Source organism: Gymnoscopelus braueri (genome assembly GCF_963280865.1).
Source record: "Gymnoscopelus braueri genome assembly, chromosome: 19".
Taxonomy (NCBI): Eukaryota; Metazoa; Chordata; class Actinopteri; order Myctophiformes; family Myctophidae; genus Gymnoscopelus; species Gymnoscopelus braueri.
The window spans coordinates 35205125-35349303 of NC_137621.1; the positions used below are offsets into that span (position 1 = coordinate 35205125).

The 144179-nt window shown below is 42.5% G+C and overlaps 3 protein-coding genes across 3 annotated transcripts; 2 read left to right on the forward strand and 1 right to left on the reverse strand.

The window, feature by feature from the left end:
• The first annotated feature begins 22315 nt into the window (after positions 1–22315).
• ky (kyphoscoliosis peptidase) lies at positions 22316–32837 on the forward strand. Its single transcript, XM_080413860.1, has 7 exons — positions 22316–22380; positions 24075–24664; positions 27170–27284; positions 28433–28550; positions 29163–29354; positions 29853–30043; positions 30931–32837. Exons 2-7 carry the CDS (start codon positions 24095–24097, stop codon positions 32280–32282), a joined length of 2538 nt encoding a protein of 845 aa, XP_080269986.1. The 5' UTR covers positions 22316–22380; positions 24075–24094; the 3' UTR covers positions 32283–32837.
• A 6806-nt stretch (positions 32838–39643) lies between these two features.
• On the reverse strand, positions 39644–70252 carry dnaaf9 (dynein axonemal assembly factor 9). Its single transcript, XM_080413853.1, has 37 exons — positions 70082–70252; positions 69011–69099; positions 68550–68675; positions 68134–68258; positions 67585–67681; positions 67271–67377; positions 65866–65943; positions 65518–65619; positions 65152–65207; positions 64882–65017; positions 63360–63441; positions 62998–63034; positions 62812–62896; positions 61186–61262; positions 60969–61013; positions 60824–60869; positions 60614–60725; positions 60285–60355; positions 59694–59741; positions 59511–59601; positions 59307–59410; positions 59022–59165; positions 57564–57649; positions 56355–56456; positions 55552–55669; positions 55042–55130; positions 54769–54903; positions 54400–54525; positions 52131–52168; positions 50691–50826; positions 49493–49579; positions 48180–48286; positions 47744–47818; positions 46302–46489; positions 45480–45545; positions 44758–44851; positions 39644–44449 (listed from the first exon to the last, which is right to left on the reverse strand). The coding sequence occupies exons 1-37, from the start codon at positions 70138–70140 to the stop codon at positions 44343–44345; spliced, it is 3471 nt and encodes a 1156-aa protein (XP_080269979.1). The 5' UTR covers positions 70141–70252; the 3' UTR covers positions 39644–44342.
• Positions 70253–81083: 10831 nt separating this feature from the next.
• Positions 81084–86502, forward strand: LOC308074308 (uncharacterized protein). Its single transcript, XM_080413709.1, has 4 exons — positions 81084–81170; positions 81972–82089; positions 83610–84461; positions 85479–86502. The coding sequence occupies exons 3-4, from the start codon at positions 83624–83626 to the stop codon at positions 86156–86158; spliced, it is 1518 nt and encodes a 505-aa protein (XP_080269835.1). The 5' UTR covers positions 81084–81170; positions 81972–82089; positions 83610–83623; the 3' UTR covers positions 86159–86502.
• Positions 86503–144179: the final 57677 nt, after the last annotated feature.

A 144179-nucleotide genomic window follows, 5' to 3' on the forward strand; every position in this document is an offset into this window, starting at 1 on the left:
TGTGTGTGTGTGTGTGTGTGTGTGTGTGTGTGTGTGTGTGTGTGTGTGTGAACTTTGAATTTAGACGATGCAGGATGCAGGAGAAGACAGGCAGATGACCCAGCTACATGGAGCGACCCTGCGGCTATACGCGGTTCATGGTGCCATGTATGGCTGGAGGTAAGAATGGCCTGAGGGCTTGCTGCTTGATGTGTGTGCTGGCGGGGGGGTTCTGTTGGTTTTTAGGATTTGTTTAGAGTGAGATGTGTGCAATGTATAGGTTAATGTGTGTGCATGTATCAATTTATAAGGTGCCTGTTCATATGTGTACGTTACAGTATGTTTATATGACTGTGTGTGTCAGTGTGTGTGTGTGTGTGTGTGTGTGCGTGCGTGCGTGCGTGCGTGCGTGCGTGCGTGCGTGCGTGCGTGCGTGCGTGCGTGCGTGCGTGCGTGCGTGCGTGCGTGCGTGCGTGCGTGCGTGCGTGCGTGCGTGCGTGCGTGCGTGCGTGCGTGCGTGCGTGCGTGCGTGCGTGCGTGCGTGCGTGCGTGCGTGCGTGCGTGATGAATCACCACCAGATTAACCAGTAAAGAGTGATAAGGTGGTCAGAGATGGTTTAATGGTGGTCAGAGACCACTGCCTCTGGGGAGAAAAAATATCCCGCTGTGCTGAGATTACATCTTTCCAGGACTCTCTCTCCCTACTCCATCTCCCTCTAAGCCTTCCTACTGCCTCAAAAGAGAGAAAATAAGAATAAAATACAGTAGACAAGATTGGACCACCTGCTCTTCTTCTACAGACAGACAGACAGAAATAAAGAGACAGATTTAATACACACGTACAGGGTAGCAGCAGAACAATTTATGGACAAATGTACTATAGAGAATAGGGTAACAATACTGCCTTTAACAGGAACACACTCGATGCCTCAACTTGTTCCAACAAGTGAGTCAACAATCCACAATGAACATTAATGTCAACAAAGTCATGTACAAGTCATCATCCTTAGATACTGTACCTCAAGCTTCAGTCAACCATTATGTTCATAGAGATCAAACATGCATCTCATCCCATCTCCTGATGGCATGCTCTCTATGGATCCATTTCTAAACATAAAGAGAATGATGCCAGCACTCATGTTCTGCCCTTCAGGTACGTATTTATTTTAAGGCAGGCAACATGACAATCGGAATGCGTTTCGGCTCTTTGCCTTCGTCAGCATAATGATAATGATAATCCATTCTTAAAACATGCCTGTGCCTCTTTTCAGTTCCTCACATTGAGGTGGTCACGGCACCTGTGGAGCTCGTATAAACTATGCAGCATACATTTTTGACTTGAGACAGCAGACGTTAATGTCACCCTGGCTGAATGACCAAGCCATTTGTCTCAAAGGACAAAATGTAAACAATGATGCAGGAGAAACTAATCTTAACCAGGTGTGGATACTAAGTGTTGCCTACCGGCCACTGGCAGGTAAATAAAACTTTCGGGCAGGTGGAGTTTGCTTTCGGGTTGCCCGACCGGGCAAGTGCGCCCGTTGGGCAAGTGGGGGCGCTACCGCCTATAAACACGAGATATCTGTCTAAACACCTGAACGTTGCCAGAGCGCTCTGTCTCCCCCATCTCTCTCTCCCTCCCTCCCTCCCACCCACCCACCCACCCACCCACACACACACCCACACACACACACACACACACACACACACACACACACACACACACACACACACACACACACACACACACACACACACACACACACACACACACACACACACACACACACACACTCAACGTGCAGTGGCTGCGTGAGCTCCGGAGAAACTACTGTACAAGCTCACAAAGTGTTAGTTGCGACTATTTAACTCTACTAAGGGTGTGTCGTGTGTGATGATCAGGCTGCACAGTGCATCCCACCCACGATAAAATAAATAAAACACCTGACTTTTGTCGCATGTGCCGTCATAGTCCCTAGCCGAGGTGTGAAAATAAAGGAAGGCAGCAAGCAGCTTACAGTATAAAGTCAGACGAACGTAAACCCTTGACTTCCGGTTGGTGGACTTCAAAACAAGAGCGCTTTGTCAAGTTATGGGAAAGGAAGTGTCTTCTGGTCTGTGGAATGTAAAATAAGAGCACTGTTGACCTATAATGTGCTGTTTTCACTGTTGCTACACATAACATTATAAAATAACAAGTGTGAACTCACAGTCAAATTCATAGCTATTTGGCATGCATATTGAGGTATGACATTTTGTATCGCACAGCCCCAGAATTCACAAGTAGAAAGAAAAAATAAATGTTACATTGAACGGTAATTCAAATTTTACCTATCATTTTATAATGGACGTTTTACTTTTCGGGCAAGTGGGCATGACCTGTGGGCAAGTAGAACATGACCTGTACTTGCCCGATGGGTCTGAGACCTTAGTGTTAACCCCTGTTAACAGTAGAAAAACAACCATGTCATTATGATCAAAGAAACTCATTAGTGCCTGGAGGGAGGTCAAAGCAGCCTCATACGTTTGAACTAACTTTAATTAAGAACATTTATCACATGCAGCTAAAGTTTAAGTTGCTTTGCAATGAGATTGATGAAAACGTGTGTGCACCATTGCACTCTTTGACTACTAGCAACACTCACACATGCATTCTGCATACAGGCATGGAAAGAAAATAAATTCTAGTGTGATCACGGGCAGGGGGAGCTAGCTGCCACTGACAGTGAATAGAGCAACAATAGTAATAGTAGCATAAGGGCTGAAACACACTGGAAGCACAATGCTGAAATGGCAGCGTCTTGCGCGCATCTGCAATAAAATTGTAACCATAAGCATTGTGCTATTAAAGTTTAAAAAAAAACGACAGTTTGTGCAATAGAAAAATAGTGTCAATAGGCCTATATCTAAAAACAGAAACAGTAGCCAAAATGCACTCGGTCTAGTATCAATCAAAAATGCATTTTTTCTTCTGGTAATCACTCAAAGACAGATATTCTCTCAATGAGATATCACCTGTCAGTGAGTGAATCCCCCTCCCACTCATCTTCACTGCAAACAACCGTCATTAAGCAGCAGATTGTATGTGTACGGGCATGCAGATTTCTGTATTTATATGTTTGTGAGTGCCTGAGTGGATATGTGTCTATTCGTGCCTATGTGTGACTGCAGGCTACAGTATGTACTGTATGTGTATCTGTATTCTGTACATGAGAATGTGCGTCAACATAAAGGTGCTTATTATGTATGTGAGTGTAGATGCAAGCGTGATTACATATGCTGTATGTAGTCTATGCAGGCATATACTGTATGTGTGTGCATGCATAGAGGGAGGTCTGACTCTCCTGCCGCTCTGTCAGCAGTCGTCTTTGTTGTTGTTTATGCTCTGTTCTGCCATGGGAAGGAGGGGCACAGTGATAATCATAATAACACTGGGGAATAAAGGAGAGAAAAGAAACAGGAGAAAGAGGACGGTAGAGAGGAGAGCAGCTGGTTCTCGTTACTCTGTTGCCCGCACACATCACTGCAAGACCTATCAGCGTATAGCCTCCCACAATTTACAGTGTGTGTGTGTGTGTGTGTGTGTGTGTGTGTGTGTGTGTGCGTGCGTGTGCGTGTGCGTGTGCGTGTGCGTGTGCGTGTGCGTGTGCGTGTGCGTGTGCGGCGCGTGTGCGTGTGCGTGTGCGTATGCGTGTGTGGTACACTGGGTATTGCCAGCGGGATGTGGGCATATTTCAGGATCTAAACTAGCTCCAGATCTAATTTTGAGAGGAGCAACTTAATAAAGTTCTTTCAGGCAAGAACAGGACAAGTAGTGTAACTGTCTATTGATATGTGTTTTCACCTGTCTGATCTTCAGACAGGTGAAAGGGAAAGCTGTTACTTGTGCTTTACATTTCCCATTCCCACAGGTTCATACGAAGGACCCGACATCAGGTGCATTTGTTCAAGGATACTATGGCTGTTGACAAGACACACTGACAGCTGCAGGGATTGTGTGCTTTTGGTTACAGGATAGGTAAAACATAACGGGCCCTATCTTCCGACCTGTGCTATCCCTTGGCACTACCCGCTACCCGTTAATTAGGCACAAGGCAGCTGGCGCTGTCCCCAAACGGTATCTTACGGCCGCTCTACCCGCTATACAGTACATTATACAGACTCTGTTATTTGCGTAAAAAATGCTGTCTTGCCCACACACGTTTGGGAAAGTGCACACCGGATTCTAAAACCACCCACTATGGCAAATCAGTTAGGTAGAGCGTGCCTGCAATGGACATGTTGGGAGTCGGGCCGGGCGCACAACATTCAGAGGTCTCCCTCACTCCTAATTCTCAACGAATCTTTGTGATTCTAATCTTCCTATAATCAGCTTAAGAGTGTCAATTCCTTGTGTCCATTGTGTTTATATAAGATGATGAAGTCTATTAACCCATGAAGACCTGGAACGCATCTGTGTCACTTTAGATGTCTTTGGCTATTCTAAAATAGCAGATATACAAGCTCATAGCGCGGCACCGAGTGCCGCACTATGAGCTTGTAGATCTGCTATTTTTGAAAAATCATGATTTTTATTTTTTAGTTATTTTAGGATTTAGAAGAAAAAATAATTAAGAATCGCCTCAGGTCTTAATGGGTTAAAAGAAGACAATGATTTGTGTAAAATACACACTTCAGTTTTATTAATCCATTGCGCAGGAAATAAAGAACGGAATACAATAATATAACATTCTCTATAATCAGTGACATGTGGGTGATAATAATGCCTTCAAATATGGTTTTATTGAAAGGCAATAAAACGTTAGAGTGTATGATGCAAACGTCGGGTATAGTGACATTACATAAGCTCCTCTGTGCGGCAGCAGTTATTGAACACTGCGCGAAGGCACTTGAATTAAGAGATTGTGAATGTGATTGATTGTCATTACAATTTTACTGTAATCCACAAAAGTGTGACTGTTAATTCCTTGTGTCAATAGGTTGTCTCAATCAGCAGTTGCCAGTTAAGCTTATAAAAGACAAATAAAATGTTGTTTTAACCACACAGAGACCATTCAGTTTAATGAATCCAGAACACAAGCGATTGCTGTAATTTAAAGTTCTCTATAGCCAGCAATGTGTGAGTGATAATTATGTGTATCAGATATAATTTTATTCCAAGGCAACGTCGGACTGCCTCTTCGCTCTTCCATGGGCAGAGAGGGAGAGAGCGTAAGATTGCACTGGCGATAACGGCTTGTCCAGCTTGGTCTTAAAGGCAATGGCATCTGGCACGGTGATTTGTTTTATTAATGTAACGCCCAAATCACACCTATGCATAATGTAACGGGTAGCGCAGGTGTTTTAGGGAACACCACATCGGAAGAAAGCAACTTGGCCATGGGAACGCCCCTTGCACCATGCTAAAACCCCAAATAGTGGGTATAGCAACTTGGACGCAAAATAGGGCCCCAAATGTTGTTATTTGGTATCCATTAAAGATACATTTTTCTACTCGGTATTTTGCCATTTAGTATCCATTAAAGAGAAGTTTTGCTATTTGGTATCCATCAAACAGACTGACAAGGTGATTGATTTACACTCAATAGTAGTCAATAAGGGATGAAAGCTCACTTTTAAAGGGAATTCCATGGCAAAGAAGCATTAAATTATTTCCAGATTCAGGCATGACTGATGAATTATTAATTATTCATAATTAAGTCTCCCTATGTGGCTGTCCAAAGAGATCTATGCACAAGAATATCAGCAGCAGCACATTTGGTAGATGTATGTGTATGTCATGAACACAGCTACCCTAAATTTTGAGGCTAGACAACATTCAAGAAATAATGCTCGAATCCTAAATCATAGGAAAATGGAAAAATGCATCCCTGTTTCATCATTAATGTTGTATTAATTATTTTATATGAGTAATGTGATTTTCTTTTTGATGTACTGTAGTAGGCTAACTAATGGACCTATGTCTTCAATAAAAAATCTATTAATACTTATTTTTTAGGCGAGATAACATGACAATATCAACAATACTTGTACAGTAAGTCCCATCACCCAGTTGCATGGCAGGTCTCAATTTTCACTAGTGTCGTTATCTCCGCCAGGCGGTGGAGGTGGAGATAATGTTTTCACCACTGTACGTGTTTCCATCTGTCTGTGCACAGCTAATTTCAGATTGATTAGTGTCCAACTTTGCAAGACCACTCCACCCCAAATTATTCAAATCGGCTTCATGGTAGCGCTGTAACAGGCTGCTTTAAGTTTTAGCCTATAACTCTTGAACCGTAGGTCATTACATCAAATGTTTTGTATATTTTCTTCAACACACTCATGTGATAAATAAGTATCATTCTGATTTTTCATATTCCATTCTGATTGGTTATGATTGGCTTTCAAGGTTTGCAAAAGTGGCCTATTTTACAAAAATGACTTCTCTTACACAATAGAGAGCGCCACAAATGCTACAAATGTCATTGTGATTTATTTATTTCATTACATTTTTTCAAATTAGGTGCAAATGATCTTGAGTGATATGACAATGAATTAGCTTTAAGAGATTGTGTGAGGTGCCCATTTCTTACAAAAAAACACCATATATCCTGAATCAAAGATCTAATTAAGCCCAAAATGGAAATACATGTTGAAGGGCCTCTATACAGCGCAACCCCAAAGCACTTTCACTTCTGCCCATAGGAGCGTCAAACATGCATAAAGCTGCACTGTATGTTGTTGACATGCTATTCCCCCAGCTTCCTCTCGCCCTCAAGGCCGCAACCCACAACTTGCACAGCCGAGGAGCACACTTTTCTAGTTGATAATGTGATGTCCGCAGTTTCTCAGGAATAATGTCAAAGGAAATTGTTGTGGGCCAGGGAGGTAACACTTTTACTAGTATGCTGGTGCCAGGATTCCTAGTGAGAAACATGACCTCTGAGTCTGACCCCACCATTGTCCTAGAGTTGGCTGGCTCTTTACAGCCATGCCCACTGCTGCAACACACTTCAGAGAACAGGAAATACACACACACGCTCCAAACAGCACACAGAAACATGCACACAAACATTCAAAAGTGTTGGGTAAATTTTACAAATTTAGTATAAACCAAGGGTCTTCAATGTTTTTCAGGCCAAGGGCCCCTTAGCTGAGAGAGAGAAAGTAGGGAACCCCACTGCATATGTATACATTTTTTCTTTTAAAGCCTGTGCAATTCGAGTGACTTTCAAAGCTAACTCACCATATTTAGATAATTGTCCCATCAGTCTGTTGACCGTTGAGAGATTTAAGACTAGCTTGTAAGTATTCCACAGGTTTTTCTTTTAAGTGCCTTTCAGGTCCTTAATTAGTACAAATAAAAGACAAGTTTTGTTGCTGTTCAGAATCATTTAGTATTAGTCAGTCTTCACAGTTTTGTGCAGACACATGCAGGCCTATTGTATAAACTCAGACTTCACCAAATTACTCAGTGAGGTATAAATGTAAAAATGTATAATAAATAAATGGGCTAAAAGCAAAGCTGAACAGTCCAAATCTGAATTTATGCAAATCCCATTTTAACAAACTAAGCTTCCGCGTTCCAAATCATTCAACTCAGCCCTACAATAAACTAAATGAAGTGCTGACTGTTTGCAAAGAATCATGCTCAGTTTCTATCATGATATATGATATTATGGTAAACAAGACTTGCACCCGTTTCACCAGACGTTTTATGTAAAGGTAATATAGCAGATAATAGTACCATTCTGAATTTCTCATCATGGTGATGTGATGTCACACCAGTAACAAATTGCCCTATGCATACGTTAGACTGTATTTCTAGTTTAGCTACAATTACAGCTACAGTTTGGGATGCAACTGAGGGAAGTGCAATGAATGTTAATACATACGGTACTGTATTTGACTATATTTGGTATACAAATCACTGAAATCAGTCATGGTGGTGACTGAGAATTTGAATCCATGGGTAATGCTTGTCAATGGAAGTGTGCTGGTGTTCATTGTTACCTCCCAAACAGCCTGCAGTTTTAAAGATAGGCGTGAATATGAACAATCTTTGGTGAAAATAGTCACAGATGTCTTTCATAGACATCTATTATCTTACTTCAATTATTCAAAAAAAGTAGGAAAAGTGGTAGAGAGTGTGCAGACTAGAGCGACATCCACTTTTGAAGACAGAACAGATTGAGGTAATTTTATGGAATTGTGTAGAGACTGAACGGAGGATGAAGGACTTGAAGATCAATTTGCTTTGCAGGTTGCTTTTCCGGTCTGGTTCTGGAGCGGATACGGAAACGGTGCATGCATTTATGTGTGTGCAAATTAACATATATGGAAGCCAGGCTTAAAGACCGGTTCACACTGGTTAATTTGGAATGAAAACCTGGTACAGCGGAAAGCCTGGTGATCCAATAATTAATCTGTGAAAAAAAAAGGGTATGATTGGCTGAAGATGTACCGTAGTTAGTTCAGGGTGTATTATAGCAGAGGCTGGCAGAGCCATCATCAATAAGGTTGCAGAGCTGTTCTGTAGCGCTTACGTTTTAAGGAGATGAAAAATGAAGGTCCCTGTAAGTGTACTGTGGCTGATTCTAGGGGCATTCAAGGTTTTAGTTTTTTTTTTACCTTTGTCACTTATGAAGTATAACAATTCCAATATGGAGTATGAAGTGAGAGGCTGAAAAGGAGGTCACATAAAGGGCAGCAGGGATGCTGAGTGGTTAACACTATCCTTTTACACAAAGGTCACAGGGTGACCACAATAGCCACCTATCCTCCCAAAGATCAGGACAATAAGAGCATCTGCTAAAAACCTGTACTGTATAATGTAATGTCAACTGCTAACTGCAAAAAAGGTCATATGGGGAGAGGAATAGGACAAGCCATATAAATCATTTGCAGTGCTGTGCATTGTGTAGTGAGAGCACAAATCAGAAGCCTAATCAGGCAAACAACAACAACCAACATAATGGATAATGATGGCAGATGTGCACTCTTGAAATGGGGAGACAGATACAGACATACTGCCCCCTAGTGGAGAATACAGAAGGTCAAAGGGAACATACAGGGAGAAATTAGGATGGTACAGTAGGAGCACTGGCTTAACCCATTAAGACCTGAGGCCTGATTCTACAAATGCCTTCTAAATCAGTAGTTCTCACGTTCAAGATTTTTCAAAAATGCAAAAAGAAATAGCAGTAACGTGCTGTGAGCTTGTATATCAGCTATTTTTTAATAACCAACGCAAAAATCTTTAGAGAAATGTGAAGTTCATGGCACTCTCTTCCCACAAGATTAAAAGGTATTTCCAGTGTTGGCTAATGCATTGCAAAATATCAAGTATTAAATAACACATTGTGACTTGTTTACTTTCATCAAAATGCTGAGGAAGGTAGACATTTCTCTGTTTGACAGAATGGAAGTGACCTCATAGTAAAACTGGTGACCATGCCCTCTAACCCTAGTTTCCCTTGCACGTTTCCCTTCAAAGTGTGCTTCTCTCTCTCTCTCTCTCTCTCTCTCTCTCTCTCTCTCTCTCTCTCTCTCTCTCTCTCTCTCTCTCTCTCTCTCTCTCTCTCTCTCTCTCTCTCTCTCTCTCTCTCTCTGTGCATCAACAGATAAACACACACGCACACGCACACACACAAATGCCGCTCACGACACAGGATACAGTACGTTTTTTACATTTCGACGAGGAAGTAAATTAATGCAGACACTTTACTTTTAACTTATGAGTGTGTGATTAAATGCACACCTCAACACTTTGTCAAACAGCAACATCAAAAAAATAATTGTTAGTACATATTATGAATAAAGTTATATAAACATATACACACACGCACACACGCACGCACGCACACACACACACACACACACACACACACACACACACACACACACACACACACACACACACACACACACACACACACACACACACACACACACACACACACACACACACACACACACACACACACACACACACACACACACACACAAAATGCTCCAATCTAACAGTTGGGGTGGGTTACTGCAAGAGGACAACTCAGATGGAGTCAGGTAAGTTGCCAGACTAGAAATGGACAATAAATTGACCTTCAAATACTTTCCTGTCATTGTCTAGACTTTCTGGCACTGATTGTATTCGACAACGTGACAAACTCCCACCCATCTGGTATTCCAAGGATGATGAAACAAATGCAAAGTTTGTCATTAATAAAGTATTGCATACACCCATGTCTGCCAAAAAGACATGATAGACACCAATAAGTGGTACAATATGTGGACATATTGCACTAACACTTTTGAAATGAAGATGCATAACTGATGTTCATTGAAACGTTGTGATGTTATCATAATTATGATTATTGTTATTATATTAGCAACTTAATCTGGAGTATAGTTTAAGAGATAATCTCCAAAATGGTGGGCAGACCCACTTTTGGAAATATTATAGTTTATTGCTTAATGTACCCTAGGAGGGAACCACCAAAACATGTTTTATTAATTTATCAACCAAGGACTCAATCTACCGAGCCACTCTCCTTTTAAAAGTAACATAACCTCCTTTTAATGTTGCATTATCAATCATTTCGTAAGCATATGTGTCACTGTGGATTTGGGGGAAACCCTCATTTCGGAATAGAGCTCTTCAGCAGTGGAGGCTCAACAGATCTGTCATGCTGAGACAAGATTTAAATTCTGCACACACCAACAAAAGCGTTAAATGTGCCAATAAACCGCAAAGGGCACCTTGCATTGTGCTCGGAGCAGGAAGACAACCACAGACACTGCTAGTGGACAAACACAGGGAGGGATTTCCTCTCCTTCAGCCTGGCTCCTGCCTCGTATTGTCTGTTTTTAGATGTTGGTCAAGTAAGAGTGGCCAAGTGCAATAACAAAATATGCCTGTCATGGAGAGCACACTCACACTCATACATAGACACAATTCACAATTAAGGCATGAGCGTTAAAGCATTTCATTGATATTTGACAAATATTTGCCTTTTATAGATATACTGGCATATCGGCATCGGTATTATTTCATTAATAAGCCATTGATTGTATAATACTTCTCCAAGAACAACAATTTCGATTCGCGAAGGGATTTGGAATGGATCCTAGATTAGGACAATTAGGCTCAACTTTAGCCTATTTGTTTTTGTGTTATACGACACGCAGTGGAATATTAGGTGAAGTTGGAGTTTATGTGATTGACCTGCATTAGCAGATAGCTGCAGATAACTAGGAAGACCAACATGGCTTATGCGATGTGATGCGAGGGTTCAGACTAGCCGACACCAACTTGGGACTCCTCCGCCGCCAGTGTGTCTACATTGGTGGTGCGTCTACTTCCCCTCCTACAGTAGCTGTGCCTTGGGTTGGCTCCCACAATGTCAGTTCGCTCGCCATCAGTTCCGGCTGCCTGACACAGTGCCCACTGACCAGCCAGCCTCATCCTTCTCTCCCTGACCTTGTCTGTGACCCGCGGGAGGCCCTGGTGGAGGTCCACATGTTTTCTGATGTGTTCCTCCCATGTGACATCCCGTGCCACACAGCTTAATACTTCATAACGTATGAAGCAGTGTACTACACGTTATTTGTACCAATAAATGACAAGATATTGCATACATGCGCTCCAGAATATTGTATTTGCATCATTATTTATTTTAATCGGATTGTAATCGGATTGTCCTATATGTGAAAAGCACCAGACGGTGGTCTCTCTTGTTTTTATGCCTTATACAACTGTATTTATCTTTACATTTTATGTAGGCAGGCAATGCCCTGTATTTGTACTTCCAAACAATCATATCTGCTCTTCCTGTGGCCGTGCCAAAAAAAACAAAATCTACAAGGCACACTAATTAAGCTGTGGAGACAAGTGTAAGCGTATCATCAACATATTTTAACCACATGAAGCCTAGCGTCCCACTGGGCATGTTATAATAGGCAAACATTCAGCATTTGGTGAAAATAACAGATCGACAAGCTCACAACGCATCGCACTTGAGATTTGTTATGGAGGGTAAAAAGGAGGAGACAAATTACAGACCCATTGGGACCTCGGTCAACAAAGTACATACAGTAGGTTTTAAGTGGTTAATATAGCAGTTTGTTCAGAAGTCCACGATTCCATACATAGTGTAGCATTGCAATCTTGAATAAGAGGACAGGTATGATTGCTCATAAACATGAATCTAAAAAATGCCTTCAGCTTAGCCCTAGTCCCTACATTCTGATGGATGTAGGGGCTAGCACACAGATGTGCCCAGTCAGTGCAGGGCTAATCCAACTACATCCCTGATCCCATCCCATCACAATCCCACAATGTAAAATACTGTTAATTTAACACAAGAGTTTGTTTTTGTTTGGGGGGGGGGGGGGACTTTATTTCAAGGACAGTAGGGAAAGACAGGAAACAGGGGAGAGAGTCAGACACGCAGCAAATCCAACCACTTTCAACTTGGCATGTCATTATAGGCAAAGGTTTTCAAAGGTTTTCAAAATCCTTCAAAAACAGCAGATCTACAAGTTCAAATTGCATGGCAACATGTTGTGAGCTTGTAGATCAGCTATTTTGTAAAATCTTTGAATAGGGCTGAAGCGGTTAAATAAAGTTTACTGTATCTGTATTTTAGATGCATAATTACATTTAAATGTAAGTAATTAATAGAAATAATCGCTAAGAAAATGATTGATCATTGAAGCCCTAATAAGTGCATCAGCAAAAAATAAATAAATTGTAAAACACCACTCTGGTGAGATTAGGGGGGTCATCATCTCCACTTCAGGTTAGACCCACATTATGAAGAGGATGTGTGGAGCTAAACAGATAGAGCATGGCACTATCTGCCTGGATTAAAAATGACCTTCCTTGTGTAGCTCAGTGGGTAGAACATGGCACCAACAGTGCCAGGGATAAGGGTTCAATACATTTCCACCAACATTGCTTGAGTAGAATTCCCACTGGGGGTAACAATACTCAGGTATCCAAAATGGTACTTTAAGATCCTTTGGACAAGGGGTGTCTGCCTGGGTGGGGTGGCACAGGGGTAAAATACCTGCCCACCACCGTGGAGAGACTGGGGTTTGGTTCCACAGCGGTGTCTCTGGCTTGGCCAGATGCTCCAACATACACATTGCCAGTGTTTGGGGGTTGGAAGCAGGCAGGGGAGGGCATTCTCAGTGGTTGCTATAGCAATTACCTACAGGTTGGTCATGCCCTGCCTGTTCAGCAAGGAGTGGAACTTGCGTCGTCCGTATGCGTAAAGCCCTCCCGGTGAAACTCACTGTCGGGTGAAAATAAGCACCTGGCAACTCCATGACGGAGGAGACGTGGTTATCTACACCCTCTCTAGACCAGGGGTTCTCAAACTGTTTTGGCCCAGGGCATGCCTATAAAAAAAATCATCCGAGGCACCCATACTTTATATACATAATTTTCACTCCCAGCACCTTCTATTTAGGCCATATTTTACAATTACATTTAGCATAACAGTATGATCTAACAATTTTTTAATCAAAATTATTAAAGTTTTTGTTATTGTTAATTATTAGAAGATGATGACCAGTGGTGGAAGAGGTACTCAGATATTTTACTTAAGTAAAAGTAGCAATACCACAATATAGAAATACTCTGTTACAAGTAAAAGGCCTGTGTTCAAATGTTACTTGAGTAAGTACAAAAGTATTGGCATCAAAATATACTTAAAGTACCAAAAGTAAAGGTACTAAAGTGTTTGAAAATTGCAGATCTACAAGCTCACAATCTTGTAGATCTGCTATTTTCAAATAGTCTAGGTATAACATAGGGCTAAAGTGGTTAATGTGTTTTTATAATGTAATTATATCTGCAAAGTAACTAGTAACTAAAGTTTTTAGATAATTGTAGTGGAGTAAAAGTACAATATTTGCCTCAGAGATGTAGTGGAGTAAAAGTACTGAAAATTGGAAATACTCCAGTAAAGTAAAAGTACCTCAAAATTGTACTTAAGTACAGTACTTGAGTAAATGTACTTAGTTACTTTACACCAGCCATTCTTGGCGCGCCTGCCTTGATGAAGTAATAAAAACAAGTGCTCCTCCAAATAACTCCATATAAGGGGAAACATAATATAAGCGCATTTGCCATTTATTCTCCCAGGGATATGTTGCGAGGAAAACTTGAGATAATAGCCGTTTTGGTTAGAACTGACTGAAAATAACTTTGTACTTCACGTTTAAAATTATATTAAATATTTTGTATTAAATAATTGTATAAATGTCCAAATAAATTTCAAATATTATAACATTTTTGCGGCACCCATGGACTGCCGTCACTTTGAGGACCCCTGCTCTAGACCAACAGCAGTGGTCTGGTTTGCAATGACAGGGACAATACAAGTATGAGGGTAATTGGCATAACAACTAAATTGGGGAGAAAAAAAGAAAATATATTTTTTAAACTGTTCATCCAAAAAACAAAAAAAAAGTGCTCAAGGAATTGCAGATAAACAAAGCCCATCCTGCTTAAGTCATACAGTTACAAAGGTACTGTGTAGAACCCCCCAAAATATATGTTTCTTAAGAGTCAAAGACAGAGAAAGGACATTTTAACAAATCTCTGAACATCACAAGGCTCTGGATCAATGTGCTCAAACAAGCAATTTACGTTACAAGAAACTGCAATATTAGGCAACAAAGGCAAATTTGCCTAATTGTTGAAAATTGTTGATACAGTATACTTACTGTATTATATTCTTTCTCATATTCACTGTTGATACACTGTACATACAGTGAGTACCCAGATGATGTTTAATTCTGTTGACACTGTACACACTATATCTGATGATAAGAAAAGGAGTACCACCGGGCCTCAGCCAAATCAAGGTGTCACAGCCACAGGACACAGAAGCAAAGAGGAAGAAGACACCGGATGTGAAGGTGATGTGATTAATGAAGGTGCTACGACAGCAGTGACAGACGTTTCAATGTACATCTTCTGAGGAAGATGTAGTTTACATCGAAACATCAATCACTCCTGTCCTAGCACCTTCATCATTAAGAAAAGAGGCTTAAATGTCCCAGTGTCGTCTCCTTCACCATATCTGATGATAGTCAGTACATACAGTATATCCATTTATATACTCATTGATGTATATTCATTCATAGTATATTCACTGGTGATAGACTGTACATCTACGCTGTTATTTATTGACTGCACATTATGTGCAGTTGTGCACAAGAACCTAATCCTAAATTATTTCCTTGACTTGTTACTGTGTTTCATTCTTTTTTTGTTACTATGACACCTGAATTCCCCCACAGGACAGGAATCAATAAAGGTTTAGCCTATCTTACAGTAGCAAATCTTTTAAGCAACTGTACTGGCTAATAATGTGTCTGTCTGTGAAAGTTACAATTACAAGTGCTTTGATTGCCATTATACTGTATGATTCTTTAAATTGTCTATATGACATATTCCTTCTTTAGGGCCTACTGTAACCTCTTACAAGGCTGCAGATTAAAAACTTCCCTATAATGCCAGCCAGTTAATTGAATTTGCTCATAGCCTATGTGGCTGCAATGGGTCAATATCAACATGCATCCAATGCTTTCCAAGAGCCACATTTCATTGTTTGTCAGACCTAAAGCTGCTTGATTGGGGCACATTTGTTTGGATGATGGCATTGTTTACTCTAGTCCACAAAACAGGCTTTCTGCGTGAGCATCTCTATCTAAACTCCAAACAAAGCCAGCCCATTTATTATATCACCACCTTCGAAATTAGGAAACGGTAATATTTAAGACCTACAGCAATGATGTTTTGCATATTATTGTATATTATTGTTTGTCTTTAAATGTCTCGATGACTTTTCTTGATCTTTTGTTGTGTTAGTTTTAAGTTGCGTATGTGTTGCGTGTATATGTATCTTGTTTTTGTTTCATTTTTTTAAATCATGATGCATCTATGTATACTATGTTATACTGGCATAATTGTATTGTTTTTGTGATATGATGAATAAAAACAATGTGTAGATGAATTGAATACACAGGACCTCAAAGGGAAAAAAACATGGACTTTTGGGGGTTATTCTTTTAGCATCCTTTTGTATATATGTTACAGGGAAAATGGCATTCCAGGGAAATTGAAAGGGGTACGCTTGTTTTCATGCCCCTCATGCAATTCTGTAGAATCAACGCTAGAGGGCAATGCAAGCCAGACATGAGCCCCACACCACACACGCACGCATGCACAAACCAGCACGCACACACGCATGCGCACACGCGCGCGTGTACACACACACACACACACACACACACACACACACACACACACACACACACACACACACACTCCAGGGGGCGGGCCTGGCGGGCTATGTTAGTGCAGTGAGTGGCACTTGGGGCAAACGCAGTCCCCACACAACATAATTTACGATTCTGTGCCTATCGGTACATAACTCGGACGGCGCTTAAGTCGACTAGCAGACCATCGGCCGGTCGTCGCGGGCACTCGCGCCCGGAGGCGCTCGGGCGCGACTCCTCGGCCTCAAGGTCTGCTAAGTCGGAGCGCCTTCCGTCATGGTCCAAAACTATACTTTATCAGCGAAAAAAAAGTAGTCCGCGGTTGTTTGAAAAAGTAATGTCCCAAGCTGGAGTCAAACCCCGGCTCCCAGTGGTAGTGGGTGGGGAGTCCAATGATTATCGAAGTGCGCCACTGAGGCTTGTACTAGTGGTGCAAAGTAACAAAGTAGATTTACTCAAGTACAATTTTGAGGTATTCGTACTTTACTTGAGTATTTCTCTCATATTATCCATTTTATTTTCAGCGTTCTCCTAGCGTAGCTTCCTGGTTAGTATGTTGTTGTTGTGGTCGTCGTCCTCGCATCAAAGCCCCGCCTCGCAGCACCGCCCCGTGCCTATAAAACAAGCGCTCCCCTGTCAATTTCCCTGGAATGCCATTTCCCCTGTGACATATATACCACTGTACTTTTTTGCAAACTGTAAAGTATTCAATAATTATTATTTTTTAAATGCAACGCACAATGACACCCAGAGAGACTTTTCCATGGGATCTCTTCCTCCTCAAGGACAAAATCATCTTCCCGTTTATACAGTGATTCACAAACTTTTTAGCTCAAGACCCAAAAGAGACATGTGATGTCTGCCCAGGACCCCTAAACTAGTGAAAATAGCAAATCTCACGATGCAACACGTGAGCTTGTAGATCGGGTATTTTCACTACTTCTTAAACATTTGTTTTCTAATTTATGGAATTTCATTGATTAATATTTTATTTTAATTTGTTTATTTATGACATTATTTTGAAAGATCATTGAATTTATACAATTCATGAAAGATATTGCTTTTTTTAATATCAATTTAGAAAACGTTTTGAAATAACAATAATTTTAAAAAAAAAATTAGGAAACAAAAAATAAAGGGATATTTATTTACTCGTGACGTGACCCATAAAAATGTGTCCACAACCCACAAATTGGGTCCCGAGTCCCGACCAAAGGTTGAGAACCACTGGCTTTAGTAAATTAGGCTTCTTCTGATAGTTTGTGTTATGTATGTATCCCATTTAATTAAATAGGAAACCCTTTTTGTCTCAGTCAGTATCAAAATGCGCACGTGTTTATGATATTGTGAAAATTATGTCAATTAGCAGCATTAATGAGGTGTTTTGTAACTAGTTTGAAACAAACACACGCACGCGCACACACGCGCGCGTGCACACACACACACACACACACACACACACACACACACACACACACACGAGCATCAGCAAAGCATCTCCAACTCCCAACAACAGGTACATTTATTTACACAAAAGTAAAGTGTCTACGAAACGGTCGTCGTTATAAGTGTTATAATGTTAAATAACCAAAACGTCTTGCTTACCTACAACAAATCGGTTCACCGTCACTCCCGACATGTCTCCTCCATCGTCCTTAACAGTTTTCATGCTGTTCCAGGGTTTCCCTAATAACTTTTTACACTGTTCTTCTGACTTGAGAGGTGCTTGTTTTCCCCTGTAATATGAGAGAAGTGTAAACTTTACAGGTCCTGTGTTACTGCTGTGACGACATTAAATCAAAGCATCGGCCGCAGGTGTTCATGACAGCACTGCACGCGCCCTCCGAGTGTCTCCAAAACAATGGCCCCGCCCCACGCCCACCAACTATCAGTGGTGGAAAGCAACCAAGTACATTTACTCAAGTACTGTATTTATAACTACACTTTTGAGGATTTTTTACTACACTGGAGTGTTTCCAATTTTCTATACTTTTACTTCTTCTAAAACTTGAGTTACTAGTTACTTTGTATATTCTCTATCTATTTGAAAATAGGCGATCTAAGCTCTCATCTGCTATTTTCAAAATATTTCTATACATTTATATTATTTCAGACATTCAGAATAATATTATAGAATAATAGTACTTTTACTTTTGGTACTTTAAGTACATTTTGATACCAATACTTTTGTACTTTTACTCAAGTCTATTTAGAATTCTGGACTTTTAATTGTAACAGAGTATTTCTACATTAAAGTATTGATACTTTTACTTGAGTAAAAAAATTGAGTACTTTTTCCACCCCTGCCCACCAAATGTAATGAATGATATGAGATTAATGAAAGTTTTGGCTAGACCTCTAGGAACACTGTTAACATTTAATGAAATTAATCCAGTTCTAACGCAGCTGAAAGTAATAATGTTAAGGTTTTGTGTGTGTGTGTGTGTGTGTGTGTGTGTGTGTGTGTGTGTGTGTGTGTGTGTGCGTGTGCGTGTGCGTTTGCGTGTGTGTGTGCGTGCGTGCGTGCGTGTGAGTGTTTCTGTGTGTGCCAGGAGGAGCTGACCATTGCTGGCACAGTAATGCCATGTAGCACACCCACACAATTAATGTTATTACCTTCACTGTGTTTATCAAAATGTCTGCTGTGAAAATGATCTATTTTACCTTCAATGACCAACTATTAAGCCTCAGTTATACTTAGTTGCGCGCCTGTGTCGTGCTCAGTAAATAGCAGATCTACAAGCTCACAGCGTTGTGAACTTGTATATGTACTGTTTACGGCATGCAACACCAGAGTGCAACTACATCAGGCTTTAGTTAGTTTGGGTTATAGGTTAAGATCAGTATTTTTGGTCTTGGTAATGTTCTGAAGCCACACAGTGTTGTGATGCAGAGGTGTGCCGCTGTAGTGTGTTAGGCATGTGGTGTCAAGTTGTGACTGACACATCTTGTTTCAAGAATGACAACAGTAAGTACTAAAAAAGTATCAGTAATATTCCTCTCAACTTTGGTCCTTATTGCTTCGCCTTGTTTAATATTCTATAACTCCCTTTGCCAGATGTTAACACCTGTCTTCTGACTTGCAGAGAAAAGCCCTGCTTCATTTGCTCTCCCTAATAAGCCAGAGCGACTCCTTGGCAGACAGCTGTTCCAGATGTCATTATCACACTGCAGGTGCACAGTCAGCCAAACAGAGCAGCCATCACCACTGCACCAACCAGCAAGAGATGGTAGGCCCTGCCCCCTCCCCCCATCCCTCCACATCGACAGTGTAACATCTGGTGATGTTATGTAACACTGTGGTAGTTACCTGCAAGAACAGTCATTTCATCTGAATTTATTTAGTCACATCACAGTTTTACAGGGGTAAAGCAGTGGGTGAAATTCGTATGTTTTGTGAGCGCTCCATCGTTTTGTATTCCATGAGAAGAGAGAGGATAGAGGTGGAGTGAGAGCAAAGGGAAAGAGATGGAAAACAAGTTAAATAGAACAAATAAAGATAAATACACAAACTACTAGGGGTGTAACGATACGTTTTAACAACGATTCGATACGTATCACGATACTTGGTTGTCGATACGATACATGAACGATACAGGTTAATTTAGAACGATACGATACCTTTCGATTCAGTGATTTAGTCGATACGATACATGAACGATACAGGACAGGTTAATTTAGAACGATACGATTCGATTCAATGATTTAAAATCGATATAGTAACTATTTATTTACCCAAAAATTCTGTGTGAAAAATATATACCTGGATACTGGATATAAACCCCTCTTTCTCTTTTTTCTTCTTAAAAGTACTTAGTATTGATAAAATTGATTATTTGCATTGCAAAACGATTCGATACGATTATTTGCATTGCAAAACGATTCGATACGATACAAAGTCAAACGATACGATATTTTGCTGTTTGCATATCGATATAGTAGATCGTTGAAAATTCAAAACGATTTTTCGATGCAGTTACTATATCGTTACACCTCTACAAACTACCATATAGCGTATGTGAAAGTAGATACATGATATGATATGAGTATACATGATATTTAGAACATCAGCATTATGCAGGTGTATACATGTTATATTGAAACATTAGCATCATATGCAGGTGGGTTAAAGTTGCAGTTACAAAGTTTCTTAGAAAGCGAACAGTTCACACAGCGAGGTTGACTTCTTTGTCTAGTTCCATTCATCAACTTCTTCTCTTCGAATTGGTCTTGTATGGCACAAGAAGATACTATTGTTGTCCAAAAAGGAAATTCCTTTTTTCAAATGACAACTTTAAGTAGTTATAATTCACATCATTGTTTCATGTGCTTATCGTGTCAAAACTGTAACACCCTTTACTAAAAATGGTATATCAGTGTTGGTACGGTATGTCATTTATGTCCATGGATGCATAGGTTCAATCACTATAGGCTACCATAATGGCTATAATGGAAAAAAGTTTCCTTACTTTCCTTACCTTACCTTATGTATGTATGTATGTATGTATGTATGTATGTATGTATGTATGTATGTATGTATGTATGTATGTATGTATGTATGTATGTATGTATGTATAAATAAATAAATAAATAAATAAATAAAATGAATGAATGGATGAATGAATGAATGAATGAATGAATGAAACTGCCAATGTACAAGGGTGGTGAGATTGTAAATTGGCTGTTTTAGCTATTTGTCGTACGGTGAAGTATAAAGGGCTTAAGTGTTTAACTGCCGTAACCTCAGATGCTCAGATAGACAGGTAGGGGGGATTGTGATCTTTAACCCTTTAGAACAGTCTGCAGCTATACAAGTCGCTGATTAGAGTTTAGATAGAATTTGACTATTGATTTGTCACATAATATTATATAATACAAAAACACATGTACCGGTATTCATTAAGATTCATATTCACAACAGCACATGCACACTTCAGCACCTGTTGTCAGTGCAATTAAATTCACAGTTCTGACTGTGCAACGCATTCCTTTCTCTCGCCTTCTTCATCTTTCTCACACTTAACATGAGATTATCCAGCAGTTGTCATGAAATGTGTTTATTGCCCTTCCGTCTGTTGCTAAACATGCTACTGCAGCTTTAGCCAGGTCACACCTTGTAAAAGGCATGTTTGATCACAAAGGGAAATTGCACTCAAGACTTTGCAACATATAAACAACATTCATAAGGCAACACATGAGCACCTGTTGGTCAAGTTTTTTGGAAAACAAATACGTGATCAAGTGAATTGTTTATTTGTGTGTGTGTGTGTTGCTGAGAGCGAGAAGGAGGGAGAAAGATAACGTGTCTGTGTTTGATGTTGAAGTGAACATTATCATATGCCATGCCCCCTTAAAGGGGTAGTTCACCCCCAAAATAACTTTTTTTCTATTGATTACTCACCCCATGGAGCCTTGAATTCATAGATATTTTTTTGTTTTTGTCACATTCCTAAGCCAATAATTTGATTATAATAAATTTGTCCCCATTGATTCCGGTAGGAGACACAAATACATTTGTGTCTCCTACCGGAATCAATGGGGCTAAATTTATTATAATCAAATAATAAAGGAAGGAATGCGACAAAAACAAAAAAATATCCATGAATTCAAGGCTCCATGGGGTGAGTAATCAATAGAAAAAAAGTCATTTTGGGGGTGAACTACTCCTTTAAACACTTGCCAACTCCTCTACATTGAATCTAACCTCTTCATCGCACCATGCACGTGGCCAAATACCCATCCCCTACCCCTCATTGCAACCACTGCACATCTCCTCACATCCCCACACACATGAGCCAACATCTAAATATTGGCAGATATGACACGCACACATGCACATGCACACGCACAAACACACGCACGCACACACACACATACATACATAGATACCGGTACACACACTCAGTCCTGACACTCCTCAGTTGGGACTTGCTTCATTGGCTGGTCTTAACTGCTTTGTAGTATTTTTAGGCCAGTTATTCTGAGGCCTGTCCTGGCGAGCCAGCTGGAGAGTATATAAGCCCCGTCTCCAACAGGGGACCATTCACAACACACAGTGGAAACATCCCTGCCGAACACTTTACAACAACACACACAGCGGGCATTTTGTATTCTCACTGGGTAAGTAATGGACTCCCATTTGATATTTGGGAATTAAGTGGAGTGTAGCCGTGCCAAGACTTTATTTATGCAACCTTTCATCTGTGAAATGGGTGATTATCTATGTTATTAAGTGGATGGAAATCTTCATTGAAATTAAAACATTCAGCAAGAAAGTATAGTGTCAAACTTGTATGAGACTGACATACCATGTTTAAAGAAGAAAAACAAATGTGTGTGTGTGTGTGTGTGTGTGTGTGTGTGTGTGTGTGTGTGTGTGTGTGTGTGTGTGTGTGTGTGTGTATACAGTACATACAATATTATACAGTATATCAGAATGAATACTATTATGCAAATATAATTGTCAGTTGGTGATGCATTCTTTTGTCAAAACTACATTTGTGTATTTACCAGTGTGTTTCTAGTGAAATCTAGGACTCTACAGTGAAATCTAGGTCTTACAAAAGCTGTAAGGGCAGTTTGGGACAACAAAGACGTCCTTTTATTTGTAAGCCTTTTCTGATTTATTCTGAGAGGACAGTGAAGAATGATGGGAAGGAAAAGGTAAAGATAAGAGGTGACATACAACACAAGTCGATGAGTCAGACCCCAACTCACAATGTTGCGGTGATGTGGTCGGAGATTTGAAGTCGTTGAGCATTAAATGTGCCATTAGTAATAAATGTTGTAACAACACATATTGATAGCCACACACTATAGTAGAAAGTAACATCTTGTATTCATTTTCAACATGCCATGTTAACAGCATGTACCATGTTAGTAACATTTGTGTTGACAGATATTGCTATTACTCATGTTCATTGAGTTGAAACTTCACACCAAATTTGTGAAAAGTAACAGGTGTTGTGCAGGCATGTAGTGTTATGGATGCTTATTATGAATGCTTATTATGGATGCTACTTTCAAGAAGTTTTATGAAGAATAACGAAAATGTAATATTTGGAAAAACATTGCAGAAGGCTCAGTACGTTGCCCTTACAATGTTGGGGAACATTATCTGGACGCAAACACCAGTCCTTAATGAGTGTTATATTGAAACACTACAGTAGGTCCCCTGTCCCAAACTACACTCATCGTGCATGGCTGTGCTAAAAATAAAGAGTGTTGAGAATCAACCCAGAGACAAAGTTTAAGTATAAACCTGTCTCTGAGTATCATTCTGGAAGTTCACAGAACAATTGTCATGAGTTAAATCCAAGTCATACTAACTTGGGGAAAGCTTCATCTTTCTTTAGGTTGCCAGTGCTGACAGTGACAAATGACTCCACCCTTTACATTAATTTATGGTCCTGAATAGACATGATAATTGCCAATTCATCACTGTCTGATGCAGATTGTAGGGTTTATAATATCATCCCATTTATTGCTTAGCTCAGTAGAGTATCTGGAATGGATCTAGAATCAGGCAGGATAGCCCCTGTGGTGAGAAATAATGTGCATGCAGCCAAGTATTCAAGTTTGATCCCTGCAACAGTGAGTGAGTGAGTGTGTGTGTGTGTGTGTGTGTGTGTGTGTGTGTGTGTGTGTGTGTGTGTGTGTGTGTGTGTGTGTGTGTGTGTGTGTGTGTGTGCGTGCAAGAGTGCGTGCGTGTGTGCAAGAGTGCGTGCAAGTGTGCGTAAGTGCAAATGTGCGTAAGTGCCCAAAAACAAAATGCCTCGTGTCATTTGAGTAACACATCCTGTGTTTGGCTTTAGGGTGCCATGCTTCCAGCATAATGTCCGCTGAAGTTGCCATTCAGAAGTTCTCCTTCCCATTCTCCTGCACCACACAACTCTCCCAGCAACATGACCACACGCAGACCACGCGCATACAAGTAAAGTCACTGGAGCATCATTCCCTTCAGGGTGTCAACCCAACCTTAACCGAACAGAGCCCTGTGACAATTATAGGAGCCCTAGTCCAGAATGGGATCGAAGCCAAGGACAGTGTAAAGACTCTGCCTGAAGGGGTCACAGCTGGTCCGACTGTCCAGGCCAAGCTTGCCTTTGTGGAGTCTACCCAGAATGCTGTGCTGGAGAAGCTGACGGTGGAGAGTGAGGATCAGCGCCCCGCGGCCAAGAGGCAGCTTTCCTCCGAGAGCGCAGCGAGGAGTGTGGCTGTGGTGAAGAAGAGTGCGGTGAGGAAGGAGGCAGAGGAAGTGGCTGCAGTCCAGAGGTCTAAAAGCCAACTGGGACAAAGGCCAACACCGGGAGCGGCAGGGAAGAGGAGGCGCCGAAAAGACCTGTTCACAAGTTCAGAGGTTTTCCACAGGGTCGACGTGCATGCCATCAGGGCAGGGGAAGAGGTGAGGGACACCCACGCACGCACGCACGCACGCACGCACGCACGCACGCACGCACGCACGCACACACACACACACACACACACACACACACACACACACACACACACACACACACACACACACACACACACACACACACACACACACACACACACACACACACACACACACACACACACACACACACACACACACACACATCCATGACACCGTGCTCGGCTTGTGTGTCCGCGTCTCTGTGTGCAGTATTGTGTGCACTGCCTGCCAAGTAAATGTCCAATATAGACGTACCATACATCAAATGAAAGGTCTTTGAAAACTGAACACACCTGTCAAGGTTGCGTTTAAGCCCGCCCCTTCCCCCGGAAGCCACGCCCCGGAGAAGGCTCCTATAAACTCCCCATTGAAACCCCATGTTAAATGAAAAGTGCCCGAATCGCTCCGAAACTTTTTCTACCCCCCTAAGTGGGGGTCTACGAACAAATATTTCGGCCTCGGATTTTGGCTCCGCCCCCCGGAAGTGGGTGAAACAGGCACTTCAAACACTTTGTTGAATTGTTCAAAAACATTTAAAGTTTTTTTTTTGTGAATTTGTATTTTTCTAAGATGCTCCTTTTAACGCAGATTTATTTTGTATTTTTTATATATTTCTTTATTGGTTACTTTTTTTTTATAACATTTTTTCATTATTATTTTTTTTTTTTGGCGTTCGCTTCCCGCGTTCGCACGTCTTACTTGTATCCAAGACTACAAATATTTTCACCATGGTTTACCAAAGAGGGTTTAGAACCTTAAGCTAAAACTACTACTCTAAAACAGTTTTTGGTGCTATATACTGTAGCAGTGCTTCTCAAACTTTTTCATGTCAAGGACCCCCAAATTGACACATATTAGTCCCCCATTTCAAAAGATACACCAGGGACCCCCATATAAGAGATTAAGATATAATATATATAATTTAGCAGTGATTCTCAACCATTGTAATTTAAAGGACCCCAGTTTTGATATGCAATAGGCTACAAACTCCCATTTGATACCATTTTGATCTCTGGGACCCCAATCTACACTGTAGCATCATCAGTGTTAATTGAACTCTGAGAGTGTACAAACATTTGTGTACACTGTCAGAGTTACTGACACATAAGGGTCCATTTGGTTCCCAACTATCAATCTTTTGGCTGGGGACCCCCTGGAACCCTGCCCCCCCCCCCCCCCCCCCCAAGGACCCCTGGGGATCCCCGGACCCCACTTTGAGAACCACTGCTATATAGCACCTCAGCCATCCCAAAGAACCACTGAAGCACCAACATTGTTTTTCATGTATACTAACTATACTCATGTCAGTGCTGTACCTTACGCTGCTCTACCCAAGCAGTATTATCACCGTGCTCAGCCAACTGAAGGACCACATCCATATGCGTACACAGAGCAAGGTTTTCAAGGCGGATAAGCGGTAAGGGCCTACAGTACATTATATTTAGGTGGGGTGGGGAGATTGCCCAAATGAGAGGATGTAGCCATGGGATAAAATGAAAGCAAAGCCAAATAAAAGCATTGGGGAGAGCTGAAGTGAAGCCATAACATAGAGTGGGGTTCTGTGTGTTCCTGAACCCTGCAGGAAAAAGCACTGTGGAATGATAACATCTAGTTATCTACGGCTGAAAACCAACAACAAGCAGCACCCAGGCAGCATGCATGACCTTGAGCACACACAGAGTCACTGAGTTTGTTCAATTCACGGGATGAGGCTGGAGGATGCTGGTAAATAAGATGACAATGGATGATGCAGCCCACGCAGTGGAATGCAGTGATAACTGTAAATGTAACCAAATTGACCTGTAAATATCAGAGTTACAAATGGATAAATGAACACAGAAACAAACAAAAAAAAATAAAAAATGGAAGCAGGAGTTTGATATGTTGTGATATTGTGACACTGGTATTGAAATTGTTTTCCTCACAAAATCAATGTACTGTATGTAGTCTTATGTACGCATGCTTGTAGCGTTTGAAACAGGTAGGAAATAACATTTAGATGATAGTTAGGTGAAATGGCAAATTTAGTTATATTAACTTTAATAATATTAAAGAATACAAATATTTCAGTAAGCTCAAAACAACTCCCACTTTGAGCACTATGGGGCAGAAATGTATTTATACACAATGCAGACAAGCGGCTGAATTGCTCCAAAAAGGATCTTGTACTTTCTTCTGCTGTCTCATCTGCATTAAGCAGTGGAGCCAGAATCCTGATTGGATGATTACTGCCATAAGCACCTTATGCTTGTGTAATGGTGTCCTATTATATCCTATTTTGTGTGTATGTGTGTGTGTGTGTGTGTGTGTGTGTGTGTGTGTGTGTGTGTGTGTGTGTGTGTGTGTGTGTGCGTGTGCGCGCGCGTACATGTCTCTCTGTTGGTGTGTCTGTCTGTTGGTGTGTATGTGCTTGTGTGTCTGTTGGTGTGTATGTGTCTGTGTGTTTGGTATTTGTGTGTATATGCACAGCTGAAGGAGCAGTGTGTGTATGATGTGAAAACCATAACGCAGAGCATCACAGAGGGAGCCAGAACGGAGCTGGAGAGACTTCGTGCCATCTGGGTCTGGCTGTGCCACAACATAGGTGGGTATTGTTCACCACATTATTACATCCAAGACACATTATTTTCTCGAACTAAAGTAGCCAACTTGTTATATGCCCCTGCCAGCGACAGACGTGCCTGGAGACATTATGTTTTGGAGTTGTACGTAAGTACATACGTATGTACGTACGTCCCTCCGAGGATGAACAGATTAGATTTCGGTGCTCAAAGGTCAAGGTCCCTGTGACCTCACGTCCATGCTATTCTCATGAACGTGATATCTCAGGAATGCCTGGGAGAGGACTTGGACTCAGGGATGAGCTGATTAGAATTTGATGGTCAATGATCACGGTCACTGACCTCACAAAACACGTTTCATACATGTGAAAATCTTGTATTAATTTCCTAAAAAGCATTCACACTGTTAAAACTGATAATCGGCTGACTCGTTAACCAGATCCAAAGCCACTTCGAGAATATGCTTTAGGCTGTGCTGACCAACTATTACTGGATTCTCTTTGATGCTTCTCGTCCTCGTATATATGCAATCCGTGATTAACTGGGTTGTAAGGCCAGCTAATCGTCCTGGTACTCTGGAGAGAGTTAAGATGATCTTCGAGCGTTGCTGAGGACACTGGTTTAACCAGGGCATCCAGAGTCCTTTATACTGTTGGCGGTGGCCCCTGATGTCACTACGGTGACGTCACACGTCAGGTAGTGTCAGGCATATCCATAGTCAGGCATATCCATATATGGAGCGGCTATGTCAGTTATGCCCAAATCTGGGACTACGATGTCAGTCCTGGAGGTTTCGGTTATCTCCATATATGGAGTTTCCCAGGAGGGGTGTTCTGATGTCAGAGCTAGGTACGTTTAGGAATCTCCCTTTCTAAAGATTCTATGCTGTCAGACTTCCTAGGTCGATCGTCTCCATTTATGGGAATCTCTATATATAGGCTAGTGCTGCAAGTATGCCCTGAACGTTCGCAACACACACCATATTATGAGTCTGAACACACATGCATATAAATTGCAACTGGGTGGTGGAGGCATACAACCACGCTGTGGCATACAACCGCAATGTGGTATTTCTAGTTTACATCGATGTTTGTTCTAATCCTTTCTCATAGAATATGATATGATTTCTAATAATATTACAATTATTATAGAGATTTCTAATATTTTCTAGAGTATGATGTGAGTGGGTATCTGGGCCAGTCAGAGAAGCTGTGCTCACCAGAGGAGGTGATAGCAGCAGGGAGGGGTGTCTGCTGTGGATACTCCAGCCTCGGTCTCGAGATGTGCAGGTAAACTCACCTGGAACACAAACCTGTAACTTATTAGATGTTGCCTCTCACCAATTATTCCAATTTACATTTTCAACTGAAACGAATGGAAAGTCACTTTACACTGATCAAGATGGTGAGAGAACTTTAAGATGTTATGTGCGTGTGTGTGCATGCACATGTGTTTGTATCTGTGGGTAACTTACAGTACAATACAACAGATAACTTAAATGACTTTTAAACACTAAAAGTAAACTTGCACTTGGACTCAAGCTCAATCACCTTTGCAATTGTAAAAGCAGTGTGTTCGGCAAGGCATAAAACGAATGCTCACAACAGACAAAATATGACTGCACATACATGTTAAAGGCACATGAGTACAATCAGTTTGATCTATTTTTAAAAGGGAAGTGGCCACTAAAATAAATTAACATTACTTCCAAACGTCTTTATATCAAAGATCCAGCACAGTTCCAAAGAGCCAACACAAAGGAACTTGTGAGTGTTTTTGCTGAAGTTTGACCCAAAGTGTTGTTTGAAGGCATTTCAAACTGTGTTGAATTTAATGATGACATTTTAATGACAACCTGACAAGATTCACCAGCCTGACTGTGACCTGTTTTCCCCTTGCAGGGAGGTGGGTATAGGGTGCCAGGAGGTGCCAGGGCACAGTAAAGGCATCGGGCACCGGCAGGGTCAGAGCCTGCGGAATGTGAAGTCTGATCACATGTGGAACGCTGTGCTACTGGGTGGACAGTGGTTCCTAATGGATGCATGCTGGGGTGCAGGGAGAGTGGACATGGACCACAAGAGCTTTGTGAAAAGGTGACAAAGCTCATTTGTATTATATTCCACTTCTAATCTCATTTGCATTATATTACACTTATATTCTTTTAACAGATGTCCACACATACTGTAGAGACAAATACAAACAGAAAAGGATACCTGTATAAATGTATACCTGTATAAAATAGCAGGGCAGATTGGATAGGGAGGTGAATGCTGTTCCACAGTCTAGGAAGGAATTACTTACAAATAAGCCACACAGTGGTGAGGTTACCATCATAAAGACAGTTAACACAACCCGTTTCATGTTAATATTTGCACTAACAGAGAAAATATAACTCCTGATCACAAAAATGTGTTGTTCAAGTTCATGTTATAGTTGCTGTGTGGGTCCAATATTTTGATCGTAAAGAAAGTGGCCTTGCATCTATACTTCTTGGCCAAAATGTGGTTTTATCCAGCAGCAGTTACTGATTACAACTGAAACCAGCGCCGAACAGATTTTCAACCCAGCCATGTGCCTCTGTTCCCTTCCAGGTTTGATGACTTCTATTTCCTGACGGACCCAGAGGAGTTCATCGACTCCCACTTCCCTGACGAGGAGAGGTGGCAGCTTTTAGACACACCAGTCCCCCTCGAGGAGTTTGAGAAGAGGGTGTTCAAGACCTCAGCCTTCTACACCATGGGCCTTAGCTTCATCCAACCCAAACACTACAACATAGTTACAGGTGAAGTGAATGATTCACATTGAAAACAGAGAGAGCTTCTTGTAACGGTAGTGGTATTCATACTGTAAACCTTGCACCCCCCAAAATGGCTTTTAAGTCAGAGGAAGCGTCACTAGGCTATTAGGGTCATGCACTGACCAGACTAACCTTTAAAAAGAAAAATGTTCAGTAAGGTATCCCAAAGGCACCACACTCTGGTGCAGTATGCAGTATATCCTTAAAGGGTAAGACCACTTTGGTAGAGGTGTGGGTTGTGTAGTTACCTTGCCATGATGTAACTCCAAAGGTGGGCAAGAAATCAAAAATAATTGCTCCATTGATTAGAAATTGATAATTCAAAATATGCTCCTCATTGACTTACATTGTACGGTAAAACAGCTCTCAAAGTCACTCTTTTAGCCCATAAATGAACCCAAACAAAGCTGATTCAGACACTATAGAGCATCACCAAACCCAGTACTGTTTGTTTTTTTAATAAAAATGTCAACTTCCTGTTGATTTTACTATTTGAAGATCTGGATCCGGATCCGCGGATCCAGTCCAGGTTTTCTACTTATTAAAAATGGCAAATGTTTTACCGTACAATGTAAGTCAATGAGGAGCATATTTTGAATTATCAATTTCTAATCAATGGAGCCATTATTTTTTATTTCTTGCCCACCTTTGGAGTTACATCATGGCAAGGTAACTACACAACCCAAACCTCTACCAAAGTGGTCTTGCCCTTTAAGTATATTCAAAAGGTTTTTAAAAATATTAAGTGAGCTCAGGCTCTGTTGTCACATATTTCTCTCAAAGAAGGAAAAAAAAATCTCTTCAATGATCAATGCTTATCAGGTGCTGGTGAACAATCATTAACCTAAAATCATATTTGTTGTTTTCCCCAGATGACGGCGAGGCCAACGTGTCCGTGTCCTTCTCCAGGCTCATGATGTTCACCTACGAGATCACTCGGCACCAGGACCTGCTGCACAGTGGAGGCTCAGAGCAAAAAGACTCCAACAACACCTCCTCCAGCTCACACTCCTCCTCCGGATTCCTCACCGTCTCTCACCGTAGCATGAAGCTGCAGATACTTCCTTCCTCAAGTGGCATGTACGATGTGAAGGTGTTCGCTAGACCTGAAACAGCAACCGCCCCTCTCAGCTGGGTCTGTTCCTTCACTGTAGAGTGCCCAACACCCAGAGCCAGGGAGGTGATCCCTGACAACCCCTTTCTTTCCTGGGGCCTGCAGCCCACTGCAGGGTCCCTGGGGGTAGCAGGGAGCAGCCAAGGGAGCGAAGTCGCCGAGGTGGTGGCGGGGATGTTTGAGCTGGTGTTAAAGACCTCTAAGTCCCTGATGGTGGTGTGTGAGCTGGTGCATCCAGAACTGGAACCTGCAGTGGCCAAGCGCTGCCTGGCCACCCAGATCCAACCACACTGCCTCACCTGTCACGTGCTCTGCCCCTCGCGTGGCTTCTACCGCCTGTCGCTGTTCTTACGGGACTACAAAAACCCAGAGTCCAAGATGCAGAATGTCGCTAACTACCTGTTGCACTGCAAAGGGACGGTTGTTGGCCCAGACGAGCTTTTCCCCCCTAACCTGTGCTCATCGTGTGGTCCGGGGACACGCACAGAAGATGCAGGACTATCCAAGTTCAGCCACACAGGAGCTCTCATTAGCACGCAGCAGGGGAAATGTAACATCACCTTCCACAACCAACGAGACCTAGAACTTCACACCACGCTGGACCAGGATGAGAACAAGACAAAAACGAACTACCCCCTCACGCGCCACATCTTCAGCACCTACACCGACAGCAAGGTGACGGTTAGTATCAGCCTGCCAAACCCAGGGGTCTACAGGCTGGGGCTGTACGCCAGGATGACTCCCGAGGGAGATTTCAGCCCCATGTGTGACTTTGTTCTGAGGAACAGCTGCACTCAGCCGGGGCCTCCGTTCCCTGGCGCCTACTCTGCCTGGGGTAAAGGCTGCGTGCTCTTTGAGCCTCGCATGGGGCTCCTGGAGCCTCTCTCCTGGGTGCGCTTCAGGGTCAGGGTCCCTGGGGCCCGCAGGGTGAGCGTGGTGGCGGAGGAGGGGCGCACCGACCTGAAGCTGAACAAGAGCAGGGTGTGGGAGGCAGACGTGTTTACAGGAAGGGCCCTTCAGCAGCTGAAGCTGGCCGCTGCATCTGGGGAATCCGGCGACATGGCCGTTATGATGACCTTCGACATCACGCAGCAGGAGAAGGAAGAGTGAGATGCAATGGCGATGATGAGGATATAATCAATATATATATATATATATATATATATATATATATATAATCAATAATTATATTATATTATTCTGCAAGGCTTTTATTATGGACTCATGCAGATTAGACCTGGGTCAAACAGTTCTGGGCAAACACTTCTTATTAGTGTTTGTTTTAAACTCCATACCACACTAAGACAATTCCACATGTCAGGTAAGTTGTGAGCCACAGAGCAGCATATCAAAGGGACTCTCAAGTCTTTTCCTGTGATTGTCTACACTATCACTATACTACTACTATACTGTGGCATTCATGGTGCTGTCGCATAAGCTATTTATGGCCAATCGCCAATTATTTTTATGATAGATTTGTCAGGGTAGTCAATGGTGCTGCGCTGTGTTGAAATGCTTTCCTACTGTATGCACATACTTTAAGTGGATTTGTGCATACCTTACAGTAACTGATCTGATATCAGGAAAAGTATTGTATGGTTGTATGTACCCTGTGATCATGATTGTTGAACGATGGGAATTAAAACATTTACTGTGAAAACCTCATCTTTGTCTGGATGACTTTATAACACAACAATCCAGGTAACTATAACTTATCTACACACCAGTGGTGCCCAACCCTGGTTCATTGGGACCCCTCTTTAGTGCTGCTGGTTTTCTACAGTAAATTAATTGCATTAACCTGACCTCCTTGTCATCATACAGATCGCTAATTGCTAATCTTGAAAAATACATTTCAAAATGCATTTTGGTATATGTCACAGGACGATTGAATAACCAGGACGATTGAAGACAGAGCGCTCGTTTTTAGGCACGGGGCTTCGGGGCGAGGCGGGGCTTTGCTGCGACGCGGACCTGTCTGTTGTTGTTCCCCCCCACTTAGCAACCAGGAAGCTACGCTAGGGGAACGCTGAACACGCGTTCACACGCACGTGATAATAGTTATTGTCCATGACGGAGGCGCGCCGACTCAGCAGAGCTTGAGGCCGAGGAGGCGCGCCCTCGCGCCTCCAGGCGCGAGTGCCCGCGCTGACCGGCCGATGCTCTGATAGTCGACACAGCGCCGTCCGAGTTGTAAACCGATAGGGACAGAATAGTTCTTTTCATGGATCACTGTGTGTGTGTGTGTGTGTGTGTGTGTGTGTGTGTGTGTGTGTGTGTGTGTCTCAGGGAGAAACTAAAACAATGCGTGTGTGCGCGGGCGCGTGCATGCGTGCGCATGAGTGTGCATGCGTGCGCATGTGTGTGCATGCGTGTGCGCGTGCGCACAAACGCGCACGCACACGCACACACACACACACACACACACACACAGACACACACACACACCCCCCCTCCCTCTAGTCTGGCTTGCATTGCCCTCTAGCGTTGGTTTTACAGAATTGCCTGAAAACAAGCGCTCCTTCTTCAATCGTCCTGGTTATTCAATCGTCCTGGAACATATATACGTGTGAAATACAGTGTAAAAGCCTACTATTTCTTTTTTTGCAGTGGGGGTTTTAACTACTGTCCTCAAAGAGAGCAGAAATGCGAACCCTCCTCGACACAGCGACAAACAACAAACACATAAAGCGTGCGATAGGTAATACACACCATTGTTAAGAGTGACGTGGATCGGCAGTTATCTTTGGCACTCGCCAGTGAGAGTGACTACTGTTTACATGCTGCTGTCATAAGAGGCCAGAAATAGTTCAGACTACCGCTTCACTAAAAAAACACAACAATGGTGGGGAGGAGTGTATATGTGGGGGGGTTTAATGTACAAACTGATACTGCACGATTGTTTGATGTGAAGTCAAGTGTGTCTGGGGCTTGAGGTTGGAAAGTGTTACTTTGAGTCGCCAGGGGGGAGGTGGCAGGAGGGGGAGAGAGAGAGAGAGAGAGAGAGAGAGAGAGAGAGAGAGAGAGAGAGAGAGAGAGAGAGAGAGAGAGAGAGGAAACCCTGATGTCAGAGGATAGCAATGTTGGGTATTGTATCTGCCTGGCAACAATACAAGGACATACACAACACACGCACACACACACGCACGCACGCACGCACGCACGCACGCACGCACTGTGCACATGTACATGCTGTTGTTAAGGTCCCTCTTTCATACACACATAGTATAGGCGTCACATGCACACAAGCAGTCTCAGACACACACGTCTGTTTTTTACCTTAACACACACTTGAGTAGGTGCACACATACACACATGCGCTATGGTTTTCTCTATTTTACACTTCAAACACACATACTGTACTGCACAATGCACTAGTAAATGCAGGGAAAAAACATCCATACAACAAAGTAGCCTACATGCAAAGTCAAATCCTCAGTGTTAATTTAACTCTGAGACTGTACACATGGAACCAATTGGACAACGTAACACTCACAGCACTACTGTGCACTGTAAAGAGTTACCATTGTCAGTTTGAAACCTAAAATATCTTTATTGCTGCATTTTCTATAATTATTTAATCATCAAGTGTATTATGTGTCAATAAACGTATTATATAATAATAAACATGCTGGAAAAATGATCACATAGTAATTGTTACTTCTATTACGACTCAGCCCCAGTACTTGAGTCAAAGCATAGATACTCATGGTCAAATATTACTTAACTGAAAGTTGTTGAAAGTTTAAAGTTGTACTGGAGTACTATTAAAAATACTTAAGTATTCAAATGTACAATTTACAAAGTATTTTCCAGAAATGCTAAAAAATATATAAATAATACTGAAAATAGTCAATCTACAAGATCACAACGCGTCACAAGGGCTTAAGTGGTTAATTAATTATGTACTTTTACCCTTCCTATATGTAGTGGAGTCAAATGTACAATATTTGTCTCAATATTTGCATACAAATGTACTTAAGTACAGTACTCAAGTAAATGTTCTTTCGTTACTGTCCACTATTGCTTCTACTACTACTGTTACTTACTACATAAGTCCACACCCATGCTTCCAGTAGTCAGAATGTATTTAAATGCTTTAGTGCCTTCCAACCCAGTATCAGCATTAGTTAGCTGAACAGGAGAGCTGGGTGCTATGGGAGTTGGCATCGATAGACTAAACATAAACACAAGTCTGTCTGTGGGCGTTGTACATATGCTCATGTGTTAGGGAATGTGTGTGTGTGTGTGTGTGGTTATGTACAGTATGTATATGTTTATGTGTTTCGTGGTGATGGGGGTGTAGGAACCATGTGTCTGCGTATGTATGGTCAAATACATATCTGTGTGTACATGCATTTCCGCGTGTGTGTGTGCTGAGTTCATATCTACGCACATGCATGTGTGCATACATACTGGAGGCAAGACTGTGAGTGCATGTGTAAGTGTGTGTGAGTGAGTACATGTGTGTGTACGTGCATGTGTGTAACCGGCTGTAAGAGGGCTTGTACAGGGTTATTAACATGGCATGCTGTAGGCATGAGCTAAGAGAATGTGTGGAATTCAGTGGCACACCACATACGGTACTGTACCCACACTGTAGGCAGCCCTTTCCTCATGCTGTGGGTGTGTGCGCATTATTTCCATGTACTCACCTTAGAGAAAGCCTTTTGTGGAGGAAAATGTACAAAACAACCCAAATGTATTTACAAGTATGTACTGTAGCTAGACACTATAATTACTTTCTGTAAACTTGGCTGTGCTGTTACCCCCTTAAAGGACCATACCGACCTTTTTGACATGTGGGTCTTTGTCACTCTTCATTTGTGCTGTTGGGGAGAACTAATTTTTGTAGTGATTAGTTCTAGTGTTTGGAGTTCTGGTAGAAGAATGCCCAGAGCACCGCTGGTCAGGGCGGTATCCTTGTAAGAGGTATTCGCAAGAGGTTGAAATAACGTCTTGCGTGGGAGCTCTCGTAACCGGCGGAGGTATTGAGTAGTCGAGTTGAAATGGATATTCTTTCAAAGACGTCATTTCTCTCTTAGTTTCAATACTGAACTGAAATAACTCTGGAACTCAATTATCTGTCTTCAGCTCAGCCTTATATAGTGGAAAATTAGTATTCGCCATATAAGGACCACCCTAGAGCATAGCCGTTTCATTCGTCATCCATTTATTCCTATTAAGGAGATGCCCGTATAGGGACATATCCGTAACATGTGCCATAGGCTAATTCCACACCCCTAGTACCATGCATATACAGTACATGCATAAGGGAGTTTCTTATGGATTATGGCACATTGGACCTACTGTAAATGACTAAATCTGAGTGAGAACAGCAACATCAGAAGAGCATTTTGATGAAATGTGGAAGGTTCTGTGTGATTTGAGGTGTTTAAGATGTTTTGAGAGGCATCAGACTTCAATAATAATAAAAAAGAAAAAAGTACAAAAAAAAATCACATAATGGTCAAAAGGATAACACAAAAAGCCAGAGGGTTTATTTCCATTGTGGTCCTATATGATGGGACATGCGTTGGGGGCTAACAGAGGATGTAAATACAATAAATAGATAAATAAACACAATATCAAGTATGTATACAAATAATAGTATAAATACATTTAAAATGAAGACCAGTTGGTATTCAGAAAGCTCTTTAGGGAGGACTTGAAGCCAGCAAAAAGGAGTCCTTTCCCATCAAGCTTTTAAACTAGCATGGTGCCAAGTCTGTGGAGCTACCTCTGGTGGAGTAGCTACGAACATCGCTAACACTGGAAAAGTACGCAATTGCTTTGGCAGCAACATTGTTTACAATCCTATGAACTATATACATTTTGAAGTGAAACTCTCTCCTCCACTCTGAGCCAACTGAGGCTACTGAAATGGGCAGGAAGGAGATGAGTTCTGGGATGGAGATTAAGGATCAACCTAATTTATTTTGAGAGGTCTGCAGCGTCTTTTTTTAAGACCTTGGGGATGCTATTTTACCAGAATGTGCAAGCGTAATCGAAATATGCCACTGCCAAGATTTTCAACACACTTCTGTCAATGAATGTGGATATTCTGCCTAGAAACTTTACTTTTTTATAACTTTTAGTGCCATACTCTCTCCAGATAAGAGTATTGTCTAATATAGTCACTGGAGACTTCTTATTAGGCCCGAAGAGTTTCAAATCTGTTTTGCCCAGATGAAGGGTAATATATAGTATAGTATATAGTACAGTATAGTATATAGAGAAGTATATGTTTTCAACTCTGATTTATCATAGTGAGCAGAGTCATCGGCGAAAAGGAACAGGTTACAATTGCGGGCTTCCTTCATGACATTAACATATTATATAAACAAAAGAGGACCTAAACACTCTGTTGAGGGACTCCACATGACCATGTGGTTGAGATGAGAACATAGTGCCCATTTACATCCACATCCACCATTTGTTCTCCTCCCAAGTAAGACCTCACCCACTGTATGGCTGCATGGTTGAAACTCAAAGCCCTACGTTTGCACAAAAGGATAGCATGATGTCAAACATTTACGGGTTGTGACTGCAGTGTCCATAAATAACCCATTCTATAGCCCTTGATTAATTTTTTTTGCAGGCTTCTAATTTGCTTTCTTTTTAAAAAGAGTGGGTACTCTTGCCAACCTGAACTCCTGGGTAAAGAGTCCTTGTCTGATGGACTGGTTTGTTATCTGGTTTATGCAGGGAGTGATGATCTCAGCTGCATCTTGACAAATCTTATTGGAATATTGTCATGACCTGCATTGGATGGATTTAGTGCTTTGAGCTGTTTAAGTACATCTTCAGACTTCTTTAAGAGAAAATGCATCAGCCTGGATTCCTTGCTGATGATAAAAGGATTCAACATGATTTCTTCCATAGAGCTTAGGCTGAATAGGCAAATTATATACCAATGGTGGTAAGATCATTATTGAAACTCTTGGCTACCTTGGAAAAACTAAAAACTGGAGACCAATCTGTGTTCTCAGGAGATATAGTCAGTGCCTCACTGCTGAGATCCATCAGGAATCTGATTTGACTGATTTATGACAATCTTCTGTATGCTAAATCTATTGGAATGGTCACTTAGGCTGTAATCTATAACCCTGCTTTTCACAATCTTTGATTGATCAGATATTAAAACTCAATCAATAATACTTTGCGAAGAGGCACAAACAGAGTTATCTGCTGATGAAGAGGGTGAATAGGTGGCAAAAAGTGCTTTGAGTTTCTTTCATGTGATTGGCTGATTAGAAATGTGCATATTAAAGAGCAGTTGCACATGTGTGCCTAATAAAGTGTCTGGTTAGTGTAGTTCACATATAGTAGGGTCATATCTCCATGTATGGACTATTATGTCGGAATATGTATATGCTTTATATTTTTAAGATGTAAACACTATTTGTTTGTATGCATTACGATGTACCCCAACAAGATGGACGCCTGCTGAGAACCCAATTACAAGCTGATTTCCAAATTATGGGCACACTACATATAAACCAGGTGTACTCCGTTGTGTAAACAAATGCTGGAGTAGCAAAGTGTTTTTTCCCATTTTCCTCACAACAATTCCACGACTTAAAGTTATAAACTGAACGTCTGAGAAATCGGCAGACACTGATTAACCATATAAATATTTAATGGATTACTTGGTGCAATAAATACAACACTTAAGATTATAAAAGCATCAGTCACAGGAAAAAACAAAAGTTACAGTAGTTCTGTGTAGAACGCAATTGAATTTCGCTCAATTTCTGCAGACTTCACCCCTCAAAACAAAATGCGTAAGTTATTTTTGGCACTTAAAAATCTTTTCCCATTTATTCTTAGCATAACAGAAACCACATGACGTTCGTTTTTACTCTTTGTTTTGGAGAGGGAAGAAGAAACTAGCTCTCGCTTATTTTTCTTCACCAGATCAATTTTTTTCATTATAAGCACCTCCCAACATTTATCGATGCAGCTCCTCCACTATGAATAATATTATCCCTTTTTCTGTATTATACTGTGTGGCCAACTTTTACACAGCCAATTGACACAAAACATTAACCACAATCCCCCCCCCCCCCCCCCCCCCATCTTCTGCTACAACATTTTGATTTTGATAAGAGGGAATTTGCCATCTCTGTCATGGGAATATAACTTGTACCTGAGTAAATTAAATCTCACTGTCTGTGAGGTCTATTGGGGTGAGAGTAGCTTGAGATTCCCTTATAACCTCTTCAGGACGGAATGGGCCCAAACACTTAGTATCAAGGGTAGCCTGAGGCCTGTGACATATTTGGTTGGTAAAAAACAAAACAAATCTTTAGGCCTCCCTCCACTACTCCTTTTACAAGCATAGAAACAGGAATGAAAAATATTCATTTCATCAAAAAAGTGCATACATTCCAAATGTTCTGGCCCTTGTGAAATGCAGGAGCCAATTTAAAAAAATGGAAATAAACAAAAACAAATACTCTCATATATGCCCCCATACAAAATCGATTTAACACCAAACTTTGTTTTTGTCCTATAACATCAGCTACAAAAACCCCTGTCCTTCATATACGGGATGAAGACAGTATGGGTGCTTAGTCTGTGTCGCCAGAGAGCTGAATAGGAGATGCAAGAGAGAGACTGACTTATGGAGGGCTCCCTGGGGACCCCCAATGTGCAAAATAAGTAGGGGTCACCCAACTTTAGACACAAACTCGATCCTCATTTCACATCAGTCCCCAAACCAGAGTCATACAAGGACAATGGCTTACCATCATTTTTTCTTTTGGTCTCTTTAAGTAAGTTACCTGAATCATCTCGAGCCCTCCATTGGTCTTCTCTATGTAACCTAGCCTACTTTTCTCTCTGGCTGTAGTAGAACACATTGCTTTTAAAGAGAACGATTCTGTGGGTTCCTTTCACCAACACTGTTTAAGGATTTCTTGTCGGGTGGCTAAAACCCCTGCGACACGAACAAGCTTTGAACGCAGCTTTTATTTCCTGTATGTATTTCTGCTTTTCTTAGCCGTGGCCAAGGCACTGCTGGATCAGAGAAACCTGACTATGTCTCAGAACCAATTAGATTCTCTTATTTCTTGATTCTTAAAAAAATTAAATTAAATAAAAAAACTGCATGTCTGCTTTTTGCTTTATTATAATTTGTGCGAGAAAGAGTGAAGATTTGATTCTTTTGCATTTCATATGCTCGATTCACAGTCGTTACAAAAATAGTATGTGTCGTATCGAGGTAAATTCTCAAATTCTTTTTACCAGATATGTAAAATATAGGTAATAATTTTCTTTCTGTTGTACCAGTTTGGTGAAAGGCAAATCTCAGAATATATATACAGTACATGTTATCATCTTCACATGAAATCTGAACACATGCAAAATAGTGTAGCTGCAGTAGTAAGTGGTGCTGTAGTAGCATACAGTACCGGTATGTGCAACTAATGTTAGAGCTGAATATCACAAACACCTTACATAACCTTCCTGACCCTTTGAGGACTGCTTTATATAAACCTGTAGCCCAAACAGTGGATCAGTTTCAATACTGCAACGTGTATAATAGGTCCCATAGATATGGTACCATCAGTCTCACAGCTATTTGACTGTCAGTAGAGACTGGTCTCTGTGGGATTACGCAACAGCAGAACGAGAGCAACTGTTCCTCAAAACCACAAGACCTGACAGTGAAGATCTCCTCTCCAAAATGCCCTGTTTAGATATTTTGGTGAAATCAAAAGATCCAGGAATGTGTGCATCTCCAGAATTTTTGGTTAAGAACAGCTTCACTTTACGTCTCCTTCACTGTATGGAATGTGGCCTTAAAGGCACTCAAAACTCAAGTCTACAACAGCACAGAACGCAACATGCTGAGAGACTGGGAATTTAGCAGCATATTTGTTTATTCAGTGAGTCCTTAAAGAGTTCCAAGAGGATACTGTAAGTCATGAACACTATCTATATAAAAAAAAGAGCACAAGATACAATTGCACTTCTGCTATAGTGAAGGAGGATTGTGTGAGAGAGAGGTTAACCACCTTAACCCTGGCGTCCCTATTTTGGGCATGTCATTACAGCCGAAAATCTATCAATTTTCTTTTCGAAGTAGATCTACAAGCTTACGTGTGTAGATCAACATTTTATTATATTTTCCAATCATTTTGAAAAAAGGGCTTAAGTGGTTATGGGAATGAGTGTGTTGAGTTTGAAGGTGAAGCGTTTCCACTCCAGTAACCTCTTTCTTTTTATGCTGGATATTACATGCCAGGATAATACATATTACAGGCATACTTCATGTTAGTTGCTAGTTTCTATGGACTGTTATTTAATTTTTTTTAAGACTGTGGCACATCTAGCATTGGACGGTATGGCTTAGTTGGACCAGCATAGGCTCTACTGCTAGGATAGATGGGGCCAGCAGTGTCTGTGTGTCTAGGTTTCAGAAGATACACTTGCAGGATACAACAATAGTTAAGGTACTAAATTATCTTTATGCCTGTTAGCATTGGAACGTTGTAAGTTCTTAGCATTCTACTGCGTGTCAAATCTGGAGACAACCAGATATGTGGTCCAGATTTGTTTCAACAAGCCAAAAGGACTTAGTTGAGATGGGAATCTGAGAACGAGTGCGTACACAGTTGACATTTCCTCACCACTTAGCCCTGCCTCTATGTGTATCTATAACTAGCTTTAGTATGGAATCAAAACATGGACTCCTATTCTTTTCCTTCCTTTCTCAGCTGACCTGATTCAAATCTTTGGGCACTCGGAAGCGAGTACTAAGCCATGTTTTTTTTGGTATGGTCTACAAAAGGCCAATATAATATACAGTACTATTATAGTAGCAGCAAAATCATATACCCATTTTCTCATGCGCTCAACTTTGCCTTTGACACGATCAGTTCACTGAAGGCAAAGTCAATGCCATTTGAATGTATAGAATGCTGATTGGCCTATGTTTATCACACTGCTGACCCCTATGAGTGAATAACAGCCATTAAGACTATTGGATGAGGACAGGGTTCCTACACATGTAAAATTGCCAGACCTGAAATATTCTGGCCAGCCACTATTACTGTACGTCATATGCCATTAGTAGCTGGGTCCCATGACCAATACGACCAATGTGCATACTGTTGTTTTGTAGTTCGTTTTTTACACCAACCATAACCAGTACCAAAATCTGTGAGATGATAGTACAGAAGGTTAACTACATTTAATATATAGTATAATGTATGAGGGATAAACAATACTTTCCCATACATTTTGGTTTTACGTACATTATGTGTCAACACTTCTGTGTAGGAACCCTATGGATAAGAGGAAGACATGCATAGACGGTAAGAATCCAAGCTTACTGTGTGGTGACCGTGTGACTGACTCTACAGATAATCAGGGTCAAAGAGTACACACAGAGGCATATCTACTCTATCTGAGAAGAGACGTTAAGTCTTATTCTCCAGAACTTCACAACACTAACACAAAGTCTTACCTTAACCTTTCCTCTAATAACCTGACCCCTTTTTTCCTCCAATGCCATGGACCCTAGTGTTGTCCTCTGTTAACGTAGCCAGGAATGGACCAAAACCACATTCTGTGTTCAGTCGACACGATTCCCAAATAATTTCCCCAATCCCAACAAAAACCACTGTCGCACAAATTAGGAAAGTTCAGAGGAAAACAGGTCAATGTGTTAAAATCACATGGTGTTTAACCGTGAGATGAGAGATCCACACCTGAGCCTAGTGAGGTGGCATTAGTAACTGTGTCTGACTCTCTTTCTACCTACACACAGTAAAATCCTGTGTTAATTTCACTGGATATATTAACATGGAGTTGTTTACTGTGTAGCTGGAGGTGATGGTCATGATTCCTGCTGTTGCTAAGAGCTTATTGCAGCCCCTCTTGGAAGATGAGATTTTAAGCTAAAAGCGGAAACATTTTAACCACTTAAACCCCAGACTTAGCTGACCGGAGTCCCCCAGGGCTCTATAATAGGCACCCTCTTATTTTCGCGATACACTAAATATCTTCACCGAAAATAGCCGGTGTACACGCTCACAACGCTGTGACGTGTTGTGGGCTTGTAGATCTGCTATTTTTGCAGAATGTTCAGTATACTAAAAACAAATTGAGCCCTTGGTACTGTCAGGAATGTGTAGCACGGCCTTCTCTCCATTGAAAACAAGCCAGGTTGTCTACCCAGGGCCTGCAAATCTTGGAAGGCAGTTATAGACAATTGGAATGACTGTCCGGCCTGACGGAGACAATAATGTGCTTTACGGGTTCCCTGTGGGAGAACTGGCCTCAGTGAATCAACATGTCTCACGCTTGATTCTGTAAAGACTGCCTCCACTGCATGAAACGGCAGCTCTTCCCTGAGGGGAGTTGAAGTCTTGCTTTATTGCACTTGTGTCGTTAGATTCACTTTAGACTCTTAAAATAAAGCGTGAGGGCTGGCAGTATCTCTGTGTGATTGATGGCATCATTCATCAAGCCTGCGCTCGGGCCAACAGAGTTGGCCAATATTTACAGCTCTGTGGCCAAGAGCTCGCTCTGCCTCGGAGTGGCACACAGACAAGCTAACAGGTGGGCTGTGGATTGGGTGACAACAGAGCCCGGGAGCGGTTCTTGAGAAACCCCACCAGGGAGAAGCCTACCAGAATCACACGGCTGCCCACGCCCGGACAGAAATAGATGCATTAATTGGACGGCTATGATAAACAGAAATGCACAGACTGTATGCAGAGCGGGAAATTCCCTGTAAGTGTGAGGCTAGCCAGCCGGATCAGACCACTTTAGAGATAGACAGAGTATGTTTGAGTTTTGCTTTATAACTGTGCTCTATGGCAGTCAGGTGAGGAGCGCTCATCTCTTGATCAACATGTCACTTAATCGTACTCGCAATCACACTGGTCGCAGCTACAGCGCTTTTCGGAGGCAAATTAGCTAGCGGATGTACCAGTGGTTAGGTGAGGAAACAAGATGATTACATCATGGTTATGCAACATTTTTCTGGTCCTAGGAAGTGGATGGACTTCAAGTGACCCTTTTCTCCAGTCACTGTAGTGTAGAATGCTAGTAACCCCCCCACCCTCGCAGCCCACCCTCCCAACACTGCCACAGTGGTTCCCTTAAGACTTAAGACAGACAGACGGATGGAGAGAACATACAGACTGGGACTCATGGGTCAAACAGGTCTGGCTGGCTCTGCAGGTCCAGCTGGTGGTTGAACAACTCAATCTCTTTGTTGGCCTCAGCGAGGTACTCTCTGATGAACTTATCCATGTCTGTAGCAGTAGTGATGTAAGGTGAACAACAAGTGTAACAGTAATACACTGTAAAATACACATCCAGGAAGCACAAGTTGAAGCCTCTGTGATAACTAAAGCCCTTATTGGTCTTCTTTAACGCTTGCCAATCAAATCCCACATGACCTTTAAATGCCCATCAAATCCGACATAATGGACTGCATGCTTAGATGAAACAAAAGTAGCATTCTGACTCATGTGTCCATGACATTTAAAAAATAAACTTTCATTTTCAAGCCTGGAAAACACTTTTCTTTTCATGACTGTATTAAATCTGAGGAGGATACAGGGATGGTAGTGACATTTCTTTCCAAAGATGTCAACGTACTGGTAACCATTATAGAAGTAGCCTTGTGGGAGAGGCTCCAGGTGTCTGGTCACCTGGGCAGAAAGAAACACAACACAATGAATATTTACCCAAAGTAAGCATACAAAACCAAACCATGAGCATTTCAATTAAGCAAGATGTGCAACAAGTGCAAAACAAAGCGACTCTTTCCTCGTCCCATTGTGTTTCTTGGTGCACCAGGGTGTTGTTGTTCTACATTGAATTAGGCTATATCAGTGCTGAATGTGTAAAAAAAACTGCAGTGACATTGTCATGCTGACAGGTAATGTCACTGAAAAGTGTGTGAGAGTGTCAGGCTGGTCCTCAGACTGCTCATTCATTTGTATTATAGCTGGTTTGTGTTCATTCTTTTTTTAATGCTCTTTATTTTGTGTGCAATGTGTGCGTGCATGATTTTCTTTATTATTTCATTTTGAGCCAGTCTATAGTGTCAGTAGTTCAACATTGATGATGTGAAGTGAGCTAACGACTCTATTGCAGGCTGCTATTGGTGCTGATTAGCATTTAGTTTAATAAAAGAACATTGACTTTGGATTTCTTGCCTCTGTGTGGTTTGTGTGATGTCTCCCAATTGTGGTCACTTTACTAGAACTGAACTGAAGCCTTTGGCTTGTTTGGTTATCACACTACTGTGTAACAACATGACAAGAGAGAACTCACGTGAATATGGTTGATTTCCTGTGTTGAGAGAGTGTGTTTAGCCTTCTTAGGCTTCTTGGATTCCCTCTGTAAGCACAAAACAGCACTGTGATTAAAGAACACATTATTAAGCTTTTCTGAGATTCACTAGATGTCTACTAGAAGATTTCTTTGGCTTTTCAAAAATAGCAGATATACAAGCTCATAGCGAGGCACAGAGTGCCGCGCTATGAGCTTGTAGATCTGCTAATTTTTTTTTAATCGTGGAAAGTTTGTGCAAATCTTTGAATATATATATATATATAGATGTTTTAAAGGGAACATTTTTAACTCCGATCTGTGCTTCTGGGGGTCCCTGGAACAACATATTTTGAGATGGGGGTCCGCAGCCAAATACATACAGTATCATTTTGGGGGTCCTTGACATGGAAAAGTTGGAGCACCACTGATATAGAAACATACTGTTAGGATTTAGAAAACATTTTTAGATATGTATTTGTCCGCGCACCCCCATCTCAAAATGTTTTGTTCCAGGGGCCCCCAGAAGCAAAGATTTGAATTAAAAATGTTCGCTTAAAAAAGATATATATTCAAAGATTTGCCCAAATTTTCACGATTTTTCAAAAATAGCAAATCTACAAGCTCATAGCTATGAGCTTGTAGATCTGCTATTTTTGAACAGCCAAAGAAATCTTAAAATGACACAGATGCGTTCCCGGATTGAATGGGTTAATAATTGTCTGTTTACTGTACAGGAACGCTTAGGGTCACGACCCTACTGTGCCTCCACAGTGAGTGCACAGCAAACTCTTCAGCTGTAACTTAACTGTAATGTCAATTTACCTGCTTCACACACAGCCTGAGCCAGTCCTTCAGTCCATCCTGGGTGAGTCCTACACCATCAAACACCAGGAAGCACGGCGTGGTGGGCTCCTGGGGACCGTGGGCCAGGAAGTTGGTGCCATGTTCCGGGACAATGGTCAGGGTTCCGCTCATAGTGTTGTAACTCACCTCCATCATCCTTTCTGAGTCTGGAGTTTCCAGAGACGGAAGGCCTTACAATCATGTTTTACGCATGTACAGTCTCTCTACACTGTGTGGAATGCTTACTATGGCGGCTTCATAAGGAAAGATGGGCATGCTGAGGTGCAGTGTTAATGCTCAAATATCTATGGAATCCCACTGTCCCCCAAAATGGCGCACAGCACTGATGTGAGTGTCACAAAACAACATAAGGCATGTGCCAAATGCATCCCAACTCAATGTGATTAACACACCACAGGAAACCAGTGCTAGATAACAGAAAAACAACTAAACAGAAGGAGTTGATGTAAATAAAATGCTTAACACAACTGAAATCCACTAGACACTAAGGGAATGTACAAACTCCAATCAGAATCGCTCACTCACCTCATACTTCTCTGCACAACTCATACCTCTCTGCACAACTCATACTTCTCTGCACAACTCATACCTCTTTGCACAACTCATACCTCTTTGCACAACTCATACCTCTCTGCACAACTCATACCTCTCTGCACAACTCATACCTCTCTGCACAACTCATACCTCTCTGCACAACTCATACCTCTCTGCACAACTCATACTTCTCTGCACAACTCATACCTCTTTGCACAACTCATACCTCTTTGCACAACTCATACCTCTCTGCACAACTCATACCTCTCTGCACAACTCATACCTCTCTGCACAACTCATACCTCTCTGCACAACTCATACTTCTCTGCACAACTCATACCTCTTTGCACAACTCATACCTCTTTGCACAACTCATACTTCTCTGCACAACTCTCCTCAACCATATGCACATCTCTCTACACAGCTCTCACACAAAACTCTGCAACCTCTGCTCATGCAACAGTGCTACACATGAATGTCAAATCAACAGGGAGTGAAAAATCAGACTGGTGAAACTACAGGCTAAACACTAAATAGGAAAATAATGATGACATCAGAGCAAAGCACTAGAGCAAAGTTCCTACCGTCAGTCGCTTCTTGCTTGCCTCGAGGGCAAGCCATTCTCTAATCATTCCCAAAATAACTGGGAAATGCAAATGAAGGTCAAATATTTACCAGTGAAAAAATATATCACATCGATTTAAAGTCTTTTAATAAACTATGTACATCTGAACTCACACTTGAACTTGAAGTCCTGTTGAACTAACAGGGTAATTATTTATGTTACTTGGTTATTATTCAGTAATTTACAGGAAAATGTGAAAAATCCATATTACGTTAATAATTATAGAGAAGATAACTCCTACCCGAAAACCTGACTTTCCCCCAGATATTGTACATGTTTCCTCGGAACGGGTTGGTCCTCAGTGATGACTTCAGCGCTAGAGTAGAAAGGACAGTACAAGTACAGAAATACGGTAGCAATGAGATCACAACATGGTTTAGTTTCACAGTTTAGTTTTCAAATCCTTAAACAGTGTTTACGTAAACAGGGAAGCAGTCCATCCCAAAGTGACCCAATGTGATGCATCCTTATGGGATACGTATCTTTTAACACCAACCGCTGACAATTAGTTTCACACCGCAATCCTCTCCATATTTGGGAGAGAGATGAAGCTTATGTAATCATTTGTCACACCCTGCCAGATCATATCTTGGCTTCTGTCAAGTGTGGGGGTCTGTGCGTGTATGGGCTTGTGTGTGTGTGTGTGTGTGTGGTGGGGGGCTATTTTTCCATCTCACCTTTGCAGCGGGTGACAAACAGGGGCCTCTCTAGGGGGCGGCTGAACGTCACAAAGTGCTGGCTGAGGACAAGTGACCCAGAGCCACAGGAGAAAGCACCCTTGCACCTGAAACACAACACACATGCATGGTACTGACAGCGAGGGGCATTAACACCGGCCAGCAGCCAAATGCTGCTGAGGTTGATTTAGAACTACGGGACAGGTGAGGTTCGTCTACTCTGGCATCCTTGTATCATTTGGGAAGGCCGGCCGGGTTCTGTTGCATGTTAAAAGCTGGCTGGCAAACTGGTCAGTGGATAATAAGGTGACACTTTCAGGTGGGGTCTGGTTACACACCGCTGGGCATGAATCTCTCTCCCACACACACCGCTGGGCATGAATCTCTCACCCACACACACACACACACACACACACACACACACACACACACACACACACACACACACTCTCATCACCAGAATCAACAGCACTGCAGCTGAGGGCAGATACCAGGCATATATGATCAGAGCAGAGCCTTTTTAGCAGTGCCTCAAATTAGGCTGACCACTGAGGCATGGAGTGTAGATGGATTTACTCCAGAGGTAGGGAGGGAGGGTCTGGGCCTTCTCTCTCTATCTCTCTCTCCCTCCCTCTCTCTCTCTTTCTGTGTACATGGCAACTGCACAGCCAACAGCTTGTTACTGCATGTCTAGGAGGCAGCTGGTGATAGAACAGAAGATGCCCTGTGGGGCTTTACAGCAATCAGGAACCAATACCATCCCTTCTCCGACCACTGTAGCTGCACAGCAATTAACCAAGAGGAATGGAAATGGAGATGCAGGATGGTGGTGGTGGGAGTGGGAGTGTGACGCACGCTGAGCCAAGAGATAAACACAGATCATGATCTGTCCGCTGGTGGCCAAAAGGTTATAGTGTGAACTCTGACGAGGGGTTAGACGGATAGATGGGGACACACACAGTTCCCGCGTTCTTCACAAAATTGGTCAAGTTATTATTTGTTAGTGAGGCTCCATCAGAACAACCTGTGACCCACTTGTGGTTCCTGAGAAGTACAAACACCGGCCTGTATGTAACCATCCTCTCTCCCTCAACAACTTGCCCTTGAGCAAAGCTTTCATCTCCCAAATGTCTGCATGTTGCACGGCAACTGCTCATTTCCGAACAGCAGAGGTCTGTGGTTCTATAGAGTGGATGCTAAGCATCAATGTGTGTAGCTATGTGACTTTGAAGTATAGCATTACTGTGAAATAGAATCTGCTGTCAGTCAGCTTCCCTCCAGGGTATGAGAAAACATGATGAGGAGTCTCTTACCATCCCGGGTAGAGGAGGTAACGCGCTCTCAGCATCTGAGGCTCATTGAAGCTGCTGTCTGATAAGATCTTCTTCACATCTTCATTCCTAATGAAAAAATACACACAGCAAGAAGGGACTTTAATATATCGCCACTGTCAGGCGGAAACCTTGTATGTCCAAAACCGTTACTTTTCAGGAAATGGAAAAAAACACCTTCCGTACCAATGGATCCAATGTATCTGTAGTTATTAATATAATTTAGTCACAATCTCTTGTTAATATGTTTGATTGGCTAAAAATCGATAAAACCCACAGACAGACACTTTCAATCTGGCTATGTTGTGCATATCATTATAAGGAAAACATTAAAAAAATAAGTTTTGTGCAACACGATCATACACAGTATAGTATAATAAGGTATTAACTTATGAAGAAAAGAAAGAAAAATGAATAAATATGGAGATACAGTACAAGGTTTCTGCTCAACAGTGACAATATACTCAAAGACAGGGACAAAGTGAGCTGTTTCACTCCACAATTCTATACATCCATTTCAGTAACCTGGTGCTTATTACTCAACAATTCTTTTTTTTTAAATAACTGATTTAAAAGCTGTACTATTCATGGAAAAAATACTTTTCTTCCAAAAATCATTTAGACAAATTTTTACTCATTTTGGGAGCTAAATGGGAGGTTCACACTGCCATTAAACGAATTGACGAGTGTGTGGTGTTTTCAATGGTTTACACTAGAGGGCGCTGTTCCGCAGCCTGTGAATGATGATGAAGATCACAGCCAAAGATCACGTGAACAAAATGGAGCTGGTTTGGTTCAGTATTATAGGGTTTATAAAAGTCACATTTTCTCTGCTTTCTGTTGCTTTTTGGTGAAAACAAGCCACATGCAACTGCCCACAACTATGGAATGGATTATCACGGTGGCACAATCTTTTTTCTCCGATTCTACGAGACCCCCCAAGTCTTTTAAAGTGATCGGCGGGTGGATCTTTGTGAAGAAAAATATTCTATGATTTTTCAAAGGTTAGTGAAAACGCTCGGAATCGCTGGAGAGGGCATCTATAGATGATGTCTAACTCTGGCAGTCAATGAGTTAAGGGACAAATGCTTTACAGCAAAGTAAAAAAAAGAAAAGCGATCAAGTTTTGATTGGACTTTCTGGGACGCTGATGGAGAAACTTCCTATAATGACTGTGTACCTGGTGACAGCTCCTTTCTCTGCCAGGATGAAGGCAGCACTGGGATTGGAGGAGCGAATCAGCTGCTGAAGGTGTTGCATGAGAGGGTGTTTCTGGGTGTCTGTCAGCCCCGTCCACACCACTGCACTCACAATACCTGACACAGAGACAGTAGAAAAGAAAGAATAGGAATTTATGTACACACTGACTGTACATATCTCTATGTGGACACACACACACACACACACACACACACACACACACACACACACACACACACACACACACACACACACACGCACGCTTTGGTGACACACAGTGACACAATAAAGGCCCATTTATACTTTAGAACACAATTCAGGACAGATACATATTATGTACTGTACGTATACGTTCAGCAAGTGACATTGCTTACATACTGCACTCTGTACTTCTAATGTAATTCTGTGTAACAACTTTTCTTTTTGGCGACACATCTGGTAGCTCTGTTGTCTGTTAGAAAGGAATGCTGCAGGGTCCTAGCGCCGAGGTTATTTTGCAAAGCAACGTTTTCATAAACGGTATGTAATACATTTAAAATATATAAAATAAATACATGTCTGGTACACTTCTGGTGCTAGCGTAATTTTAGCGTGAGTGTAAAATTTTGTTTTTGTTTAGTCAAGTTATTAATTGTGCAATGATATTTAGCCAATGTTGACTCAATTATTCAGTACGTTTTAATGACTATTGAAAAAATGTAAAAGCATAAGCCCAAAAAGAAATGCCATTAATTAATTAATAATTAATTATCACTGGTCTATATTTATGTACGATATATGGCCCAAAGCTGTGAATAGTATGAGACAATAACATGTATTGACAGTGGTATGGTCTTTTAATACTGCAGTCCTCTCCGTATTTAGAGGGCACGTCATCCATAAAAATAAAAATAGAGTCTGCACACTGTTGTCAGCTCCCACTGTTTATCGCAGATCAGCATTTGTTTTGACCCCCCCCCTCCCCGGTCATCCATAAAGCCTTAGAAATCTTTGTATGATCGTTTTTTTTATGTGGATTGGACCTATACTGTAGATCACAATTAAATAAATTGAATAATACAATATGGTGGTTTGATTCAATCCATTCAGCAGTGGTGCTCTACAGAAGTGAGAAACATTACCACCACTGCTAGAATGGCGCATTAAAATAAATTTACCCAAACTCACTCCTTTTTCACACACAAAGAAGTGTCGCCCAGATGCTCGTTGAGTTGATGTTTCAATTTGCGTTAAATTGTCCAGAGGAAATAATTTTATAACACAGCGACCTGCGATAGTGTAACAACTGGGCCAAAACAGAGACAAATGTGTTTTAAATCACCTCCAAGCACTGCTGTTACATAAAATAACAGAGGAAACAATAACTGTTGCTGTATATCAGCGTGGGGATTGCACAGTAAAGCTTTGTAATAAAACTTACCGTGGCTACATTGCTCTAACAGCTTGGGAAAGGCAAACCTGGAAAGAGAGGAGAATGTGTTACTCATATAGTACATGGGTGACACATACACCAAGCCCATGTTTCAATACTACTTGGCTTAGGAGCTCTTTTTTATTTGATATCTGATCTTGTGTGGCGAGCCGTTGTATCAACACTAACAATAACTCTGTTTATGACTCACTCAGGAGGTGCCCAGCCAAAGTTGTGCAGTGATCAACAGCCTAATTCTATGTTATGGTTCTTGGCCAGGTAAACGTATTATCTCTCTGGAGGCGCCATTGCTCATAGAAAGACACTGTAACAGCGACTGGCAACTGACCAAGCTAAAAGCTTTTCTGTAATTTCATTTCAGCTTAATGCAATTTATTCTGCGTCTCCTAATCGATCCATGTTATATTCCCCACTTTTTCTGAACCGCCACTGACTGACCAGCCGAAACCAATACCTGCTAGCATGAAGGACCTCAGCCTGCACACATCAGTGACACACACACACATACTGTATATGTGTGTATGTACATAAGTTCATTTCCATGCCCTGGTTACACAGCTGAGAATGTGTGCACCACGCACTTGTACTCGCACAGCAGCATGTGACGCCCACAAATGTGCGAGCACGCAAACACACACACACACACACACACAGTACAAACACACGCAAATCCCAGACCCCCTCAACCCGGTGCATTTGGGGAGATCACCAATTGGAAAGGTATTCATCTTTCCTGCCCTGATGTAATGAACTGTCTCCGTCCATCATAAAGCAGCGGATCAGGACTGACTGATGAGCTCCGATGAGGAGAGAGTGGGGTGGATTAGAAGTTAGGGTTGAGAGGAGGGTCAGCCCTGAGCCGGGCTAAACACACCCAATTAGCACCGTGGTAGGGGTCCGCAGACATCCCTGTCCCTCTCCCCACCCAACATAATCAGTGGGCGAACAGACAGGGACAGGAGGCTTGTCAGAAGTTGCCTGGAATGGAAAAGTCAGCACTAACCACATTACTAACTAAGACTGCTAGCTGCCTCTCCACAGCTGGGCCAGGCAGGCAGGGATGGAGGGAGCGACGGATGCATGTAAAGGATTTCAATGCAAAACCCCTTGATATCCAATTTGGAAAAATAGCACTACTTGAAATAGACAGTCAAAAACAGATTATTCCATCTCTGTAATAAAAATATCTGTATTGGGGGCGCGCCGTGGTGGCTTAACCAGGTAGCATGTGTACTACAGGCATAGGCCAACATACATCATTTCCATCTTGCTCATGACCCTGTCGCATGTCAGCCCCTTTCTTTTGTATCCACCGTCTAGAAAAAACGCAATACAAGACGAAGCGGCGAGGCATAAATTAGTCCTTAACTTCAGTAGTAATCCATAATTAGCTTTCATGAGAAATCATTACATAACATTGCATTTTGTCTCAACACTCTGTATATAAAGAACCAGCAAGCACTGGCTAGCTCTGCTCGCCTGCGCAGTGGAAAACCAGGCTCACTGACTAGAGTGGTATGCCCTTATTGTTTAGACCAGCCCAGTCAATCTGCCCCACTGAGAGGTTCTGTGAGCCTCCATCTTAAGCCTGTAACAAAAGGAGAGTGAGATTAAATGTGGGGACTGATCCTCTCTGTATGAAAAGGGAACCAGCCTTGGATTTTAATAGCTGAAGTGTCATGTAACCTTGGACTGGAAGTCTCCAGCGTTTCAATGATCTACCAATATCATCACACCCTGAGGACATCTGGCGCTCCCTCATCCTGCAGAATATACTGCTGCTCAAATGGTATATGAAAATACTTTTTTTTATTAAACCCTATATACTTAGGGCGTCCCCCCGAGGTCTATACTTGGTTCCCTCCTTTTTTCCCTCTACACCAAATCTCTTGAGATGCATTATGGGCTTGTAGATCTGCTATTTTCAGCGAATGTTTGCATATTTGTGTGAAATGTTGGAGTCACAGTAAAAAGCATTAGAAATGGAATTTTGTTATACATTCACTGACTGATATTCACCTGGTAATAGCTTAACTGTCCTGATGCGATAAGCCCTACATATATGGTATTTAAAATAGACTTGCTATTTCGTACAATTCTGTTCCATCCATCCAAATCACAAGTATTACTTACTTACTGGATGCTACTGCAGTGCTTTTGCTCCTGGATGAGCTTTATATTTAAATAACAAACAGGAACCCAGGGATTAATTCATTATTCAGCATCCAGAAAAGAAGGACATTGAGAGAAATATTACCTGTGCTCCACACAGGAGGAGAGAGGGTCCACACAGGCCGTGACAGCTCCAATGGTGAAACAAGCCTGGACAACAGGGTCTGGATGGAACAACACTGCCTGGACCACGTCCAGAATATCTGTATATCTGTAGACAAACATGTGAGAGACAGAGAAGGGAATCAGTAAATAAACACATCAGAAAAACTGTTCTTTTCATTTATGTGACAGCCTCACAGGCGGTGTTTGGGCATCAGGGTTGTGCAGTACTTGGTAGAGAAGATGATCCTAAAAATAAAGGAATTACATGTGCAACTAGAGATTTGGAGCTGGCTCCAACTGTTCTTTTTTCCTGTGATGAATAGCTTCTGTTGAATGGACCCTTCCTTACCCAGGAGTGAGCAGCATCAGTCGGGGCTTTCCTCCTGGACCTCGCTGGCTCTCCAGGAAGTTGGACAGATAGTGCTGCAGGTGAGAGGCAGAGAAGCCATCGCAGCTGTCTGGACCAGGCTGGTACACCACCCACCTATGGCATGCAATTAATAATGAGAATAATGATAGTCCCTATTTTGGGCATGTCATTATAGTCAAAAGTTTTCAAAAAATAGCAAAGCTTGCTGATCTACAAGCTCATAATGTGTTTTTTAAATGACTTGTCTCTTACCTTCCACCTTCCTTGTTCAACTGAACCAGATAGTTGCAGAGCCTGCTCTTGTGGTTTCCTGGCAGCCCAGAGAGGACGGTGATGACAACCTGTTCAGAAAGTTCAATTGTCCGTCAATGATGTAGTGAAGAGAACCAATATGTATCCCTGCATGACTAGGATGGAAGTCTGCCATTCGTTTCATCCTGCGTCTCCTCCACATGGTCTGCCTGTTGGCTTTTCTTCCAATGAAAGCATACCAAGGGAGGTGCACTGCCTACGCTACTTCCACATATACCCAGACAAAGCTAAATTAGAAATGCAGTGGAAACAACTCATTGTAGCCTTTTGTCCCACAGGGCACAAAGAGGATTAAGTAAGTCATATTCAACATAATCAAATTTGTCACAAACAAGAAAAGGACTAGAAAGTGAGAAAATACAAAACTGGCAAAATAAAACTAAATAAATAAATGCATTTCCTGCTATTTCCAGTAGAGATGTTTCTGTGCCCTTCACCCAGTGAGCTCACCTTGTCTCCCTGAGCTGTCAGAGGGCTTTTCATCTCTGTGGAGGAGAACAGCACCCCCAGATGGTCATTAAGAATGGGCTCCTGACCCACACTGCTCAGGGAAAAGTGCTGAAGGAACCTGGTAGAGTGGAAAGTAGTACACATGACTGAGAAACCAGCTGACAAGCAGTTTTACTTTAAGACGGTACAAATCATCACTGTCGGGCAGAAACCTCATATATCAATGTTTGAACTTTTTGATGTTTTTTGTTTTCATAAATTAATGCCCTACTTCATATATGAGTGCCACACAAAAGTAGTGAGAAAATAGCAGATCAGATCAACAAGCTCACAACGTGTCGGCTATTTTCACTACTTTACCACTATTGAAGGTAATTGCCTGATAAACACTTTTAAAAGGTAAAAAAGGACTTCCAGTACCAAATTGTATATCTTGATATATGAACAGTGATATTGTAATGGCCTCCTATTTCTGATTTTATTGCCTGTAATTGCCAGATAAACACTTCAAACAGCAAGTCTATGCACATCCGAGTAACACTGGAGGCAGCAACACATCCAATCAATAGTTTTCACCTAAAGTAAGGGGCCGTCTGTGGGACTTCCTTCACACGTTTTCTTTTTTTTATGTGGAATAAAGTCATATGATGAATTTCAAGTGTTTTGCTATTCATGAGAGCAATTTACAAGCAGAAGGACGCTAAATAGAAAGGAAACGGAATTACTTTGTAGAATAGGTGGGTCACCTGTATCAGTGCATCTGCACCTACTACCTAAGATGTGGTAAGACAGCGTGTACTAACATGTCTTGCTCTGGTAGCTGGGAATAGGAAGTCTTTAGGCTGCCTCTGCGTTTGGCCACCGGAGGCTCCTGACTGTCATGCAGCTTCTGTAGTCGTGAGTGCCTGAAGAAACAGTAAATACTTTATTAAAATGTTGTTCACCTCGAGCATTTACTCTTCACATATTGAACTGAAATCCATCCATACACACTACAGCCCGACCGACGCCATATTTTTGGGTCCAATGCCAATCCCGATTTTGGAAAGTCCTAGCAAACCAATTACCGATGTTCAAAAAGTGCAACAATTTGAAAAACGTAAGACTAATTTCCGATACTGAAAAAGTTGAATAATGGTCAATATATCGGCCAGACCGATATATAGGTCAGGCTCTAATATACTGTATACTGTAAATGTTCTAAAACAGGGGTTTTCAATGTGTGAGGTGTGCCTCCCTGTTGAGGTGCCAAAGCCTTGCAGGGGAGGTGTGGAGAGATGTGAGGGTGAAAGTGACAGCTGGCTGGGGAAAATTAAATGAGAAGCACTTATTTCCGTTTTTTTTATTCTGCTCTCCTACTGCACACTCTTGTGCACATTCGTGCATACATGTAAGCTTAAACTTGGCAGTAGCACCAGTGGCGTAGCAAAATGCTACTTTAATTATCAGTTTAAAGTGATGTATTTTAGCTGTTCATGAGGAAGAGACCTTGGTAGACCTGACGTCACTCGCTTGCTCTCTCTTGTTCACATGCTCTCTCTCTCTCTCTCTCTCTCTCACACACAAAATTGGCTGACGCAAATAGGCCTTTCAAGCATGGAGGAAGATGAAATATGACTCACAATTAGTATTAATTGTTATCTGCATTTCAATGTGATCATTATTATCAATATTTAAAGACTGATGTTTACTTACAGTAATGGATTTCCTGCATTTTAGTAGTTATAATGATTATGCTGCGTTTTGTCATTTAGCATTTCTTTTGGCATGTAGCCTATTTATATACATATAAAATGCATTTTCTCTTCACATATTAAATAGTTTTGAAGGGAGGCCCACCCACTGTATCAGACTTTGAAAACTCCTGCTAAATGCAAGAAGGATTCATAATTTACAAATAATGGGAATACATTTCTGCAGAAAACAGCACTATACGTAGCTCAGACAGGAGGCAGAGCACTCCTCCATGGGCATGCAGCAGTGTTAGTGACAGTTAAGTTGAAGACTCTTACATGCTTCTCTGGTCCCAAGTCAATTGTTCTTGTTCCACAAGCTGCAGACTTAGTCCAGATTCACAGCTTTGCCACACTGACAACACCTGGAAGCAGGAATTAGTTTATTCACACAACTGGAGCGGAAGTGTAAACATCAATTTGTTTTTGATTTCTTCATTTGAAATATTTACATCTGCGCATTATCAAATTGTGCATATAGCAAATCACCATATTAGACCAGTAACCATTCTTTATCCCTTTAAATGGAAGGTTCTGGACTATTAGGGGCCTATGACTTACAAGGTTTTCAGAGTAATACTTGATTTCTACAAGCACTGCTTGAAATGGGATAGACTCATTAAATGAATTAACATTCTCTTGAAGGGCAGCACCATTGCCTCTACATAGCTAAAAACATCAACCTACACGGTGACATCCTCAATATATATGTATCCATTTGTAACGTAGACCAGAGTGTAAAAATGTAACCAAATGGACCTCAGAGTTAAAAGAGCACTTACTGATTTTGAACCTAAATCCCATATATGGGCCTGCCCAAGTATGGGACCGACCGACTTCAAACTTGCGTGCGTATTGGCGAGAAAAGTATAGATAGAACCGTAAATCCCCATATATGCAGCATGCTGCTGATGTCATCAATATGACGTCATAGACTGGCCTACTCCATATTTGGGCATGACTGAAACAGAACTCCATATATGAGCATAAAAGGGAGACAGACAGAGATCTCTACATATGGGCATAAACACAGACAGACAGAAGGGTACGAGTATTGCGAGTATTGCGTAACCGAGTGGGGCATGCATTTCCAACTTGCATTATTCTCGGCTTGCATCATTCTTGGTCTAGTACATTTAGACCGGGCGTACCTCTGATGTCACACTCATGTCACCATGACTCAACCATAACCATACAAGGAGTTCCCAATGCAGCTACGCCCAAATATGGAGTGTGTTGTCTAACCTTAATATGTCATCATGGCATCAAGCACAAACTAATCACTTAGCTCCATATATGGGCAAAAAAGGGGGCATGCCCATGTATGGGCATATACTGATGACATCAGGAATCTCCATATGTGGGCATAAAAGCGACAAGGACTGACAGATACAGAGATCTTCATATATGGGCGTAAAGGGGACAAGGACTGACAGATACAGAGATCTCCATATATGGGCATATCAGTTGGATTGGCGGTGTGACGTAAGTGTGAGGGCCGTGTAGCTGCCCGAACATCTAGTGACGCCATTGATGCAAAATGTCGCATTTGACATTTCGGAGGAATGCAACGAATACATAATGTATTTTTCTACCGCACTATATACTAAACTGTATATGATCTCACATCAGAAAATTTAGATTTAGGTTCAAAGTTAAGTAAAGTGTCCCTTTAATGGCATACTTTTGGATTTTACTGTGTAACTTAATCCTAGAGATTACGGTAAGAAGCCTTACCTTAGAGTAGAAAGCCTTGTGGCTCTTGGATTTGGGTTGAAGAGCAAAGACCACACACTGGTCGGGGCAGTGCAGAGGGAATGGGAGGTGAGAGAGCAGGCTGCTGTCATACTCCACAAACAGAGAGGTCACAGCACTGGAGTCCTAGATGGTATCAACATATATAGGTCATGAACAAGTACAATGGCAGTGAAAGGACGCTGTCATCATTGTTGTTTACATGGAGGTCAATAGTTTCCTAAACAAAGGCTCATAAAGTGATTAAAAACTAATTATTAAACAAACCTCATCATAGAACTTGATATTTCTGATGTGATCCTTGGATAAAGTGATGCTTCCGTACTGAGGATGGACAAACAGAAGTCCCTCAGAGAAGAAGCTGATCTTCCCTGGAAAAGCAATAGTTGGCAAAGGAACAAATTATGCAAATGAAAAAGAAATACAACTTGCCTTGCAGAAAATAAGGATAAAGGGATAGTGTTGTGTTACCTTCCTCTGGAGTGGAGAGCTGGCTGTTGGAGAAGACATAAGCAACGTCTGGTGTAGACAGCACGCTTCCCAAACAGGTGGCTTCCTCTTTCTGCTTATAAACATTAAAGCCATGAGCACCTTGCCTCTACTTGTAGAACCAACCATGCACTGAAGTTGCTGTGTTGCTTTTTTAAAACATACCTTCATAAGAAGCTGGGCTTGTTCTGACTGCTTCACGTCAGATTCCATCTAAAAAGAACAGCAAGGAATAAAAGGTTTGTGCTTAAACAAAATAGTGAGATGTCATAGATAGGTAGTGAGGTCACAGGGATGAATAAGTGTTTTTTTTTGTTGAGAAAATGTGACTTCACCATTCAACATTATTATAATGCATGTTGTACATATTTTGTATATATATATTTGAACGTATTATATAAATGTGAAAGTTGCCATTCCCCAACACAGAATAATGATGTCCAAGTCATTACAGAGTATGAATTTTATTTTCGTGTCTGGCTGCCTCAACACAGCCCATCCCTTACGGGATTATTCAGACAAAGAACACAGTATAAGAACATGTATTTCCAGTGTACCTAAATGATGGTCTCCTCACAGAATAAACTAAATAGTGGTCTTCAAGAAACAAGAAGGCCGCACACATTGGTCGCCAAAGTGCCAATATTTTATTTTAAGACGCAGAGTAAAAACAACTTTTCGGCAGGTAACTGCCTTCTTCAGGGTAACAGAATAAATCATGAACACATACAGGGCTGTTTTCAGTAGCATACATACCAGCCAGCAAGCATAGCGTGGCACGGTTGTGGTCAGGATGGAGAAGCAGCTATCTGAGGACACACTGCCATCTGCAGGAGAACCACAGACTTATTTGGCAAGAATAGATGACGCAGCTAAACAATGACAATGACGAGTATTGAAATGAGCTAGAAATGTGATCCCTGGAATAAGAAGTAGGCTATTTTTATATCACTCCTCTGTGGTTTCTGATGACTTCCATATATTTTGTTAACCGTGACTAACTTCTGATTAGGTCAATTAAATTTCACCTTCAGGGAATCAATAAAGAGATATTTGAATTTGATCTGGTGCAGTTATTGTCTTACCTTTCTGCTGAATGTTGATGGTGGACTCCAGGAAGGACTCAGAGAAAACTACAGACCCCAGGTCCCCCCTGCCCCACTGCAGATCGGGGATGTCATGCACTGTCATGGAGGCCTTGGAGGGACAAAAACACAATTTCCTCAAGAATGGTTTGGTGAATCAAGGTTAGTTAGGTTAGGTTAATTTAAAAGAAATATGAAAATTGTACTCACAGTCTTCACTACATTGCGGCTTTCCTTGTCACTAAGAGGAATGAATCTGAAAGAAAACAGCAGTATCAGCAGCAAGGCAAATGGTACACATGATTTATATAAACTGTAGATTCAGTAAATATCAGGACAAGTGAGGGCGGCCTACCTTCCTATGTTATTCACAGCTTGGATGTTGAATTCCATTTTAGATCTAGGAGAAAAATATGAAATTCACAGAAGCAATGAACACTGGAACTCAGAAACTCCTTTCATGTAATGCATTTCCTGAAGAATACAGTACAAGCAAACTAGCCTAAGAATCTCAATGACTTTTATATATTATAATCAAATCTAACTGTGAACCAACTGGGTAAATGTACTACCTGAGAGCAGAGCGGTACTGAATTAAGTTTACAGTGTCCAAGGCTACTAGAAAAGTGTGTTCTGCGACATCCTTTGCCTAAAAAAAAGAAAGAAAAGAATGACCATTTAGTGAATATAAGAAAGCACATCACAGTAAAATCAATGTGATGGGAGGTACATCGTCCTGATATAGCAGGTGTCCATTTTCTTCCTATTTGCCCATTTGCCAGAGTGGCTTGCAGCTTACAATGTGAAACTGAAAATAATTTACACAGGCAAGACATCACATCACACATCTTAACCACATCGGGTGGTCTATAGCATGGGTTCCCAAACTTTTCAGCCCGCGACCCCAAAATAATGCGGCCATTGACTCGCGACCCCACCTAACCGTGGAGGTAATTTATGCACATAAACTTGCACGTTCGGTGCACATTTGTAACTTATTAAAATAGTAAAATGTACTATTTGTAATCATTTTTAGATTGTTTTAGATTTTAGATTTTTTTTTTGTTGACCCAAAATAATTCCGCCACCCCACCGTCAGTGTCCCGCGACCCCAAGTGGGGTCGCAACCCCAACTTTGGGAACCCCTGGTCTATAGCAATGGTTCTCCAGCTGGGGGCTGCGACACCCGAGGTGCCGCCAAATAACTGGGAGAGGTCGCCAGATGCATTTCTGAATGTGCAAAAAAAAATAAACATCTGAATTACAAAATAAATAAATGAAAATAAAAAAAAATCTGTTTTCTCAGTTAATATTTCAGTAGAAGCCCAATCAAGAATACTTAGTAAGTATGCAACATTCATCAGAGGAAGAGAGAGCGAGCGAGGACATTTGTGTGTGCACGTGCACGCCAGTGTGTCTCTGGGCACACGAGACAGACCAATAACACTGGCTCCGCGTAGCGAGAAAGACTCTCTCTTCCCTTTTGCCTTCCCTCATAAATTGTACTTGCTCTGTCAAAGTGTTTACTCTGTCGCTACAACATGGAACATTGGCTCTCAACAGCCGTGTGATGATGGATAAGATCCATCTACCACACACCTGACACCCACAAGTATCGGTGACCTCTACCGCAAGTGAGAAACTCAAAGTGGGTAAGAACATTAAGGCACAGGCGTTGGGTACTGTGCTCTGAGGATCTGACACACAAAAGCTTAACGCCAGTTAAAATTAAGAGGTATTTCCACACCAAACATCAAATTCACATTGATAAACCAGTAGTTTTTTCAATGTAAAGAGGCGAAACCGCGAGGTCAACGTGGGTGGCCACAGGCCAGGCTACTGGAGCTGCGGGAAGAGGTGTGTATTTTCCTCTCAGATAAGTTGTAATATTACTTCACTAATCAAAAGCCCAATTTAATAAAATATATTATGATTATAGCAGTCTATATGCTTACACACACGTTTGTTCAGAGAGCACATGCACCTGTTCAGAGTATGTTGTTAGATCAGTGAGTCATAAAGGAGGCGTGTCGCAAGACTAGCCCAAATATTTTTTTGGGGGGGTCGCCAGCCATAAAGTTTGAGAACCACTGGTCTAGACGAGCAGTAATGTCAAGTCCTTATACAAATGAAAAAAAGAAAAAGGTTACAAGATCATGGCACTGCATCTTTAAAATATGCACTGCTGACATTTTTACCTTGGTAGCGCTGGAGTTGCAAGAGAAGCACTTAATTCCAGCGAGGACAGCTTGGACAGCAGCTGAATAAATCTGCGACAGAAGGCTGTGAAAAACAGACGGGAGCTCATAAATATTTAACACCAGGCACTGGTTATTTTGGAATATGTCAATTATGAGATTTAAGACCATTATGTTATCACTCACAGCAGCTCTGTTTTCTTCTGCTGCATATCGTGATTACCTAGAAGAGGAACAAACAAACAAAATCACTGTAAGCAAACCGCACCATTAAGAAAACATATACTAATATTAAAAGACATGAGAGAAATGATACAAGACCCAAGTAGACTCCTAGCCAAACCACATATAGTTAGATTGTTGTTGAAACAAATCCAAACATCTATTTTGTATTCTAGCAGCCCGTTATGCAGGCTGCTAGAACACAGCCATGTAATATGAACTCAACTGGTACTGTATAGACTAGAGACATGGTGTCAGCTTCACAAATAGCTTGTGTATGTCTATATTTGCATGTGATGATTGGCAAAGTCATGTTGAACACTCACCAAGGTATGGGGTATGAGTGGTCCCAAAGAAATAGGTCCGAGAGCAGGCTAAAGGTCCTCTGGCTGAGACACACTGCAGAATCTGTAGGACAGTGAGAGTAAGTGGTTTTCAAACCTGTCACCAAGACAGATAATGTAAACTAACACCTAAACTAAAGGGCAACAGAGATAAGTGACAAGAATCTTATGGATCTCGGGTGACCGTTGCAAAGGTTGTTCATGAGTGAAAACTAAGCTTAGTTATAATGCAAGTGTTTATTAAATTGACATTAACACATTCAATGTATTTGTTCGATTAAGTGTTTAATAGCTCTATATTCCCATAACAATCAATACATTTTCAGGTCAGGATACCAATTTTATCCAATCAGGAGAGAGAACTCATACAGGATGCAGGATAAAAAGGATGCAGGATGAAATTCGAAGTAATGAAACAAAATATGAGCAGACTAAATTGGAACTGGAATACTATTAAATTGAAACTGATAAATGGTCTTTGCGGGGTCTCTCCTGATTGCCCTTCAGGCACTGGCCTACTCAGGGACGATGCAAGTCGGGAACGATCATGCAAGTTGGGAATGCATGCCCAACCCACCGGGTATAAAATACCTGTTGTAGCAGTTGTCAGAGTACCCGTTGTACCCTGTTACGTTTGATGCGTGTTTGTGTTTATTACTGTTAAATTCTGTGTTGATGGACAGGGGGGAATGTTTATGAAAATACGGAACAAATTGCGTCCCATATTGGTTCAAAACGGGACGATGGGACCCTGGTCGGTAACCCGGCAAGTAACTTGGATAATTATAATAGTAATTCTTAATCGTTATTGTAACGAGTTACCCCCAACACTAGAGATTCTGTATCTGTCTGTCTATTAAATTGTGTCCCTTTTATGCCCATATGGTGATTTCTGATGTCATCAATATGACATCATAATGGGTACTGCACTGAGTACTCTGACAACGGGTACAACGGGCATGTGTCCAAATGGGCATCGTTCCCAACAGTCATCGGCTTAGTTGCATTAATACAGTAACTGATTGAGCCACCAGTCTGGTTAAGTGTTCTCTGCGAGTTATTCCCATTTACTCAAACAGGTGGTGCTAAAAGCCTGTTTCCCCCTTTATCCACATTAATCCTAACATCCCTATTGTATTTTGGCCCAATTCTTTTTGTTTCTAAAAGAAAAAATAGCAGATCTACAAGTTCACAAGCTATTTTCGCTATTTGTCACACAAAAATACAAAAATATTAAGTATACAGGCTTAAGTAGTTACTGTATCTTCAAGATGAAGGTGAAATTTGCAAAAAATAGGCAAACATTACCCAAAAAGAAACAGATCTACAAGCTCACAACACGTATTTTGATGCGTGGTGAGCTTGTAGATTGGGTATTTTCTGGGAAGAGATTTGGTGCAGGGGGGAAAAGGAGGGGACTACGTATGGATGGAGTGGACCCCTGGGGGACCCTGGTCAAAGGTTTATATAGGGTGAATATAAGTGGTTAAAGTGATTGTGATACCATGTGTCTGGCAATGGAACCCTGAGGCCCGGTGCTGCGGATCTGGTGACTCTCAGAGGGGAAGTTGAAAGAGTAGCTCTTCTGACTCTCCATGGATGAATGGTTTCCAAACAACACGTAGGGCTGACGACTTTTACTGGCACAAATCACACAGGAAATGTATAAATTACATAATATATATTTTTAAAGGGTTTCATTCAAAATAATTTCATATAGGACATATTAAAATACGTGGATTCTGTGTTGAAGATTGTCAAGTAGGAGAGATACCTGCTGTCACTGATGTTACTTGAGATCATGCCATGGGAGTAATAAGTACGGAAAGCCTGTGGAGTTACAAGAACACACATTTAAATGCATGCAACTGGCAGAGTCACATAAGAGTAACTACAGTATTACTGTACAAGAGTGGCTACAGTATTATATTTATAGTTTTTAATACTTGAATACTTGTATTGTATTTTTAAAGCAATTCATTTTTTAATTTTAAAAGCAAGAACTAACCAATTTGATTTAGCAACTTTCACATGTAGTTGATTATTTATACCAGGAGTATCTATACTTTGACTCAAGTACTGGGGTGGGGTTGGGTACTTTATCCACCACTGAGTAATATAAGAGTGACAACAGTATTACCTCTCCTGCCTGTGCTTCAGACAGCTCCAGGATAGACAGATGGCTCTCGAGGTCCATGCTAGCATAAAAGCTACTCCACTGCTTCTCAAAGTTAACCAGGTCCTATAACACAAACATCCTCCATGATCACTGATAGTACAATTCATGATCATTCACTTATAATTTACAGTATGGTAGAAACATGCTGATGGTATTGTACTCTTTGACTTGAACACATTAGCTCTATGAATCAGTAACCAGAATATATTTCAATATATATTGTGATTCTATAGTAATCATGTGTGCAGGAAGTGCCAAGTACAAGAACAGAAAAAACAAGAGCAAAGAAGAGGTATAAGAGGAAGTTACCTCTGTCAGAAGGCGATCCAGGGACACAGGGTCTAGTCTGGTGTAGACCTGCCACAGCATCTCACTCATGTCCATCAACTGGATGACAGGTGAACAGAAGATAAAGTGAGCTACTAGTAAAATAAAAAACCTACGGCACTTCTGCCTTCACAACAAGGTTAAAACATAATATTGGTTCATTTGGCAATACTTTATAAGAATAATCTCAGACACATTAAGTAAACTAATACAAATATTTTATTTAAGTACAATTATAAAAGATTCACAAAATATTTTGCTGGTTGAGTCCTATTTAATGGAGATGGATTTTTCTAGATGGCATCAGAAGAAGAAATCACAAGATAAATCAAATCTTGACCATCAGGTCAACATTTGTGTCAGATTCCTGTGTCTAGGTGAGACATGACCTTTGACACAATCTAAATGTCTCAACAGAATAGCAGGGAGACAAAATACAACCACCCCAATTGTATAAGTTACATAGTATGAACATACTCTACCATACATATTGGACTAAATAACATTTTATTCATAAAGAAAAAGTTACACAGTGCCGCTTTGATATGACAACACATTGATGATGTAAGATTCTCTGGCGGAGATATGTGCTGCATAGAACTGCACACATATTACTTGTATGGGAAACTCTGTACACAATTGTTCTTGTTTGTCAATAAGTCAAGAACCAATAATATGCCAAATAACACATTAACCCTCTATAAATGTTCCTTGTCTGAAAGCCTTCCACAACATCTCAAGACTCACTGTTTAAAGGAGAATTCCGGACCATGTTTTTCTTACCTTTTATATGATATCATTATATCCTAGGACGAGTGGTACAGTGGAAAAATGTCATAACTCCAGTCTCCATCCCGAGTCCACCACAGCTAAAAACCCGAGCGGACGGTCCGTGCGCTAGATCGAGTATTTGTATCGCGATTTTGTATATATTCTTTTGTTCATATCTGACTTTCCTAATGTGTTTTTGTCCCAAATGGGCCGCCGTAGTGTTTACATGTTGATCACGGGTGAAATCTCGGCTTGCGAGACTTCCAGAGGGGCGCATCTCACAAAGACACTGTGGACCGTTTTCTGTCATTAGGAAAGTCAAATATGAACAAAGAAAATATATATATAAAATCGCGATAAAAATATGCGATCTAGCGCATGGACCGTCCGCTCGGGGTTTTAGCTGCGGTGGACTCGGGATGGAGTTATGACATTTTTCTACTGTACCACTCGTCCTAGGATATAATAACATCATATATAAAGGTAAGAAAAACGTGGTCCGGAATTCTCCTTTAAGAACTGGTGGGGTATATTCCAAAGGAAAAGAGATTCCTATAGCCTATCTCTGGAGCATCACAACAAACTATCTCTCTTTCAAAGACATGCTTGGGGGTACCTTGTGTTTCATAGTGAAGAAGCTTCCACCGCCAATCCCCTCCAGGGCAAAAGCCTGAATTATGGGCCATTTCTCCATCATAAACATGTCAAACTTCTGCATGTGCCCTGAAATAATAGAAGTATAATTACTTGTGCCGTATGCATAATTACACAGTAATCACTAGGTTGCCTTGAAAATAAGTGGAACAAATAAGTGGTTAGCCTACATTATATTTATAGAACCACTATGCTACTGTAGATCCACAGTAGAGTAAATGACCTCAGAGGTTTTAGATGAATGAAGTATATGATGAAACTGCAGCAGTCCTGTACCTTGGCAGCTGTAGGGCACTCCAATACGGCTGCAGTCCTGCATCATGGTGACAAAACTGGAGATTTTGAACTCCTCCGCTGCCTCTTCATCTTCATACTGTGTGTATGGAGAGGAGAGCAAACAGGTTTCAGGATCAACCGTGAATAACCTTCTACGAAAAAGGCTTTTGTTTTCAGCATTAAATGCTTTCTTTGAATGTGCCTAATATACTCTAACAGAAAACATACAATGAATAGGTCTAGTATATCACTTATCTTAGTATAGGAGTTCCTAATTTTCACTGTATTTGTTTAAATCAAGTTATTCTTTCTGTGAGCAAAATGTTATCAAATTAAAACAACAGATTCCCTCTTAAGTATGTCTATAGGATCATGTTACTGATCTTGTGATCCATGAATAGCTCTCCTTCTGTTAGCTTGAGGCACACAACAACCACAACAACAACAACAACAACAACAACACCACCACAGTAACAGCAACCAACATTACCAACCAAGATTAAAACTTAGAAATATAGAATTATTTTAAATAGAGTATTAGAGTAAAACCTCTGCATGGGTCATGCAGTAGAGATGCAGGTTCCTCCAGTGGGAAACATAGGGCAGCAGGTAGCTGAAGTTCACCGGGTTACAATACAAGTGGACGCAATCCCTCTTGATTAGCAAAATCACATCTGTTGATGACAGCAAAAATCAGAATCACTTTATTGCAAAGTAGATGGTTCATGCAAGGGATTCTTTTTGAAAAGATAAGTGTCTTAAACAATGGAGAATTATTTTGTATGTTTCTTTTTGTATTTCAAGTTATTGCATGTAAACTTCCCATGTGTATGAAATGTTTGACTTGACTTGGCTAATGTATTAGTCAATGTATTGATCAAGTGTAGTTATTATTCAATGTAATAAAAACCACAGCAAGTAAGAAAACAGTGCATGGATCTGAATGAGTCCGTCTAGCTACATACCGTCCAACACTTCTTCAGGAAACTCATCGAGAACTGGGTCCAGACTCATCTGGTTCTGTCCATATAGTCCATAGAACAGGTAGTTGGCCAGCTCACTGCAGCCTTCATTGTATCTGCTGTCAATTCCTGCAACATGATAAACTGTTATAATACATGCACTACAAATAATATGTTGCTGATTATGTGTAGTCAAGTCATTCAATTATTTTGTGTTGTGCTGTGTTGTGCTAGTGAACTAAACATGTCCCTGTGCCTGTATGGCAATACTGTAGGCCTACACATCAAGACACCTTTTATTTAGAGTTTCTGTACTTGCTGGAAAAACTCCCACTTGTAGTTAAACAAAAGTTACGTTTATCTAGATTGTGATCGTTCGTGGTAAAAATCTAATGAATATTACAGACAGTCGTGTAGATCTATTGTGGACATAGGCTATACAGTAGTATATGGAGGCAACATACCAAGACAACACAGGATGCCATCAGGAGTGGCACTGCCAGTGCCACCATCACAGAGCAGTGACTGCTGGATATGTCGCACACGAGTACAACTAAAATCAAAAAGCAAAGGGTGTCATTGTGGAACATCAGTCACAGAATGTGAAGATAATTGCAGTCAAACAACTATAGTGTGACTGTGATGTTCGCTTTGGATCAAGACTATCATAGACTTATTTTATCGATTTTGACATTTGCATATCCAGATACGAAAGTAAAAGTCAGACTCGATAAAATACATCTATGATAGTCTTGATCCAAGGCTAGCTTTGGATCAAGACTATCATAGATGTATTTTATCACACTATAGTGTGATGTTAGTAGGTTAGTTGGCATGTGATATATTAATCTGAAACTGGCGCTGGCAGACAACAGACCAACAGCTGGCGTTATTATTAGTGAATTTCCGTTATTTGGCACAAATTAAATGGGTATTTAGCTAGACAATTATTACAGTGGTTTTCAAAGTTTGTCATGTCAAGGACCCCTAAATGCATGTGTGTTTGGCCGTAGACCCCAATCTGAATAGATGATGTGACAAGGAACCCATACAAGATTTGTGGTGTTAAAAATGTCAAAGAAATATTCAAACTGAATTTTGAAAATAGCTGATGCATATAGGGCCCTGGGGGTCCCCGGACCGGCGGACCCCACTTTGAGAGCCCATGAATTAGACCACGGACAACCATTAACTCTGAGTGTAAAATTTCATTTGTACACTCTCATTTGTACACTCTCAGAGTTATTACACCCACATAAGGGTCCATTTGGTTCCTCAAACTATCCATCATTTATCTGGGGAGTGGGGACGGCCTGGAAGGAACCCCCTCAGCCTCAATGACCCCTGGCGGTCCCCAGACCCCACTTTGAGAACCACCGAATTAGTAAATTAATGTGAACAAACAACAGTCAGTATTGGATTCCGTCCGAGGTGACACCATCAACGGACAGCTGTAAGCGCTAACATTAGCTTGGCTAGCTATAGCCAGTCTTATCGTCGCGTCGTTTCCCATTAACACAATAAATCGACGTTACCTTACAGCCGGGCTCATTGACGGGTATTTCCCGTTAACTCTCCGTATACCCGCCGCCATTGTATGTATGTGTTGCTACGGGTGTGTTTAATTTGTGTTTTCAAGCCGAACAGCGCAATTTTCAAGCCGAAAACATCCCTTCCATCATCAGTGGCCTTCTTGCACCCTGGAGAACGTCTACACACACAGGATAGCGTAGCAACCAGTGTTGCCAGGTTTTGTGAGAGAAATAAGCAACCCCCCTGGCCCCTCTCTGAAAACAAGACCAAGAGAAGCGAGCCCTTTAAACATATACATTGGCTATTTGAAAATAGCTATTTGAAAATAGCCAATCTACAAGCTCACAACGAGGCGTGATGCGACGCGTTGTGAGCTTGTAGATCTGCTATTTTCAAAAAAATCTTGAAGAAAATTTGAAAGACATTTTAAGTTAAAATGATTAATATAACAACACAGATAACAACACAAATCTTGCATGGGGGTCCCTGGCATGAAATGTTTTCAGATTGCAGACCAATATATATCAATTTGGGTGCCCTTGACTTGAAAATGAATCACTGGTTTAAACAGCATTAGGAAACAAGCCCAAATAAGCAACTACACAAGCTCAAAACCCGCAACCCGCGCAACCAAGCGACTACAGAAAAACAAACCCAAAATCACTTATAATAAGTGGATATGGCAACCTTGGTAGCAACGGACTGAACCATTCTATATAGGGATGTTTTACAATACCATACGACTAGTTTGGTAAATCTTACATAGTATAATATATTTTTATTGACAATTCAATGCGTTTTTTTTTTGTAAACTATAATTCAACGCCGAGATATCATTTGTCTTTTCATAATCAAAAATGAATTACACGGTATATGATATCTCCCCCTTTTTTCTCGTGGTAAAGTCTTCTTTAGATTCGCTTTGACAGCAGCAACACCGTCACAACGATGGTGCAATCCTGTAGTAATCTCTGCCTCCTCGACCCCGCCCCCTGCAAAAAAAACTAATCATAGCTGCTTAATACAATCTTAATTACTTCCACCTTCGCTTTACGAATGCACTTTCAAGCAAATTGGTATAGACTGAGGCCTACTACTTTATTTCCACTGTATTTGTTTTGTGATGATGGCGTCATGACGACGATGATGACAATGATGACGACAACAATGATGATGATAGTAATAATAGTACAAAATAAAAATAATATATAATAATAATAGGTAACAATAATAATAATAGAGCTAATAATAATAATAACAATAATACTATTACTTATAATAATAACAATAATAATAATAACTAGAAAAAGTGCTCCTCAGAGCACAGGTCTCCACCAGCTCAGGTAGAATCGGCCACCTGGTGGCGCTATAACAGGCCCATGTGAATAATTTGGGGCAGAGGTTCACAACAGCTCCGTTCCGGTAGCAAATATAACACATCCGGTTTCTGAGCTAGCAAATATAAGGTTTCCGGTTGCCTTCAAAGTAAGAGCATCGCATTTAATGTTTTATGAAAGACATACATGCATTTCGAAAAAGACATTTATACAGTGGTGGAAAGTAACTAAGTACATGTAATCAATTACTGTACTATGCATTTTGAAAAATACACGTATACAGTGGTGGAAAGTAACTAAGTACTACTCCACTACATTTCAGAGGCAGATATTATACTAGTTACTTGTTACTTTGTATATTTTTGATTATAATTACAAGACCACTTCAGCCCTATTTAAACTTTGGAAATTTGAAAATAGCCGATCTACAAGCAAAAGATTTTTATATTTATACAAGACCACTTCAGCCCTATTTAAACTTTGGCAATTTGAAAATAGCCGATCTACAAGCAAATATTTGCATATTTAATTACATTTTGATACCAGTAATTTTACTTAATTACATTTAGAATTTACATTTACATTACATTTAGAGTTCTCAAACTTCCTCCCAACTATTCCAATATGGTCAGATCTACTCTCAGGTGATTTGCAGCGATTCTCTGGAGCCTATGCTGCACAAATAAACCATGGTAAGAAAAGCACAGCTATTAGTGAGGCCATGTTCAAAAACACAAAAGTGTTGCTTTTACGAAATGAGAAACACAGAATTGACGAATGTATACAGCGCATACGCTCACTATACAAGCAGTCAGCCATAGATTTCATTGCCAAAGTAGGCTACAGGATATCACAGGCATCACAGCGTCCACACCCACCACCTGTAGAAGAGTGGAACAAAAAGAGAACTCTGCCGCCACAGCTGAGACGCTCTTATCAAAATAAGCCACAAGCAAATTCAAAGATTTTCTTACAAAATGACAGCTCAGCAAGTGTGCCAGACAAAACAAAGGCACAAAACAGAGGCACAAATGAGGAAATATGCAATAGTATATGCAGGTTTGCAAATAATGAGAGTAATTGTTGGCTAAATGCAACCCTACAATCGATACTGCATCTGCAAGTAGTACAAGATAAATTGAAACAGTTGACACCTACTTATATGGTTGCGATGTCATCAATGCCAGGGAATTTAGCAGCTCTCATCCAAGCGTTTTTTCAAAATCCAGGGCACACATTTGATGCTAAAACAATCCATGGTGTCACTCAAGAATTAGTCAAGAGCATCCCAGCGTTGTCCTTGTCAATGCACAATGACCCACTAGATTTGATACACAAATTATTAATCTGGTTGCATGATTGTAGTGTCCAAACAACTGCTATGGCAAAACATACAGACATCTGTAAAAAATGTGCATCGAAAGTTGAAAGCATTTCATGCGCGCCTACTGTTTTTGCATTACCGCTGACACAGAAATGTGAGTCCCTCAATTCTCTTTTCGAACACACAATCATGGAAGGTGAAGGTCAACAGAGATGTACAGCATGTGGTTCAGAAATGAAGAGACAAATATGTTGGATTGATGCTCCTGATGTCATTACTCTTTCTGTGTCCCGTGTTGATAATGGTGGGACGGTGCTCCACACGCCTGTAGTCCCATCTGATATAATCGAAATTCCCATTCGTGACAGCAGTAAAATTAAGTATAAGTTGGGCTCAATCATTTGTCATGTAGGCTCAGTGGCCAAAGCCGGACACTTCTGGGCACATTTGCTTTATGACAATGTTGTAATTAGAGCAGATGATACAAATATAAACATCCTTCAACCAGCAAATGCATTGCAAATGGCAAAACCACATGGGTACATTTATTTCTATGTGAAATGTAATGATGCATCACTTAATGCTGTTATCACAATAGAGGACAATTTGGAAGATATTGGCCATGGTGTGGATGTGTTTTTTTGCAATGAAAGACCAAATCACAATATGTGTGAAGCCATACCATTACCAATACTAACATTTCTAAAACAGACATCTGCTTTCCAAAAATGTCACACACGGCTTGCAGCAGCAGCAGCAGCAGCGCAGTCCCCAGCATTGTTTAAAAGAGCGCTTGAGAAACTTGCCAACACTCAGGTGGTGTCATTAGTGTCTCGGCAATTTTCTATGACAGACGTGTACCACATATTAAACAGCTTTGTGAATGACACACTTGGGGCTCCTTTCCTTGGAAATGACCTGCTTTGCCTTAAAAGTCTTGGTCGCTATATTTGTACTCAATGTGGTGACCAGGCCGTACCATCTAGAAAGAACATATCAGAACTCATAGTGCAGCCACTTGAAGTGTCACAAAAAGGCATCTTGGACACAGTTGCCAAAATATGTTCTGCTCAACTTGACCAATGTGAAACATGTAAGCAGGACTTAAGCTTATCAACCTATCAAGTAATTCACAGCCCACAGACTTTACTTCTCCTGCTAAGATCTGGTGCAGAAATTCCCAAAACGTTCACTCTCTCCTGTCTGTACCACCAAAATGATTATGCTGTGTCCAGCATTTGTGCATTTTTTGACAAGTCACCATATGTGTCATTGTACACGTGTAAAGACCAGCAATGGCATATCATGACAAAAGCATCCAATGACACAGCAGGCTATACCTTTGAGCTGATGCTAAAAATACTGACCACAGCTAGTTGCTTTGTCGTGTCATACGAGAAAACTAATAGTGTGAAACTAATCAACTTTCAGCAGGTCGAACAAAAACATAAATGCACAGACAGATGCAAACAACACAAGCAGACAAGGGCTAGAAAAGGGAGATCCATTCCAACGGCAGCTGTGGAGAATAACGAGTGGCTGAGTGATAAGATGATCGATGAGTACCATAAGCTCTTGCTTTCGAGTGTTGAAAGAAAAAAAATGCATTTATTTGTCCCAGCACTTTTGTAAGCCAACAGTTACAGAGTTTTTGGTGTGATGACATCAGTGTCCTCCCAGATGTACCACGAGCATCACGCAATTGGTGGAACTACGAGTTGGTGATATTGCCCGTCAACGCAAATAAGTCCCATTGGGGAGCCATCGCGGTAGATTTCACCAAAAAGACAGTGAATGGTGATGTTATAGTATTAGATGTTGTGATAATGGATTCACTACGTGTGCATGAGCAAGACCTGGTTAAGGCATTTTTTCCACTGCAAAGGTACTTAGCATTACAGTACTTTGCATTGTATGGTAGAGGTATGGGCATTACATTTAGATATGAGTGTTATCACAGTTGTCCCAATTTCATAGAACAAACTGACGGCAGCAGCTGTGGTATTTTCACTTGTTTGTTTTCCAAAGCTGTTCTGTTTGATGTGAGCCTCAACACTTTCAAAAGCCACCGTGAAAAGCGAGATTGTGTTATGCATGAGTTGTCAGGCAAAAAGATATTTATCTGAGTACAAAGTTAAAGCATGTACTGTGATTTACTGTATCTTGGACAAACTACCTAAAAGGCTCTGTTGTGTCTGTTGTAGGAGAACGTCACAAATGGAGGATGCGAGGGACCAGAACTGACATGTTCCCAAGACACCAGGAGGGAACGTCATTTTGGTCTTCCTTTTTTTCCTTTAGGTTTTGATTTAATCAAATGTTTTCTTCTTTTTTTCTTTTGTCTTTGTGCTTACTGTGATCATCTAAAAACAAACATTAGAGCACAGGACTATGCAATGTTTGGACTGAGCTGGTTCTGCTTTATATACGTACATCTATCTATTGATCAATTTGTGTGTGTGTGTGTGTGTGTACAATGTTTGCACTTTAAGTTTGCTGTGTTGCACTTTTGAGTGATGTTTGCACTTCAGTATATTGCATGTTATACTTTTTTATACATTTGAGTGATGTTTGCACGTTGGTACATTGCATGTTGTACCCGTTTATTATACATTTGAGTGATCTTTGCACTTAGGTACGTTGCACGCAGTACCATTTTATACTTTTGAGTGTGGTTTGCACTTCCTAGAACTTCCACATTTTTACAGTTTTGCATGATGATTGTGTTTGAATAATGTTTGCTGTTATTAACACACACACATATAGTAAATTGATCAAATCTGTGACTACTAAACTACTAAAGTAGCCTCTCAGTCCACCTTAAGACAATTGGCAATGTTTAAAAACAAATATTGGAAAATGTATTTATATATATTCTGTTTTTGATAAATTGTACACTGTTTTATTAGTAAAGAGTAATTAAAAGGTCTTTTTTTAAACTTTCAAAGCCTGTCTGTATTCTTTTATGGTGTGGGGTTGTGTGGCCACTTGTATACACTATTGGGTTAGGGTATGGCCACTTGTATACACTATTGTCTGAAAAGGGCCCTTTTCTGACCCCTGACCTCACTGGACGTCCCGCCACTTTTTTCTACACCTTAGTGCCGCTTAGCGGAGAGTGTGGCTGTGTAGAGGGGGTCTCCCCGAACGCGTGCGTACCTCAGAAGTTCCGGCACTAAGCACCGTCTCCTGTCCAGTGTCCAATTTGTATAGGCTATGCACTGAAAAGGGCCCTTTTCTGACCCTTGACCTCACTGGACGTCCCGCCACTTTTTTTTACACCTTAGTGCCGCTTAGCGGAGAGTGTGGCTGTGTAGAGGGGGTCTCCCCGAACGCGTGCGTACCTCAGAAGTTCCGGCACTAAGCACCGTCTCCTGTCCAGTGTCCAATTTGTATAGGCTATGCACTGAAAAGGGCCCTTTTCTGACCCTTGACCTCACTGGACGTCCCGCCACTTTTTTTTACACCTTAGTGCCGCTTAGCGGAGAGTGTGGCTGTGTAGAGGGGGTCTCCCCGAACGCGTGCGTACCTCAGAAGTTCCTGCACTAAGCACCGTCTCCTGTCCAGTGTCCAATTTGTATAGGCTATGCACTGAAAAGGGCCCTTTTCTGACCCTTGACCTCACTGGACGTCCCGCCACTTTTTTTTACACCTTAGTGCCGCTTAGCGGAGAGTGTGGCTGTGTAGAGGGGGTCTCCCCGAACGCGTGCGTACCTCAGAAGTTCCGGCACTAAGCACCGTCTCCTGTCCAGTGTCCAATTTGTATAGGCTATGCACTGAAAAGGGCCCTTTTCTGACCCTTGACCTCACTGGACGTCCCGCCACTTTTTTTTACACCTTAGTGCCGCTTAGCGGAGAGTGTGGCTGTGTAGAGGGGGTCTCCCCGAACGCGTGCGTACCTCAGAAGTTCCGGCACTAAGCACCGTCTCCTGTCCAGTGTCCAATTTGTATAGGCTATGCACTGAAAAGGGCATAGCGTGATTAGTTCTGACCCTTGACCTCACTGGACGTCCCGCCACTTTTTTTTACACCTTAGTGCCGCTTAGCGGAGAGTGTGGCTGTGTAGAGGGGGTCTCCCCGAACGCGTGCGTACCTCAGAAGTTCCGGCACTAAGCACCGTCTCCTGTCCAGTGTCCAATTTGTATAGGCTATGCACTGAAAAGGGCCCTTTTCTGACCCTTGACCTCACTGGACGTCCCGCCACTTTTTTTTACACCTTAGTGCCGCTTAGCGGAGAGTGTGGCTGTGTAGAGGGGGTCTCCCCGAACGCGTGCGTACCTCAGAAGTTCCTGCACTAAGCACCGTCTCCTGTCCAGTGTCCAATTTGTATAGGCTATGCACTGAAAAGGGCCCTTTTCTGACCCTTGACCTCACTGGACGTCCCGCCACTTTTTTTTACACCTTAGTGCCGCTTAGCGGAGAGTGTGGCTGTGTAGAGGGGGTCTCCCCGAACGCGTGCGTACCTCAGAAGCACCGTCTCCTGTCCAGTGTCCAATTTGTATAGGCTATGCACTCCTTTGAACAGCATCTATCAATTTAGATAAATAATTAATGTTTTAAATCCGTTTTTGTTACACAGAAACATAATATGTGATATATAGCTTCGTTTAAATGCTTAATTTATAGTTTTAATGTGCAAATGAACCGTTTTTCAATGGTTTTCAATGGTTTCTTTTTACTCTAGAGGGTACTCTTATTCTGAAGAGATCGTCCACCGGAAGTCTTATATTTGCTCCGTTATATTTGCTGACTGAACACTGCTCACAACAGGCATCCAGGGAGTGTGTGTTCAAAGTTTTGCCAGTGACAGACAGAAGGACGGACGGACGGACAGGGTAAAAAACATACTCTCTTGCCATGCCAAACCCCAGCATCCTTATTGTGGGGATGGCTTTTGCAGAAAATAGCAGATCATCACAACGCGTGGCGTTGTGAGATTGTCGATCTGCTATTTTCAGCGAATATATATATACAGTATAGAGCCCTGAGGTACTCCGGTCAACCATATGGGGCAGATAATAGCAGATTTTCCTGCAAGGAAAATAGCAGATTGCTGAAAATAGCAGATCGACAAGCTCACAACAACGCATCGCAGCGTGGTGCGTTCTGAGCTTGTCGTTCTGAGCTTGTCGATCTGCTATTTTCAGCGAAAGTTTTTCCCACAATAACAGAAAACAGAAAAGACACTAATATAGAGCAGAGCACTGAGGCTCAACCATATGGGGTTTAAGTGGTTAAATGCCTGAAATGGACAATTTGTTCCAGATAAAAAAAAGAAAAGAAAAACAACACGTCTACAGAAACAATCACAGGATGTCTGTGTGATTAGTTCTGTTGTGGAGTAGGCTCTGACCTGATGTGTTATGGAAAGTAAACAGCCTAGCAGGAACAAAATTAAATGCCCCTGAACTTACATTTTTATAACATGGTGTCAAATATGTGACTCAAATGGATTTCAAATTTGTATTTGACTATTATTGGCTATTTGGTAAATTCCAAGCAAGGTTGTCCCCTAATCCCTACTGTGTCTCTCTTCCTGTGTGTGTGTGTGTGTGTGTGTGTGTGTGTGTGTGTGTGTGTGTGTGTGTGTGTGTGTGTGTGTGTGTGCGTGTGCGTGTGTGTGTGTGTGTGTGTGAGCAGGAAGCACTTTAAATTTTAGCACCAGTTTCAGAACAAGATAATCCAGTTTTTGGAGATCAGATTCATCTAAACAAGGAACTTAAGCCACACTTGGAACAGAGTCAGCAGAGGACACACAGTAAGTAGCAATGCAATGAATTTTAGGGATAAGTCTCGTATTCATGTTTATGTTGTCATGTTTATCTTTCATGTTTCATGGTACATATTGTAATGCCCTGGCAGTTATTTGTTGTATATTGGAGTTTGGCAGTGTTGCATAAAAAAGGATAATGTTAATATGGGAAAATCAAGTAATCCATTTCTATATGTAGATGCTATAAAATACATTATAATTATAATATATAATATAGTATCTACATGCCTATATTTACATTACAGTAATCCTTTTTATTGTTGATATACCCGGTACATACATGACTACTATATGCCCATTTTACGGTGATCGATTGCACATTATATTTATTTATGTCCAGTCACTCCAAGTACAGGCAGCCAGGTCAGCCCTTAGGTCATATTTATATTTATATTATTAGCCTCATAAGTTAACATACAGTAATAGTATTTTTTTGTCCAAATTGTGATATCTGGTTAACTCTATACTCCTAGCACTGCTGATTCACCCTGCCTTATTGCCCATGTCCTCAGCCTTTCAGAATGCTTGTTTACATAATCTAAAAATAATCAAAGAGATGACTTAGGCAGATATGATTTTGTAATGTAACAAGCATTCTGATAGGCTGAGGACATGGGCAGTGTTAGGAGAGTAGTAGCAGTCCACCTTAAGACAATTGGCAATGTTTAAAAACAAATATTGGAAAATGTATTTATATATATTCTGTTTTTGATAAATTGTACACTGTTTTATTAGTAAAGAGTAATTAAAAGGTCTTTTTTTAAACTTTCAAAGCCTGTCTGTATTCTTTTATGGTGTGGGGTTGTGTGGCCACTTGTATACACTATTGGGTTAGGGTATGGCCACTTGTATACACTATTGTCTGAAAAGGGCCCTTTTCTGACCCCTGACCTCACTGGACGTCCCGCCACTTTTTTCTACACCTTAGTGCCGCTTAGCGGAGAGTGTGGCTGTGTAGAGGGGGTCTCCCCGAACGCGTGCGTACCTCAGAAGTTCCGGCACTAAGCACCGTCTCCTGTCCAGTGTCCAATTTGTATAGGCTATGCACTGAAAAGGGCCCTTTTCTGACCCTTGACCTCACTGGACGTCCCGCCACTTTTTTTTACACCTTAGTGCCGCTTAGCGGAGAGTGTGGCTGTGTAGAGGGGGTCTCCCCGAACGCGTGCGTACCTCAGAAGTTCCGGCACTAAGCACCGTCTCCTGTCCAGTGTCCAATTTGTATAGGCTATGCACTGAAAAGGGCCCTTTTCTGACCCTTGACCTCACTGGACGTCCCGCCACTTTTTTTTACACCTTAGTGCCGCTTAGCGGAGAGTGTGGCTGTGTAGAGGGGGTCTCCCCGAACGCGTGCGTACCTCAGAAGTTCCTGCACTAAGCACCGTCTCCTGTCCAGTGTCCAATTTGTATAGGCTATGCACTGAAAAGGGCCCTTTTCTGACCCTTGACCTCACTGGACGTCCCGCCACTTTTTTTTACACCTTAGTGCCGCTTAGCGGAGAGTGTGGCTGTGTAGAGGGGGTCTCCCCGAACGCGTGCGTACCTCAGAAGTTCCGGCACTAAGCACCGTCTCCTGTCCAGTGTCCAATTTGTATAGGCTATGCACTGAAAAGGGCCCTTTTCTGACCCTTGACCTCACTGGACGTCCCGCCACTTTTTTTTACACCTTAGTGCCGCTTAGCGGAGAGTGTGGCTGTGTAGAGGGGGTCTCCCCGAACGCGTGCGTACCTCAGAAGTTCCGGCACTAAGCACCGTCTCCTGTCCAGTGTCCAATTTGTATAGGCTATGCACTGAAAAGGGCATAGCGTGATTAGTTCTGACCCTTGACCTCACTGGACGTCCCGCCACTTTTTTTTACACCTTAGTGCCGCTTAGCGGAGAGTGTGGCTGTGTAGAGGGGGTCTCCCCGAACGCGTGCGTACCTCAGAAGTTCCGGCACTAAGCACCGTCTCCTGTCCAGTGTCCAATTTGTATAGGCTATGCACTGAAAAGGGCCCTTTTCTGACCCTTGACCTCACTGGACGTCCCGCCACTTTTTTTTACACCTTAGTGCCGCTTAGCGGAGAGTGTGGCTGTGTAGAGGGGGTCTCCCCGAACGCGTGCGTACCTCAGAAGTTCCTGCACTAAGCACCGTCTCCTGTCCAGTGTCCAATTTGTATAGGCTATGCACTGAAAAGGGCCCTTTTCTGACCCTTGACCTCACTGGACGTCCCGCCACTTTTTTTTACACCTTAGTGCCGCTTAGCGGAGAGTGTGGCTGTGTAGAGGGGGTCTCCCCGAACGCGTGCGTACCTCAGAAGCACCGTCTCCTGTCCAGTGTCCAATTTGTATAGGCTATGCACTCCTTTGAACAGCATCTATCAATTTAGATAAATAATTAATGTTTTAAATCCGTTTTTGTTACACAGAAACATAATATGTGATATATAGCTTCGTTTAAATGCTTAATTTATAGTTTTAATGTGCAAATGAACCGTTTTTCAATGGTTTTCAATGGTTTCTTTTTACTCTAGAGGGTACTCTTATTCTGAAGAGATCGTCCACCGGAAGTCTTATATTTGCTCCGTTATATTTGCTGACTGAACACTGCTCACAACAGGCATCCAGGGAGTGTGTGTTCAAAGTTTTGCCAGTGACAGACAGAAGGACGGACGGACAGGGTAAAAAACATACTCTCTTGCCATGCCAAACCCCAGCATCCTTATTGTGGGGATGGCTTTTGCAGAAAATAGCAGATCATCACAACGCGTGGCGTTGTGAGATTGTCGATCTGCTATTTTCAGCGAATATATATATACAGTATAGAGCCCTGAGGTACTCCGGTCAACCATATGGGGCAGATAATAGCAGATTTTCCTGCAAGGAAAATAGCAGATTGCTGAAAATAGCAGATCGACAAGCTCACAACAACGCATCGCAGCGTGGTGCGTTCTGAGCTTGTCGATCTGCTATTTTCAGCGAAAGTTTTTCCCACAATAACAGAAAACAGAAAAGACACTAATATAGAGCAGAGCACTGAGGCTCAACCATATGGGGTTTAAGTGGTTAAATGCCTGAAATGGACAATTTGTTCCAGATAAAAAAAAGAAAAGAAAAACAACACGTCTACAGAAACAATCACAGGATGTCTGTGTGATTAGTTCTGTTGTGGAGTAGGCTCTGACCTGATGTGTTATGGAAAGTAAACAGCCTAGCAGGAACAAAATTAAATGCCCCTGAACTTACATTTTTATAACATGGTGTCAAATATGTGACTCAAATGGATTTCAAATTTGTATTTGACTATTATTGGCTATTTGGTAAATTCCAAGCAAGGTTGTCCCCTAATCCCTACTGTGTCTCTCTTCCTGTGTGTGTGTGTGTGTGTGTGTGTGTGTGTGTGTGTGTGTGTGTGTGTGTGTGTGTGTGTGTGTGTGTGTGTGTGTGTGCGTGTGCGTGTGTGTGTGTGTGTGTGTGAGCAGGAAGCACTTTAAATTTTAGCACCAGTTTCAGAACAAGATAATCCAGTTTTTGGAGATCAGATTCATCTAAACAAGGAACTTAAGCCACACTTGGAACAGAGTCAGCAGAGGACACACAGTAAGTAGCAATGCAATGAATTTTAGGGATAAGTCTCGTATTCATGTTTATGTTGTCATGTTTATCTTTCATGTTTCATGGTACATATTGTAATGCCCTGGCAGTTATTTGTTGTATATTGGAGTTTGGCAGTGTTGCATAAAAAAGGATAATGTTAATATGGGAAAATCAAGTAATCCATTTCTATATGTAGATGCTATAAAATACATTATAATTATAATATATAATATAGTATCTACATGCCTATATTTACATTACAGTAATCCTTTTTATTGTTGATATACCCGGTACATACATGACTACTATATGCCCATTTTACGGTGATCGATTGCACATTATATTTATTTATGTCCAGTCACTCCAAGTACAGGCAGCCAGGTCAGCCCTTAGGTCATATTTATATTTATATTATTAGCCTCATAAGTTAACATACAGTAATAGTATTTTTTTGTCCAAATTGTGATATCTGGTTAACTCTATACTCCTAGCACTGCTGATTCACCCTGCCTTATTGCCCATGTCCTCAGCCTTTCAGAATGCTTGTTTACATAATCTAAAAATAATCAAAGAGATGACTTAGGCAGATATGATTTTGTAATGTAACAAGCATTCTGATAGGCTGAGGACATGGGCAGTGTTAGGAGAGTAGTTAGGCAGATATAAATAAAGGCAGATAAATATTTCTCATAATTGCCAGTCAAAAGATTACTTAGGTAGAGAGTAATTATTTTATCAATTCTTTGCTGAAAACCTTAAAATATGACTTAGGCAATTATGCTACAGTATAAGGATAACAATATGGTGTTTTTGTTAGTGATAGAACGCACCTCTATTTCCACCTATTGGACAATATGCACAAATGACCAGCCCAAGTGCTGAGGGCCAGGTCAGATGCTAAGTCATCATTATACTGTCTTTTATATTATATTGTTACCCTATTTTGTTACTTTTTCTGTACTTGTTCTCTTACCTGTATAAATGTTTTATCCTTACTTTGGTGATGCTAGCTAATTTCTCTCAGAATCAATAAAGGACTATTACATTACATTATTCAGCTTGAGTATTCCAGTAGATTATAGTACGCCTGCTATTTACAAATGTACACTTTTACATTTTAACAGACATTTTAAATGACATTCCCATCCATAACAGTTTACAACATGTGCAACCATAGATTGTGTAACCCAGCGTTATGTAGAGAGCGAGTTGCGTCACTAGCATAGACTCCCATTTAAGAATGGAATGCGGAAATGCTCGTTCTATCTCAATGAGGAAGTTCCAATGTTTGGAACTACAGGAGGCAACACCCCGCTTTGTGGCGAGATCAAAGCATGACGCAACTCTCTCTCTATATAACGCTGGTGTAACCAACACACAGAAAGGAGAACATGAGTAAGGATGGGTGGGAGGGTTACAGTGGTTTTCTTTAAAGCAGGTTATTAGTATCCTCCAGTGTGTTACGTTTTGAAAATAACCTTTCCGAATTTGGGCCTAATCATCATTACAATGTTGCATTGCAGACAGAACAGTTGAAATGAAGCAGATGATGGTGGTCGTGTCCATGGAGGAGGAGTGGTCTACCTTGAAATCTCTCCTGCAGGAGAGCTACATAGATAAAGGCCAGCAGCCCTCGTTCAGTTCAACGGGACCGGTTGAAGTCTGTGACCTGATAGTGGCCTCCAGATCAGTAAGCTTTCACTGCGCTGTTTTAAAACAAGACATGACAGAGGAAGGCATCGGTCAGGCATTGGATAGCTGCTTCAAGTCTTGCCATCAGGGTGTCAGTACATTTCTTCTGCTGATCCAAGGTGGACGTTACACGAAGAGGGAGAGAAGAATAATGGAGATCATGCAGGCACACTATGGGCCTGAACTGCTGAAATTCCTCATCGTTCTCTCTCTGGAGGCTGAGGCAGGGGTTGTGGTTGACATGTTAGATGACGCTCTCCTGGAGCTGATAAATGTAAGTGACGGAAGGTACTGCCGCCTCACCACAGCATCACTTGGAACAAGCGACATGCTTGTCCCACTCCTGGAGATGTTCGACTACATGTTGGCGGAGAATGGCATGAGCGGTTACACAGAGAACATGCACAGTGAAGCCGGGAGTAGGTACACAGCAGATACATCCATGAAGATACTGAAACTGAAGCTCCAAGAAGCTGAGGAGAAGGAACAGGCCTTCAAACAACTGGTCCAGAAGAGAGAGGAGGACAGGGGGAGGGAGATGCAGGGACTGAAGGCTAAGCATGCCGAGGACAGGAAGAGGGAGGCAGACGAGAAGAGCAAATATGAAACGAAGAGAGAGAGCCTGGAGGAGGCCGCGAGGAGCCATGGAGCCATGTTACAAATGCAGATGAACGCAACAAACAGTGAGATGTCTACCAAAATTAACATTTTTTTTTGTCTTTGGATAGCGTGTAGAGAGACAGGAACCTGAGAGTAGGGGGGGGGGGAGACCAGAGTAAAAATTCCCAAGATCATTTTGATGCATATAGATAGGGTAATGAATGGCTGAGATAGGTACAGGTATGAGAGAGAGAGATGACACGAGATAAGCCTATTTAAACCTATCCGTCATCAGGTCCAAATTTGAAATCTGCGCAGTTGACTGAGCCACAAAGGTGACCCTTCAAAGGAGGCTTGAAATGTCTCCTATAGGTTGTTTTTTGCCAGCTGATTTGTGTTTGGATTTAAGATTGGAGTAATTTGTAAATATAAAAGCACAAAATACCTCAATCATCTAATAGCATTTTCTGAGGTGACAAAATTATATGGACCGTTATTTTTCCTCTATCCATATTTAACATCTGGAATGTTTAAAAAGATTTGATTTACAGTACAGAGTAGCGTGTCCATTCTCCACTAGGGGGCAGTGTAGTTATATTGTACACATAGAAACAGGAATGATTGCACATACAGTAATTACTCGTACAGAATATTATCATATCTTACATGAAAAATGTATACAAAGCATTAGTGATATCGCTGATACATTATATGCATTTCATTTGATAAATAGTCAATCTAGAATATAATGGTTGTTAAAAATCTGTGATCAACAATGCCTTTAAAGTGCCCTTATGCAAATTAGTACTTCTATTGCTGCTGCTGCTGCTGCTGCTACTACTACTACTAGCCTACTTCTACAACAACTACTACTACTAGGCTACAACCACTATGACTAATAATAATATTCTGCATAATAATCATAGTAATAATAATAACAATTATTGTTATTATTATTATTAATAATAATAATAATAATAATAATAATAATAATAATAATAATTATCATCATCATCATTATATTATTGTTAGGGAATAGTAATTTTCTTCCTGTCATTATAACTGTGTTTTTTTCATTTCATATGATCTGCACACACAAGACGACAACACAAAGAAAACTTCAATCATCCTCTTGGGCCTGTCGGGCAGCGGGAAAACCTCTGCCACAAACCTCATTTCAGAGAGGGTCGGTAATCAATACTCCATCAACGAGCCTTTCCCGGAGGCCCCGCCGTCCACCTTGGCCTGTGAGAGAAAGGTGGTGCTCGCGGAGGGCAGACGGCTTATTCTGGTGGACACTCCCGAGCTGTGGGACGAGGATGGGGCTGAGAACGTGGGACAAGTGAAGGACTGTCTGGCATTGTCGCTCCCGGGCCCCCATATCTTCCTGCTGACTCTCCAGGTGGGGCGTTTCACGCAGGGAGAGAGTGAGATGCTAAGCCGCCTGCAGAAGATCTTTGGCCGAGAGTTTACGGAACACGCAATCCTCCTGTTCACACATTGCAACGACAAGCAGCACAAGGTTCAGAGTATCAATGACTATGTAGCCGGAGCCCACGCAAGTCTCCAGGATTTGGTGCGGAAGTGTGGAAGCCGCTATTACGTTCTGAATGTATGGAGGAACTCCAGAAATGTCCTAAGCTACCCTCAGGTGAAGGACCTGCTCTCGGGTGTCAACAAGCTGGTTGCCTCACACGGGGGAGGCCCGTACGTGACCAAAAGATTTCCAGTGGCGGAGCTGAAGGAGAGGAAGAGAGTGATTGAGGAAAGACTGATGTAAATGACTCTGTGATGAGTTTATTAAGGGAAGCAATTTTTGGGCCAATCAGACCAGCCCAAATTGACTGTCGGCTCACCGGGCACTGTCCCGATAAAAACAACAGTCAGTCCGTCCCTGGAGAAAATAAAGATTTTTATGCACAGTGAAAGACACATACAGAACACCAGTGTAACCCAGGTAACTAACCAAGGTAACCAGGTAACCATGGTAACCAGACAATCAGCCTGTCAATCAGTCAATCAGTATAAATGTCTGGTTACCTGGTGTCATTTCCTACCACTCCCTCCTGAGTGTTTGCAGCATGGTGTGCCTGCTGCTGCTGTGCTGTTTACTCTTATGCTCCATACTCAACGGTGAGTTAAAGTACATTGGTTCAGTGTCAATGGTTTGGTTGCTTGGTCATGGTACAAGGTACAATGTTGTGTGTTTGTACAATGTTGTGTGGTAAAATGTTGTCTGCCATTTGAAATGCTTCTGCCTTGGGCTAGTGGAGCTAGCAGTTACAAAAATGGCAGAACAACCAGGCTGAACTTGCCTTGAGAATATTTTGAGTTTAATTTTGTGTGTTATGACTTCATGTTTTGAAGTATATTTTGTATTTTATTTTCCATGAATTTATTATTTACTGAAAATCATGATAAGTATTATTTAATGAAAGTCATGATAATAAGTTTCAACAAATTATTTCATGACTTTCATTAAATAATACTTAAGTGTTATTTCATGATTTTCATTAAATAATACTTATCATGATTTTCAGTAAATAATAAATTCATGGAAAATAAAATACAAAATATACTTCAAAACATGAAGTCATAACACACAAAATTAAACTCAAAATATTCTCAAGGCAAGTTCAGCCTTGTTGATCTGCCATTTTTGTAACTGCTAGCTCCACTAGCCCAAGGCAGAAGCAGTTCAAATGGCAGACAACATTTTACCACACAACCTTGTACCATGACCAAGCAACCAAACCATTGACACTGAACCAATGTACTTTAACTCACCGTTGAGTATGAAGCATAGGAGTAAACAGCACAGCAGCAGCAGGCACACCATGCTGCAAACACTCAGGAGGGAGTGGCAGGAAATGACACCAGGTAACCAGACATTTATACTGATTGAATGATTGACAGGCTGATTGTCTGGTTACCTGGTTACCTTGGTTAGTTACCTGGGTTACACCAGCTATAATTGTTTTTCTTTCATTCTAAAGCTGTGTAGTGTGAGCATTTTCTAAATGTGCAAAGGAAGAAAAGTAGGCTACATAATACAGCTTCCATTTACTTTGAAACATTACCACATGGAACAAGCACACTGGTCTGACGGACAGGTGCATGATAAAAATTGCCTTGTTGATATTCAGATTGCTTAACAGTTACATCTTTAAACATCATTCCTCGAATACCCTCGGTGGGGTTGGCGAAAGGGCCTACTCTGTGTGGAGTTTGCATGTTCTCCCCGTGTCTCCTAGGGTAGTTAATACCCTCACAAAAACATGTAGTAATCCTGGTCGCTATACCGCCTCCCCCATGACAGCCGGGGCGCCTGATGGAGGGGAAGGGAACTGGTTGGAATAACGTGCTCCTTCCACGCGCTACGTCCTACCGGGGGGAAACTCCCCCCTGTGAGGTGCCAAGAAGGTCAGTTGGCTCTCATGCATTGAAGGAAGCATGAGCTGGTGTAGGGCTGGTGTAGCGCCCAGGATCACTTAGGAAATTGGCACCGGGTGAAAAAAATGGGTTACAAAAATTGCGGGATAAAAAAAAAAAAAAAACATCATTCCGTCAATATACTCACCTGCCAAATAACTTGAGGTTTAGGGATTAATTGTGGAGACTCAAGTCAGCATGATTTTTTTTTAAAATGGTAGCTACGAGGTGGAAACCTCCTCATACCCTAACATTTCGCCAATGGGCTTTAACGTTTTTAGATATTGTTTATTTAGAACTGTCAACGGCGAGGTTACATGGAGCAAGTGAGAGGAACATTGATATGTGGTCTAACTTCGCAGATAAGCTTAAAGGCTTGGTTTAAGTGTTGTACACAGTGTTGTGACCTTGCACAGGTATAGGCACAGTGTTATTGTCTCCACCAGGCCGAAAGGCATGGCGAGAGAGTATGTTTTACCCCCTGTCCGTCCGTCCGTCTGTCCGTCTGTGGACAGCTAATCTCCCGCACCGTTGGCTTGATCGCAGCGAAACTGCGCACACACACTCCCTGGATGCCAATTCAGAACCTCTGCCCCAATTTTTTCACATGGCCCTGTTATAGCGCCACCAGGAGGCCGCTTTTTGCTAAACAATTTTTTTTCACAGTACTCCTACAGATTCTGTCCAAACATCACGCAAATCGGTACACAGTATCTCTATAGTCATTAAACGAAACGGGTCTTTCAGATTTTTCATATTCCATCCTGATTGGCTAAAAATGGCTTCCAAAGTTTGCAGGACTGCTCCCTTTTGAACAAAATGCCTCAAATTACACAGCATGTAATTTCCGTGAAACTTTCCACGCACATTCCCACTATGCCGAGGAAGAAATACCACTTGAGATTTTTCTAATCAGCCTCATGGTGGCGCTATAACAGCCCGATTCGTGTTTTTACCTATAACTGCACCAATCTGCGTAAAACTTTGTATGCGTACTCCCTAGAGGTCAAGGAAAAACCTTTGCCCTGCATTTTTCACATTTGCCTTTTATAGCGCCACCAGGAGGCCGACTTATGTAAAACATATTTCTTTACATTACTCCTTCCGATTTTATCCAAATTTCACGCAAATCGGTACACATCATCTCTATAGTCATGTGATCAAGACAGATCTGTTTAATTTTTTATATTCCATCCTGATTGGCTAAAATTCACATCTAAAGTTTGCAGGAGTGGCCCGTTTTGAACAAAATGCCGCAAATCATGAATGCAGCGTCCGATTGTGGTCAGACTTTGCACGCATATTCACACTATGTTGAGGAACAAATGCTACCCTTTTAATATTTGCCTGTTATAGCGCCACCAGCAGGTCTAATTTAGCAAAACAATTTTTTTGAACAAAATGCCTCAAATCACGAATGCAGTGTCCGATTGCCGTGCAAGGCCTAAGAAGACATGGCACCCTTTTCACATTGGCCTATTATAGCGCCAACAGGAGGCCACAATAACCTACCTGACCTGGCGGAGACCTGTGCTCCGAGGAGCTCTTTTTCTAGTTTAGTATGTTTCTGTTGTTTAGGTAGTTTATGGGGGTCTGGTGAGACTACAGCACATTGTTTAGTATGTTTCTGTTGTTTAGGTAGTTTATGGGGGTCTGGTGAGACTACAGCACATAGTTTAGTACATTTCTGTTGTTTTGGTAGTTTATGGAGGTCTGGTGAGACTACAGCACATAGTTTAGTATGTTTCTGTTGTTTTGGTAGTTTATGGGGGTAGTTTATGGAAGGCGCACACGGTACGTCTTTTGTTATGCGTTTCCTTTGTATAAAATGTCATTATTGTTGTATTAGATGTGTTTATGTTTATGTGAATATGGACAATTCATTCATCAATACGGACAAACAACAATTCATGGACACTTACAATGACAGTATGACTGTCAACATGGACATTTATATTGTATTTAAAATAAACCTCCAAGTAAGTGTGAGACCTGACTCTGTCTGTTTATTATGTTGTATCCCTTGTAATGGATATTTTAGAATGCCAACCTGTATATATATTGGAATTTTGGAAGCATTGAAGCAAGGTTTCACATAAATGTGCTAATTCCAACTCAGCTACAGCTGTCAATCTAACAGCTGACCCGTTTCCCCCAGTGCTACTCTCACTGTGTCAGCTCTGTGTATTTGTCCTGTGATACTGTACATGGTCATTGCTAATTTAACCAGTCAGCTCTATGGTACTGTTACTTAGTATAGCCTGTTTATATTTATCTACATTTAGGGGAGAGATCTTTGTGTATAAAAGGTGCCGCATATGACACTTCAGGAGGCTTGTGCCTCGAGGGGCTGCTGGAGCAGGGCCGGAGCCCTGCTCCTCATGATCTGTATGCTGTTTGCTCTGCTGAAATCTTCCTTATAAATGATCTAAAACGTCACCTGAATGGAATATTATTATTATTAATATTTCTATAATACCCTTAGTACCCCTATAGTTTAAAGGACCATAACACTATTTATATTACTCTTTACATTTGAAACAAATGTCAAAGTGCTAAAACAGTTAAAACGTTGCATAAAACATCAAGAAGAAGATATTAGAATAACATTAAGATCACATGAGGGCATAAAGCCTGTAGGAGAAACATGTATTGATTAGTTGATGTTTACACAACTCTGGTTCCTGACAGTGATGTCACTGTTTCATCAGCTCAGGAGTTAGAGCAGTGTTTCTCACACTGTGGCTCTGGACCCCAGGGGGGTCCCCAGATGATTAGCTTAACGTGCAACATTGTTTTCTCTCTCAACAGTAAACAAATCAACATACAGTATAAGTGTATGTACAGGGTCTCTGTGTGTATAAGTGTATACTATACAGGGTCTCTGTGTGTATAAGTGTATACTATACAGGGTCTCTGTGTGTATAAGTGTATACTATACAGGGTCTATGTGTGTATAAGTGTATACTATACAGTGTCTCTGTGTGTATAAGTGTATACTATACAGGGTCTCTGTGTGTATAAGTGTATACTATACAGGGTCTCTGTGTGTATAAGTGTATACTATACAGGGTCTCTGTGTGTATAAGTGTATACTATACAGGGTCTCTGTGTGTATAAGTGTATACTATACAGGGTCTCTGTGTGTATAAGTGTATACTATACAGGGTCTCTGTGTGTATAAGTGTATACTATACAGGGTCTCTGTGTGTTGTGGAGTGTCTCTATGGGCCCGCTCTGACCAGCGTCCCATGAGAGGTAAGAGGTGTGCTCTAGCTGAGGTGCAGCACTGCAGACCATATGTGGCCCTAGGCAGAGTGGTTGAGGGGCGGTACGTACCTGCATTCCTCTTCAATCAGCTCGAAATGATGACTGCTGTGTCTGATTACCAAGTAAGGACACCTGGGTTCTGATCAGCCTGAGCCATAAAATGCTGAGGCTCACCTCAGCTCAGTAAGGCTCACTCTTCTCTGCATTGGACGCTGTCGGGCGGTAAGGCAAACACTCCACTATTTTCCCAGCATTTGAGTTTAAGTTAACTCGTTGCTAATGGACTGTTCTTTCTGTTTTTAGGCAACCTATGCGGGACACTACTAACTGATGAATGTTTGATGAAAATACCCCGAATGGGAAGATGATTTACGTTTGGCCGCATCTATTCCCCCACCCCACCTTTGTTAATTACCCTGAATAAACCTGTTTTCGTGTGAAACCCAGCTCTCTCAGCGTCTTGGTGTTGGTCAGCTTCCACAGTGTATAAGTGTATACTATACAGGGTCTATGTACATTTATAAAGACACACTTTAAAGGGACACTTCGCCGATTTTGATAAAAATCCTATTTTTATGAAGTCTAGGACCCCATGAACATGATCCTGGTGTTTTTTGTGTTGTATCTGTGTTTTTAGATTTTTTTATCCGTGAGACGATCCCCAAAGCGTCAAATGACGTTTTCAGAGGGTTCTCACCTTATGTCCGCACTACATGACTGCAGGTGACTACAGGTGTAGTTCAAATCCAAACCAACCCCCATAGCTCAAAGGACCGTCCCCGAAGGTGTCGCTGTAACATCTTGTTCAACCTTCTTTCCCCACTCGGCCACTCCCATTAGCTACCTCACATGTACTATCATGGCATCTGCAAACATATCAGAGTTATACCCGGACCCACACGCAGCTAGGCGGGCAGTGAGGAGCAACAACCCGTCAGGGATGTTTCTTAGTGGAGCTGACAGAACGGACCGTGGACGGTGGACGCTTGCCTCTCGAGTAAGTAAACATGCTGTAAAGTTGCCACTATCACTATAATCTCATGTTGTATCCCTCGGGTAGACTAAACTAGCTTGTGGAGCCGTGGCGTGAACGTTCGGTTCACGCCACGGCTTTGTGGCGGTTTGTTATTGTTTTGTTATTGTTGACTTTGACTGTAGCCTCGGAAACCGATGCCTTTTTTTTGGAACATGACTGTCATGGCGGAACTTCAACCTGGTGTTGGCACTTTCTCCATTCACAGCCCTTTCATCTACATAAACGTTCATATTTCAAATATGAAATTCTTATCCTGTGGCCACAGATGTTACAATTGGAATCGGATGGGTCTAAGTACCCGTATCTTCCATATTGTTCAATAAAAAACATTTAAATCCGAACGGTGGCCATTTTCTCTTAGATGTATAATGTATCAGAGTGCAATACACATCCCAACCGATAGGGTCGCGTAATTGAAAGCATAAGGAGAAAATGGCCACCGATTGGATTAAAATGCTTTTTATTAAACAATACGGAAGATACTGTTACTTAGACCCACCCGATTCAAATTGTAACATCCGTGGCATGAGGTCAGCACTTTATATTTGAAATCTGAACGTTTATGTAGATGTACGGTCTGTACATGTAGAAAGTGCAAACACCAGGTTGAAGCGCCGCCATGACTAACATGTTTCAGAGCTACTGAGTACATGACGCCGTCGGGTCCCGAAAATAGCAGATCTACAAGCTCACAACGCGTCGCGGACTCAACACTTTGTGAGCTTGTAGGTCTGCTATTTTCGGTGGGCATGCAACTAAGAATAAATTAGGTATCACGTCGGATGATATCCATGTAAACTACAAGTCTAATCTAATGTGTTCTTTCCAATGACAGGACAGAAAGTTGTCATCAGCCTGCAAAAATGGAACTGCTGTTGAAGACCTGGGACTACAGCCATATATATTATTGTTCTAAATAAAACGGTTACATTTACACACTGCTTGCTCTACTCATTGGTATATTCTACATTGTGTAAGCATTTATAATGACAAAATGTATGAACACCCAATTCTATAAGGGTTCTTTTGAACTGTTTCATGATATAGGATAGGAGATGGTCTTTCATTTGGCAGAATGGTACATAATTACATGACTGTAAGCATTACAGATATAATTGTGAAAAACTCTTGTTCATTCTGTTAGTATTTACTTCTACATGTAATCATTATTTTTCTGGGGACCCCAGCACATTGGATTCAACTTTACTGGTCTTAGATACAATAGGCTATAGTAAAACCTAATATTATCCATATACACCAATTGAAAGCATGAAACGGTCTCAGTTGAAAAAAAAACAAAAAACGATTAGGCTGTGTGTGACAAGAGCATTAGCATGTCATCTATTCTAAAGTAATGGCCAAGTTTAGTCCAAAGAATATAACTGTAAATGACAGTGAAACATTATGCTCTCAGAAATAAGGAGTCACACATGACATGAGTATGAAACGTTTTGTTTTATTATATTGTTGACTATGCCGCATCTCCATGGATGTCCCGACTCCCAAGTAGAAGATGGACGTCACGTCACCAGCACCGGACTGTCTACATGGTGGGATGGAATGTTGAAAAAAATATGATGCACGCGCGCACACACAGACACACACGTTTAGTGTTACTATGCTAATTTATACATGATATATTTAGTTTACTATAAGATACAATCAATACAGAACACAATACAACAGCAGCCAAGACTAATAGTTTCACCTTGCTGGCGCAACAAAGACACAGTGATGTCATGGGACTGTTTACATCCTGGTAGATATAGCAAACTTGCAATGGGTAATGGTCCTGTACTGGTTCAACAGAGGCAGATTTCACGTGGTCCAAGAAAGAACATGGCTTCGATGTCGTGTTTTGTGATCCAAAGGTAGACAAAAAAGTAGGAAAAGTCGGAACGCAGCATTCATCATTCTTTCAGCATTCAGTGTTGCCAGATCTTGTGAGAGAAATAAGCAACCAGGTATATGAAAACAAGCCCAAAAGAAAATACCTAGGCCAAGAGCACTTTAAACCTAGACATGGGCTATTTGAAAATTGCCGATCTACAAGCTCACAACGCGTAACGATGTGACGCAGTGTGAGCTTGTAGATCTGCTATTTTCCAAAAAATCTTGAGGGGAAAAAAGTGCTAAATGTGGAATATTTTTTAAACATTTTAACAACGCATTTTTGGTAGGGTCTCCCTGGCAAATGTGTTGGCGCGCAGTGCACAGATGAGGGTCCGTGGAAAAGTACATGAACATGTTTGAGAACCACTGGTTTAAACAACAATCAAAACATTTGGAAACGAGCCCAAATATCAACTAGATTTTAGAAACCAGCCGCTTATAATAAGCAGACATGGCAACACTGGCCAATGTGCTGTATGTGTTTGTTGATGTTGTTGTAGTGAAGGGTAAAGTTACAATAGACCACGCCCCCACGCAGCCTCCTCCCCACAAGGAAGGGCAGTGCCCCAAAGCATTGTGGTCATTGTAGTAATGCAGCCAAACCCCAGTCATCCAGTCAAAGTCAAGACTTCTATATTTTTCTGGCCATAGGGTGCAAATTTGAAATTTTGCTACTGTTATCTACTACAAATATTATTAACATTGAGTGACTGCAACTTCTTCCAGGGGTGAAATGCCCCTTTAACAGTGGTGGGAAAAGTTTTTTTTTTTTTACTGAAGTATCAATACTGCAATATGGAAATACTCTGTTAAGAGTAAAGTTCTAAATGTACTTGAGTAAAAGTATTGGCATCAAAATGTACTTAAAGTACCAAAAGTAAAAGTACTCATTATGCAGAATGTCCCATTTCAAGTTTTCAAATGTATAAAAATCTTTTGAAAATAGCAGATCTACAAGCTCACAATGTGTCACATCGCAACGCATTGTGAGCTTGTAGATCTGCTATTTCAAAAGCCTCATATGTCAAACTGTTACTTTTCAACATTCTATTTCAGAAATAGCAGATCTATAAGTTGAAAAGGTGTCGATTCCTGCCACGCTTTGATCTTGTAGATCTACTTTTGATGCTTTTATGTGAAGCTGTATGTAGTATGATCAAACAGGATCTCCCTGCTTTCACCTGTCCATGTTAGATCTACAAACCCTCTCTTTGTCTTATATATCTCCCTGCTTTCACCTGTCCATGTTAGATCTACAAACCCTCTCTTTGTCTTATATATCTCCCTGCTTTCACCTGTCCATGTTAGATCTACAAACCCTCTCTTTGTCTTATATATCTCCCTGCTTTCACCTGTCCATGTTAGATCTACAAACCCTCTCTTTGTCTTATATATCTCCCTGCTTTCACCTGTCCATGTTAGATCTACAAACCCTCTCTTTGTCTTATATATCTCCCTGCTTTCACCTGTCCATGTTAGATCTACAAACCCTCTCTTTGTCTTATATATCTCCCTGCTTTCACCTGTCCATGTTAGATCTACAAACCCTCTCTTTGTCTTATATATCTCCCTGCTTTCACCTGTCCATGTTAGATCTACAAACCCTCTCTTTGTCTTATATATCTCCCTGCTTTCACCTGTCCATGTTAGATCTACAAAACCTAATTTTTTCTTGTTTAAGGACACTTCAACAGTAACTCTGGGGGAGCCCGGGATTGAACTGGGAACCTCACGGTTTCCATCCAGCCGCTCTACCAGCCTATCTACCCCTGAGCCACTGCCACACCACTTTATTATTGCTCTTTATGTCTTTATCTTTGTCTCTATGTGAGGTCTCTTTATGTCTTTATCTTTGTCTCTATGTGAGGTCGTATTGAAACTATACAAACTATAGGATGCCAGGCGGTCAACACATGATCACATGAACCTGGCTTCAGTATATATATTTGTATTAATGTCTTGATGTCATCTTTCTATTATCAACTTTAATGTTTTTGATTGATTGATTATTGATTGATTGAACATTTTATGAGGCAAAAACATGTAAAACAGCACTGTTACATTTAAAATACTTTGTGATTTGATCAACATGTGATTTGTTTTTCTTATTCAAAGTCAACCATTATTGATCTGTGTGTGTGTGTGTGTGTGTGTGTGTGTGTGTGTGTGTGTGTGTGTGTGTGTGTGTGTGTGTGTGTGTGTGTGTGTGTGTGTGTGTGTCTGTGTGTGTGTGTGTGTGTGTGTGTGTGTGTGTGTGTGTGTGTGTGTTTAGGAAGGCTATGGAGGGGGCATATCAGGACACAGTGTCATAGTACAGTGGCTGAAGGTATCAGAGCTTCAGACACAGAGCAGACAGTGAGTGAAGGTATCTTCAGGGACCAGACAGCAGGATGAAGATGGTTCTGTGGATGATTGTGACCTCTCTGTTCCTTCATGGTGAGTAGATCTAAGGGCAGGTACACACTGTAGGACTTTTAAAGTGGTCGGGGAGTCGTCTGATCGTTAAGCATTTCACACTACAGGAGTTTATTTCTTGAAATCGGCTGTCATATATCGTTGTGGTTTTCACCCTATAGATTGATCCCCGACCAGGGATTACACACTGTAAGATAGTTCACTAGGATGCTATCTCCAGAGTCAGACCCAATACATACATTTGTGTTTATTCCAATTCATTTTAATCGACGTATCCCGTGATATGCCTCTCTCCCTCTCCCTCCCCCCCTCTCTCTCTCTCTCTCTCTCTCTCTCTCTCTCTCTCTCTCTCTCTCTCTCTCTCTCTCTCTCTCTCTCTCTCTGTGCAATAGTCTCAAATAAACAGCCCCCCTTCGAGCACGCTCGCTCACTCTCATTCTGTTTTATAATAATGTTTAAATTAATACAGGACTGGACGGTAACTATGCGGGGGGTCTGTTTGTTGTGGTCAGGTCCACCGACCTTCCATTGCCACGGTGGCTGTAATGTGCTCTCATTGGCTGTAGCTTACATCTCCTCGCAAGGTGGTCGCAGCTCCTTTCATACTGTATGATATTGTCTGCTGTCCTGTCTGGAACACAGCTGAATATCTAACGAGATAGATATTTGAAAACGGTCGGAAAGCCATCGCAGAGCGGATGATCGCGGCCAGATCGTCTCGCAGAGCCTTTCACACACAGCGAGCATTATCTTGCCGATCAAAGGCCGATCTGCGTCAGATCGGGAGGTTTTGTCGGCGAGCGCCAAAAAAAGTCGCTGACAGCAAAATCGGAGTGTTTGTTCAGTAACAGTGTTAAATAGCTCTATATTGTGATAGTAATCATTGCTATAGAGTGTTTGTTCAGTAACAGTGTTAAATAACTCTATATTGTGATAGTAATCATTGCTATAGAGTGTTTGTTCAGTAACAGTGTTCAATAGCTTTATATTGTGATAGTAATCATTGCTATAGTGTTTGTTCAGTAACAGTGTTAAATAGCTCTATATTTTGATAGTAGTCATTAGAGCGTTTGTTCAGTAACAGTGTTAAATAGCTCTATATTGTGATAGTAATCATTACTATAGAGTGTTTGTTCAGTAACAGTGTTAAATAGCTCTATATTTTGATAGCAATCATTACTATAGAGTGTTTGTCCAGTAACTGTGTTAAATAACTATATTGTGATAGTAATCTAAAATAGTAATTTCTTAAGTAAAAGTACCAATACTGAAATGTAGAGATACTCTGTAGTCTGTTAAAAATATAGTAAAAGTTGAGTAAAAGTACAGGTATTGGTATAAAAATGAACTTAAAATACCAAAAGTAAAAGTACTTGTTATGCAGATTTCACAAGTTTTCAAATGTATAAAATGTATAAAAATCCGTTGAAAATAGCAGATCTACAAGCTCACAACACGTCACTTCACAACGCGTTGTGAGCCTATAGATTGGCTATTTTCAAATTGCCAAAGTTTAGATAGGGCTGAAGTGGTTTTGTAATAATAATACAAATCGACAAAGTAAATAGTTTTTGAAAAAAGTTTTCAAATAATTGTAGTGGAGTAAAAAGTACAATATTTGGCTCTGAGATTTAGTGGAGTAGAAGTAAAAGTATTGCAAATTGGAAATACTCCAGTAAAGTAAAAGTACCTCAACATCTACTTAAGTACAGTACTTGAGTACATGTACTTAGTTACTTTTCACCACTGTAAAACACACATTAACCACTTCAGCCCTATACTTGTAGATCTGTACTTTATTAGTTTATTTAGACGGGACAATGAACATTAATGAACATTCAATACATGGATGCGAATTCAATCAGCTGAACTAGCCCCTACGGAACCTCTCCCTCCGCTAAGTAGCTCCGAGATGAGGTCCCTCGTCGGTTTCTGCCGTTTGCGGTCGACATTGTCGCACATTTTCCACTTTACATGTTTCTTACCCCTTTCTGCACATCGTATCCAAAAAGCAAAGCATTTGCGCCACTCTCTCAGATGTTTTAAGTTCTAGCGGAACATAAATGCTTCCAATGAGTTGAAGAAAGTATTTAATTTGCCTCGGTTTTCATCCGGTTACATGTTTTTAAGACATTGCGCAAGAGTTGCGCCCGTAGAGATAACATTACTGATTACCCTACTGGTCAAATGTTGAATTGCATCTTCTAATGCAAAGTATCATGGAACCGGATGAAAACCGAGGCAAATTAAATACTTTCTTCAACTCGTTGGAAGCTGTTATGTTCCGCTAGAACTTAAAACATCTGAGAGAGTGGCGCAAATGCTTTGCTTTTTGGATACGATGTGCAGAAACATGTAAAGTGGAAAATGTGCGACAATGTCGACCGCAAACGGCAGGAACCGACGAGGGACCTCATCTCGGAGCTACTTAGCGGAGGGAGAGGTTCCGTAGGGGCTACAGCTGAACATGATCTTGTGTAAACATGCAGGATATATATATACATACACACATGCTATTTTCATATTTGTTTTAATGCTGTCAAAATTATCTTGTTAAGGGCGGTAATTAATTTTTGGAATTAATTGCGTTAAAGTATTTGACGCATTTAACTCATTCCCTGCCAGACTTATTTCTGGCTGTGTTTGCCCACTGCCAGCGATTTAGTGTTTTTTATAACTTTAAAAAATACTTTTTATTTTCATTATGATCGCAAGTCCAATTGTTTCTAAACACACAGGCGAGTCGTGCACTTCGCTCAGACAACAAACATTCCGATCAGGGCGGAGTCTCTCTCCTCCAGCCCAGTGCAAAAACCCCATGTTTCGCTATGTAAACGGAAAACTCACTTACTTTTTTCACCTCGCCGCAGACCTCGCTAAATCCCTTATGATCGCGTGTTCAACTGTTTGTAGACACACAGGGTAGTTGTGTGAGTGGCCCAGAGAAGACCGTTTCAATCGGCGACATTCCATTTTGCAGTTGTAGCATTTTCAAAACAGCGTCGCTAAACAGCAATCAGCGAGGAGAAAAACAACAACCGAGAAAAGACAAGTTTGAAGGCGGGACCTTCAAACTTGTCTCACCTCACGTCTAAAATACACTTTATGGACAGAAAAGACAATATTTCACCGGAAGGAAAACATGTCAATAGAAAAGTTCCATTAACTGTAGGGGGCGCTGTGGGGTAACTAAAACATGTTTTACATCCGGTGAAATGTGTTCTTTTCTGGTCATAAAGTGTATTTTAGACGTGAGGTGAGGAGGGGGCGGGGCTCAGAGTGTTCCCACTGAGTAGAGTAGGCTTTAGACTCCATAAAACACTTTGTTTTGGTGAGTAGAGAAAGTATATGTTTTATTTGTACTACAGACGAGAGGCTGAGCCTGTGTTACCGCCAGAGTGTGAGAAACCAACCGAAATGTTGTTATTGTTTTATTTAGTGGTTTCAACTCTTTTCATATCAAGGTCTATTATTTGTTCTGCATTTGATGACATTTAGGGCGCGTTCGAAAATTAGGCACCGGAGCACACTCGCCTATTAGTTTGTATTGGCCAGTGCGCTCAGTGCTGTATTTCCGAACGCACCCATAGACTCTCAGACCCCAGACTAGAGGTAGCTAGGGAATTTTAGCAAAATGTTTGGACCATCTGTGAAAATTTTTACTACCAATAGCTTTCTTCACCAATGTGTTCTTATAGGTGTCTAGAATCACCTCTCAATTTATTTAAACCCAACTCCTCGTGGAAAATCCTTGAGAGCCAATCAAAGTTAAGGAGCCCAGAGGGCTTGGGTGAAAAATATGAAAAGAAATAAAAGTCTTGTGAGGTGTCCAACTAGGGGTTTTCAGGGGTGCTGAATCCATTCCAACCATTATTTTTCAGTAAAAATGTCTCCCTGGCCATCTAATATTGGTATATTGGTTCTTGTTAGTGTATAATCAGTGTATAATCAATGGTAGGGGATTGGGGTGTTGTTGAATTGATTCTATTCTGAAAAATAAAATAAGAAAATATTGCTAAACACTTGATAAGAGTGTACACCTACTGTGCACATGCTCAGTGGGATACACTGTCTGCATGTGGGGAAGGAGCGGGAGTGTTGCATCCTGGAAAATATTTCTGGAAGATTTTAAGGTACGGTAGTTTATCTACTTTTTGGCATTTATTTTCCTCTGCTGGCAAAACTTTTGATTACTGTGAATTTAGATGTCAATTTTCTCTAGCCTATTGCTTACATTGAACAACCATTAGTTAAACAATCATGACACTTGTCTTTTAGTAGACAACATGGAAGAGGATTCTGTAGCTTGTGGCTTAAGGTGCTTCATCTGTGGTGGTCCTGAGACTGAGATTCAAAAGCTCTCAAAAGTCACCCAAAAAGGCTATGCACAGATTTTGTCTTATTATGAGAGTGTGGATGATGCAGCATTAATCAGAAGACTACATGAGGACTGGAAAAACTGAGATGACCCCAAACTAAGATACCATTTGGAATGCAAAACCGAGCTATACAGTCGTGCAAGAGGTATATCCACTGGAAATCGTACGTTTTTTTCACTGTGATGAAAGTTGCCACTTGCAGATTTCAATCCTATTCTATGTTGTGAGTGACATCATAATTTAATAAAAACTTTAAACATAATCTATTCTTTAGAGCAAGATGAGCAAGACCAACGGCCAGGCAGGAAGAAAAGACGCAGGGCATTGTCTGGGTCAAGTAGTTCAAGTGCTAGCTGGCACACTTGATCTACCATAATACTTGCATCCTTTGCAATGAAGGTATTAATGTTGGCACATTGAAAAGAAACCCTGGTAAGTCTTTTGTATGTAAGATTCAAATGAATTTTGATAATTGTTTTTCTTGCTCCTCATTGTAGGCTTCCACTCAAAGTAAAATAATTTAATCATGCACATACTGTATGTGGCTACCTTTTATCCAGACAGATCTCGGCAGCTGTATCGTGCACCTGATAATGTCTACCAGGACCAACTGAAAAGGAGTTTGATGCAGAGAGCAAAGCGACGAGGTGATGACTGGGGACTTGAAGTCGCTGGTCGCCTGGTGGCAGAAGAGGCAGTATATCATATTCGATGCAGAAGAGACTTTAAGAACCCTGTTACAAAGGCTGAGGTAACATTATATGGATACACAATACAGCTGTACAATACAACTCACATTTCTTGTCCTGAGGGAAGAAATATAATTTTTAATAGTGAAACTTTTGACTTCAAAATAATTTATTCTGCAAGATTGATATGGGTCCAGTAATGAGGGGGACTAATAAGTATATCTTCCATGTTGTCTACTAAAAGACAAGTGTCATGATTGTTTAACTAATGGTTGTTCAGTGTAAGCAATAGGCTAGAGAAAATTGACATCTAAATTCACAGTAATCAAAAGTTTTGCCAGCAGAGGAAAATAAATGCCAAAAAGTAGATAAACTACTGTACCTTAAAATCGTCCAGAAATATTTTCCAGGATGCAACACTCCCGCTCCTTCCCCACATGCAGACAGTGTATCCCACTGAGCATGTGCACAGTAGGTGTACACTCTTATCAAGTGTTTAGCAATATTTTTATTTTATTTTTCAGAATAGAATCAATTCAACAACACCCCAATCCCCTACCATTGATTATACACTGATTATACACTAACAAGAACCAATATACCAATATTAGATGGCCAGGGAGACATTTTTACTCAAAAATAATGGTTGGAATGGATTCAGCACCCCTGAAAACCCCTAGTTAGACACCTCACAAGACTTTTATTTATTTTCATATTGTTCACCCAAGCCCTCTGGGCTCCTTAACTTTGATTGGCTCTCCAGGATTTTCCACGAGGAGTTGGGTTTAAATAAATTGAGAGGTGATTCTAGACACCTATAAGAACACATTGGTGAAGAAAGCTATTGGTAGTACATTTTTTCACAGATGGTCCAAACATTTTGCTAAAATTCCCTAGCTAAGGTGGAAAAAGTAGCCTACTCACATGTTTTACCTAAGTAAAAGTATCAATACTGCAGTGTAGAAATACTCTTACTGAAATGTACTTAAGTAAAAGTACTAAAGTATTGGCATCAAAATATTTAGTACTGTCATTGTGCATTATGTCCCATTTCACAAGTTCAAAATGTATTAAAAAAATATTTAGAAAATAGCAGATCTACAAGCTCAAAGTGCTTTGGTAATTGGAAATAGGAAATACTCCAGTAAAGTAATAATTCCTCAAAAGTGTACTTAAGTACAGTACTTGAGTAAATGTACTTGGTTACTTTACACCACTGCCCAAGACTTTGGATAAGATGTTGTCCATCCATGCTGCATTGATGTTGGTACCAAGGGAGAGAAACAGATGATTCTATCAATCATTTAACTCTTGAGAGCATAAAATGAAACCAAATGGACCCTTAGGGTCTGTAAGGGTCCATTTGGTTACCAACTCTCCATCATTTAGCTGGGGACCATCTCAACCCCCTCAAGGACCACTGGTTGAGAACCACTTGTTTAGAGGAATAGAAATGATGTCATTGTATTATGGTGTAAATTATAGATGTTTCAATATTAATACCACACTGTGGATTTAAACATGCATACATACTGTATGTTAAATGTATATTTATCTCTCCATTCCCACAACAATATACAGAAAGAAATGGCATATTTTGGACACAGTTCGAATGGTGATTAATTATGATTAATTAATTTATAAGCTGTGATTAATCTGATAATTTTTTTTATCGTTTGACAGCCCTTTTTTCACATTTTAAAAGCCTTTGAAATGGAACATTCTGCATTATGAGTACTTTTACTTGTAGTAGTATTTCTACATTATGGTATTGATACTTTTACTACAGAGTATTTCTACATTGTGGAATTGATACCTTTACTACAGAGTATTTCTACATAGTTGTATTGATACTTTTACTACAGAGTATTTCTACATTGTGGTATTGATACTTTTACTACAGAGTATTTCTACATTGTTGTATTGATACTTTTACTACAGAGTATTTCTACATTGTGGTATTGATACTTTTACTACAGAGTATTTCTACATTGTGGTATTGATACTTTTACTACAGAGTATTTCTACATTGTTGTATTGATATTTTTCTACAGAGTATTTCTACATTGTGGTATTGATACTTTTACTACAGAGTATTTCTACATTGTGGTATTGATACTTTTACTACAGAGTATTTCTACATTGTGGTATTGTACAGAGTATTTCTACATTCTGGTATTGATACTTTTACTACAGTGTATTTCTACATTGTGGTATTGATACTTTTACTACAGAGTATTTCTAAATAGTTGTATTGATACTTTTACTACAGAGTATTTCTACATTGTGGTATTGATACTTTTACTACAGAGTATTTCTACATTGTTGTATTGATACTTTTACTACAGAGTATTTCTACATTGTGGTATTGATACTTTTACTACAGAGTATTTCTACATTGTGGTATTGATACTTTTACTACAGAGTATTTCTACATTGTTGTATTGATACTTTTACTACAGAGTATTTCAACATTGTGGTATTGATACTTTTACTACATAGTATTTCTACATTGTGGAATTGATACTTTTACTACAGAGTATTTCTACATAGTTGTATTGATACTTTTACTACAGAGTATTTCTACATTGTGGTATTGATACTTTTACTACAGAGTATTTCTACATTGTGGTATTGATACTTTTACTACAGAGTATTTCTACATTGTTGTATTGATACTTTTACTACAGAGTTTTTCTACATTGTGGTATTGATACTTTTTCAACAGAGTATTTCTACATTGTTGTATTGATATTTTTCTACAGAGTATTTCTACATTGTGGTATTGATACTTTTACTACAGAGTATTTCTACATTGTGGTATTGATACTTTTACTACATAGTATTTCTACATTGTGGAATTGATACTTTTACTACAGAGTATTTCTACATTGTTGTATTGATACTTTTACTACAGAGTATTTCTACATTGTGGTATTGATACTTTTACTACAGAGTATTTCTACATTGTGGTATTGATACCTTTACTACAGAGTATTTCTACATTGTGGTATTGTACAGAGTATATCTACATTGTGGTATTGATACTTTTACTACAGAGTATTTCTACATTGTGGTATTGATACTTTTACTACAGAGTATTTCTACATTGTGGTATTGATACTTTTACTACAGAGTATTTCTACATTGTGGTATTGATACTTTTACTACAGAGTATTTCTACATTGTGGTATTGTACAGAGTATTTCTACATTCTAGTATTGATACTTTTACTACAGAGTATTTCTACATTGTGGTATTGATACTTTTATTGCAGAGTATTTCTACAATGTGGTATTGATACTTTTACTACAGAGTATTTCTACAATGTGGTATTGATACTTTTACTCAAGTACTTCTTCCACCACTGGTTAGGCTCAAACTCATTCATTTGATCATTTTTCTCTTCAGCTCTCCAGGCTCTCCACACAACAGGTAAACAAACATCAATAAACACATAAATATTATAGATTGTAACCTAGAATTTTGTCTTCTAATCAAAGTAATATAACTTTATTTAACTGTTTATTCTATTGTCTGTGTACAGAGTCTAGTGATGTCAGGTTGGTGGGAGGAGCCAGACACTGTGCTGGTAGACTGGAGATGAAACACCAGGAAGAATGGAGACCAGTGGATCATTCTGACTGGACCCATAAGTCATCATCTGTAGTGTGTAGACTGCTGCACTGTGGCTCTGCTGCTTATACAGAATGGAGAGATGGTTCTACACGTCAACCTACATGGTTGATTAGATCTAAATGTGTTGGAGATGAATCTTCACTGAGGGAGTGTGGAGCAGTGGTGTCTGATACTTCCTCCTGGAGTCTGGAGCTGATCTGTTCAGGTAACAAACAATGACACTAATTTATACTGTCTGTCTGTCTGTCTGTCTGTGTCTCTCCTCTCTCTCTCTCTCTCTCTCTCTCTCTCTCTCTCTCTCTCTCTCTCTCTCTCTATGTGTCTTATTTTCTGTCTGTCTGTCTGTCTGTCTGTCTGTCTGTCTGTCTGTCTGTCTGTCTGTGTGTCTCTCTCTCTCTCTCTCTCTCTCTCTCTCTCTCTGTCTCTCTCTCTATGTGTCTTATTTTTTGTCTGTCTGGTTGTGTCTCTCCTCTCTCTCTCTCTCTCTCTCTCTCTCTCTCTCTCTCTCGCTCTCTCTCTCTCTCTATGTGTCTTATTTTCTGTCTGTCTGTCTGTCTGTCTGTCTGTCTGTCACAATACGTCAGCTTGTAGATCTGCTATTTTCAAATGTCTGATTCCATCCCATGTATATAGAGCTGAAGTGGGTAATTCTTTCAAAATCTACAAAGTAACTAAAGTTTTTAAATAATTGTAGTGGAGTAAAAGTATAATATTTGCCTCTGAGCTGTAGTGGAGTAGAAGTAAAAGTAAAGACATTTTTATATACTCCACCAAAGTAAAAGTACCTCAAAATTGTACTTGTTCAGTACTTGAGTAAATGTACTTAGTTACTTTACACCACTGCTCTTTTTATCCCATTAAGTCCTGAGGCAGATTCTACAAAATGTCTTCTAAGGGCGCGCTCTCACCGCACTTTTATTTTACCTCTGGGGCAGAATCTGCCAATGCATTGTCAATGTAAATGCGTGGATTCACGCATGAGCGGATTTTTCCGCTTGTCGCGCAGACCTTGCGTTTATCTGCTCTACACGACTTGTCCATTTGAAGCAGAAAACTGCTGGAGGCAGGAGCTGATTTTCCCTCTCTGTCCAATCGGGTGAGTCGCAGGCGGACCGTCCCAAGACTCAGGAAGCAACATGGTGCTCTAGGCAGAAGGCAATGCGGGCTACGGGGACGGTCCTGAAAGTGAGTGACAGGCGCGTCACTCCCGTTTTTTAGAATCCGCTGGCTGCAAAAAACTGTGCACAACCTGAGTTTAACAGCGGCCAGCCAACTTTTGGTGAGAGCGCACCCTAAGGGCGCGCTCCCACCAAGAGTTGGCTGGCCGCTGTTTGCAGAATCTGCCAATGCATTGTCAATGCAAATGCGTTGATTCACGCAAGAGCAGATTTTTCCGCTTGTCGCGCAGACCTTGCGTTTATCTGCTCTCCGCGACTAAGCATAAAACTGCTGGAGGCAGGCGCTGATTTTCTCCCTCTGTCCAATCGGGTGAGTCGAAGGCGGACCGTCTCAAGACTCAGGAAGCAACATGGTGCTCAAGGCAGCAGGCACAGGCGGTGCGGGCTACGGGGAGGCTCCTGAAAGTGAGTGACAGGCGCGACACTCCCGTTTTTTTGAATCCGCTGGCTGCAAAAAACTGTGGCCGCGCACAACCTGCGTTTAACAGCGGCCAGCCAACTCTTGGTGGGAGCGCGCCCTTAGTCAGTAGTTCTCACGCTTTAACTCTTTGACTGCGGACGACGCGATAACGCGTCAAGTGCTACTTTGTCCAGTTGGCCGTCGACGCGCTGGACGCGCTGGACGCGCGTTCATTGTTTAATCTCTGATTGCGCTATGCTGCTTAATATTCAATGTTATTCTCGAGTTCCACTTACTTCACGGACATCTGCATCCGGTTTCATGACCTGGATTCCGTTTCCGGTTTTTGATTCTTTTCCCCAGTCATTTTCGTCCAAAATAGGTAAATAAACGGTCTTTCACACGGTATGACGGACAAACGGACAGTTTCTCTTCTATAATCTATGGTCTGGGTGACGATCAGTCATCGCCGTCGTGTATCACAACGTAATTTTGGCGATCAAAACAATCTGGGAGGACGTCACATCCGTTTTCATGTGTTTCCCTGTCTAATCTATCAAGAAGGGTGAGAGAGTCCCAACGACCTGATCAAGCAGTCATGTGCTGCTCTCTAGTGGCGGACTTGTGCTGGGTCTTTATATTATGTGCCCTTAAATTATTTTCATGAGAAAAATTCAAAATATAAAAATAAAAAAACACGAAAATTGCTGGCACTGGGGGAGTACTTTATGAAAATACTCTGGCAGTCAAAGAGTTAAGATGTTTGAAAAATGTTCAAAAATAGCAGCGTGACGCGCTGTGAGCTTGTAGATCTGTTAATTTTAATAACCCATGCTAACATGTAAAATGACACAGATGCTTTCCCAGTTTCAATGGTTTATCACATTAAGACCAGGAACTCATCTGTGAGTCATATTAACATTTATCTGGCTATTCAAAAGCTCATAGCGCGGCACCGAGTCTATTTTTTTAAAGGAACATGTTTTACTCAAATCTTTACTTCTGGGGGATTCTACAAATATCTTCAATATCTTTTTGAAAAAACTTGTGTTATAATCAGTTGCTTTAATATCAGTGTTGTATAATATCATGTATAATGTTTTATAATGTTGTATAATATCATGTATAATGTTGAATAATGTTGTATAATGTATAATCAGTGTTACTCAAACTGTTTAACGTCAAGGACCCCCAAAATTATATGTATTTGGCCGCGGACCCCCATCTCAAAATATGTTGTTCTAGGGACCCCCCAGAGGCAAAGATCTGAGTTAAACATGTTCGCTTTAAAAAAGATATACTGTATGATTTTTCATGAATAGCAGATCTACAAGCTCTATGAGCTTGTAGATCTGCTATTTATGAATAGCCAAAGAATAAGATAATGGTTTAAAGTGACACAGACGTGTTCCCGGTTTTAAAGAATTAACCCATTAAAACCAGGAACACATCTGTGTTATTATATAAATAAGCACATTTTCTGAAATCCTGCCTAGTCCAGGGGTCTTCAACCTTTTATAGGCCAAGGACCCCCTAGCTGAGAGAGCGATGAAGCAGGGACCCCCTCTATATCGTATAAAATTGTGTTTCAGATTCAATATTTTTTGTTTACGTGGTCTGCTCTTTTTTCCCTCTACACCTATGCCTCTTAGCCAAAAATAGCAGATCTACAAGCTCACAACGCCTCGCTTAAGTTCTCCTCAGAAAAGGGATGCTAGGGTTCAAGTGGTTAAGGTAAAATAAAAAATTATATCACACAAAGATTTGGCGGACCCCCTGTAGTAACTCTGAGGACCCCCTGGGGGTCCCGGACCCCCTGTTGAAGACCCCTGGCCTAGTCTACTCTCTGTCTGTCTGTCTGTCTGTCTGTTGACTCAGATACTACAGGTAAACATTGTGAAAATAGCGGATCTACAAGCTCACAATGCCTCGCGTTGTGAGCTTGTAGATCTCGTTTGCCTCTTTTATATTATTTGACAATTTGGTCAATGTTTCACCTGTCTGTCTGTCTGTCTGTCTGTCTGTCTGTCTGTCTGTCTGTCTGTCTGTCTGTCTGTCTCTCTCTCTCTCTCTCTCTCTCTCTCTCTCTCTCTCTCTCTCCAGAGTCAGTAGTAAGGTTGGTGAATGGGACTAGTTCATGTTCAGGCAGAGTGGAGGTGAAGTCTAATCAGTCGTGGGTCTCAGTGTGTGAAGGTGACTTTGACCAGCAGGATGCAGAGGTGGTCTGTAGGGAGCTTGGCTGTGAGGCTCCTTCAGTCCTCCAGGGGGCGCTCTATGGAGAAGTGAAGGCTCCAATGTGGACCAAAGAGTTCCAGTGTGAAGGCAACGAGTCTGTTCTCCTGGACTGTAGAACCTCAGACTCAACTAGAAACACCTGCTCACCTGACAAGACTGTTGGACTCACCTGCTCAGGTAAAAGACAAACTACACTTTAGCTTTGATTATTAGTTTACAGTCAAAGTAATATTACTGTTTTAACCACTTAAAACCTACATTTAGTTCAGTGTATTCCCCAGGGCTCTATACTAGGCCCACTCCCGTTTTCATTCTAAAATAGCAGATCTACAAGCTTGTATTGTGATGAGTTGTGAGCTTACAGATCATCTATTTTTGCAGACAGTTAACACTAGAATAGAGACACTACAGTTCTTAATGCTTATTCTATTGTCTGTGTACAGAGCCTGTCAGCTTGGTGGGAGGAGCCAGTCACTGTGCTGGTAGACTGGAGGTGAAACACCTGGAAGAATGGAGACCAGTGTATCCTTCTTATTACTGGAACCATAAGTCATCATCTGTAGTGTGTAGACTGCTACACTGTGGCTCTGCTGTTTCTACATTAGAGAGACGTGGTTCTACATGGAAACCTACATGGTATACTACATCTAAATGTGATGGAGATGAATCTTCACTGAGGGAGTGTGGAACAGTGAGGTCTCTTACTGCCTCCTACAGTCTGGATCTGATCTGTTCAGGTAACAAACAATGACTTCAACAATGACACTAATCTATACTTACTGTCTGTCTGTCTGTCTGTCTGTCTGTCTGTCTGTCTGTCTGTCTGTCTCTCTCTCTCTTTGTGATTTTGCATTTGGCCACGGACCCCCATCTCAAAATATGTTGTTCCAGGGACCCCCCATAAGTAAATATGAGTTAAACATGTTGGCTTAAAAATATATTCAAAGATATGCAAACATTTTCAAGATTTTTCTAAAAATAGCAGATCTACAAGCTCGTAGCACTCGGTGCCGCGCTACGAGCTTGTAGATCTGCAATCTGTAGTGAGGATTCTACAGAATGTCTTATAAATCCGTATCCGCAAAACGTATGTTGCTATAATCAGTGGTTCTCAAACTGTTTCATGTCAAGGACCCCCAAAATTGGCCGCGGAACCCCATCTGAAAATATGTTGTTCCAGGGACCCCCTAGAAGCACTTATTTGAGTTAAAAATGTTAAAACATTTATATATTCAAAGACAGCAGATCTACAAGCTCATAGCGCGGCACTCGGTGCCGCGCTATGAGCTTGTAGATCTGCAATTTTTGAATAGCCAAAGAAATCTAAAATCTAAAATGGTAACACATCTGTGTAACCACATAAACCATTATATTTGTTATAATGCACTCGGTGCCGCGCTATGAGCTTGTAGATCTGCTATTTTTGAATAGCCAAAGTATAAGATAATAAATAATGGTTAAAGTGGTTAAAATGTAAAATGACACAGATGCTTTCCTGGTCTTAATGGGTTAATATGGCTCCAGAATGTAATAGATCTTTTTTGTACATTTATAAATAAAGGATATTGGTCTAATTCAGCCTGCATGCAGAGTTTGAGCTTTTTCTTTGAACCCGGATCATAGTTTAGCAGAACTCTGCATGCAGGATCTCAACTGAAAGTCATTTAGGAGTTTTAAGAGAAAGTTAAATTGTATTTGTTCACACAAGAAGTGACAGGTACATGTGTGCAGTGGTGGCTTATCCAATGGGCTTGAGGTGCTGAAGCACAGGGCACCAACCTTGGGGGTGGCACAAAACGGCGTAAAAAAAATAATAAACGGCGAAAAACGCAGAAATGTAGAAGCAGGACTCCGCGCATCAACGGTCCCGGGGCGGCACCACGATGCCCCCCCCCCCCCGTTCACAAAACGCTCCCGGGGGGCACCGAACCGGGTCCAAGCACCGGGCACCACGAAGGGTTAATCCGCCCCTGCATGTGTGTACCTGTCACTAGCAGATCTACAAGCTCATAGCAAGTCACTTTGTGCCGCGCTATGAGCTTGTAGATCTGCTATTTTTGAAACAATCATGAAAATGTGTGCAAATCTTTGAATACATTATTTTTTTAAGGCGAACATTTTTAACTTGAATCTTTGCTTCTGGGGGTCCCTGGTACACAACATTTTTAACTTGAATCTTTGCTTCTGGGGGTCCCTGGTACACAACATTTTTAACTTGAATCTTTGCTTCTGGGGGTCCCTGGTACACAACATTTTGAAATGGTTTTTTTCTGGGTCCTTGACATGAAAAGGTTTGAGCACCACTGATATAGAAACATTTAGAAGGTCTTAATGGGTTAACAGCTCTTTTGAGATGTTTAAATGTTTCTGAAATCTGCTCTTGGGTTTGATTTGTTTTCTATAAAGATCTCCACAATGATGTTTCCATGTATCTCCATTTTGAATGTGCAACCCGGGTCCAGAAATGGGTTAAAATACACTGAATCACCCTTTACAATAAATAGATAAATAGCAAAGTAAAATGGATTAAATCATCCTTCAATATGAATAAATAAATAACTGTTAAAAAGTCATCAAGTGACAATTCAGTCATATTCCCTCACTACCATAAAAGATACACAGAAAACCCCTCAGATCAGTTCATTATATCAGCTTGATTGACATTAAGCTGTGGCCCAATTAGATGAGACAACGCCCTGTCTGAACAAGGGCCTGTTGCCTGTGTGTGCAGAGACAGCAGGTGGAACGAATTCCAGCTAATCAGAGAGGAGTCACTTCAGCAAACATTTGCTTGAGAACCCTCTCCTTGTCTCTTGCACCAGAAAAAGATTAAGTTTAAGAAAATATAGAATAATCTCAGTTGTGTACATCAAAGCACAACATTAATGACTTTAGCTTGTTGTGAGAAGCAACATTGAGTCATCTAGACAGCCCTGATGTGCTGGTGCTGATTTCATTTGCAAACCTTGGTGAGTGACAAACTAGAGGTTACGAAGGTAACCCCGGTTTTAGTAGGTTCGGAGTTTACTACTCACTATGGGATATCAGCGCCCTCAGGCGATGAGACAGAGCAACACACACGCTCCCGACGCCAATACTGATTGGCTAAGGGTATGTCACGAGTCCGGAAGACCCGGGAGTATAAAGGCTCCCCAGTGACATAGGCTCATCCTCTTAACATTCTCCTCTCTGCATACCAAATGCGCACAGAAAGGGGTGTCTGGTGAGTTGTAAACTCCGAACCTACTAAAACCGGGGTTACCTTCGTAACCTCTAGTTTTACCACGGTTCTCCGTTTACTACTCACTATGGGATTCATAAACCCCCCTTGAGGTAATGAGCCACACAACCCTGACAGCCCCGCACGCCCCTCAGCCCCTAGGTCACGTCCCCCCGGACGTGACCTAAGACCCCCAGGCCATAGGTCCACGACCTTATGGCCCCTGGGCGCCCCCCAGCCCACCGGGCTGGGGTGCGGGATAGATAATAAGATTAGGCCCTGACAGACTCTAGAGTCTGCCTTATTCTCTAACAGGCAGACACAGTCCGCCTCATAACAATGAGGAGCAGGGCCCTATTCCCCAAGACACAGCCCTGCTGGTCCCAAGGAAACCTAAAGAGGAAGTCGAAAGATACGGAGAAAGCCCCAAGCCTACTCCCTATCCTCCACTGACCTGGAGGCAGCAGCCACACCCAGGACAGCGTGCGCCACTGATGACGCCGCCACGTCCAGACTGTAAAAGGCCGCAAAAGTCGATGGTGACGACCAATTTTATAGCTGCACAAATCTCCTGGATCGAAGCTCCCTTGTAGAGAGCCCAGGACGTAGCCATGCCTCTAGTAGAGTGGGCCCTCAGACCCCCCGGGACTGGGACACCACTACTCACATAAGCCAGCTTAATGGCATCTCGGATCCATCTAGAAAGCGTCGCCTTGGTGACCGCCTTCCTCTGAACCCCCACGCCAAAAGAGACAAAGAGTTGTGTCGATGAACGATTGGCCGCCGTCCTCTGGCAATAGAGCTTCAAAGCTCTCACCGGACAGAGGCAATGTAACCGCCTGTCCTCCGCCGAAACGAAGGGAGGTGGATGAAAAGCCACCAATTCAACCGGATCCGGGGCCACCACCCCGGTCTTTGTAACGAACGCCAGGTTTGGTTTAAGCAAAACCCTCCTGTCATTGTTCAGAAAATTCATGCACTCCGGGCTCACCGAGAGCGCGTGCATGTCACTGACCCGTTTAGCCGTAGACAGGGCCACCAAGAGGACCGTTTTGAGACTAATGACCTTCAGATCCATAGATTCAAAAGGCTCGAACGGGGGACGGCACAGTGCATCCAGCACCACCGTCAAATCCCAGACTGGGAACAGTGGCCTGTTGACCGGTCTAGCTCTCCTGGCGCCGTTCATAAACCGGCGCACGAAGTTATGCTGACCCACCGTCTTGCCATCGTCGAAACCTAGGTGGCAAGCCGAAATGGCCGCCAAATACACTTTCACTGTCGAGAAAGATAAACCCTGATTTAACCTTCCCTGTAGAAAGGTAAGAATGCTGCCCACCGGGGCCTGGACAGCCACCACCACTGGTGACTGCTCCAGACACCAAGATGCGAACATATTCCATCTGACCTCGTAAGCCTCCCTTGTGGACATGGCCCTCGCGCCCTGGATGGTAGCCACCACGTCAGGGGGGAGGCCACACGAGTTCAAATTCGCCCTCTCACGGGCCAAACCCATAGGTCTAGGTCCTGAGGGCGCTCGTGGAACAGCTCGTTCCCTCCCTGCCTCACCAGGTCTGCTATGGGAGGGAGGGCCAGAGGCGCATCGTAAAGGAGCGGAGCTATCTCCGACCTCCACGTGCCCCACGCTGGGGCCACCAGCAACACCGACAACCCCTGGAGCCTGACCCTCTCCAAGGTGGGGAGGATCAACTCCATTGGCGGGAAGGCATAAAGCAGTTCGCTCGGCCAACTGTGTGCCAAGGCGTCCATGCCCATGGAACGGTCCCCCTCCTTCACTGAGAAGAACCGAGAACACTTCGCGTTCTCTTTGGAGGCAAACAAATCGATCTGGGGGCGACCGAATTTGCGCCAGATCTCCACCGGGTGGAGTGACCATTCCCCGTACCGGAGACCGCCCCTGGACAGCAAGTCCGCTCCGTGGTTCAGGAGGCCCGGTACATGAGACGCCCGTATGGACGCGAGCCGTGAATCGCACCAAAGCGTTATCTCGCGTGCTAGACCATCCAACACCAGGGAGGTCAGGCCTCCCTGCTTGTTGATAAAACACACGTTGTAGTATTGTCCGTTCTGACCGCGACATGACAACCCAAGATCTGTGCCTCGAAATGTTTCAGAGCGAGGAAAACCGCCAGCAGTTCCAGGTAGTTGATGTGGGCCGACCGCAGTGTCGGATCCCACACTCCCCTGGTCCACCTGCCCTCGTGGACGGCTCCCCACCCTGTCAAACTGGCGTCCGTGGTGATGACCTTCCACGAAATCACAGCTCCTATACTGACCCCCTGGGACAGAAAAGCTGCTTGTGACCATGGTCTGAGTGCCTCCACACACCATGGAGACACCATCACAAGCCGACGACCTGAGGTGGGTGGGATCCGAAGGGCCCTCAGCCACCTCTGAGCGGGTCTCATGTAGAGCCTGCCTAAGCGGATTAAGTGAATGGCTGAGGCCATGAGACCTACAGCTTGCATGCATTGTTTGTAAGTAACTTTCCGCCCCAGGCGGAAAGACCTCACACAAGCCAAAACGCTGTCTATCCTCTCCTTGGATAGACGTGCCCTGAGCGTGTTCGAGTCCAGCGAGATCCCCAAGAAGGTGGCCCGCTGGGACGGAACCAAAACGCTCTTCTTGACGTTGATTGTGAAACCCAGTGACGTCAGGTGGGAGATGGCCATGGCCGTGTGCCGCGCTACCTCCTCCTCCGAGCCTGCGGCTATCAACCAGTCGTCGATGTAGGTCGACAGACGGATTCCCTGTCTCCGTAGTGGAGCAATGGCCGCGTTGGTACACTTCACAAACACCCGTGGGCTCAACGACATACCAAAAGGGAGAACCATGTACTCGTACACTTCCCCTTCGAAGCCGAAGCGCAGGAACTTTCTGTGCGGGGGATAAATTGGAATGTGGAAGTAAGCATCTTTCAGATCGATGCTCGTCCACCAGTCGCCCAAACGCACCGTGCGTAATAACTTCACGGTCGTTAGCATTTGAAAATGAAAAACCGACAGGAAACTGTTGAGGCCCTTCAGATTCAATATGGGTCTTACGCCCCCCCCTTCTTCTTCACCAGAAAATATTCCGAATAGAACCCCAGACGGTTCTGATCCGGAGATAATTTCTTTATCGCGCCCTTGCTCAGTAGGGAGGCTACCTCCTCTCTTAAGGTTTTGGCCGCTTGGCCCGACGCTCGAGTGTACAGTACCTTGTCTGTCATGACCCACACAAAGTACAGATACTTGTAGCACGGAGACAATAAGGAAAAACCAGACTCAGACAGGCAGCGAAGGGTGTAAGGAAACATGTTTGTATTCAGATCAGAGAGACTTTAGAAGGTTACAGTATATCACAGGTCCGCATCATCGGTCGCGTCTCTCCGCAGTGTAACAGAGCAAGCACGAGCTTTTAACATTGTCCAGTAACATAAACATATGACATCATAGGATGTGACATCGATGAGGTTCCGGGTGAAGGTGGACTTCTCGGATTGGATGAGAGCGATGGTTACGTCGTCGTCTGATGATGGTAGATGATGGTAGATTATGATGGAGGATGATGGTGTGACAGTTTATCTCTGGACAACAGCGTCCCCATGTCTGGGTCAACAGGTTTGACATCTGACTGCTCTGACCTGTCACTGGTCAGATGAGGCTTGGTGACATGGGTGTAAGACAGCTGTAAGAAAGGATTAGTGTGGAAAAGAACACCGATATGGTGTTCTCATAACATAGATTGTCACAGAAAGCCTGTAGCATGTCTTTGACCTTGGCTTGCAGACACAGAGACTGCTAGTAGAGAGTACAGAGTACTTTTAACATGACTGAGGTACAGGCCCATATGGCATTATTAATACGACATTTTAACCAGGTTAAGGACCCTAGACACATTATGATAATTAAGATAAGATAAGAGATTAAATGACTCTATCAAGCCTACATCTTATCATGATTTGGATAGGGTCAAAGGTCAAGCTGATTGTACCTTGTGACATTATTCAAAATCAAATCAGACAGGCAAAGATTTAAATGACTTAGGGCAAAAATAAATGGTTATGGTTAGATAACATACACATTTATACTTCTTCAAAAGGACTGTATAATTTATTAATTCAAATAGGAAGCAAAACAGGGTTTATAGTTCATGAATTCCCAAGACACTCCACACGTGTTCCAAGTTTTCCCTTTGCACCTTTGCAAATAACTTTATTATAATTCAAAAAAAATCTCAGCTAATGTCACCGTCCCAAACAAATCTTTTCAACATGTTTTGTTTAACTAAGACAGACAATTTTAGCACAGTTTAATGACCATGGCAGCAGAGAGATTGAGAGGGAGGGACACTCACCAGTCTGTAAGTTTTCATCTTACAAATCTGACAAGAAACCTACGTCACCCGTCATTGATTGTTTCTGTACACGTTCAGAAATAGAAAAGTTACCTTCCTCATTGTGGAGCTGCAGTCCTTGTGCTTTATCAAGATACAAGTATTTAAAATGGAACGGGACACTTCTGTACTATGTAAATTTGTACACTTTACACTTTACTTTGGGAAAAAACTTACGTGATATCGTCTTAAAACTCAAGAAATACTTCCTGATTGCATGTAGGCATGGGGCATCAACATCTGTCTATCCAAGACATAAGTTGAAATCTGTAAGACAGAATGGAAATCAAATTTACTGTTCGGCATGACAGTAGCCTACAGTTGACTGTAGTATGAAACACAGTTTAAAACAGGTTTAGAACCAGATATAAAATTAAAGTTTAGCCCTGTAGGTACAATTGTATGTACAATTAGCAGGTATTGTGACCAGTGATTGTTGTCCAGGAATTGGATTTATGGGGTGGTTTACATTCTCGTTCTAAAATGAAACACAAAATGAAAATGAAACACAAAACACAGCAATTAAACATTTAAATCAAATATTTAAATCAGATATTCATCAAACTCCCCTCTATTTGACACCCATATATCTATAATATAGTGTGTGTCAGATGATTTGTTGATGAGAAAGGGGATGAGGAAAAAAATAAATAAAATTAAATTAATTTTTCCTTTAAAAAAAAAAATTAAATTAAAAAGTTATAATTAAAACTTTTAAAATTAAAATATAACAATGAAAAATAAGGAATAAACATCTTTGTTCTGAAGAGTATATTGAAATTAGATAAGTATAGAAAAATAGCTTCTGAAAATTAGCAAATCTACAAGCTCTTAAAAAAAATCTTAAGTTAAAATGATAAAATATTTTCAAAACTTTTAAAATAAATCAAAATGACTTGATAATAAATTTAATATTATAGTTAATGTTTCCCAATATTGATATAGAACAAATTGAATCTTATTGTGGGTTAATTTAACGGATCTATGTTTTAAATGGAATTCAATAGAGACTCTACAGGATGACGTTGCCATGGAAACGTGTCTAACATACCACTAACACTTCCTGCTGAAGGAATTATGGGAAATGGAGTCTAAGTAGCCCAGAAGGAATTATGGGAAATTGAGTTTTAAGAGATCAGAGCGACCATTTTGGATGAGCTGATGACGTTAAATTAATGATTTGTCACTGACAGATCCTTGGAAGTTGTTTTACTTTGTTCTAACTGACTGGGGAATTAATTAAATTTGGACTAAAATGGTTAGAACTAGCGAGACAGACAAACTCAAACATTCACGCATTCCTGCATAGCTGAAATCGTTCATACATAGATAGTAGAAGGGAGACAAAGATAAACAGATAGACTTTCACTCCTTAGCTCTCTCGCTCGCCCGCTCGGACACACACACACCGTAGACAGCTGGCGGACCCATAGAGAGAGAGAGAGAGAGAGAGAGAGAGAGAGAGAGAGAAATCGTTCATTACTACACACAGACATACAAACATACCGAACATAGATCTTTCAGCAACAAACTAATTTTGGAATGAAAAAGATTTTAACCTGATTGGTTTACTTATTATTTTAATTATATTCAAAATATTTTAAATAAATTAAAATGTATTTATTTTTTAAGGCAAGAATATATTGTACTGATGGTTCAATGAATTTAGAACAGTGTTAATATATATATATATTTTAAACTTTTAAAACAAGCCTTCATAGTTATAGTGTGATTATTATTCTTGTCTGTGGGCATAGCCTTGTTATGATACCAGCTCTGAACAAGAGAATGTAAACAGATAAGACATGGGAGAAGTGAGAGGCTGTAGGGAAGAGGGGTTTAAAACCTATTGTTAAAGCTTAATATATTAAATGGATGGATGATTTAACTACAGTGGTCAAAATAAAACAAACATATAAGACAAAACAAAAAAATGTACTGACACAATGTACTGAAGTTTCTGAAGCAAGGGTGACAACCTGGCAATTGTCGTCTGGGTCGAACATGTTAGTAATGTTCGGTATGCAGCTGGCTGGTAATGTTTCGTACTAAGAGGGATGGTAAGGGTGGTACTGACATTGAAAACACAGATCTGTATACATAGTGTTACCTGTAGCGAGCAGGTAAATGTAGCCAGGATATTGGAGAGCAACACTGAAATACTCTCCTCTTATGGGTTGATATGAGACCCGTTTTGTAACATTAACCCACATATAGCAAATAGGCAGTGTAAAAGGGTGGCTATATCACAGGGGTTAATCTGGTAGGTCAAATATCAGTATAGAAGGAAAATTAGTACATTATGACAATTGTAAGGATATATTCATGCAGGCACACAGACAAACCCCCTACATCTGATAGTCAAACATCAGTGTAAAAAAACGTCGGGGTGTCTCCGGTGGTCTCATAAACATATACAGAGACAAAGACAAACTATATAATGACCCAGGTAGATAAGAGAATTTATGAGACATTCAGGAATGTTCTCCCAGGGATAAAAGGTGATAAAACATTTTTACTTGACTCACTCCCTAGCGGAGTTGTGTTAAACAGTAATTTACAAACAGGCTGATAATTATGAGACAAATGGTTCAGTAAAGACAATAAAGAAAAAGGTATACTCATCAGATCAAGGCAGGGATAAGTTACATGGAGGTCCCAATCACTGGACCATGGTACAATAAAAATAAAAATATATACTCATCAAAACTGATGTTGGTTCAGGGATCCCGACCCCGATGGCTGGACCATGTGGAATTTGAGACATGTCGAGGGTCCAGTCCAAAGGTCCAGCGATCGCGTCCAGGTCCAAAACAAAATAAATTGTGATACTGTTCAAAGTTAACCTTCATCTGAATAGAAGTGATAAGTCGTTACACCCAAGGCCGGTTCGTTTGATACGTATTAAAACATGGTCTGCCGGGGAAGAGAGTCTGACAATAGCTCAGTTCCCCCCGTCCATATTTCAAACATATCCTGGCTCGATATGGACCAATTGTTGGAGTTGAATTTCACCTCATGACCCACACAAAGTACAGATACTTGTAGCACGGAGACAATAAGGAAAAACCAGACTCAAACAGGCAACCAAGGGTATAAGGAAACATGTTTGTATTCAGATCAGAGAGACATTAGAAGGTTACAGTATATCACAGGTGTCCGCATCATCGGTCGCATCTCTCCGTGGTGTAACAGAGCAAGCACGAGCTTTTAACATTGTCCAGTAACATAAACATATGACATCATAGGATGTGACATCGATGAGGTTCCGGGTGAAGGTGGACTTCTCGGATTGGATGAGAGCGATGGTTACGTCGTCGTCTGATGATGGTAGATGATGGTAGATTATGATGGAGGATGATGGTGTGACAGTTTATCTCTGGACAACAGCGTCCCCATGTCTGGGTCAACAGGTTTGACATCTGACTGCTCTGACCTGTCACTGGTCAGATGAGGCTTGGTGACATGGGTGTAAGACAGCTGTAAGAAAGGATTAGTGTGGAAAAGAACACCGATATGGTGTTCTCATAACATAGATTGTCACAGAAAGCCTGTAGCATGTCTTTGACCTTGGCTTGCAGACACAGAGACTGCTAGTAGAGAGTACAGAGTACTTTTAACATGACTGAGGTACAGGCCCATATGGCATTATTAATACGACATTTTAACCAGGTTAAGGACCCTAGACACATTATGATAATTAAGATAAGATAAGAGATTAAATGACTCTATCAGGCGGCTTCCTGGAAAACTGCAGTCTGTAACCCTTGCGAACGGTGCGCAGCACCCAAGGGCTCGGCTTGCAAAGTTTCCATTGATCCAAGCATTGAGCGAGCGGATTGTCGCTGGATGCTGCCGTCGCTAGTTCCACTGGTCGTAAAACCGTGACCATGGGAACCGGAGACGCTAAAACTCTGCTCAGCGGAGCTACAGCTGTGGAGCCCGCTAGAGACAATAGAGGTCGCGTCGATCCTGACGGTCTGCGTGTAGAGATCACGTGACCTAGTGCGGAAGTGTTCCACACTATTCCCTTGTTGCCTACAAGGTCCGCCGCCATCTTGTCTAGGCCCCTTGGCCTGACTAAAGGAAGCGACGGATCCGCCCCTACTGACGGAGGCACTCTGTTGCCCTCCAGAGGCTGGCGTGACACGGTGCACGGCAGGCTGTAAACATTGGGGTGACCCTCGACCCGCGCCGCCATCTTGCAAACCTTCCTTCCCACAGTGGGCCTCTGGCGCCCTCTGCTGGATGGATGGTAGAAATGGAATTTTTGGCGTGACCCTTGTACATTGGCGTTTAGAATTAGCAATGGATTTAATACCTTTGTCTTGTTCATAGCATGCACAGTATTCATCCCAGCAGCGCTTGGACAGTCTCCAAAGGGACTGTCCAAGCGCTGTGGGCTTATGGGTGGGGGGCATTGATACGGAGGGGCCCCCCCAAGGGGGGTCCCTCCGCATCGCAGCTCTGAGGCGGGTGAAATGATGAGAGGTTTTGTAAATTTCAGAACATTTATTGGAACCACATTTGTCACACATACACCCTGGTAAACAACATTTTGACAAGTCAATACAGCAGAGGCCTGGCTCTGTAACATTATTGTCATTTTTAGTCTTTTTGTTTTCAAGTCCGTCGGGGCCATGGAAAAGCCAAGTCTCTTTCCCGAGGTGACCAGGGGGGCTAATCCCCCCCCACTCCGTCCGTGTGGATGTGGGGGGGGCAGCCGAACAACCGGTAACACCGGGGGGCAAGTGTCAGATATGCTGCCCGCGACCACGTCCTCTCCCGCCGCGTCGTGTGGATCGGGGGGAAGAAGGAGGGGGGGAGCGGGGGTCTTTGCGACGGACGTCGCCGGCTCCCAGCGACATGGGCCCTTCTACTCTGGAGGGACGGGCCGAGGAGTTGCGAGAGCTGCCGCTGGCACTAGACTGGCGAGACGAGGAGAGTCTCCCCCTTATGGCAGACCTCTCCTGGCGAGGTCTGCCTGGTTGGGGAGGCTTCGGGGCCAAAAGACCCGCCGCTGCCTCTTTTCGGGCCCTCGCCGACTCCGTGGAGTCCTTCAGGTACTTCTCCGCCCCGCAGAAAAGATTACCTGCCGTGAGAGGAAGGGCCAGTAGCTTTTTCTTAGCGTCGATTTTCTGCGCGTCCTTTGTGAAGGTGGCGAGGTCGAGCCACCTCACCCTCTCGATGGTCGCGCAGTCGTCCAACACCCGGCCGGTCCAGTTGATGGCGTGTTGGGTGCAGGAGATGGTGAGCTGGTTTAGGCGATGCAGCTCCTTCGCGTCATCGCCCCATGTCTTCTTCAGCTCTGCGAGCCGCACGGCAGAGGAGCCCTGGAGGATGGTGACGGCGTTGAGGGTCTTTGCGACCTGTCCAGCCGCGGCGTAGGTCTTTTTCAACGCCGCGGAGGATTTCCTCATCTCGTCATTGTAAAAAGACGGTGTGGCGCCTCCAAGCACCACCGTACCTGACTGCATGTCCTCCAGCCCTTCTGCTAGCACAGGGTCCATTGGAGGGACTTCGATCAGCCCCAGGTCCCTGGCGGAGATCAGGTCAATGGGGAAGGCTAGCCTTTGTGGGTCTTGATGATCCCCCCAGGAGCTCATCAAGGCCGTCTTGAAACCCATCGCTTCAGGGAGCTTCTTGGACTCCACCACTCGTGGTGGTGGGGCGTCCAAGCCCTGGAAACCTACTGCGAGAGCGGTGGCGTTGCGGCTCTCCACGGGCTGCACCAAACCGCACCTGGCGATGGCCCGCTTAAAAACCGCCGTCACCGGTTCGATGACCTCTTCCTCGACGGTCTCGGGGTTTCCGCCTTCCCCGTCGGCGCTCGCCATGGACACCTCCTGGACGTCCTGATATGGCGCGAGCTCCAACTCATCCTCCTCCAGCTCTTCGAAGGCCAGTGACTCCTCGCTGTCGGCTAACGAAGCAGCCCAGTCGTAGTGTCGACGGGGGGAGGTAGAGGCGCTGCTGGTGAGCTGCGGCGGCGACATGTTTGCAGCGGCAGCGGCGGAAGGTGGCGTCAGCGTCGTCGCCGCTAGACGCTTTAGCTTCGGCATCGGCACCGGTGGGGGTCCCATGAGTGGCTTCTCGAGCGGCACTCCTGGGGTCCCTGTGCTGGTGGCGGCGGAAGCCTCGCCGGGATCGCTCCTGACCCAGCCGACCAGGGTCTCTACCCTGGCAAGCCGGGCGTCGAGCTGCTGGCTGGTGAAGGACGCGCACCCTGGGCACTCGTCCCTCTCGCCCTGGCGTTCCTTGGCGGTGAGGGCATGATCGACCCCACAGCAGTAAATGCAGACACGGTGGGGGTCGTCTGCGGCAACGAGGAGGTCGCAGCTCGGTCGTCCGCAGCTCCTCGGTGGTTCCATCCTGGTCTGGAACACAGCGGTCTAAACTTTTGGCTAGTAGCACCTAGCCTAGCTGCTACCAGTAGCCTAGCCGCTGAATGAATGAAAGCGCTAACCGGCGTTTTCAAAGGACCAGGAATAAGGAAAGTACTGAGTGGATAGGAAAGACAAATAAAATAAATAAGTTCCGGGAGAGAACTTAGCAAGATTTTCCCGTGGGGAAATACTCCGTACTCCCGCTTTGGGTTAAAGTTGAAAATTTCTTGCTCTCTTTGTGTGTGAATTTCTGCGCATTCGCATGCAGAGTGGAGAAAAGAGGATGAGCCTATGTCACTGGGGAGCCTTTATACTCCCGGGTCTTCCGGACTCGTGACATACCCTTAGCCAATCAGTATTGGCGTCGGGAGCGTGTGTGTTGCTCTGTCTCATCGCCTGAGGGCGCTGATATCCCATAGTGAGTAGTAAACGGAGAACCGTGGTAAAACAGTGTTTGGATGCATTAGCTGCTAGGTGGCTAACATGTGTTAAGAGTGTGTAGTCACAATGTGAAGTCCCAGCACTGCTGGTGACTAGGCTGTTTGTTTAATGAACAGTCAATTTAAAGTTTATTTTGTGTTCAGCTAAAAAACGTTTTGCACCAAGTGTATTATAATTTCTTTCAATCAAAAGAATGTGTTCTCAATGTCACTCATTTTTGATTTATAGTGTGTCACTCACATGGTATTTTGCTGGACCCTGCTGTTACTAATTTGAGTGTAAGGAATACACCACCATCGGTGAGAGGAAGATTTATTTTGTTTTGTTTGAACTATTGTTGAATTGTAATTGTTATATGAATGTGAATTTGAAAGGTTTAATGTATTTATTTTCAATAAGTATTTTGAAGTGAAACCTTATGCAGTATTGTGTTTATGGTACATTAACACAGAGATGCCTCTGGCCTTGCTTTATGCAGGTCATGGTTTTTTGTTTGGATACATTTATTCTGATTCAGCCCGACTCTGGTCCACCAAGGATGGCGAGCTAACCTAACCCATGAAGATTGGAAGAACCCAGAACGTGATAGATATCTCCTTGGACAGACCCAGAGCCGTAGCCTTGACCTCAGTGTGGTAGGGAAATTGTCACACACACACTGCCCTGCAAGGAGCAGTGCAGTATTGAGCGGTGATACACACATAAAGAACCACACACACTCTTCTGCCCTGCCAGTAGTGCAGAACTGGACATTGACACACGCATACTCACCACACCCTCTGCCCTGTGAGGAACAGTGCAGGACTGGACAATTAGCTCCAACACACACACACAACTCTCTGCCCTGCAAGGAGTAGTGCAGGTCTTGACAGTGGACACTTAGGGCTCGTACACACTGCAGGAGATTGGGTCCGATATTGCTGTCGCCGACATTTTTTGGCGATCGCCGACAAAACCTCCCGATCTGACGCAGATCGGCCTTTGATCTGCGAGATAATGCTCGCTGTGTGTGAAAGGATCCGCGAGACGATATGGCCGCGATTATCCGCTCTGCGACGGCTTTCCGACCGTTTTCAGATAACTACCATGTTAGATATTCAGCTCTGTCTGGGACAGGACATCAGACAATATCATACACTATGAACAGGGCTGCGACCACCTTGCGAGGAGATGCACGCTACAGCCAATGAGAGCACATTACAGCCACCGTGGCTATGGAAGGTCTGTGGACCTGACCACAACAAACAGATCCCCCACATACTGTCCAGTCCTGTATCAAGTTAAACATTATTATAAAACAGAATGAGAGTGAGCGAGCGTGCTCGAAGGGGGCTGTTTATTTGAGACTATTGCACAGAGAGAGAGAGAGAGACACACACACACAGAGAGCGAGCGATCTGTATGTATGTGTGTGTGTGTGTGTGTGTGTGTGTGTGTGTGTGTGTGTGTGTGTTTGTCTGTGAGTGAGTGTTGCCAGATTTTGCGAGAGAAATAAGCAACCAGGTTTGTGAAAACAAGCCAAACAACTGTAAGCCTATATATATAAATAAATACATTGGATACTTGAAAATAGACGATCTACAAGCTCACGTTGTAGATAGGCTATTTTTAAAGAAGATATCTGGGGGGGGGGGGAATTGTGGAATATTTTCCAAATCCACGCAGATCTTGTATGAGGGTCTATGGCACGACATATTTTCAGAAGGGGGAGGTCTGCGCCTCTGCGGAAAAATATTATTTTGGGGGTCCTTGCCATGAAAATGTTTGAGAATAACTGGTTCAAACAACATTAGGAAACAAGGCCAAAAAAGCAACTTTACAGAAAAACTATCCCAAAGTCGCTTATAATAAGCGGACATGGCAACTCTGTCACTGACCGCTTCTGCGCACTTGACGTGCGAGCGAGAGAGAGAGAGAGAGAGAAAGAGCGAGAGAGGGGGGAGAGGGAGAGAGGCATATCACGGGATACGTCGATTAAAATGAATTGGAATAAACACAAATGTATGTATTGGGTCTGACTCTGGAGATAGCATCCTAGTGAACTATCCTACAGTGTGTCAGCCCTTGTCGGGGATCAATCCTGTTGTGAAGACCACAACGATATTATGACAGCCGATTTCAAGAAATAAACTCCTGCAGTGTGTAATGCTTAACGATCAGATGACCCCCGACCACTTTAAGGTCTTGCAGTCTGTACCTGCCTTTATACACACTAAGGTTAAGACACTTTGTGTCTTTGGGACTATTCTGTAGCCACTTAGTGGTGTATGGGTCATTGTCAGTGAATGTGTGTTTTGATTTATTGTCCTGGTTTATTGTAAATGTGAAGTGTATTATTTTGGATTCAAGTCCAGATTTTTATTTGATTTTGAAATATTGGAACTGAACTGGTTCAATACTGCAACTAAGTTGCATACAGTTGTCAGTCAGAGTAGTTGGGTGCACCCTACAGATTTAGAGATCCATTGATACCAAGGTATACCTCCCTCATGTATTGCCTATTGTCTATGTTTGTGCGCAGTGTTTTATGTTTGTCTTTACATTACCTACTTCATTCCATATATAAAATTGAGCCGGCCAACTCAAAGTGATTTGCATCTGGTCTCATCATTTACCCCTCTGGCTCCATAGACGAACCTATAGTAACTAGTCCAACTTCTAACCCTCCATTGTAATTAGGTAACTGTCTTACATTACCTTTTCGACACAGGTGTTACAAATGGATTGTTCATTTTTATATTTCTTGGTTTTCCCTGAATTCATGTGACCTCAGAGACTCTTCAATTCATTGTAATTGGTTTTGTACATATTGTTTTTAGTTGTTTTTATTTAGTTTAGTTGTTCTGTCTGTCTGTCTGTCTGTGTCCCCCCCTCTCTGTATCTCTTGATTCAGATACTACAGGTCTATATTGTCAAAATAGTGGATCTACAAGCTCACACGAGGCCTGTCTCTGTCTCTCTCTCTCTCTCTCTCTCTCTGTCTCTCTGTCTGTCTGTCTGTCTGTCTGTCTCTCTGTCTCTGTCTCTTTCTCTTTCTCTTTCTCTCTCTCTCTCTCTCTCTCTCTCTCTCTCTCTCTCTCTCTCTCTCTCTCTCCAGAGTCAGTAAGGTTGGTGAATGGGACTAGTTCATGTTCAGGCAGAGTGGAGGTGAAGTCAGATCAGTCGTGGGTCTCAGTGTGTGAAGGTGACTTTGACCAGCAGGATGCAGAGGTGGTCTGTAGGCAGCTTGGTTGTGAGGCTCCTTCAGTCCTCCAGGGGGCGCTCTATGGAGAAGTGAAGGCTCCAATGTGGAACAAAGAGTTCCAGTGTGAAGGCAACGAGTCTGTTCTCCTGGACTGTAGAACCTCAGACTCAACTAGAAACACCTGCTCACCTGACAAGACTGTTGGACTCACCTGCTCAGGTAAAAGACAAACTACACTTTAGCTTTGATTATTAGTTTACAGTCAAAGTAATATTACTGTTTTAACCACTTAACCCTTTAAGACCGGGAACGCATCTGTGTAACCACTTTAACCATTATTTTTTATACTTTGGCCATTAAAAAATAGCAGATCTACAAGCTCGTAGCGCGGCACTCGTAGATGTGCTCTCCCAGAAGCAAACTCATATTTGCTTCTGGGGGGTCCCTGGTACAAAATATTTTGAGATGGGGGTCCGTGGCCAAATGCATAATAATTTTGGGGGTCCTTGACATGAAAACGTTTGAGAACCACCGGTGTATGTATATATATATATATATATAGATAGATAGATAGATAGATAGATAGATAGATAGATAGATATAAATATATATATAGCAACATACATTTAAAAGAAAAACAATGATTTAGAAGACATTTGTACAAATATACATATACAAAGATTCTTTTATACAAAGATCTACAAGCCGAGTGCCGCGCTATGCGCTTGTAGATCTGCTATTTTTGAATAGCCAAAGAAATCTTAAAATGACACAAATGATGCTTTTCCGGTCTTAATGGGTTAAAACCTACATTTAGTTCAGTGTATTCCCCAGGGCTCTATACTAGGCCCACTCCCGTTTTCACTCTAAAATAGCAGATCTACAAACTTGTATTGTGATGAGTTGTGAGCTTACAGATCATCTATTTTTGCAGACAGTTAACACTAGAATAGAGACACTACAGTTCTTAATGCTTATTCTATTGTCTGTGTACAGAGCCTGTCAGGTTGGTGGGAGGAGCCAGTCACTGTGCTGGTAGACTGGAGATGAAACACCTGGCAGAATGGAGACCAGTGGATCCTTATTACTGGAACCATAAGGACTCGTCTGTAGTGTGTAGACTGCTGCACTGTGGCTCTGCTGTTTCTACAGAACCGAGACGTGGTTCTACAGATCAACCTACATGGTTTATTACATCTAACTGTGATGGAGATAAATCTTCACTGAGGGAGTGTGGAACAGTGAGGTCTGAGACTTCCTCCTCCAGTGTGGAGCTGATCTGTTCAGGTAACAAACAATGACTTCAACAATGATACTAATCTATACTGTCTGTCTGTCTGTCTGTCACAATACGTCAGCTTGTAGATCTGCTATTTTCAAAATTCTGATCCCATCCCATGTATATAAAGATGAAGTGGGTAATTCGTTCAAAACCTACAAAGTTGAAGTGGGTAATTCTAGTAACTAAAGTTTTTAAATAATTGTAGTGGAGTAAAAGTATAATATTTGCCTCTAAGATGTAGTGGAGTAGAAGCAAAAGTACAGAAAATGGGAAATATTCCAGTAAAGTAAAAGTACCTCAAAACTGTATTTAAGTATAGTACTTGAGTAAATGTACTTAGTTACTTTACACCACTGCTCTTTAATCCATTAAGACCAGGGACGCATCTGTGTGTCATTTTAAGATTTATTTGGCAATTACCAGTGTGTGTATATATATATATATATATATATATATATATATATATATATATATATATATATATATATATATATATATATATCGAAGATGCTCAAACGTTTTCATGTGAAGGACCCCAAAATGATTATGCATTTGGACCCCCATCTCAAAATATTTTGTTCCAGGGACCCCTCAGAAGCAAATATGAGTTTAAAATGTTGGCTTAAAAAAGATATATATGTATTTAAATATTTTCTAGATTTTTTTTTTCTTTTTCAGATCTACAAGCTCATAGCGCGGCTATGAGCTTGTAGAGCTGCAATCTGTAGTGGGGATTCTACAGAATGTATTCTAAATCCTTTTTTGAAAAAACTTATGTTGCTATAATCAGTGGTAATCAGTGGTTCTCAAACTGTTTCATGGATCACAGAGATCATCACCATACCATCTAGATGTTCAGTGTAAGTGAACTAAACTTTTTAGGGTATTTCAGCTCTGTAGCTGGGGGTCCATAATAAGTCACACTCTATCTGTAGCTGGGGGTCCATAATAACAGTCACACTCTATCTGTAGCTGGGGGTCCATAATAACAGTCACACTCTATCTGTAGCTGGGGGTCCATAATAACAGTCACACTCTATCTGTAGCTGGGGGTCCGTAATAACAGTCCATGGAACTGTGAAGTGGGAGATAAAATAAACTCTGGGGAGTCGGTCACCGGATGTGGAGTTAGTGGCAGGCCTTACTGGAGAGTGAGTCCTACAGTGTTAATTATAATTACACCAATGGGACATGAACCCACACAACCACACTACCTCGGTTTGTCTGATTGGCTTGAAATTTCATCCAGAACAGTATTTTATTATGTTGACCAAAGCTGGTGTAATGTTAGACACCACATTACTCAAATAATTAATGTTTATTGTTCATTCCTAGTGAGCAATACTGTTTTCTATCCCTTATAAACACTCAGGAAATACTGCCGTTATTTTAGGTTACAGGAAACATCTTTATTCCTCCATAGGCCCTCCAGAAAAACCCTCAGTATCAGTGAATCCACCAGGAGAAGTTGTTGAGGACAGCAAAGTGACTCTGACCTGCAGCAGTGATGCCAACCCACCAGTAGACATCTACACCTGGTACAGAGACATCAGATCTATCTCCACTGGTCCTCAGCTGGTGAACGACAATGTGTCTCCTGCAGACTCTGGACAGTACTTCTGTCAGGTGACAAACACACATGGATCACAGAGATCATCACCATACCATCTAGATGTTCAGTGTAAGTGAACTAAACTTTTTAGGGTATTTATTTGCAGACAGACAGCAACACAACAGCATCATTTGTTCAAGTGTTTAGTTTTTATGTCAGAAAGAGGGCTTTTAAAGTGACAAATGTTTCTCCAACAGATGGTCCTAAGAATGTCCTTTTGTCAGTAAGTCCACCAGGAGATGTTGTCAAAGGAAGCTCAGTCACTTTCACCTGCAGCAGCAGTGGATCAAATCCACCAATCCAGAGTTACATCATTTTCAAAGACAGAACTATAGTGTCAGAGAAGAACATAGAGACCATCTCTAACATCCAACCCAGTGACAGTGGAACATATTACTGTCAGGCAAAGAACAACATCACTACAGCCAGTTCACCTGAAGTCACTGTTGATGTTCACTGTGAGTATTTCATTTAATTGTGTGTGTGTGTGTGTGTGTGTGTGTGTGTGTGTGTGTGTGTGTGTGTGTGTGTGTGTGTGTGTGTGGTTTGAAAGCCAAGGAATAAAAATGAGTTTTAAAATGCTGTCGTCTATCCTATATTAACATTGACTAGAGGGTGGGCGGACGGTGGTCGTCACAAACGTAACATGTGAACCTGTGAGACCTGTGAGGCTCACCGTTGCTCTGATCCGCTCCTAACCTGCTCCAACACTGCCATCAGGATAGCCACACCAGGGACCACTGGTCCACCCCCTCTGTGTTCCTATTGGCTGGGCTTTATTCTTTATTGTCTCCGCCAGGCCGAAAGGCATGGCGAGAGAGTATGTTTTACCCCCTGTCCGTCCGTCCGTCCGTCCGTCCTGTCTGTGTGTTAGCAGCTAATCTCCGGCACCGTTGGCCCGGTCGCTCCGAAACTGTGCACACACACTCCCTGGATGCCAATTCAGAACCTCTGCCCCAAATGTTTCACATGGGCCTGTTATAGCGCCACCAGGAGGCCGATTTGTGCAAAACCCATTTCTTTATATTACTCCTACAGATTTTATCCAAACGTCATGCAAATCGGTACACAGTATCTCTATAGTCATGTGATCAACACAGATCTGTCCGATTTCCCATATTCCATCCTCATTGCCTAAGGATGGCTTCCAAAGTTTGCAGGATTGGTCCGTTTTGAACAAAAAGCCTCAAACTATGCACGCAGCTTGCGATTTCCGTGAGATTTCACACGCACATTCCCACTATGCCGAGGAAGAAATGCCACCCTTTTCACATTGGTCTGTTATAGCGCCACCAGCAGGTCTAATTTAGCAAAACACATTTTTGGAACAAAATGCCTCAAATCATGAATTCAGTGTCTGATTGCCGTGAAAGACCTAAGAATAAATGGCACCCTTTTCACATTGGCCTATTATAGCGCCACCAGGAAGCCAGAATAACGTACCTGACCTGGCGGAGACCTGTGCTCCGAGGAGCACTTTTTCTAGTTGGCTCTTGCATTTAGAGACATTGTTGGTCCTGGGAGGGGTGGGTGGGTTTATTATTTTAATTAACCTTCTGTGTTGTCTTTAAGTTGTGTATGTGTTTGTATCTTGTTTTTTGTTGAAAAATGTATCCATACAAACATAATTGTATTGCTGATATGATAATAAAAACAATTGATAAGAAAAAAGTCAGCATGATTTATTGTAATGGATGTGGAAAGGTGACTCAGGTGATTTATTACTGTTGCACCTCTTGAGACACAGTACTTATTGTGCTGTGCCTGTGCTTATATGTAAACTTATTAAAATGATGATTGATCAATATTATTCAGTCACAATCTGTTTCTCTTTACAATCATCAACTGTCTTCATTTCATTTTTATTCTGATATTTGTGTTTTTAATGACTTTTTAACTGGATTGCCTTGTGAAGCTTTTCATGCTGTGAGTTTGAAAGACAACACACAACTCGAGGTTACGGATGTAACCCCGGTTTCTTTAGAATTCGGAGTAACATACTCACTATAGGATATCAGCGCCTCCTGGCGATGAACAGAGCTACATACCATAAACTCCCGGGCCATTCATTGGCTGAGAAGGGTATGTCACGTGTCCGGTAGACCGGAAGAGGTATAAAATCTCTTGCGTGACGTGGCTCATCCTCTTTAACAACCGCTCTCTGCATGCAGATGCACACAAACAGGGGTGTTAGGTGAGTATGTTACTCCGAATTCTAAAGAAACCGGGGTTACATCCGTAACCTCGAGTTTCTTGTCAAATTCTCCGTAACATACTCACTATGGGATACATAAACCCCCCTGGGGCTTATAGCCCTACCGAAAACCCTCTCAGGTCCGCACGCCCCCTAGCCGTAAGGCCCCGTCCCCACGGACGTGACCTTCGGCCTCACGGGCGCCCCAGCCCTCCGGGCCGGGGTGCGGTATATAATTGAAAGAAAAGGACCCTGACAGACCAAGTCTGCCTTATTCAACTAATGAACAGACACAAGTCTGTTCCCTAAGTGAAAAGCAAGGAAACAGGGCCCCCCTCCCCTGGGAACCTACCACAGGTGGTTCCGAGGGGACTCAAGAGAAGGAAGGTAGGGGACACAAATCCGTTCCTTAAGTGAAAACAAGGAAACAGGGACCCCCTCCCCTGGGAACCTACCACAGGTGGTTCCGAGGGGACCTCAAGAGAAGGAAGATAGGGAAGAGAAAGAAGGCAGGTTAAAGACAAAAACCTGCCTAGCTCCCCCCATTCTAACTAGAGACAGCCGCCACACCTAGCACAGCATACGCCGCTGCCACGTCCAGGCTGTAGAAAGCCGCAAACGTTGAAGGTGACGACCAGTTTGCGGCCGCGCACACCTCCTGGACCGACACCCCCCTGGAGAGGACCCAGGAAGTAGCCACGCCCCTAGTAGAATGAGCCTTCAGTCCTTCTGGAACTGGAACGCCACCACTGACGTAGGCCAGCCTAATGGCATCCAAAATCCATCTAGAAAGCGTCGCCTTAGCCACTGCCTTCCTCTGATCACCGGGGCCGAAGGAGACAAAAAGCTGCGACGACGACCGGCCGGCCACTGTCTTCTGGCAGTAGAGCCTCAAAGCCCTCACCGGGCAAAGACAGTGCAGCCGCCTATCCTCCGCTGAAGCGAAAGGAGGCGGATGAAAAGCTACCAGCTCAACCGGCGTCTGGGTGACCACTCCATTCTTGGGGACAAATGCCATGTTGGGTTTAATCAAAACCCTGCTGTCGTTACCCAAGAACCTCATACACTCCGAACTCACTGAGAGCGCATGTATGTCGCTGACCCGTTTGGCTGTAGTCAGGGCAACCAAAAGAACCGTTTTGAGGCTAATGATCCTCAGATCCGCAGACTCAAAAGGCTCGAACGGTGGGAGGCAAAGCACCCCCAGCACCACCGTCAGGTCCCAAGCCGGGAGCAGAGCCCTAGAGACCGGCCTGGCCCGCCTGGCGCCGTTCATGAAACCACGCACCATCGGGTGTTGGCCAACCGTCATGCCATCGAAACTCTCGTGACAAGCGGAAATGGCCGCCTGATACACCTTAATCGTCGAGAAAGCCAGACCCTGACTCAATTTTTCCTGTAAGAACATGAGGATGCTGCGTACCGGGGCCCGGAAGGCCTCAACCGGCGGTGACTGACCCAGACACCATGACACGAACAGGTTCCACCTGTCGTCGTACGCAGACCTCGTGGAAAGGGCCCTTGCCCCCTGGATGGTGGCCACCACATCAGGGGGCAGGCCATACGAAGTCAAGGTCTCCCTCTCACGGGCCAAACCCACAGGTCTAGGTCCTGAGGCCTCTCGTGGAAGATGTCGTCCCCTCCCTGCCGTACTAGGTCCCTGTACAGCGGGAGGGCCCAAGGCTCGGCGTAGAGGAGAGGTTTTATCTCTGACCTCCACACGCCCCATGCTGGAGCCACTAGCAGCACCGACCGACCCTGAAGTCTCACCCTCTCCAGTGTTGAGGGGATCAGGTCCAGTGGCGGGAACGCATACAGCAGTTCGTCCGGCCAGTCGTGAGCTAGGGCGTCCATGCCCAGTGAACGGTCCCCCACCCTCACCGAGAAAAAGCGAGAACACTTCGCGTTCTCTTCGGAGGCAAACAAATCGACCTGTGCCCGGCCAAACCTGGCCCAGATCAGGTCCGCCACCCACGGTTTGAGGGACCAGTTCTCGTACCGGAGTTCGCCCCTGGACAGTAAGTCTGCTCCGCTGTTCAGGAGACCCGGTACATGCGAAACTCGTATTGACGCGAGACGCGAGTCGCACCAACGCGTCAGTCTGCACGCCAGGCTGTCCAACACCTGGGAGCGCAAGCCCCCCTGCCTGTTGATATAGCACATGGTCGTGGTGTTGTCCGTCCTGATAGTGACATGACAACCGCGGATGCGAGCCTCGAAATGTTTGAGGGCGAGAAACACCGCCATCAGTTCCAGGTAGTTGATGTGGGCCTCCCGTAGACTGGAGTCCCACACTCCTCTGGCCGAACGGCCCTCGTGGACGGCTCCCCATCCTGTCAGGCTGGCGTCCGTGGTGATGACCATCCGTGACGTCACAACCCCCACACTGACCCCCTCGGTCAGAAAAGGCGCTTGTGACCATGGCCTGAGAGCCTCCACGCACCGTGGAGGCACCAACACTTTCCGCGAACCCATAGTGGACGGGATCCCTAGAGCCAACATCCACCGCTGGAAAGGTCTCATGTAGAGCCTGCCTAGGCGGATCAGGTGTATGGCCGAAGCCATGAGACCCGCCGCCTGCATGCACAGTCTGTAACTGACTTGACGCCCCACGTGGAAAGATCTCACACACGCCAAAAAGCTGTCTATCCTGTCCTGGGATAGGCGCGCCATGAGTGTGTTCGAGTCCAGCAGGATCCCTATGAAGGTGGTCCGCTGGGACGGAACTAGTACGCTCTTTTTGGCGTTGATTGTGAAACCTAGGGACGTTAGGTGAGCGATGGCCACACGCGTGTGTTGCATCACCTCCTCTCTCGAGCCCGCCGCCAGGAGCCAGTCGTCGATGTAAGTCGACAAACGGATCTCCTGCCTCCTCAGTGGAGCCACGGCTGCGTCCGTGCATTTGAGGAACACCCTGGGGCTGAGAGACATTCCAAATGGGAGGACATTGTACTCGTACACCCTCCCCTCGAACCCGAAGCGCAGGAACTTCCTGTGCGGTGGGTAGATTGGAATGTGAAAATAAGCATCCTTGAGATCGATGCTTGTCCACCAGTCTCCATGACGCACGGTGCGTAAAAGCGCAGCGGTTGTCAGCATTCGAAAATGGAAAACCGTGAGGTATTTGTTGAGACCCTTCAGGTTCAGAATGGGTCGCACACCCCCCCCCCCCCCCCTTCTTTTTCACCAGAAAATATTTCGAATAGAAACCCAGTCGGTTCTGGTTCGGAAGTAATTCCGTGACAGCGCCTTTGCTCAAAAGGGAGGCAACCTCCTCCCTCAGAGTACTGGCCGCTGGACCTGTTGCCTTGGAAAACAACACCTTGTCTGTCATTGGGGGTTTTCTGGAGAATTGTAACCTGTAACCCTTCTGTATTGTGCGTAATACCCAAGGATTCGGCTTGCAAATCTTCCATTCCTTCACACACCGAGCGAGTGGATTGGACGATGACGTCATCGGCCGCTCGGAGAGTGGGAGCGTTGCTACGGGGACCGTTGCCATGGGGAGCAGTGACGCTGCTACTGCCGCCGGCGGTGCTAACCCTGAGGTGACCGCTCGAGGCAGTAGAGGTACTAACGATCTGTCCCGAGGACCCCGCGGGGTCGCGTGACTGGTCACGGGGACCTTGCCTGACGTCAGCATCCGGTTTGTCCGCCAGCGCCGGCTGTCTGTTTCCATGGAAACCGACGGCGCTGTCACCCGGACAAGCGGGGCCGCCCGAACTAAGCCTACCTCGGCCGTCGCCCTCCCGTCTGAGCCCAAAGGCTCCGTACGGAGCGTCGACAAAACCTTCCTCCCCGTAGGGGATGCTTTGTCGCTCGGTAATGGCGAACGTGGCCTGTAATTTGTGAGGCGGTGTGGAAAAGGGGGCATCTGTCCCTCCAAAATGGCGGAGACAGAGGTCCGCTCTTTCTGACTCAAGTACTTCCGGTTCACAGTGGCGTCTTGCTGCAACCTGTGAGACGGAAGCCTGTGAGGCGACAAAACCTTCCTCCCCGTAGGGGATGCTTTGTCGCTCGTTAAAGGCGAACGTGGCCTGCAAATCGTGAGGCGGTGCGGGAAAGGGGGCATCTGTCCCTCCAAATTGGCGGAGACAGAGGTCCGCTCTTTCTGGCTCAAGGACTTCCGGTTCACAGTGGCGTTTAACCCGTGAGACGGAAGCCTGTGAGGCGAAAGGCAAAACCGATGTGACCCTGTTCCACTGGCGCTTTGGCGCCCTCTGGTGGACAAGGGCGGCGTCGTTTTTTTTAATACCTTTCCTATTACCTTCATATGATCCAAAACATGCACAGATGTTGTCCGAACAATGCCTGGAACACCGAGGTTCGGGTGTTCCCGACCTTGTGGGCTCATGGAATGATGGTATTGATTTATTGCATTTACAGAGGGTATCCCAGCAGTGTCTGGAGCCCCGGAAATCGTGGGCACCAGGCACTTTGGGCTTATGGGAAAATGACATTGATTTATTGCATGCACATGGGGTACCCCAGCAATACCTGGAGCCCCGGAAATCGGGGGCTCCAGGCCTTGTTGGCCCATACAATGAGAGCGTTGGAGCAGAAGGGCCCGCGAGACGGGGACCCCTCTGCTCCATGGCTCTATGCCACGTGAAAGAACGAGACTGTTTGTAACATTCGGCACATTTATTTTCTTTGGCAGAGAAAAAGGAATTGCATACAGGGCACTTTTCACTGAAACATTGCGCTGCACATATAAAACGTCCACATTCTGCACATATACATTTTCCACACTCTGAACACAAAGTTTTTTGGCACTCGTGGAGCCGTCCTTGACCCTGTCCACCGAGGCCTGAAAAGCCACGGTCCTCTTCCCCAACATGAACGGTTGAAAAGCGGGCTGAGCCGGTCTGTGCACCGGCAAGACAATGTCACTTACCCCGCCCGCCACGGTGAGGCTTCCCTGTGTTGCGACGTGGAGGCCGGCTGGTGTTTGTGGTGTTTGTGGCGGGTGGCTGGCGGGGAGAAGCTCTGCTCCGGTTGCCCGCGTTGGGAGCTCTTTCCCGCGAGCTTGCCTGGGCCGAAGAGGACCGAGAAGTGTTGGCTCCACGGCGAGAGGAGGAGGAACGTCCTCTGCCTGCGGGCCTCTCGTTGCGGGGTTTTGTAGATGGAGGAGGGGCTGGCTCCAAAACACCCGCCGCGGCTTCCCTCTGGGCCTTTCTTGAATCGGTGGAGACGTGGAGGAAATCCGAAGCTTCAGCGAAGAGGTTGTCTGGCCTCAACGGGAGCGCCATGACACTCTTCTTCGCGTCCACCACCTCGTGTCTGAAGATGGCCAGATCGAGCCAACGAGCCCTCTCAATCGCTACGCTGTCCGCCATGGACTTCCCCACCCAAGCTGTAGGTGGCGAGTGACTTTAATGGTCAACTGTTGAAGGGCTTCCAGCTCTTCAGCGTCCTCGCCCCAAGCCTCCTTTAGCTCGGTCAGCCGCTTGGCTGTCGAGCCCTGGAGGATGGCTACCATATTCAGCGCGCGCGCTGCCAGCGCTGCTGACTTGTATGCCTTCTTCACCGCCACGGAAAGCGCCTTTTCTTTGGCGATGGTGAAGTGAGGTTCGGGAGTCAGGGCCACTGGATGACGCTGGTCCATGATGCCCTGGGCCAGGACGGGGTCCATGGGGGGGCAGGCGATGAGACCCATTTTTGGCGCCTCCACCACATCGAGGGAGAAACCCAGCCGATGCGGCTCGGAGTGAACCTCCCAGGTGGACATGAGGCCCCTCCGGAAGCCCCCTGGAACGACGGTATCTCACCCTCCTCCTCCCCCTCGTCCATGCTGTGGGTGCTGTCTTCGTCGGAGACGTCGCTGAAGGATGGCGAGGCACCGCTGTCACGGTACGCCTGCCGCGGCAGCGGAGAAGGCGGCTGGGAAGAGGGGGATGAAGCGCCGCTAGTTAGCTGCACCCGGGAGGGCCCGGGCACAGCGGCGGCGGCTGGCGGTGTGCTGCGGGACACGGATGGTGTAGCAGGCTGGTGTTGCTGCTGCGGAGCAGGCTGGGGTTGCTGCTGCGGAGCAGGCTGGTGTTGCTGCGAGCGGTTGCTGCTGGGACCGCTCGTAGCTGGAGGGCCCATTGTGGAGTGAGGGTGCACGTGGTGGGCCTCACCACCCACGTTACCTGGGCCGGTGTCCATGTGGGGTGCTGGATCCGCTACGACTGGGGGCGGGACGCCGCTGCCGCCTGGAGCGAGGTCGCCAGCCCTGGCTAGGCGGCTATCGAGGCGACGCCTGGAGAACCGGGCGCAGTCGTCGCACCGTCCCGGTGCATCGCGGTAATGCCTCGCCGCGAAGGCGTGGTGTAGTCCGAGGCATGAGATGCAAAACCCATGAGGGTCGTCCGCGGCAATCAGCAAGCGGCATCGTAGCAGGCCGCATGAACGTGGAGCCTCCATGGAGCTAACCTAATAGCCTTTAGCCGGCCGGCTAAGAGCGTGGAAGCACAAAGGAGGAAAAACTTGTTTTTCAGTAAAAGAAGGAAAAGAGAAGATAGCCGCGGGAGCGGAAATAATAAAACTTTTTTTTTTTTTTTTTTTTTTTGTAGTAGAGGAAAACCCTTTGGTCGGTACTAGTACCACCGAGTGGGCTAGAGCTGGTTTCTGTCTGCATCACAAAAGTTTGTCAAAAGTTTGTCCTCAGGTATGTCTTGAGCTGTTACATCTGCCATGCAGAGAAGCGAAAGAGGATGAGCCACGTCACGCAAGAGGTTTTATACCTCTTCCGGTCTACCGGACACGTGACATACCCTTCTCAGCCAATGAATGGACCGGGAGTTTATGGTATGTAGCTCTGTTCATCGCCAGGAGGCGCTGATATCCCATAGTGAGTATGTTACGGAGAATTTGACAAGAAACTAAAGATAGACATGGCATGTACAGTAAATGTGCTAAATAGATGTTTAATTATATACATTGATGTTGTCATGCAATTTATTGTATTATTCAAAAAGACAATGAGCTTTACTACATTGGTGCCATAATTGTTGCACGTTGTCCAATAAGCTTGTGTTGGCTATAAATACTGTAGATTAGAAACTTGAAAAGTGCTATGCGAATACAATTTTATTAAATGCACGCCATTATACTGAACAGCTGGCATAGGATGACTGGTTACTTAGTAATGGCTAGGAATATAATATACCTTTTAAAATGAATAAATGTAAATCACTATTCATTAACAGCCCACTGATACTTACATCACAAGTGTCTTGTATACGATATGGCTCATTACAAGGTTTCTTACACCACTTGTATGCACACAACATGTTTGAGGTGAACCTTTCGCCATATAGTCATTGCGTCCGCACAGGCTCCGGTTCTGCACTTCAATGAACACCTCTTTCAGCTAGTCTGTGGCACGTTTGTGGTCTACTCTGTACTCTATCACAAAGAACAGAATGTTATCAATGGTTGAATAAATAGTTCTCAGGTGTGTCTATACTGTCCAACATGTAATATCCATTTTTGAAAAAGAATGTTCAGAAGATATGATGATTTGAAGATTTGCTGCTCCATTCACTTCTTGTTTAAATTCTTACTGAAAAAGGCTGTGTCTCGGCTCCTAAGCACTTTTTTTTTTACAATGTATTTTTGGCCTTGGCACAGGGGTGATAAAGCCAGAAATAAGTTTGGCACTGAATGAGTTAAAGGAGCAGTTCACCCCATTTTCGATCAATTACTCACCCCACAAAGCCTTGAATTCATAGAGAATCTTTATTTTTTGTCGCATTCCTGATCCAATATTTGGATCAGGAATGGATCAGGAAAAGCAAAAAATGGATCAGGAAAAACTCTCACACTTTACAGTGTGAGAGTTTACAAAAACATAGTTTTGCTGTTCTTAAGCTTGCCCTCCTATTTACTTATGTTAATGTTGGACTATTGGATCAAGAATGCAACAAAACATTCTCATTGAATTCAAGGCTTATGGGGTGAGTAATTGATAGAAAAAAAGGCATTTTGGGGTGAACCCCTTTAAGAGAATTTCAACGTCAGCAATGTTTAATTGTATTTTTTTAAATGTTTTTTAATAAATAATAAAATCAGTCAAGTCCCCCGCACCTCGTGACCACCACGAGCGCGAGGTGAACCGAATTAACCGAAATAACCGAATTATCCCCCCCAAAAATTAACAAACCCACCCAAAAAAATACGTGTCCCTGATGTGTCCCCCCAGGTCATATTCCATTCCGGCGCCTCTGCTTCTTACACTGATGGTTGGCAGTGAGCTGCAGTCACAACCCACTGAGGAGCAACCAGAAAACCTCCACACTCATGTCTCGTGTTCTTTCCCTTTGGTACCTGTATATGCCATGTAGGGACGTGAGTGTGCCGTCGGCTCTCTAGTACTACCCCCCATTATGCCCTCTTTCTATTAGGGGAAAACACATGCAAAATTATGTATCTTCAATACATATCTATAAAGATGCTACCATAACTCACCCTGTGAGATGAGAGCAATGGGTCATGAGCAGTTCTTTCACGAAGGCCATGGTCTTGGTCTGGCTTGCCGCTTGATCAATGCAAGGAGTAAAGGCTTCTTGCTGACATGGAGAAACATAAATCAACCTGGTATGGTGCAATACATAATTGGGAAGCAGGCAACTCCCTTATTCCAGTATGAGAAACAGGAAAGCACAAACTGTCCAGCCAACAACTTTCACATCATCGTGTGACCTCTATTTTGATGTTTATACCAATGCATCCAGAGTGGAATCCCTGATCTTGCCTGGCTGTCGGGCCCAGGAAGAGGGGGCCCAAAGGTCAGAGGGCCCCTCTGACAATTTTGGCCAATTGAGACCCACTGTTCCAGAGCCTGCTCTTGCTTTCAGAAACGGAAATAAAAAGACCCATATGATAAAATATTTTAGCCACTGGCACTGTGTAAACATTTTAGTACTTAATGTTCAGATACTGTGTAATGCGCATTTAGGCATTTTTTATGTATTTCTTTCTTTGTTTGTCTTTTTACTTTATCATACTGTAATTGTATGGTCTAAATTAATTAAATCAATTAATACAATAAATAATCAACAGATGAGTTGATTATGAAAATAAGTAGTTCCATAGTCCCTTATGGAATATGATTACTTTCAGTTTCTTTTGGAATAGCATGTCTGTATTTTCATAATGTATACATACACACATGGAACACCTTCAGAGTATACAGTAAACACTCAGGACTTTACAAGGGAATCCCTCTGCTCCTTCAGCAAATTGAAATAAATACAAATACAACAGTAGAAAAGGTAGGACAGAGTGAGGGAGGCCCAGACACACACAAAATAGAAAGAAGAAAGCAGACATCTCATTAGCATGGTAGGTATATAACCACGCGCGAGCGCACACACGCACACGCACACGCACACGCACACGCAAACACACACACACACACACACACACACACACACACACACACACACAAAACATTGCATTTTATTTTATTTTACCAACAGGCCTACAAACAACCAATAGCAAAGACGACATGTCAGCATCATAATTCCACCTAGCGCAAAAGCAGGACCAATTTCCTAATCTCAACTGTATATCATGTATGGGCAAAACATGCCTATACCCTAACTAACTTATTTGAAGTTTGCACATCAACCTAAATTTTAAAATGATCATTAATAATTTTCCACTCATTCACATGTCATTGTGTTTTGGTACAGTAAAAAGCTTTTGTTTTGTTTTGTTAACATGCTTTATGTGAATGCACATCAGTTTCAGTTCATGAGTTGTATGCAACAAAAAAATAAGGTCAGACACATTTAAAGGAGAATTCCGGACAAATTAAGTGTTATCTTTCATGTCTCGTTACTCACCTAGCGACGTAAAAAGTGGCGTTCTTTTTTTCCATATATTCCCCTGTCGTCATTTTTTAAACACCCTCCGTTGTTATAATGGGAGCGCGTGGGTTATGTGAAGTTCGTCTATTATAACCGACGCAATGTTATTTTTTTCTCTACTACGATTCATTGTAGAGTCTCATGATAGTCAAACATACGCTGAAAATTCCTGCGAGCCTGCCGTTAATGGCGAACGATTTAACACTGGTTGCTTGTTTCCAGAATCTGGCAACACGAGTTGCCAGGTTCTGGAAAGAAACAAGCACGCGCTCCCATTATAACAACGGAGGGTGTTTAAAAAATGACGACAGGGGAATATATGGAAAAAAAGAACGCCACTTTTTACGTCGCTAGGTGAGTAACGAGACATGAAAGATAACACTTAATTTGTCCGGAATTCTCCTTTAACATTCCAATTCATTCCAAAGGTGTTTAATAGGGTTAAGGTCAGGGCTCTGTGCAGCCCCTGCAAAAAACATCTCATACAGGGGTGGCCCATAATATCTTTCTATTGAGTCTCTAATTAAGAGCCATGTGTTTTGTTCCAGCTTATGAATGACCTGGCCTATTCTGCAAAGTGAGCCATGATGACTGCACTTTGCCAGTGCTAGTGTGTAGCCTACATGTTGATGGTGGGAGTTTTCACAATCAGAACTTTGTTCAATTGCCACGTTACCTCTATAGGCAACTAACTCATGTTATTTGTTTTTGTCATTACAGTTTTATTGGTTCTATAGTTACTTGAATTGTATAGTAGGAATGAATAGAGACCTGGTGTTCTTCAGGTCCAAAGGCAATTGTTGATCTGCACTGCCCTCTGCAGGAATCACCTTATTGTTTATCCAAAATAAAACTACCATCATCACTCCTTAAGGAAGATAACAGGTAAGTCCTGTTGCAAAGTATGTGAGCACATAACCAGAATCCTGGCAATTTATGATTATCTTGACAGAAAATCACGTGATGTTATTTTGTGTCGAAATAAATTCTAAGAACCAAAACCACAATAATGATCTATGATCAAAATCTATAAAATTGTGAAGTGTCTAAATGATGGCAGTGAATTATTGTGCTGCCAAAAAAGGTCTAAACAACATAATCTCAGGCCAGGAAGGAATTAATGTGTCTGAAACCTGAACTCAATTTAGAGGCCAAAGAAGCCTTTACAAACTGGGTTTTATTAGGAAACTAATTTGACATTGTGCAGAGTTTGAATATGCAAAATGCACAAATGGTCGATTCAAAGAAGCTGCACACTTTATTAATAGAAACGAGCAGGCCATGAGGGCAAACTCTATCACCAAAAAGCTTCAGCAGAATAATTGTCTTTAAATTCTGGAAGGAAGTAAAGTTATTATATTAATGATAACATGCTCTTGCCACTGCTTATAATACTTAGGAAGGATACGTAGAGGAGGAATGTCATGTATGTGCAAATGTACAGTAACAAACACCCCAACAACAACTAAAAGGGACTATTATTTATTATATATATTTTTATATATTTGTTTATATATAATCCAATATTGGATTAAGAGTGTTTAAGAGTGATTTTAGACCGGATGAAGTGTGCTATGTCATTGAAAAATTGGCAGTGAACAAAGCAGCAACAACAGCAGAACATCTGAAATATACTGGTCATAGCGCTTAACTTCAGTGTCAATTGCTATGTGTTTTTCTGGATTGTTAATACATGGCATACTACATGGCTCTATTTTTACTATTAGTGCCAGTTGTCAAAGACAAGACCGGAAACACATCCTGCTCAGACAATTACAGAAAGTGTTTGACCAAATTAATACTGTAAATTGTTTATGAAACTACAAGAGCAAGGGGTCGCCATGTTTGATAAGGATCTTGTATTTTTGGGTATAAGACCAAAGGGGTTCCGACCAGGTGGAATATCTGTTCTCTTCAGTCTTTATTATGGATGATCTTTCTAAAAAAGTAAATGACTGGATGTATGGGGAATAGTCAAGGTCAAGGGTCAAGGCCAAGTTTATTAATATGTCCCAAACTGGGCCATTTACCGGTTACAGCAGATAATAAACTCTAAAAACACAGTAAACATACATAAACAAGAACAAAGACATAGACATGGACATGGTCACAAGATCAAGATAATAATAATACTATAAGTATAAGTGTAACAACAACCATCCTCCCACCCACCCACCCACCTCCATAATTATGGACAGCAGACCACCACCATATTGCACTGGAGGAAACAAAAGAACACATCAGCACAATGTTACCATCCTCCCAGGTGGAGATGGGCCTGTCAGCTGTGACACTTTCTTAAGCACCTGATTGTCAAATATGACTCAGACAGCTGAATTGTACCCCCACAATCTTGCTAGCCCCCCTCACAACCCCGTTAAGGGCATTTTCCTGTCTAACGCCAAGGTTTCCATACCAATAAATGACAGGAAATAACAGACTCTATGAAAGCCCCGTAGAACAAGATCATCAATGACTTATCCACCTGAAACTTGGCTTGTTTCCTTAAACAGAAGAGGTGCTGCTGACCTTTCTTACACTCCATTTCAGTATTAGAATAACATTTCAGACGATTGTCAATAATGGAACCGAGATATTTAAAAGTGGTTACCAAATCCACTGTCTGGCCATTTATGACACTACTCAAATCAATGCACA

Coding starts and splice junctions, on each gene's coding strand:
- ky (XM_080413860.1), top strand. CDS start 24,095: ATGTCCGCTGAAGTTGCCATTCAGAAGTTCTCCTTCCCATTCTCCTGC. Junction 27,285..28,432: donor CTGGCTGTGCCACAACATAG/GTGGGTATTGTT, acceptor AATATTTTCTAG/AGTATGATGTGAGTGGGTAT. Junction 30,044..30,930: donor ACACTACAACATAGTTACAG/GTGAAGTGAATG, acceptor TGTTTTCCCCAG/ATGACGGCGAGGCCAACGTG.
- dnaaf9 (XM_080413853.1), bottom strand. CDS start 70,140: ATGGCGGCGGGTATACGGAGAGTTAACGGGAAATACCCGTCAATGAGC. Junction 67,378..67,584: donor AGTGCCCTACAGCTGCCAAG/GTACAGGACTGC, acceptor CTATTATTTCAG/GGCACATGCAGAAGTTTGAC. Junction 49,580..50,690: donor GAGAAAGGAGCTGTCACCAG/GTACACAGTCAT, acceptor TTTTTTCATTAG/GAATGAAGATGTGAAGAAGA.
- LOC308074308 (XM_080413709.1), top strand. CDS start 83,624: ATGAAGCAGATGATGGTGGTCGTGTCCATGGAGGAGGAGTGGTCTACC. Junction 84,462..85,478: donor GCAGATGAACGCAACAAACA/GTGAGATGTCTA, acceptor TGCACACACAAG/ACGACAACACAAAGAAAACT.